At 40.0% G+C, this 121,896-nt stretch overlaps 2 protein-coding genes across 2 annotated transcripts in view; both read right to left on the reverse strand.

The window, feature by feature from the left end:
• The window catches only part of mtnr1al (melatonin receptor type 1A like), a 10,965-nt gene extending 180 nt beyond the window's left edge, over positions 1–10,785 (reverse strand). Inside the window, exons 1-3 of the mRNA XM_077577581.1 lie at positions 10,281–10,785; positions 5,776–5,894; positions 1–4,066 (exon numbers count right to left, since the gene is read on the reverse strand). The exon at positions 1–4,066 is cut by the window's left edge and continues 180 nt beyond it. Of these exons, the coding sequence (XP_077433707.1) occupies positions 3,416–4,066; positions 5,776–5,894; positions 10,281–10,569 (1,059 nt within the window). The 5' untranslated portion in view covers positions 10,570–10,785 and the 3' untranslated portion in view covers positions 1–3,415. The remainder of the gene's footprint in view (positions 4,067–5,775; positions 5,895–10,280) is intronic.
• A 4,981-nt stretch (positions 10,786–15,766) lies between these two features.
• fat2 (FAT atypical cadherin 2) lies at positions 15,767–116,389 on the reverse strand. Its single transcript, XM_077577580.1, has 28 exons — positions 116,193–116,389; positions 96,234–99,493; positions 93,428–93,739; positions 81,027–81,085; positions 80,353–80,664; positions 78,943–79,150; positions 73,571–73,710; positions 70,816–70,878; positions 69,969–70,181; positions 69,005–69,215; positions 63,447–67,508; positions 59,915–60,114; positions 59,035–59,188; positions 58,547–58,780; positions 58,010–58,387; positions 47,217–47,428; positions 45,114–45,254; positions 43,722–43,865; positions 40,546–40,743; positions 36,896–37,496; positions 35,089–35,289; positions 32,090–32,244; positions 26,129–26,543; positions 23,882–24,035; positions 20,800–20,899; positions 20,589–20,734; positions 19,474–19,724; positions 15,767–18,274 (listed from the first exon to the last, which is right to left on the reverse strand). Exons 1-28 carry the CDS (start codon positions 116,228–116,230, stop codon positions 17,796–17,798), a joined length of 13,041 nt encoding a protein of 4,346 aa, XP_077433706.1. The 5' UTR covers positions 116,231–116,389; the 3' UTR covers positions 15,767–17,795.
• Between the last annotated feature and the right edge of the window lie 5,507 nt (positions 116,390–121,896).

Below are 121,896 nucleotides of genomic sequence, written 5' to 3' on the forward strand. Positions count from 1 at the left end.
CATCTTTTGAGGCTTTTTGACAACACGGCTGTCACGAGGTCATTTGAAGGCGACAAGAAGACAACAAATTGGCTTATGACTCATTTAACAACTATTTGGCCTCCGTTGTCTGTCAGGTGTGTTGTGTAGCGTGTATTGTGTGCCTTGCTTTATTGAGTATGGCATTTTAGTACGCGGTGTGTATTGTGCGCTGGTTGGGCTGCAGAAATGATGCGTGAAATATTAGCCAGTTAGCATTAGCCAGCTGCTAGCTGAAAAGTGCAAAAGTAGCTTTTAAGCAATGTAAAAAAGAGTAAGGTATAATAAATAATTGTGCATGAGAGACATGAAAACTAAAGACAACAAATAAAAAAAAAAACTTTTAGCATGTCAGCAAAACATTTCAACAAAAATATATTCCAGCATGTCAATAAAACCATGTCAACATTGTTCACAGTGTATATGGCAGAGGGAGCATCACAACCTCGTAGCATTTCAAAAATATTTGTTTGAAAATGTCCCATCTGCCATCTAATTTACAAACTTGCCCGTTTTTTTTTAATTTTTTTAATATCCCATAATCACATTTTTTGAGGCTTGCGTTTTCCTGAAAGCATTTGCGATTAAAATCATGTAAACACACAGACATTTGTTTCTATGGTGACTGCTGACATACACAGTCTGCATTTCCTCCTCTTTTTTTTTTTTTTTAAATGTATTTTTTTTTTTTTTTTAGCTTTTAGTTCTTTGTACCTGTAGTTCCAGAAACCGAAAGGTTCCAAACAGATTCAGCACTGAAAAACCTACCCACAAGCTTCTTGGACCTTTTGAAAGAACAACCTTCCCTTCCAGACCCTAAGAACCAAATTTTGGGAAAAAGTTCCACCTTTAAGTTCTTGCTACTTGTAGTTCTCTCCATCTTCAAGCTCCAATCAGACGCCACGCCAAATATTGATTTGTTTCTGCGGAAATGATCACCCTGCCGAGAAGGATAAAGTTCCATTTGGCGGGAATGCTCTGTTATTGGAGCTCATCCTGACAGTTTACAGTTGTTTTTCAAAACACACACTTACACATTTTTACGCACACACAATAGAAGCAGATGATAAACATGCCTCCTCCACATTTTATGTAACACAATGATGCGGTCACCATGTTCTGATGTAAAGTGTGTGTATGCGTATGTATCAGATGAGTCACAGTAATGTGTGGTCCCTTGTTATTTCACTGACAAAATGGCAGTCGGAATCAATTAACAGAACGGAAGGCGGGGTGGGGGGGTACAACCTGGGTCCTTGTGTCTCACATGTTCAGGGTGGGTGTAGAGGTGATGATCATAGGAAAACTAAGCAATAGCCAATATTTCAAATGTCAACACGAAAGCCCTTAAAGAATCTGATGGAATTAAATCAATCAGTCTAACACTGACAGGAAGTAAAGAAAATATGGATTGAAAGAAAAAGATTCAGCATCTGTTTGTTTGGTGCGTGTTCTTCCACAGCAAACATATCCAAACAGAAAATGACAAACTAATTGACTTCTGGTTTGTCATTAATTGTTTAAGAGCTGCATCCCAATACTTTTGTCCATGTGGCGTTTGAGTCGTGCTGCATTCGAGACATCTGGGAAATAAATGTTTCCCTAACAGTTATAAGTAAACAAATAAGATGGCCAACCAACATAGTATCCTAGAGGTTTTTTTTGGTGTGTTAAATGAATAATCAAATTCAACGTCTAAATGATTTGTGATTAAAAAATGTGTCTATTTAGTGTTAGGTGCCGTGTTGTTTTTGTCGGAAAACTTCCACTTGAAGCATTAAAACCTTAAACATTTTTCCATACAACCATGACAGTTTATGAATTACTGCCTCTTGTAGGAGAAAGCTACTGTAATAAAGAAAAAAGACATTGTATTGATAACTATAAATGTATAATCCAACCTCCAAGCCTTGTCCCATTACTTTTGACCAGGTATTGTCTGTTGCATGCATGGGAAATCAGAAAGCAACTACTCAGACTTGAAGTGAATGTCGATAGTGTTTTGTTACATATAATTGCTAGTTCCTAGTTTCATTGAATGCAACATTGGAAAAGCAGGTTTATTACTGTGGGAAAGCGTAGAGAATATTGGGTTTATCATCATTTATCCTGTAGCCAAGTGGCATGAACTACATCAAGATGAATTTTCTGCTTTCTCATTTCCTTGTTAGAACGTCGCTAGTGAGGCTTGTGGAGTGAATTTGCGAATGATATTGTGTTACTGGTACTACTGCTAATAAGTCTACTTATTTTCTGTTTTCCGGTGTCTTTTAAAGCAGCATAAGATGGCGGAGGCTTGCGGGAAGTGCGCTAAATTTCTAGGATATTTTCTTATTTATTGTCTATTGCAGCCGAGACTATGTCAAGATGAGCTTTCCACTTTCACAGTTTCCTTCAATGCAGCATGAGATGTAAATATATATATATATATATATATTTTATGACTAAGTAGTTTTACATTTTTGTTTTCCCATTTTCCTTGAATGTGGCATCAGATCTGCGGAAAGTAATGTAGCGGGGCTCGTGTGAAATGTGGAGAATTTCTAAATTGTTTTGTTAAACAATGTGTACTTTATCGTCTTTTATATTCAACTCTATTAAGTTTGAATATTCCGCTTTCCCGGTTTCATTGAAAGCAGCATTCAATATGCAGAATGTGAATAGTGAGGCTGATGGTAAATGCAGTCAACGTAAAAAAGAAATGTAAAATGGTACCCAGGGGGAAAAAAGTGTCTATTTTTAATAATCCAGCCAATAACCATTTTAACATTTTATACCCTTAAATTCCCATTTTCCCAGTTTCCTTGAATGTGGCATCAGATGTGCATAAAGTAATGTAGTGAGGCTCGTGTGAAATGTGGCGAGTTTTTAAATTGTTTTGTTAAACAATGTGCACTTTATCGTCTTTTATATCCAAGTAACTCTATTAAATTGAATCTCCAGTTTTCCCAGTTTCATTGAAAGCAGCATTCAATATGCAGAATGTGAATAGTGAGGCTTATGGTAAATGCAGTCAACGTAAAAAAGAAATGTAAAATGGTACCCAGGGAGGAAAAAAACGGTGTCTTATTATTAATAATCCAGCCAATAACCATTTGACGCACCCTTAAATTCCCATTTTTCCAGTGTCCTTGAATGTAGCATCGGATAACAAAACTTTTTCCCCTTTCCAAACACTGGACAGCTTCAGAATGAACGATGACGATGATGATGTCATCGTCCTAAAAAGCACCAACAAGGTGTTCCCGCCATTTTGTAAACATCTTTTTTTTTCTCCTTCTGGCAAGAAGGATCGACCACAATACGTCACAGCTTGGTGGTATTTAAAATAATACGAGTGACTCCATCTTCCCTGTAGTGTTTAGTTTCCGCCTCCAACATTTTCCTCGCGTCGCCCTCAACAGTGAAACTTGAAGACGACGAGCACGATGCGCTTGTACTCCTTCCTGAAGTTGTGGTTGAGCGCGCCGTAGACGACAGCATTGAGGCAACTGTTGAAGTAGGCCATAAAGTAGCTGGCGGTGAAGAGCCACTCGGGGATGGCTCGACCCAGCCGGGGATCCAGCGCCACCGCCAGGCCGATAAGGTTGATTGGCGCCCAGCACACGGCGAACAGCACGAAGACCACGAACATGGTGAGGAAGTTGCGCAGGTCGTGCGGCTTGAGCTTGGGCCGCGAGTCGGGTTTGACGCGGCGCCTCACGCGGATGACCAGAATCCAGATGCGCAGGTAGCAGTAGCTGACGATGGCGATGGGCAGCACGAAGTGGACCACCACCACGGCGATGGTGTACGCCGAGCTCACCGACTGGGCGAAGGTGCACGAGTAGACGCGCGGGTCGTACTGCAGCGACTCTACGAACCAATTGGGCACGATGGCCAGCACGGTCAGCGCCCACACCAGCGCCACGTAGCACATGGTGTTGGCGCCCGAGAAGAGCCGGTCGTAGCGCAGGCTGTGGCAGATGTAGCAGTAACGGTTGATGGCGATGCCCGTGATGTTGAAGATGGAGCCGATCACACTCAGGCCCATCAGGAAGCCGCTCACCTGCGGGGTGGGGGAGGAGGCAGGCCTTCAAATTAGCCAAGGCTTCACATTAGGAAAGACAACATTGGGGTTTCAAATGAGGGCTTTAAACATGGGTTAGGGCGCGGGTGTCAAACTCAATTGAATTCAAGTGCCACGTTTATCCAAATTTGACCTTTAAGTGGGCCAGACCAGTGTGCACGTGGATTAATAAGCTATAAACAACAGCAGGTGAAAAGTGTTTCCTTTACTTTTGGAGCAAATAATTACACGTACATTCGGAGAATATTCCCATTTCAGTAATCTGAATTCTCTTCACATGAGCGCACAATATTTGCATCAAATCCTGAGGAATAGACAAATTTAATAATTATAATAACAATAATACATTTTAGTTATAGGTGCCTTCTGGACACTCAAGGTCAAGCTCAGAATGTCATTGGAGTGTGACCTCCAGTGGACAAAATCAGTAACAACAGTTAATTTGAGTGAAAAGATGAAGTTTGTCTTCACGGGCCAGATTGGTTCCCCTGATGGGCCGCTTCTGGCCCGCGCGCCGTATATTTGATATTTTCATGCCAAGGCTTGGATTTCTAGTTAAAGATTCGAAGACTTTTAAACAGAGTTAGAGTTTCAAGCAGGTCTTAGGGCTTTAATTAAACCATGGTCAGGGTTACTAATTAAGGTTTTAAGACAAGCGAGGGTTTGGATCTCAAATTAGGGTTTCAAAGTAGAATTTCAAATCAGGATTAAGGTAATTTGTTGGGGTTTTAAGGCAGTGCTAAAGCTTCAATTAAGAGTTGGGATTTCAAGTTAGGTTTTTAAGACAGGTCAGGGTTTTTAAACGAGGCTCATAATATGGACCAGTGATGAAAATGATCCAACTTCACTTTACTTTTCTGTAAATTAAATAATGTAGTGGCGCCTTGAGATAAGGGGGGCTCAACTACTGAGCTTTTTTTCTTTTTTTCCCTCGACCTTAGCCTTTGATCGGCTGAATTTTTGCTTTGGCTTGAATGCGCAAACTTGAGATACAATTACTGCCTGGTGGCAGTGAACTTGATTCACAATATGCAGCACTGTGACAAATAGTTGACAATTATTTTAAAGTGTCTTCAAGCTGTTTACTGTCAAAAATAAACAGAACAAATAGAATAGCATGTTGTGTTTTTAAAGCAGCCACAGCTTTGCCATAGCCAAGTCTGCTTAGCAAACAATGCAAAATGCCATTGACATGCTAGCATTTAGCATCAACAGTTGCAATTTTAAAAGCGACAAATATTTTTATCAAAATGGAGCAACACAAGTAGATAATGTAACAATAGCAAAAGGCATTTATTGTTTATCCTCAAGGAAAAATGGCAAATACGTTGTCCGGCGTTCATTTCCTGTTTCTGTTGTGGTCGATAAATAAGAACTTAGTTGCCTTATAATATTATTATTACTTACCTCATTGATGTACTTCTCAGCATGACAAAAGTACATATTGCGTGCTCGTATCCTGCGTTTAGTCTGTAGACTGTATGGTTGTGCGTCAGTTAGCCACATTAGCTCCCTAGTATTGGCCACAAGACATTCTCAGCAATTATGTCCACAATAAGGGCATGTTGTTGGCTGTTACGTCACTGTGATCTTGCATGTTTAGTGAATAGCAATAGTGCAGCATATCTGTAGGCAAAGCAGTGCAGGGCTCCATCCTAAATCCCTAATCTCTTTTTTGTGCCTCTCACCTGGCAGTGCAGGTATCCTGCAATCCAGCCGTCGTGGAAGATGGCCGTCAGCACCAGCGGGTACGGGTACACGGCCACCAGAAGGTCAGCCAGCGCCAGGCTCACCACAAACGCGTTTCCTGTAGGGAAGACCAATATTGCCTGCATGAGTTCGGCTTTCAAATGACACGTTCAACAACGGAACAAAACAATGTTTCTAGATTTGGTTTTGAATTCGGATTTCAAGCCAGGGTTAGTGTCAACCAATCTTTTAAACCAGGGTTACAGTTTTAAACTAGGGTTACTTTTAAACGAAAGGTTAGGTTTTCAGATTACAGTTTCAAAGGGTTAGTGTTTTAAAGTTAGAGTTTTAGGATTTTTCAAATTCAGGTTTTAAGTCAAGGTTATAGTTTTAAACTAGGGTTTCAACTCAAGGTTTCAGGACAGGTTTAGGATTTCAAGTCAGGGTCAGAGTTTCAAATTTCGAGTTTCAAATATTTTTGTACCTAGCGCAAAGTGCAATCTAACTGTGCATGAGTGGAGTTTTCTTTTGCTATTTTCATAGACAGGTGCAGATAGAAATTGACCTTTGCATCGTTGTGGAAGTGAACACAGCCAACTTGATTCCTGGCCATTTGAAGCGGCTCCCCACACACATGGCAGCGGAGAGCGCATGTCGATAAAACTCTCCAAAATCCCATTACACCACATGCGCCACAACTTAGACCTGCTTTTAGCTGGTCTAAGGTCTGGTCTATACTTTCTGTCTTGAAATTGTCACAATGCACTTGGCCTGCTGGAATGCCCAGCAAGGAGCAGCACAAATTCCCAAACACGGTAAACTAGACTTGCTATGGCACGAAAACGAAGATGTGGCCATTTTTATGTCTATGAATATACAGTAGGGCCCAGAGTTGCAAGGCAGTGTTATGGTTTTTAATCAGGGTTTCAAATACAGGGTTATGATTTCAGATTAGGTTTTGACACGTTGAAATTGTGATGGAATGTTGTATTTTGAAGGTGTAAGATGGAGACATGTCACATGGCGGTACGGCGCTCGGTCATGCGGTGGGCAGTAGGGAAATAAATGAGGCGGCATTTATTAAAGATGCGACACGCGACAACGCATGCAGGGTTTGAAGTCAGGTTGCATATTAGGGCTTCAAGACATGGTTAGTTTTTCAAATTAAAATTTCAAGCAAGAGTTAACGATTCAAATTAGGATTTTACACAGTCGGGGTTTCAAACAAGAGCTAAAGTTGCAAAGTAGGGTTTCAACTCTGGGTTAAGGCTTCAAATTAAGATTTCAAGTCTAGTATAAGGTTTCAAATTTGAGTTTTTAGGCAGGGTTAGGGTTGGAAATTAGGGTTTCAAATGAAACGCTCAAGTCTGGGTGAGGGATTCACATTAGGGTTTAAAGACGGGATTAGGGTTTCAGATTTGCGTTTCAAGAAAATGTTAGTTTCAAATTAAGTGCTAGAAACAAAAATTTAAAAAGTTTGAAATTATAATATTGAGTTAGGATTTTGAGTGTTTCAAATTAGGGTTTCAAGGCTTGCGTTGGGTTTTAAACAAGCTTTTGGCTTTCAAATCAGGGTTTAAAGTCTGATTTCAAGTCAGATTAGAGTCTCATTCTTCAATTAGGGTTTAGAGATATGGTGAAGGTTTGACGTTATGATTTCCAACTGGTTTTCAAAAAAAATTAATAGAAATTAGGGTTTAAATCAAGGTTAGTGTTTTGAAATAAAATTTAAAGGAAGGGTTCAAATGAGGGTTTCAAGACCGTTCAAATTTCAAATGACATCTAAGGTCTTAAAGTAGGGTTTCAAACCAGGGTTAAGTTTTAATATTAGGGTTTGAAGTCAAAGGTTGAAATGAGCGTGAGGGTTTCTAATTGGGGTTTGGGTTTCAGAATTGTGATTATGAAGGCAGGGTTACGGCAACGTGGGGAAAGCCCACTCCCGCTCAAATCCCTCCTCCCCGATGCACATCTTAAGGAGCAGATGTTTTCCTTGGAATGTTCCTGACCGCCGGCCAACGTCACCGTGCTCTGCACACCAATACGACCTTCGCCCCCAACCTCCCCCCTCCTCTCTCATCCACCTCGTGCTCCCACGTGTTCCCTTTTCACTTTCACAGGGTCTTACGCCTGTTCCGTGAAAACGTTCAGGTCTGAACAATGGCAGCTCATTTGCATATAATAGAACGGCACGAAGTCCAATGGACGATTCCGGGAGGCGGGATACGGAATAATGGAGACGGGAGGAGAATAGTCGGGATGGAAAATTGGAAAAAAGTAGAGAGCCGCCAAGGGTGACAAGAGGATTGTGGAGAAATGTGGTGGGAGGGATGAATCATGGGAATAGGACGGGAGAAAAATTGGAATGTCGGGAGATAAATTGAGACGAGAGTGGAGAAGACGGGAGAAAAGGCATTTGGCAGCGAGAGGCTTGGCGGGAAGGCCGGTCAAACAATTTACATGACAAAATTCGGACTAAAACGAAATGACATTTTAGACAAAAGACTGACTTTTGGTTGGCGGGTATAGCTCAGCATGTCAGAATTAGGAGGTCGTTTCGTTGGCAGGTGGGAAGGTATTAGTATGAAGGCGGACATGTGAAAGTGAGTGCAGAGGGGGGCTTTGGGTGCTCCAGCTCCTGCCCTTTTTCCTATTGATGCCTAAACGGCCCTTTTGTCTTTTTTTTTCCCGCGCACCCGTCTTAAAAGGAATAGGAGCCGCTTTCATTGGGCGCAAAGAAAATTTGCTGTGTTCACACCCACAACGGCGCAAATGACACATTTCGTACTTGTTTTGTACGCACAGTTTGACCACGCTACGCATTCGACTTCCAAAGGCACAAATACAATAAATCAATTTGTGAAGTGGAAATGTGATGTTCTTTGATCTTTTTGCGTCACGTTACCTCGGAAACACGAAAGTCGTCAATCGATGAATGTGCCATTCATTTCTACTCAATAATCTTCTTGTTTGGGGTCAACGGGAAAATGGAGTTGATGTGTGCCATCATACATCGTCGTACAAAGCCTCATATCATCATATGACACTCAACTCCCATCACCTGTCAATCACACGATGGACCAGACATTCATACTTTTACCGGCATTCAGAGGAAAATGGATGGACATTAAGGTACCCAGATTCCAACCCGGAACCTTCTTATCTACAAATCTGAACTGAAAAATTCAACATTTGCCTTGATTTGACTAATGGACTTTTGAATTTTATATGCATTCCCATTCATAAATGTTATTTTTTAAAACTTGGAACTGTTTGAGTGTGAGTGGACAATGTAAATGATATGTTTTTGTTTTTTTGCATCCTAAACACAATGAGATGAGTTCATTTTTAACAGTCAGTTAAATCAAATGTGTCCATCATCAATACGAGTTCTTTTCAAAACACAGCTTTACACGTTAAAAGCAACATAAAGAACGTACAATAAATGAAAGTCAAACGAAAACAACCAATGGAAGCATTATTAAAGATAATAAAAGTAAAAAAAATCGTATGTAGAAATGGCACAAATCAGTTCAAAGATATTGAAATTGAGCAAAAGCAGACAAGATAAAACGTGTTATTAAAGATTTTTTGTAAAAATACAAAATAGTTCAAATGAAATATAACATTAGGAAAAAAATGAAATTAAAAAATAGTACACTGTATACACTATAAAGAGTTAATATAAAAATAATAATAAGTAAAAAAAAGTCTAAAAATAATAAATAAATAAATAAATAATGAAGTCAAATACTAGTAACAGTAACAAAAAAACAATAATAATAGTTGTAAATAATAAAATCATTAAAAAATATTTTTTAAGTAGTAAGAATAAACTGGTAAAAGAAAAAGAAAATATAGTAAAAAATAAAGTTAAAACTGAAAGAATACTACTAAAAGTAATAAAATACGACTACATAAGAACACTTGTAAATAAAATAGTAAAAAAAAAAAAAACTAAAAGTAGGACAAACTATACCTAAAAAAAATGTCAAAAATGAAAATCATACTACTAAAAACAGTACTTGTGAAAATGGCAAAAATGAAAAGAATACTGGTAAAGAATAATCACAGCACTTCTAAAAGTAGCAAAATTACTTGTAAAAATAAAAAGTACATTAGCAAAGTAGACGATAACCTACATGTCAAAACAGTAAAAGTAAAAAAAATACATATATATACATAGGTAAACAATATATGTAAAAAACGACTCGTAAAAATAGTTTTAAAATAATAGTAAAAAAATAGGGGTATAGGAAAACCTGTAATTAGCACCCAAAATACAGTAAAAAAATGGTAGTTTAACTAACAAATAAGACTTGTCACATAGTCAAAAAACAAAACAATTGTAAAAACAGTAAAAGAAAAAAACTAGACACTCACAGCTGGGTTGAGCATGCACTGTAATACTAGTAGTTAGATTTAACAATTTACGTAATAAAAGTAAACATTAAGACCAGTAGTAAAAGTAGTGCAAAATAGTAAAGTGATGAAAGTGATGTCGTACCAGTTTTCCTGAGTTTCCTGTTCCTGAAGACTGAGATGATGACGAGCAGGTTGCCAATGACGTCCACCACGATGGTGGTGATGAGCACGCCGGCGAGGACGGTCATCGCCCAGGGGAAAGCGTGCTGCTGCTGCGGGGCCCCGGCCGGCGTGAAGTTGCGCGGCCCCGGCGTGGCCCCCAGCGCATCGGGGGGCCACGCCGGGGGTTGCTGCTGCTGGGCGGCCATCAGCTGCGGGAGGTGCCGCGGGTCCACCAGCCTCGCCGCTGGGTCTCGCTGCCCGCGCAACATGGTGGAGGAAAACGTCTCGAGGGATTTTTACGCGTCGTTTCGGGACATGATAGTGGAGACTTCGGAAGTGGTTCGCGCTGGACGAGTCACAAGTTCGAGTCCTGGCGTGCGCGCCAGCGACGGCGGCACATGCGCGCGGTGCTCTCGCTCACGTCCCCACGTGCCATCTTGGCGCGTCTCCCTTTTCTCCGCGCAGGTGTTTCCCGCCAAGTGATTCCCGCCAGTGCATGCGCGGAAAGTGAGCGTGGGTCTTGCGAGAGCGCCTTTTAGTTTACCGCCTTTAGTCCACACACACACACACACACACTCACACACCACCACATCTTTCTCTCTCTCTCTCTCTCTCTCTCTCTCTCTCTCTCTCTCTCTCGCTCTCTCTCTCTCTCTCTCGCTCTCTCTCTCTGCGCTGCTCTTTTCCCGCCCATTCCACAACGTTCAGTACACATCTCACGTGGTCAAACAACTTTTTTTGTTGTTGGTGGTGGTGTTTCACCCCCCACTCGCCGCCACCCCAAAGGGTGACGTCATCACTTCATTCTTAATTGCACACGTTTGTAATTACAACCACCCTATAGGATTGAAACCCTAATTTGAAACCCTAACCCTTGTTAGAGCCATAACCCTATCTTTAAATCTTAATCCTGCCCTGAAACCTGACTTCAAACTCTAATTTCAAACCCTTATCCGCGTGAAACAACAACCCTGATTTGAAACACCACGTAAAAACCCTTACTTGAAAACCAAACCCAGATTTGAAACCCTAATTTGGAACTCTGAGCCATGTTTGAAGGTTTCCAGGTTGAACCTTTTAATTTGATATCCTAACATTCAATGATTGAAATCTTAACCTGAAATTAAGTAATTGAACCTAACTTGCCTTGAAACCCTAACATGACTTGAAATCGTACTTTGGGACACTAACCCTTGTTTAAGATAAATTTGAAACCCTCAAACTGTGCTAAAATCTTGAAACCCTAATCCTGGATTGAAAAAACCCTAATTTGAAAACTAATTTGTGTGTTGAAACCCATAATCTGAAATCTTAAAACAACCAACTCTTTTTAAAAACCCTACCCCTGTGTATTAAAAGCCTTATTTGAAACTATATAAATGGTAAATGGACTGCTTTTTATAAGCCTAACCCTGGTTTAGAATGCTATACTAGACTTGAAGCCCCATGTTGAAAGTTTAACTCTTTGAAAGCAGGGTCAGAGTTTCAAGACTGCAGTGTACATATATATATGTGACGTGACCCCACCCCCCAAAAAAACAAAAACAACCAAACAAAAAAATGCCCGGAAAACAAACAAAGCTTTCCAGCCCGGTAAACATCAAGTCAGAGTTCCTGGTAAATTAATTTAAGGTGTGTGCTGACAAGGGGTGGGAATCTTTGAATGTCTCACGATTCGATTCAATTCCAATTTTTGGGTGTGCGATTCGATTCAGAATCGATTTTTGATAAATAACGATTTTTGATTCAAAATGATTTGATTGACAATGATTTTTGCTTCAATTTAAAGATGTGCAAGGGATTGTAATGATCTACTCTAATCTGACTCGCTAATGCTAATTAGTGCGCTACTCACGGCACTTTTACCACTAAAAAGAACGGCTCCACACTGCAAAAAAACAACTTTTATTGAAATAACTTGATCGTGATTTTTTCCTTCTACTCTCTAATGTGGCTACAACTTAACAGTGTATCAGACCGCGTGGAACCACACTGCCCCTAAGTGGCCAAATCGGGTACAACAGGAACAGCACTCCCAAAAAAGGCACACACTAACAAAGGAAAGACAGTATAAAATAATTTAAATAAAATTGATTTTGGGACATTTAAAATCAATTCTGAATCGTACTAAATGAGAATCGCGATTCTTATGAGAATCGATTTTTTGGCACACCCCTAGTGCTAACCCTTTCAAAACAAAAGGATGGCAATGATACACGAAGAACAACAGTGAGCACCTTTCAAAATAAAAAATACAAGACGTCACATGCTTTTTCTTGGACTTTTTTTCAATTTGGTTTAAAGTTAAAGTTATAAAAACGAAGAAAAAAAGAAATTATTATTACTTAATTAATTTATTTATATATTTAATTTTTTAAGAAATCTAACTTTATTCTGACAAAATGCAATATAAACTTGAAAACACTTTCCTGTAAGACTGTGACTTTCTTGGAAGCATATGTAACCTCAAGTAAACACGTTATTATCATCATGTTAAGTAACTAACTCCCCAAAAAATTAGTCAGAAAAACAGGACTTTTTTTTTTTTCCAAGTGAATGCAATACGCTTCCGTACTACGCTATGCCGTTTTTTGTTTTGGTGGTACCTGCATTTCAAAGTTTGAGAACCACTCTTAAAGAATATAGTTTTATTTATTCATTTAAATTTTTTACAAAGTAAATAAAACACTGAGGCGTTCACCGGGCATGACTTTCCTTTGAAAATGCATCACCACATGTAGCATGTAGCATGTAGCCTATTGTGGCCCTGTTTCTGGGAAATAAAATGAGTGTGGGCTGCGGGAAAATGGCTTTTTCCTGACCTTTGATACCCACTTTTGTCCTCTCTCGGCTCATTATGGTCCGCAGGTGTCGACCTGCCTTGTGTGCCAATATTCTGCCTCCTCACGAAATACACATTTATTACACACACACATGCCAAAATAGGCACGCACACACAAACAGAAACAGAAGTGGACCATCACGGTAAATATGTTTTATTCAACTGGAATCAGTTTGTGTGTGTGCTCATGCTGATACAGTAAAACAGATCGCACATCTCAATTTGCATATTCATGAGGCGTGATTAAGGCAGAGCACGCTGACGAGGCGTTCAAGTGTGCACACACACGAGCACACGCATGCACACACACACATCTGATATGAGCAAAACCAGCGTGAATGCAATCAATTCATTATAAAATGAACTAATGAATAAAAAAAAGAGTCCTGATTTTAATAAGGGGCTAAGTGTGAGGTTTTAGCGCTGAAGCACTGCAGAAATGAAGTTTTCTTTCCCAAGTAATTTTACCCTAAAATATGCAATTAGTGGCCATTTATTTTGGCTAATACTGCGGTGGTTTGAGATGTGTAGAATTTGTTCCGTTAGCACAGATTAAGACATTCGGCTCCCCTGTTTCTGAATGCAGTATTCTGTTGGCTCATTAGTGACATCAGGTGGCCATTAGTGGTAGTGCTATTGAGTCGTTTCAATGATATCCTACTTGGCAGGCAGGACCTTTTGTGTTAGCCTTGGTTCCACTCTACGTCACTGTCTTATGGTGTTTCACAGGGTTCCATTTTGGTGCCCCTTCTTTTTTTCACTCAGCATTCATTATACTAAAGTATAATGAGAATGTTACAGCAGCCATCTTTACATCATCCGCAAGTGAAGATTTTCTCGCAGTTCCTGTTAAATGTACTTTGTGCGTGGTGTGCCAATCTCTTGCATCTACAGCTACACGCCAGGCAGACTGTGAATTTCAAGGGAATGAGTGGAGCCGCTTCGGTTGGCCAGGAGTTGGCTGCGTTCCCTCCTCCAATGGCGCAAATTCCCTCCTCTACCTGCGTTAGTCCAGGAAAATACCAAAAGAAAGAAAACTCACTCAAAACAAACTCAAAACAGTTTGACTGCACTTTGCGCAAAATTTCTGCTGGTTACGAAAATATCAACTCAAATCCTTCACTTTTTATTACGCCATTCCCATAAAGATGAATTGTAACGCCTGCAGCGTCGACATCGTTATCTCAACACACACACACAAACACACACACGCACACACACACACACACACACACACAAACACACGCACGCACACACGCACACACACACACACGCACACACACGCACGCACGGACGCACACACGCACGCACGCACACACACGCACACACATGCTGGCACGCACGCGCGCACACACGCACGCACACACGCACACGCACACAAATGCTGGCACGCACGCGCGCACACACACACACACTTGCTTCTCTAAATGGATAATGATGACGACACCTGAGGTGCTGAAATAATGGACGCTGTTTGATGTCTCATGAAATGTTACTCACAAAAACCTGCTTACCTTCCTTTGACACACACACACACACACACACACACACACACACACACACACACACACACACACACACACACACACACACACACACACACACACACACACCGTGTAAAAATGCAACACGCTCATTGACAAAGTTCTTTACAGGAACTCCATGAACCTGTGTGTGTTTGTTCCTGTCCGTGTAATCTAGTAAGGACCATATTCTGGGGTTTTACTATGATTGTGGGGACCACAGGTGCTTTGTGGGAATATTTTAGCCAACGGTAGATAATGATGGATGGCTGGATAATCAAATGTTGCAGGATTGTGACTATTTCCATTAAAAAAAGGTTCAAAAATATTTTCTTCATTGAGAAATACATTTTTTTCCAACAAATTATCATTTTTTTTCTTCAGAAAAGAAAATGTATGTTTTTTGGGGGAAAAAAACTGACTATTTTATTTTCAATTTTTTTGTGTGAACAAAACTATTGATAAAATGGTTTTCCTTAAAAAAATTATACTTACATTAATACTTTAGAAATAACGTCATTTTCTTGGAAGAAAAAACACCCTTTGTTGTCACAAAAATAACCATAATCTTTGAAAATAAAATTTTCTTTTTTTCTAGATTTTTTGTTACTTTAATTACAACTTTTCTAAAATACTTTTAATCTTAAGAAATCTATTTTCTCCAAATAATCAAATGTAATTAAAATTTTGTTTCTAAAAAAAAGAAGAAGAATGTTTTACTCTAGGAAGAAAACTGTCTCTGCCCTCTAATAATTAGAATCATGCCTTTTTGGGGAAAAAGGTATTTTTCTGAAAAATAAATAAACCAAAAATTATTTTCACAAGGTCATTTAAAAAAAACAAAACTAAAACATTTCTTGACTCAATTATGTTTTCTCTTGAAAAGATGACTTTCCTCCGGTCCCATTCATATAAAAACATAATAAAAAAATAAAAAGTCAGATTTAAAAAAAATCTGAAAATAATCGGATTTTTTTCATTAAAAAAATATTAAATCAATGATACAGTTTTTTTTTCTTGAATTCCGAAAAAAAAAAACTCAGTTTTTGACCACTTCATTGAGGCTCACACACGAACGCGTAGATTGAGTCAACGTTGTCTCATGTAATAATGTTCTTTATTTTGATATTCAGATTTGGTGTATACATCAAAGATGGCATCGTAATAAAATCTCACAGCGAAAAAATATTTAAAAAAAATAAAATCTGACATTTCATTGGAACAAAAACAAACATTCAATCCAATTACAAAACATCACACTTCAACACAACATTACACATTTATACACAAAACATTTCACATTGTTGCAAAACACACATTTCCATCCAAAAAAGTGCTAAAAATGCTGTGTAAGGGGGAAAATGCTTTTATTTTGAAATCCAAATGACAGCTTTAGCTATGCTTCAGTTGTAGAGAAACGACAACAATAAAAGTGCGATCATGCTCACTATTTTCAAATTCTACTAATTGGGCATAACGGAAGTGTACCTGGGATTTCAAAATAAAAGAATGAGTCTTTTTACTGCAAGCAAAAGGACATAAAAAAAAAAAAGAAGACTAGAACAGGGGTGGCCAAGTTCGGTCGTCTAGAGCCCCTATCCAGCCTGTTTTCCATGTCTCCCTCTTTCAGCGCAGCTGAATCTAATGATCAGGTCATCAGCAAGCTTTGCAGAAGCCTGATAACGATCCTGATCATAATTCAGGTGTGTTAGTGGAGAGAAACATGAAAAACATGCTGGATAGTGGCTCTCGAGGAACGAACTTGGTCACCCCTGGACTGGAGTCTAGGGCAGGGGCGGGCACACTCTGTCCTCAAGGGCCGGAGTCCTGCAGGTTTTGGATGTTTCCCTTCTCCACCACAGCTGATATATGATCAGCTCATCAGTAAGCTCTGCATAAACCTGACAACGATCCTGTTGATTGGAATCAGCTGTGTTGCAGCAGGGAAACATCCAAAACCTGGAGGACTCCGGCCCTCGAGGACTAAGTTTGCCCAGCACTGGTCTAGGGCAGGCTTCCCCAATCCTGGTCCTCGAAGGCAGAGTCCTTTAAGTTGATTTTTATAAGCAGCTCATCAGCAAGCTCTGCAGGAGATAACCATCCTGATCGTTAGAATCAGGTGTGTTGGACAATGGAAACATCTAAAACCTACAGGACACCAGTCCTTGAGGACCAGGATTGGAGAAGCATGGTCTAGTGAAACTGTATGGATGGAGGCTCTTTTTATTTATTTTTTCTTGTCTGGTTTGAGGCCCAATTCAAGGCTCTCAGCATGAAAGCAGCTGCAGAGAAATGACATTAAAAATAAGTTGATGCACACTTTTTTGGCAACACTGCAAATTCAGTTACATTTCAGTAGTAACATGACGAGGAAGTGCATCTGTGATTGCAAAATAAAAGATTGAGCTTTTATTTCAGTCTGACTAAGAGGAGCAGGAAATTAACTTATAGAAAAGTACATGCTAATGAAAATGGATGCTCTTATTTTGAAATTATTACTGGATGTTCTGGGCACAATAAAGGCTCTTAATGTGAACAGACATAAGGAGAAAATGAAGTCTAATTATGATGCTCATGTTGCACATGTGACCATGATGTGTATCTGGGATTTTCAAAATAAAAGCCCAGACACTGTAACTGTGCGAGAGAGTTGCAGTAACACTTCATTTGAGAAACTTTTCAACGTCCATTTTGTTCCTTGTTCAGAGGATCCTGCCTCTTACTTTGAAATGTTGATGACATCATGGACGGGACACTTAGTAATGATCTGCCTGCTGTCGTGGCAACGGCAGCATTACATAGGACAAAACACTTGTCATTATGCCATTCACTTTCCACTTCCTGCCAGTGTTTGATTCCACTTTCTCTTACTGGCCAATTAGTTTTCACTTACTGTCATTGTCTTCTTCCTTTCATTACCTGTCAGTTTCCACTTCCTTTCAGTGAACCCTATCAGCTTCCATGTTCTAAGTAAGCTTTGACAGGACATTGAACGATAAGCTCGAGATCAGATTTGCTGGTCCAGAAAGTCAAACCAAGTAAAGGCTGTTTCAAAATAAAACACCAGGGTTCTCCCGTCAAGCTGCTATGATGTTGTCCCGCCTGAGAATGCCGCAAAATTGTCCGCATTTTAAAACATGACTTCCTCACAGCTTCCAAAGTCGCTCTCCAGCATGCTGGTGCCGTCGTAGCTGCGCGGGTCGCTCCCGCTGGGGCGCGTCTGCGGTTGGGCCACGTTGGGCGACGCCCCCGAGGACGACCCGGCCACGCTGAGCCGCTTGTAGCCCGCCACCGCGTGGCCATCTAGGTCGCCCGCGTGCTTGGCCGGGTAGTAGCTGGTGGCGGTGTACGCGTTGGGACACTGCGATCGCGGGAGCGGGACGCCATCGGAGTCCAGGAAGTGGTCCAGGTTCTGGTTGCTGTAGCACGGCGGCAGCGGGGCGCGGCGGTCCGAGCGCTCCAGCGGGAAGGGGAAGCCGCCGAAGCGCGAGTTCCGCCGCGAGTCGGACATGGTGGACGACGAATAGACGTCTTCCACGATGTCAAACTGAGGGAACTCCTGGGCGGCGGCCATGGGACGGCCGAAGTAGTCGGGGTCAGCAGGATAAACTGAAGACAGAGCACATGCAAATGTCAAACAACTGGAACCTCCGCCAAGCACGTTAACATGATCCTGAATATCCATTTGATTCTTATTCTCATTATTCCGCAATTTATAACTATCGGCTTTTGGTAGCTTTGATGATTACTATGTGCTTTAATTCTTATTATACAACTACAGTAAATTTTAGAAGGCTTTATTTATACTTACGATTGTGACAACTAAGGGTGGCTTTAATCATTACGCTCATCATCCATCCATCTGCATTATTACAGTAATTAATTCACCTTTAGTGGAAATTTAAGAGCGATTTGTTGCTATTATTACTTTATATTAGATTAGATTGGACTAGACTAAATTAAACTAGATATTCTATATCTCTGTTATTATTATTAATCACCTTTTGGGTGGGGCTTTAAATATTATTATTATTCCAGCAGCTACATTGCCTGTTTGGAAATTTTACTTCTTAATATTATGGCAAGTTGGCAACTAAATTCCCTTTTTGCGTGCTTTAATTGATATTCTTAGCATTATTGCAGCACAATACAGTCTTATAAGGGCTTTAATTGTTATTACCACTTTTGGGGGACTTAAATTGTTATTCTTCCTATTATTAGAGCGGCACTTTCACTGATGGTCTCCAGAAGCCATGCCTGAAAATTAAAAGCAAGTCGGCCATTTTGGTTTGAAGTGGCCATGTTTATTTGTGCCATTACTGAGTCTCTTCAGAAAAGTGCTTGTTTGTGTGTTGTTGTCGAAAGTATCCAGTGTAAAGTGCATCTTCACAAGTTCTGAAGGCCTCATAAAAAGTGCATAAACTGGCGCGTTATGCAAATGAGGCTTTGGTATTTGCATTTCTTAGGGTGAAAAGAATGCATGGCAGCAGCTGCTGACCTTGCCGGCAATTCAGCTTTCAGATTGTGCGTAGTAGTAGCAGAATATAAATCCTAATTAGTGTCCAAATGCTCCGGAGTTACCTCGCATTTGATGACGGACGACATCATCACACATGGCTGTCAGTGTGCTCAAGGCGTCCTGTTTGCGTCCCCCCAATTCTTTGTTCTTTAAAAGGCATCCTTTTTCCCAGTTTGTTGCAGGAATGTGTCCCATATTTGTGTCATATCATATATGTATGCCATTTTTCACTCATCTTTATTTCATGCCAAGACGCAGGTGTAGCGCACACACATGCACGCACACACACCTTCATAATCGAGGTCCCAGTGGGTCTTCTTGACCGAGTCGTTGTCAGAGCTGGACGGGGGTCTAACGGGCAGGTTGGGGGCCACGCTGCAGACCACCGGTCCGTGCGACTTGTCGGTGGGCGCTTGACGCAGCGAGCGGAAGGGCGAGTGGTCAAGGTCGTTGGCGGATGACGTCATGCAGCTGAGCTCCATGTGGCCACTGTCCTGATTGCCAGCTTTCAGGCTCTTGGACAACATGGATGGCGTGTAACTGAAAAACATGTACACGTGTCATGCTGCTACCATTGATAAGGTAGGACATTTTATTTTATTTTAGAATATCTCGATACTTTTCTAAAGACAAAGCACCACCACTACTAGCACTAGGCATCAATTTGGTAACTTGGAAGAATAGGATGTAGACAGAAAATAATCTATCCTCTACAACAAAATAAACGACCTCCTAACTAAATGACCAACTAACCAATCAACTGAGTGACTAACTACCAACCAACTATCGTCTACGACTGATGTATACCGACCAACCAACTATTTATTAAGCAAGCAAGCAAGCAACCAACCGATAACTAGTTAATTAAATAATGAACCAACCATTAATTAAACAGCCAAATAATTAAACTCACCAACTGATCTCCTAACTAATTAGCTAACTAACTAACCAACCATCTGAATAGTTTTTTTCCCCACTAAAATCTAATCACTAGCTAACTGACAGCCTTATTAGCCAAATGCTAATGCTAATGCAAATGGGACTATGCCGAAGGTCAAACAACCTGACTGACTAACCAACTTATCACCTGACTAACTGACTGACTGTACAACTACCTAGGTAACTACTCAACCAAGTAACCAACTAACTAAATTATCTGTCCAGTAACTACATTTTCAACCAAAAACTAATCACTATCCAAGTAGTTGACTGCCCAATTAGCCAAATAACAACTAACTAAATAACTAACTAACTACTCTCAAGTATAGTGGTGGGATACTGAAAAGGTGTCGGCTAGTTTCCCCTGTTGTGGCTTAAAATCAATACGGAAGAAGAAATCAAATACTGAATCTAATAACAATAACAATGAAAAATTGGAACATAAATGACGTAAAGACGCGTTACCCGTTGGAGTCGGTCTCCGTCTTCTTGTTCTTCTTCTGTCGGATGTAATGCTTGCGTCCGCAAACAAAGATGGCCACCAGCAGCAGGAGGCCCAGCACGCTGGCACCGATCTCCATCATCTCCACGTAGCCCACCACAGGGGACACCTGGAATTGACCAGACACCACGGTCAAACCTGCGCGTCTATAAGAGGACTGACTAAAGGACTGACCTGCGGTAGAGGGTCACAGTGGAAGGAGCCGGAGGAAACTTGGCAGAGGAAACCACTGGGACACGGATTGGGAGAACACACGTCCGCACCATTATGACACCTGCAGCACAAGAGAGGACGGGACGGAAAATTAGTGGTCCAAAAATTCAAGATTTCAGGTTCTTGTTGCAATTGATCTAAAAGTCATCATGTGAACACGTTAGTCATCATCATTAATGAGAAACTAGTTCATTTAGTGAAAGTCTCTCTGTGTGATGTGCACATCATGAGCAAGCCTATTAAATCTTGTTTGGTGACAATCATCTTATCTATTGAATGCGGCGGGAAACTGCTGATTCTTCAACTAAATGGCAAACACTGATAATAATAAAAATGATCATATCATAAGCCTTATGTGTGTGTGAGTGTGTTTCCTCCATTTACACTTCACAGCTTCCCTGCCGCTAACGTGTTATTACACTGAATAAAAGACGGAATATGCAAATGAGTCTCCCGCTCGCTACATGTGTGCGCATCGCTTCAGCGACCAATGGCGAGCGCGTGCCAATCCGAGGCATGCACTCCGGCATGCGGGCGTGTGACGGCGCATCGTAATGAGGCTCTGAAGCTTTGAGCCGTGGCGGGATTCCGCCGTAATGCATGTTGACAACATCAAACACTTCCACTGGAGTCGTTCACTGATCACGTAGTAGAATCTCTTTGGTGAAGCAGCATGGGGTTCATTGGCCAACGCTACTCGCGTGTAATAAACATTTTGTAAGTAATTGATGTTATTGACTGACTGACTGACAAAAACAACTAACGCAATGATTAAAAAAATGTAATACAAATATATAATAAATGTAAAAGAAAATGAAAGAGAAACAAATGTAAATACATTATAATCCTGTACATGGCCAGTCAATTCAAATTTACTTTGAGCATAAAATAAAATAAATAAATCAAATACAATAAACTAAATATGAGACAAATGAAATCTAATCAATATTTTTTTTAAATTTAATTTCATTATTTTGTAAATGTAATACATTTGAATCCTGTTAGGGTCACAACATTTCAATACAATAAAATTGTCTGAGATGTGGTTGGCCAGTCAGTGTTTTGAGGGTGTGTCTTAGTGAAAATAACGCAATATGCAACTAACTGACAGACAGCCGGCTTGATCTGAACGTCTTCTCTTTTCGGCTCGCACTTTCAGCGCCAGCGAGGTCGGTCATCTGGCCCCACGATTGGCCACCTTTCAACCTCGCCGGGTTGGCGGGACAAGTGAGTAAGTCGTGGAGGAGTGATTATGAAGCAAGAGCAGAACATTAGCGTTGAGAGAGGTTACCGAGGGTATAAGTCGACAGCCTCTATTCCAATCACGTCGCTTAAGGACAGTCACAGGGTTCATTTTACACACATACACACACATTGATGAATTTCTGTACACACACACAAAGGTGATGCCTTGTTAACATTAATGAATGAATGAATATGAACTATTCTATAGTATGAATATTAACTATAGTATCCAGTATATGCCTGCCGTATACATCATGTTTAGTCTAAGTATCATAAAAATAAAGGAGGAGCAGAATCACACAGTAAGTCTGCTCTTTTGGAATTGACAGCTTCTTATTTAGAAAGTTAGTCAGTTACTAAGTTAGTCAATTTGGTTTTCCAAACAACTCCATTCAAATGTGGTCAGATCCAGATGGTGCATATTGAGGAGTTTATTGTCGTTTCAGTCCACTTGCATTGGGGTAGCAAAAAATATTGCAGTGTGCGAAAGGTGGCTACACACTTAGTCAATCAGTGAAAATGCTTGCTGTTTGACAGTTGCCATCCACTTAGTCAGATAGGTGATTAGCTTGCGACTTGGCTAGTAAATTACTTAGTCAATAAGTAATAGTAAGCAACTGATTTAGTGAGTAAATTTGTGAATTAGGTGGTTCGTTTGTGAGTTAGTAAAAACAGCTTGATGGGTGACACTTGGCACCCACTTAGTTAAGTAGTTGCCTAGTTAGTCAGTGCGTCAATGATGTAATAGGTAAGTTGGAAAAAAGGTTAGTTGAGTTAGTGAGTAGGTTAGTGAATTAGTTGGTTCGGTAAAGAGTGAGTTTGTTGGTATATTTGGTACATTTGTATACATATTTTTATGTATTATATGTTTATAGTTAGTTAGTTAGTTATTGAAAAAAGCCTAGTATGTGGCAGCTGGCACCCACTTAGTTGCCTGGCTGGTGCCTAAGTCAGTTAGTCAATAATGCAATTGGTTAGTTGGTAATTTAGTTAGCCAATGAAAAAAGCTTTCTGTGTTTGACAGTTGGCATCCACTTCTTTATGTAGTTTTAGTTGGTTAGTTAGTCATTTTTTTAATGAATCGATGAGTCAGTTAATGAGTTAGTAAATCAATTTAGTGAATAAGTTGCAATGTCAACCTTGTCAGTGAGTATATAAGGTTGGTATGTGACAGTTGTCACATACACAAGTTGATAGCTTAGTTGGTGGCTTAGTCAGCAGTAATTAGTGATGTAGTTGGTAAATTAGTGAGTTAGTCAGTGGGTTGGTTAATTATGTTAGTGTTAGTCAATTACTGTAAAGTGTTTGTTGTGTGGGACTGCTGGCACCTATTTAGTGAGTGAGTGAGTGAGTGAATTGGTTTGTGAGCTAAATAGCAGTGAGTTGAGCAAATAATCAAATAACAAATTGTTAAAAAAAAATCTTGTGCGTGTCACAGTCACACCCTCCTACTCAGAGACCTAATTAGTTGATGAGAGAAGTAGTTATTTAGTGAGTGAGTTAGTGAATCAGCTAATTGGTTGCTTTGGCATTCACTGGGTCAGTTAGTTACTTTGTTGATTCCAATCATTATTACTTGACATTGCTGCCACCTAGAGGACTGGAGTCCTTCACAACCAACTCAACTGAGTTCTCAACTCATCTTTATTTATACAGAGCTTTCGCAACAGCTCCAGCATGTCAGATTTAGGATTATTTGGCCTTGGTACATGTGCTATTAGTTTCAGAGTTAATTGGACACAAAACAGTCCGGAATTCACGTTGGTTTTTTGGATTAGGAAGAAGAGGAAAAGCTTACTGTGCATCGGCATCTTCCATTGAGCAATTGCAAATGTATCCTTGCTCTTTGGGCACGCACACATGACCGTGGGTGCACGGCTGGGAGGCGCAAGGGTTGTCTTCCCGCTCGCAGCGCGCGCCGTGGAACAGGCCTGCGCACCTGCAGTGAAACTCTGTATGAGAAAAAGAAAACACACACACAAACAAAAAATGAGAAGGTGATCACGATCTGACAAGTTTCACCAGCATGAATGTCAAAAAGGAAAACAGAATGGAAACAAAAACATATTAATATTTCGCCTTTCTGTCATGGTATGGGAATCATATGTGGGTTGAATACCATTAAAGCAGGGGTGGCCAAGTTCGGTCCTCGATAGCCCCTATCCAGCCTATTTTCCATGTTTCTCTCCACTAACACACCTGATTCATGATCAGGATCGTTATCTGGCTCCTGCAAAGCTTGCTGATGAGCTGATCATTAGATTCAGCTGCACTGAAGGAGGGAAACATGGAAAACAGGCTGGATAGTGGCTCTCGAGGACCGAACTTGGCCACCCCTGCATTAAAGGAACAAGAGTAAAGTTACACGAGTAAAATTACACTATAAAATACTCTAGTAATACTAGTAATATAACTCTGTTAAAGTAAAATTAATAACATAACGCTCCAAAATCACGACGTTAAATAAAACAGCAATAAATGGTGGAATGAAATAAATAAATAAATAAAACCAACAACATAAAGGTAGGCAGTTTTAAACAGAAGTGTTTTGAGTTTTGAGTATTTGAATTTGGTGAAAGAGTGTCTTGCTGCCATTGTTCTGCTACGCTGAGAAAAGCCAGCATTGAAACTTTGCCATGTGTGCCAACCAGGGTGAAAACAGCTGCAAATTGTGGCCGCGTTAGAATCTCATTTGCACAATATTCTTTGTGAATAGGATGTTAAGGCAGAGCAAACTGTGGGTGCAAATGAAGTGCAATTAATTGCGGACGTGGCTCATTCTTTTTGGAGTGGCGCACTCACGCACACGCATGCACGCACACAGCCTCTGCGTGTCAAAGTGAAGCATTTCAGGTGTGATCTTTATCGACTCTACTCTGAATTGCAAAGAGAGTCGAGCTGCTATCTTTGCTAAGAAGAAGCCACACACTCGCCAATTAGCGATAAGCCAAAATGCTAATGAGGGTCAGCATGGGACCCCAGCCTGGAGTCTATTTCTTGTGCAATGTACTCTTCTTTTTCTTCTTTTCGTGTGCCAGACGGAATATTTTCTTGTGGTGCAGAATAATGAGATGGACACATTGCTGAATGGCTGGCAGCTGCTCAGCACGAAAAATGCAATGGAATGGAACAAATGAGGAGAAGGAACTACATGAAAAATAGGGGCCTATAGATTCTTCTCACATCGTAAATGAGTGATGGCATCATATGCAAGATTTTTGGTTGTTGACCTTTTCTAACATGGCTTCCAAAATAATGCTACAGCATTGTGGTTAGTCAGACTGTAAAAACATGGACAGTCAAATGATGGCAAAGAAAAAAAAAACTTGCCTCTGATGCGTAGATAATGTTTTCGGTGCGCATACTTATGTGGTTATGTTTCCCGTTATGTATTAGCATTAGCATTAGCATTAAGCTATCAGAGTAAAGGATAAAAACTATGTAGTTGTTTTACATTTTCAAATTCTGCTAGTTTTATGTTTAGTCTGATTGTAAACCTCAAGTGGAAGTGGCAGTAAAAAGCTTGAAGCCTCTTTTCTCAAGAATCAATCACTATTTGGTAAACTTTCAGACAGCATTCATAGCACAAGTTTCAGCAAAATGATGACCCGTAATGAGAAAAATTCATAACTCGTGTCTCAAGGAACTACTGTATGTCGTAGTGTGATAAAAATGTCTACCACACGATATAACCCTCAATTGTATTGGGTTAGCTCTGTTGCTATGTAGCAACAAAGACGGTAACACAATAACAGCCGCCTTTCTATAATGTCACACTTGTGATTTACTTTCAAATTACACACAATTCAACTGTTACAGAATCCAATTGAAGGGGGGTAGAGGTGTAAAATTTATTATCTATATCCAAACGCTGTGAAAACATACAATTACTGTAAACTTGATCATTTATTTATATGACTTCATACTGTCTTTTTTCTTTTTCTCAAATTTGATGCCAGTCACACCAGGATGCTATTTTTGGGTGTAACAGAGTCAGAGAAGGAACCTCTTTCAGGGTTCTCTACATGAAAGGGTACACTCTCACCTCCACTGGTGTCCTCATGGCAGACCCCTCCATTCTGGCATGGGTTGTGGTCGCAGGGTGCCGCACTACCGCAGCACTCATAGACTCCAAACACCCGCCTCCTGCCCGGACCCGTCCACTCCGACGCATCCCCCGCTCCGATCGGCACTCCGTCGAGCTCCAGGTGCTCCAAGCAACCGCGGAATCCGCGACCGGCGAAGAGCAGGACCCCGCCGGAGCGCATCAGGCGGCACGGCGACGCCAGGCTGGCCGAGGCATGCGGCTGGCGGTCCAAGGTCAGCCTCAAGGACGCGGCGCTCACCACCAGCAGGACGCGGTGCCAGCGGCCATCGGACACTGCGGGGGAGGCCGGAGCCAGGCGGGAGGGAGGTAGGATGCCACAGCTGAAGGAGAAGTGAAGATGGCCGCCGCTCACCTGAGGACGGATGATCAAGGTTAGCCAGAGTGTTTCATGTTTACAAAAAATAAAAATACCCTACGTTTATACTGTACCTCATTCCTTCCAATATCATTGTTTGAAAAGTTAGTGAAGGATATCGCACATTATTTGCTTTTTGTCTGTTTCTGAGCCTTTTATTCACCATGTTATATGATTTCATGTAATATTGGTGTTGGGCCAAAACCTGATTCATTTTGACATGATTACGCCATTGTTCATTATCTTAATTAAAGGCAAGGCATGATTTGACTCAACGTGCTTGAAATTTATCAGCGACTTAATTATTGCCACAGTAATTTGGGACTTTCTTGAAACTCGAAGGTAAAGACTTGAGACTCTTGTAACGATACGGATAATCATAAAGCATTGTTGTGGTTGCCCTGACGATGAGTATTGGGGGTTAATGGGAGCAGATTCGCCAGTTGACATGTTTGTGTTGGTTTTGTGCTGCTGACATTACAGTACAGCCATTGACAAACTCCGCATGTTGGCGCCAGCATTGTATTGATTTTATTGCTAAATTACTGCAATTCACCAGCCACTATTACAGTTGACTGTCCAGTATTGATTGGCTAACTAATGCTTCGCCTAAGCACTACAGCATGTGTTTACTCTCATGACTCGTCATTTGTGCTGCTAGTAAATCAAAAGGATTTTCCTGGAAGACATGATTGACAATACTTTTTTTTAGTTAATAATAGTTAATAATAATAATAATAATAATAATAATAATAATAATATATATATAACAATAATAATAATACAATAAAAAACAAAACAACAACAACAACATAATAATAATAATAATAAAAATAACTTTAACTAAATAACTAAATTGAGTTGAGTAACCTGTACAATGATGAAAATTTATTTAGAGTCTTTCCATTTTTCACATTTAATGCTGGTCCTGAACTTTCTTTCTTCTTTGTTCATTGCAATTAAGCCCGCGACAGCATCTCTTCTCTTTAGAAAAGCTCAGTGCTCAGTGCGTTCATAAATAATTAGCTTATCGTGACTAAGCCGCCACCTTCCTCCCACTATGAACTCAGACGACGCCAACGCATCATCATCTGCAGCATAAGAGCCAGAGCGGAATCACGTCAACCTCCGGATGTTAGCGTCGGCGTGGGGGAAAACAAACATTGACAAGACGGGCGTTTGCGTTGCCCGTGAGCGCACGATGCGTTTTTTACTTTGCATTAGCGAGCCTCTTAGCATTGGTGCACACTCAGCGCTTTTTATCGCGGAAGCAGCGAGAGAAAGAGAGAGAGGACAAGTGCAGCCCCTCTGATGTTTTATTGATGCTTGTTTGATCTGGTAATTCCCAAAGACAAATATTCTCCCGCTTTTAATGCATCGCTTGATGTGTCTTCACAGGGATATGCTAGTAGGCCCCATATTCAGCCCGGGGAGAGGCCCTTGGTACACGCGGCTCATGGCTGAAAAATAAATAAATAAATTCAAATAAAGAGTGGCCTTTTCCAGGTTAGCCGGGAATTAGACCGGCCATTCAGGTGTTATCCCAATTGCCAATCCGCCCCTGTGTGTTCAGCAACTTTACGCAGACTAAAAATACATTGCTGCAGTTTATACGATACGATACGATACGATACACTTTTATTTTCCCAGTGGGGAACTTTTTCCTGGACTCCGTCCAGCTGCAGTTTACAGTAAAGAGAAAACAACAGAATAGAAAGAGATCAAATTAAAATTAAATAAATAAGAAGTGCAGCAATAAGTAGAAGACTTCCCAGAAGTATACATGTGTAGTGAAGTACATTGCACATGCCCATATAATATATAATATCATAACATGCACATATTGTATTTTACAACAATACTTAACATATTTATAATTTCATATGTACCTGTGGATGAAGTAGCACAACTTGCTAAACTATATGTGCAAGATGAACATATCACGCCAGGGGTCCATTTCACAAAGCATGTTCAATTAAAAAAAACACTGAGACTAACCCTGAATAGCGATTTGACATACACTGAGAGAGGAACTTCTGCGTTTTCAGTTCCAGGACAGCTGATTTGAGGTAGTTATATCAACGCAGAGTAGTTTCACCTGGCGTTACCACTAGATTAAAAAGATTCGTCGAGTCACACCCTCTACTTCCGCGTTTTTTTTTGTTTTTTGTTTTACCCCTCTCAACTGAAAATCTTAATGCGATCAGATGGCGATTTTGAACATGTCTTTAGAAAAAACAAAGTGCAACACCGCAGCAGCTCCCCATAGAGGAAGGCAGCGTGGGAGAACGTTGCTGCTCGGGTCGATGCGTACATTTAAATGTAGTCCTTTGCAATCACAATAATATTACAGGGGAAACCTGTTGAATGGTAGCTCATGAATTCATTTCATACTCTGAATTGTCTAATGGTTAAAAAAATTATGCTAGAAATGCTCTTTAATGTTTGCAAAAAAATACGCGAGGTTCGTTATACAATATTCTTTCTTTGACTGAATCTTTGATATTTACAGAAAATGTAAACAAGGTTGTTGACGAATAAATTTATGTTTTTAAGCATGTTAGAATTGTGGGAAGACTAAAAAATACACTAGGTTGATTGGACCTTTAGACAATTTATTTTGGGTTGACAGAAAATTTATTAGATCCTTTGCAAACTCTAAATCATCTTTGATGGTTACAAAATATTGATGTTAGGTTCAATGCAAAATTGTGGCTAAATTGGCTTTTATGTTGATATAAACTAAAGGCTTTTGGGTCATCATGGACTAAACTGTCTTTGATGTTTGCCAAAAATGTACCTTAGGTTTGTCACACTATAAATTTGAGGGGAAAAAAGAGAAATTGAAGAAAATGTTCCAAAATGAAGCTACAATGATTTGACACCAACTACGTCATTGGACTGACCAACACTCATTTAATGACAATGTGAAAGAACACGGGGAGGTCGGTGGGCGGCCAGTATGAGCGGGTTATTGGTGCGGGCACGGCAGGACTTTATGCTACGGCTGCGGCGGCGTCATTAACGCGGCAAAGCTGCTGAACAAGTGCTGGTGGCAGAACAAGAGGCGGCCTTGCCTTGTAATCTATTTTACATCACTGGGTGTCATCTCCGCTGCCATATATTTCAAGACAGAGCTCGGAGGAGTTACAGCATCAGTATCAGCACAAGTCCACGCGCGGCGCGGCATCAAGCCCACACGAACTCCGGAGGGACCGGAAAAGCGCCACGGCCTTGCAACTTCATGAATCACACATGCACACACACGGCTCTGCAGTGATAAAGAAAATGCTTTATATATATATATATATATATATATATATATATATATATATAAAAAAAAAGAAGCTTAGTAGACTTCGCTCAGTGCTCATTTGCATGCACGGCAGCCATCTTGACCGCAAGCGCCCACATTAACTGTCACAGCGGGGTTCCCAAACAAACCACCGGGAGATCTTTGCTCGTACTAAAAAGCGCCCCCATGTGACTCTGAGAACCAAAAGTCGCTTGCTGCTTGAACATGAATGAAATAGATTTATCATAGGCATTTATTTGCCTGTGCCTTTTCACAAGGAAGGCTGCAAAGTGAGACGGCAGCCGCGTTCACGTCTCATTTCTAATCATCTGGCCTTAAAATAAATGGAAATGCAACTTGGAGATCCACAAAATTATTTGCAATAAAATATTATGTAACATTTTCATCCTTATAAATAGCGACCAGTGTGAATAAAATACATTTAAAAAAGCACTCCTTCTTACCAGCTTTGAGCCAATTGCAAGTGCTGATAAAATTTGTGAAGTATCAACTCTGACATACCTGCATGCACACATCCCGCTCTCTTCTGCATTGCTATCAAAGCACAAATGTGGAATAAAAACATGCAAGTTGTTACACTTCACACCGCTGTGCTGACTTTCCGCTCTTTCCTTTACACAAAGGCCAGCATTTATTTTTCCTGTAAAACCTCTCACGAGTTATTTGCAAGATGCTGCCAAAAACTTGGCTAAATGTGGAAGTGTCAAAGAAGTTTGTTGAAGTGATACCTCTCTACAGAGGCAAGTTCTGTATGTTGGGGAGAAGCTAAGTTTAGCCTGGGTTCTGATGGAGAATCTTCACTGCTTGTACACGCACATAAGTAATTTGTAAGCCTGTTATATTGAATGTAAAATGTAATATGAAATAATATTTAGGTGTTTGGATTGTAGTTTGTGGTATATTTACAGTTTACATTTTTAAGGAGCCTTTATTTCGCCCGAATAGTGAAAATCTTCCTTCATTCATTCCACATTGTTACTTTTTACACAAGACCCCTTGACTTTATCAATCAAAGTTATCTTTAGTCACAGTTCTATGCAAAAGGTATCAATAGGGCACAGAGGGCTTGCGAATGTGTTGTCTTTCAGTTCACTATTCCAAAAATTCATCACATTGCGTCATTTTCTGGAAACCTACATTCATCCATACCTTTTCTATGCCGAGTTCTTCACTAAAAAATGGACCTAATGGCGTTTTTTGTGCTCTTTCTAAAATGCCCTAAGATGTCACAAAACGGCAGAAGAAAAGCCAGTTTTGACAGGCAGTGTGAAAGGGGATACAGAGCACATTTTGTAAGGTGCCCATTTTTAAGAGCCGGTTTGAAAGTTCCTTGAAGTACAATACATCAATGTTTTTGTTTTTTGTTGAAATGTCACAACAAATAGGTGTGAACTTGAATCTGTTGTTTTTGTCCTAACCTTTCAAAATACCTTCCCCCTCACAAACCCCGAGCTGCGAGTCCACAGATGGCCATCTTTACAAATTCTGTCTGAAGTCCATCCCGCTCCCTATGAATACTTCTTAACGTGTTTCCAAAACCCAGGAGTGCGGCACCGCAGGTCCGGGATGAGGTGTCCTTTTGAACGTTTTTTTTTTTTTTTTGCAGAATCAAGATGATTGAACATTCTGCCAGCGTGCGAGGAGCCCCCGCGAGGGGCGGCATCACGCGGCATTTCATCTGCTCAGAGAATTATTCATGGCAGCCGCGTACAATACAAACCGTTCCGCGCTCACGCATTGTTGTGCTCAGCTTGTGAGCGTATTCCATCGAGGGATGAAGGTTTTTTCTTTTTTGGGGACTTTTCCCATTAGATCACCTTCAAAAGTTTCAAGGTGCTTTATATGGGGAACGCCGTCACGTGACTGGCTGGGGTCATTCAGGCGTACTGACAAAAGTAGAGTCACATTCTGTGTTATCCTAAAATCAAGAATCACATTCAAACAACATTTGCAGAATTTCAATGTCTTTACATGACTTCTTGAGACTTTTTTTGTGGGTGTACGCTGATAGACATGCCTTGCCAATGTCATGATGTTACGTGAACATGCTTTAGAGGCTGAATTTTTAAATGAAATCTCTAGGGGTTGCAACTAAGCAAACTGAGTCTCTGGCTGCTTCAAACCTAAATCAACCTGTATCTTTTCAGGAGCAGCTTTTTGAGACTCTTTATGGGTCTACTTACGATAGACATAAACTTCTTGGTGGCGGCATAAAACCTTGTAATACCTGCAAGCTTCCCCAGTCCGTCCCATTGGCCAGCATGAGGAGACCTTCTTGCTGGAAGGTCCGAAAGCTCAGGGAGACGGTGAAGTCCTGCTGATCCTCATCCATGTCATGGACGTACTTGAGGTAGGCCTCATCTCTGAACCTCAGTGCCGATTCTGAGACAAAAACACATGAAGACGTACTAAAACCAAGGCCAGCCAATGATGTCAAAAAGATTTGGAGAGGTACGTGGTCTACATCACAGAAGCATAATGTACGCGCTGGCGAGCAAGGAACTGCAAGGAGGGTTGGAAATTAGGGTTTCAAACCCAGGATTGGGGTTTTAAATTGAGGTTTCAAGCTTGGGTTCGGACATAAGTTATGTTTTCAAGCCAATGTTACAGGGTGTCGTTCCAGTGTTAGGGTTTCAAGTTAGGGATTCATATTATGGATTCAAAGTAGGGTTTCAAACCAAAGATTAGGGTTACAAATTATGTTGTTCAAAGGTTAGAAGTTCAAATTGAGGTTATTTTCTAGGGGTAAGGTTTTCAGTTAGGGTTAGGGTTTCAAGTATTTGTTGAATTGCCCACATCAACAAATGCTAGCATCATTTGCGTGGGAGCCCTTTAAAGGTGCAACAAATATGCATGCTGTGGATCCTGCAGACATTCAAGATGGCGGCGGCGTGCGCAGATGAAACGGCCAACGAAGCAGGTGTCAGTTCTGATCTGGCGTCAGTCAGACACCGCAGCGGCAAGGAGGAGCTCAAATACAGTTAAAAAGCGCCTTTGATCTCTTTTTGAACGCTCCAAAAGCTGAAGGACAAAAACGCCGCCGGCTCCAAGTCAGAATGGCAACATCACTAACGAGAAACGAGCAACCGGATGAGTCACTATGATGACGCACACATCATTTATCATCAATGGACGGCCTGAATATGAGCGTTAAGTGGAGAGGAGTTGGTTTATGTTGATCGTTTGTTTACTTTCTCAATCAACGGAGCAGCATTACTAATCAAAAGCTAGCAGGTTCAAGTACGTACTTACAAAAGTCACGTATGTCATTATTAAATGACTGATGTTTGAAGTTTGCTGACAAAACTACAGTAACTAGACGTTTAACTAAATTAACTCCACACACATGTAAACGCACTTACACAAATAATTCTTCATCTGTGAAAAAAAATGGCTTTTTGATTTAACTCATGAACGACACTTCTAAGTTCTACAACATGTATTGAACTTGTGTAATCTATCTAATTAACTAATCGGCCAACTAAGCAACTTTTGCATTTTAGGGCTGCTGCACACAGAGTGATGCAGTGGAACTCCACTAAACAGTCGCGGGGTTCTGCCACGAGATTTCACAAGGGGCTGAATCTCTGCCGACGTCTTCTTTTTGAGGTAACCAGTGTCTTCTTTGACTGACACTCTATCTTTTTATGGATTAAAAAAAGTCAGTACAACATTTTGTATGCGGAGTGTCCGTGTCTCTTTTGGTAATTGTGTACAACGTTTGGAAACAGGTGTTAAAAATTAAAAAGTGACTAGTTATCTGATTTTAGATAGAATAAATGTATAACTAAATAGTCTAAAAATGTCAGTCCAATTTTTTAAAGTTGTCAGAATAAGAGAGAAGAAGAAAAAGAAGGTTTAAAAAAAGTGTAAAAATTACCTGAAAAAAAAGAAAAGAAAGAAAGAAAAGTTCAAGTAGCCATAAAATGTTAAAAACAAAAGACGTTACCATTAAATGAGTTTGGAATTGCCCAAAAATGAAAAAAAAAAAGTCAGAAAATTGGTTACAAAATTGCAGGAAAGAAAACGTTCAAATAGTCAATATAAAATGTCCCAAAACTAAAGAAGAAAGTCTGAAAATGACCATAAAATGTACACAAAATTGTCAAAAAGTCAAAAAAAATATTTAAGAAAAGGCAGGAAAGAAAAAGTTCAAAAAGTAACCATAAAATGTCCAAAAACCAAAGAAGAAATCCCCAAAACTACCATAAAATGCCTACAAAACAAAAAAGGAAGAATAAATGTCCAAAGCCATAAAATGACAAAAAAAAGGAAAGAGAGGCAGAAAATTACTATACGCCCATAAAATTAAAAAAAAAACAAAAACAAAAAAAACCTCAGAAGTTTGACAGAATGGTAGAAAAGTAAAAAAATAAAAATAAATGTAGGAAAAACAAGTATGAGAAATGACCCCCAAAACGGAAGACGCTAAAGGGTGCTGATCCCTGAATTAAACAAATAATCAACCACATAAAACTTAAGCAACAAAACATTCTTCCAACCCAGTGAACAAATCTAAATAAGTGACAGACCAAATAGCTAACAAGCCTCTAATAACTCCGTTATAGTGTGAGTGCACTTGCGTTTGGTTGACATTGATGATGATGAATTATCTGAGGAGCATCACAGACAGAAACAAAAGCTGTCGGTGGGAAGCGCAGCGTAATTTATAACATGGGCTGTGAATGTCAAATAAAATATTAAAGACTCTTTAAACAGTATTACTCAAGTAGACGTAATAAAAGAAGGTAATAACTTCTCATGACTGTTGAATAAAAGACAGGGAGTGACCCGACGCCTTCCTGATTGTCTTATCAGCTCCGCTCACTCGCTTTAGTCAAAATAACACAAGGTTCCAAAACAAGCGGGTAAGTATGTTCCATCCCGAGGAGCCTCCGGCTGACGTTTATTCCGTCCACACCGCCGCTAATCCTGGCAGGAATGCCCACACAAATCAACACCTCCATAACCACTGCTATCGTTGGATTTGACGCATTTAGTAGGCGGAAGAAGCTTTTCTGGTTACCAGACGTCTAACAAATAAAAGTTGGGGCGTCAACTGTTTGCGGAACATAACATAAGGTTCCGCTTTTTCTCTTCTAGTTTGGCGAGGGACATCTAATCAACGCTGGAAGCAGAAAATTCACGTCCACCGACACGTCCATTTACCAAAACTGTGTGGGCAAATCTACAAAGTGTCATGGCTAGTTTGACTGACGAACATACCGTTACAGGGACAGACGCTCTCCCAGCGGTGTCGCGGCGTGATGTAGGCCAGTCTGGCGGTGCTGAAGTGCTTCATGGTGTCTTCTGGCAAGTGGATCGTATTTCTGCAGCCCCGTGGCGGACATCCGGTGCCCAGACAGCCGTTGTAGCTCAAATGGACAACGTCCAGGCCCAGAGAGTCCTCGATGTCCGACATGATGCCTAAATGTGACAACATGATCATATTAGGGGTTGTCAGCTATTTGGTTGCAAACTTTAGCAATATTTGAAGAGTCATCCATAACTAAATGCTATTCAGGGCTTATACTTCCCATACTTGTGTATAAACCCTTTCAACAGGCTAAGAAACAAACAAAATGAGCAGAAAAATATTTAGCCCGAGTTTTCTTGCTTTACCAGAACAACTTTACATGAAAAAGAGCATGAGAAAGCTACAAATTCTGCGTTCATGCAGAGTTAATAATAATACAGTGGTACCTTGGAGTTTGAACATAATTAGTTCTTGCGAAGTGTTCAAAGTCCGAAACATTTTTGCCCATAGGAAATAATGTAAATGCAATTAATCCGTTCCCAACTCCAAAAACAGAAAATTCCTATTTTAATTTCTATTGATGTTTTTTACATTTACAGTACAGTACAGTATTCCAAAAATAAAAATACTTTACCTTACCTGTTGTGGTGTGATGGCATCAGTGGATGATAAATGCTATGTTAATGCTAGCTTTAGTTCAGTGCTGAGTTTGTGTATTTTACATTGGGCATATTGTTAGACTACTAAGCGGTCCTTGCGTGCGTTGTTTAACAGACGCACGTTGTTGAACAGCTAAGGGGGGTCCTCGTGCCAGTATTTACAGAAGTAGTCACGGTAGTTACAACTGCTCAATAATCTCCTTCCTAATTCCACTGTGGTTCGTAGCACTGTATGTTTTGCTTTGCTGCCACTGGCACTGTTGTCTTTTTTTGGGCCCATGGCAAAAAAAATTGTTGTGGAAAAATCAAAATGCACTCACGAGTATGGAGCACCTCAGGGAGTATTCACGATGCGACTGGAAATGAGCAGTGCATTGTCTCAACTACCACAACGCGAGCATTCGGCTTTGCTCAGCTTCACTCGGCTACCCGTTCAAGGTATGTTCGTTTTAGCTTGCTTTGCTTGGTTGTTCGAACTCCGAAAATGAGTTTAAACTCCGAGGCATTTTTTGGTTGAAGTACAATTGTACGAGTTCCGAGACGTTCAAACTCCGAGGTTCCACTGTAATAATAATAATACATTGGATTTGTATAGCGTTTTTCTAGACACTAAAAGACGCTTTACAATGAAATTAATACATTATTCATGCACTCACACATTCACACTGTGGTGGCATTAAGCTACTTAAGTAGCAAGGGGAGGCTGACGGAAGCGTGGCTGCTAGTGTGCGCCTACGGCCCCTCCAACCACCACCACCAAATATTCGCACCTTCCATACACCAGTGTGAGTAGCGCTGGAGGCAATGTGTGTGAAGTGCCTTGCCCAAGGACACAACGACACATGACTTGGGGAGAGCAGGGATCGAACAGCCAACCTTCTAGTTACTGAACGACTGTCTCTACATCCTGAGCCACGGTCGCCACAGATGTCAGATGTATGCACTACTGAAAATGATACGATATCATTTATTACTATATGTCACGCACCCCCAAGTAATGGTTTGAGGAACAAGGACCCCAGGAGAATCATTGCTATATGAGATTCAAACAGAGTTGATGATCAAAAGCTAACATAATTGAATAGTGAATATTGCTATTTGCTGTCAACGTGATCACCTGCTAGTCTGCTGGTTGGTAGAGACTGGATGAGTCCACTCTGAGGCCTCCAGACCAGCAGAACTTCCAGAGTCGGAGTGTCGGGTAGCATCTGCAGGCTGGCTAGATGCAGCTCTTGGCGGGGAAATGTCAGCGCTTGTGCCAGACTACGCTGGAGGCCTCGCCAGTAATCAGCCAGAAACTCCTCTGAAGAAATCCCGGGCAATCGGAGGGTCAAGCCGGAGTCAAGCGCCCGCTGTGAGGCCGCCCATACATGGACCTTCACCACCGTCCACACGCTAAACCTGCCATCCGTCACGCTGACGTTGAGCACGTAGGAACCCTCCTCCAGGTTTTTGTCCACCCAGATTTTACCACTAGCCCGGTCCATAGAGAAGTGCTGCCCGGCGGGGTCCTCGGAGACCACCGCGTAGGCCAGCACGTCCTGCGGGTCCTGGTCGGAGGCATGGAGCCGGCCAATGAGGCGGTTGCCAAAAATCCCGCCTACGGTGGTGATGAAGACCTCCAGGGGCACCACGGAGGGTGGGTACTTGCTCTGCTCAGTGACGTTGATGTTGACAACGCAGATGGAGGAGAGTGGAGGGTGGCCGCTGTCCGTCACCTTTGAGAAAATAACATCACAATATTGCACAAAATCAATCAAAGCGCAGAAAAATCAAACAAAAGAAATGTACGCCATTTTTACATGAATAAAACAGTACCCACTGGTCTTAATAAAATGTATGTATGAAAATAGCCCAAAGATAAACAACTTTCTTTTCACCCTCTCGAAACAGCCCTATTCAGATCAGACATTTTTTTGTCGGGGCCTCGTCAACGTAAACGCAGCTTTGCATTACCACGACAACAACCAAGTGTGAATTCTGAGATTCTAGTTAAACCGGAACACCTTGGAATCCCCCCGGAAGAGCAGGAGGAAGCGGCTGGGGAGAGGGAAGTCTGAGCTTCACTGCTCAAGCTCCCCACCCCTGAGACCTGAACCCAGATAAATGGAAGAAGATGGATGGATGCATAGATGAAAATGGACTGTTTTTGGCATGCTTTTTTCACAGCAAGCAATTGCAAATTATTCTTTAATTGACATTAAAGGGAGATTGTGTTTTTTATTTTGATTTTTTAACCTATTTTATTAGATTCCTTCCAACACACCAACCAACGCTACCTAACAAAAATAACAAACCAAGTAAGTAACAGACAGACTTAACATATACTGTAGCTAACTCATTAACTCATTCTCTTCCAGCCATTTTTACTGAAGCAACCCCCGTCGCTCCCGGCAGTTATGTTAAGTTTGACTGTTTTTGAAAGACCCACAGAATATTGTGTTCTATTGCTATAAAAACATGGAACCTACCAAAAGAAAGATTAGAGTATTTTCATTCATCAGGTAAAAAAAGTATATTTCTATCTGTTTTTGTTTAGCAGCAATCATCATTAAAATATAGCTAAGTTTCATCATTATTCACAAATCTGTTTAGAACTGTGGGTAAATCAGCTTGTTTGCAACATGGCCCTGGTTGATCTCTTATACTCTGCAGCCACTTGCTGGCCGTTTTTGTAATTACTACCATTGATTCACCGGTTCTCTGCAGTTCAGAGCCTGCATCAAAGCCTTCTGTATGCTCTAGCATTAAAAAAAAAACATAAAAACATTTAAAAAAATTATAAATATGTCTTTGGGACACATGAAACATTTAAGATAGAAAGTATTTATACGTTTTTGGGAGCAAATGAGTTAAAGGGGTCAGGTGGCGCGAGCAGTAGCTTTAGCAGGGAACTAGCTACAGTATCTAGCCAACCAGCCAGCCAGCCAGCTCAGCAACTGATTTACCAACCAACCAACAAACCGGCAAACTGATCAATCAACAAACTGAACTATACTAAAGAATGAAGTGTCTAACTAACTGTCCAAACATCAGACTCACGAACCAGCCAACCAACCAAACGACCAACTAATTAACAAGCTATATAAATCTGAAGCAGTATTATTATCAAACGTGCAGCTCTTTCCTGAAAATTGGCACATTGGAGCCAGGCATGGCTCAGTCGTGGAGTGGTCATCTCGATCCTCAGCCCTTATGACTGACCATGGTGAAGTGTCCTTGAGCAAGACACTGGACTCTAATTTGCTCCCAGTGGACCTGGCAGTGCCCAGCTGATCACTGCTGTGTGAATGTGAGGCTTTGTAAAGTGTTTTGGGCAATATATGGTGTAGATGTAAAAAAAAAAAAAAAAAAAAAAAGCCCATTTACGATTTTTTTTTCTCTCACAGAAATCTCCTAAATGGGTCAATGCACGTTCACAAAATCATAAGTCGCGAGGTCACTAACCCCATCAGACCTTTCGTTCTTTTTCTCAGCGCACGTGACATTTGACTAGTGTTGTGTACATGATGCATCACACGGTGACTTGTTCGTAATTTGTCTTATCGAGCGGCAGATTGTTTCTGGATGAAAGCACTTTTTTGTGGATGGAGATCACAATCAAAATGGAAAATGCGGCAGTTTGGCAGCAAATGTCAATCAAGCACTGACGTCAAAATATGTACAGGATGAAGGTTTCTCAACTATCCCCAAACCTTTTTAGTCCCTTTCTCGGTCTGTGCTCAAGAGCTGAGCTCAAATTCATGGCAAAACACTGTGAATACTTATGCAGATGTGATTTCTTAATTTTTATTCTTTAATAAATCCGGGGAAAAATGTAAACAGTTTTTTTTGTTACATTGTTATTATTGGGTATTGTCTGCAAAATTTTATAGTAAAAAAAAAAAGTTATTTAATATATATTTTTAATGAGGCCATAAAATAACAAAATGTGGACACGGTGAAGCACTGTGAATACTTTCGGGATACAATTTATCTAATATTTAGGTGATGTCAGAGCATTCACTGGATTTTTTTTGGGCATCATTGAACATGTACACTGAAATGTGAAATTAATGAAACCAAGATTTCTGCTGTGAAACGATGCTCTCGTTCCGGTTTATAGACGTTTGGGCCAGAATTGAGCTAGTGTCAGTCGGGTCCATCCTTTGGAAAATTAATGATCTTCTTCTCCGATGCACTCTCATGATAAAAAGTCAATACATTAATAATTTTCCAGCAGGATGACACTTTGAGGTTCCGCCCGCCTGATTGCAGATTCTGATGATTTTATTCCAACTTGTGACCTCGCCGCCTCGCTTGCATACATTTCAAATATCTTAAATATGCCTTGTATGTTGCGCTGAATGTCACTGTGGCTTTAACTGCTGCAAAAGTTGCCCAAATCAACCTTTCGTCACCTTTTGGCGCCCTCCCTCGCCCCTGGGTACATTTAAATGAATGCTGCAACTGGCCGGGTCAGCTGTGTTTTGGCAGAAGGATGGCGGTCCAACAATGACAAGCAGCTCATTAGTAGTGTGGAAACAGCTTCCTGCATGGTCCCTCATCATCATCATCATCAACATCACCAAACTGCCTGAGTGGGATTACTGTGTGCTGACATGGTGTGACACGTTATTATAGCAGATGTAATAGTTGTAAGAGCTGAATAAATACTGGAGCGGGTGAAATGTGACAAAAGATAACATTAAAGGAACTTTTTCCCATGAAATAATCAATGGCGGGCGGCAGTGTCAAAAGTTGAGGTCAACTTTTTTCTGCTCTTGCCTGAATCTTGAGGCGGTGCTGTGCTCGGCTCGTCCTCCTGAGTGGCGCCGCCAGCGACAGCAGACCGCCCTGGTCCACGTGGAAGCGCCGGTCGTCGTTGCCGCTGACGATGTGGAAGGAGAATGGCGGTCCATTGCGGGGTGTGTCCTTGTCGGTCACAAGCAGCTGCAGGACGCCGCTGCCCACCGCCTCGCCCTCCTGTGTACAAAAACAAAAATAAACAACAGCAGAATTATTGGTATGATTATTAATGGTATAAGGATAAGAGATTTGGTCAAGCTTGGATGTGAAGTTGGCTGATTACAGTTTTGTTTTTTATGTTTGGTCATATAACTTGGCTGTCATGCTCCATCCACATGCAGCGGACCAAAACTCAAATCGATCGCAATTTAATGCAGTCTTTAAAAAAAAAAAAATATATATATTTTTTTCTTCCTGCGTCTATTAGGGTGTGGCTTCTAGAGACTTTTTGTGGGTCAATTTATGATAGATTTGCCAATTAAATTAGTCAAACTATATTTTTTAATCTAGATGGTGCAAGTGAGTCTAAAATAGCTACTACACACAACAATAACAGATTTCATGCATCTTTTCAGGCTTGGATTCTTAAGAATTTTTGTGGGTATACTCAGGATAGAAACACCCCCAAAAATTCATGTTGCTAGGTGCAACTGACATTGGGGGCTGATCTAAAAAGAAAAAAGAAAAAAAAAGTTTTGGGGTTCAAAATGGCAGACACGCTGTGTCTCTTGGACATGGCTTCCTGAGACTTTTTTTGTGGGTCTACTCATGATAGACATACTGAACAGATTTTACGTTGTAAAGTCCGATTGGCGTCGGGGGCTGAATTTTTATTTTTTAAATCATGTTGGATGCAATTAAGTCAACTGAGTCGAAAATGGCTGCTGCAAACCAAAATGGCGGAGTCCCAGTGTCTTTGCGTTCATTAGTGAGAGTTTTTTTGTGGTTCAGCTCATGATAGACATGTAAACAAACCATAAATAAACAATGAATATAAATAAAACTGGCTTCAAGGTCTGAACTTTAAAGTCAGCCAGCACCCTAAAAAATATAACATTCAAAATAAAACCACAACATTCTACTGAATAAATATTATTATTAGTACCAAAAATAAAAAATAAAAACCATAAAAATCAATGCAAATGTATCAGTGATGTTAGTAATGCTCTTGTGTATTTATGAGGAAACAAACAGCACCAAGGTCAAACACATCATTACTGCAAACATTGAAAATCTTACCCGGAGTTGAAGCTGGTATCAGAGTTACACTCACTTCTGCTACTGTTGTGTTGAAACCAATTGCTGCTGTCTTGACAAGTATACACACCAGAAGTCTACTTCCATTCAATCCACAAATAACTTCCTTCAGTTTTCTTATTTGCTCAAATACTGCTGCTTAGCGTTTGACAGAATGTGAATGTGTTTTCATGACAATACAGTATAAACTAGGGGTGTGCCAAAAAATCGATTCTCATAAGAATCACGATTCTCAGTTAGTACGATTCAGAATCGATTTTAAATGTCCCAAAATTTATTTTATTTAAATTATTTTATACTGTCTTCCCTTTGTTTGTGTGTGCCTTTATTTGAAGCACTGTTCATGTTGTAGACCGGTTTGGCCACTGAGGGGCAGTGTGGTTCCACGCGGTCTAATACAGTGTTAAATTGTAGCCACATTAGAGAGTAGAAGGAAAAAGTCCCGATCAAATTATTCCAATAAAAGTTTTTTTTTTCAGCGTGGAGCCGTTTTTTTGAGTGATGAAAGTGCCGCGAGTAACGCGCTAATTAGCATTAGCGAGTCAGACTGGAGTAGATCATTACAAGTCCTTGCACATCTATAGTTTGAAGCAAAAATCATTGTCAATCAAATCATTTTGAATCAAAAATCGTTCTTAATCGAAAATCAATTCTGAATCGAATCGCAGACCCAAAAATGGGAATCAAATCAAATCGTCAAAGATTCCCAACCCTAGTATATACTGTAAGTCACAGAAAACCCGAATGTCTCAGGAAGCCACGCTTGAAAGGAAGTTGGCCATTTTTGTTTTAATCAACCATTTTAGACATTTCTACGGATCCTTCAAAGAAACTTCACAAAGTAGTAGTTCCGTTTGACACCACTTTTTTTTTTACAGACTGGTAACTGTGCGATTACTCACTCTTTGAATACTCACGATACAGGGTAGTGATACCTTCAGTATGTTTAGTTCAACACAATGACAATGTGGACAAAACCTTTCTTTCTGACGCAGATGATTATTTGCTGAAGTGCCAAGGAAGACTTACTTGACATCAGATTTTCTTCGTTCCCGGTTTGAGAGAGCCATTTTAATTTTCAATTTTTACTAAAACCTTTTTTTTTCCCAACGTATGGCTCTCATGAATAGACGACATATCTTGAAAAGAAACAGGAAGTCTGACATTTTGCTTGGAAGTGGACATTTTTACTATTCATTTCCGGTGTCACAGTGCCACTGGCCTGTATGTGTTTTCATGTTACATATCTTCAGGCAGTCAGTTGTTTATTATGGGAGACAGGAGGCATAGTTTGAAGCAGTTTAAATCAGGAAAAAAATGACGCACACCAGGAAATTCCCTTTTGACAGTCCAAGAGAGACTATCAGCATCCCCAATACATTTTGAGAGATTTCCGTCATTTTAGGTCTTAGCTGAAGACCGCGTGCGGCAGATGGATGCTGACTTTGATTGATTGGCAGAAGATGCTTTTAAGACAGGCGTCATTCTGATGAGACAGCTCGCATGGCTAAAAGTGGCAGATGGGCAGGTAATTCTGCGTCCTTCCTCCCAAGGGGGGGGCTGCGGCAAATAAGCTTTAACGACGTCGCCGTCCCTGTCAGAAGTTTTGAGGAAGAAACTGACTTAACAGTTTTGGGGAAAACATGAACCCTTTTCACAGAGGTCACAGCCATAATAGAACATCTACCCTGCTAAGGCGGGCTATTTTCTTTGCTGTTCACACAGCACCACTGCATCCAGATGGCGGTCGCCAGTGTAACACAAATGACTTCTAACGTGACAGCGACACCAGTGAGTAAAGTATCTGGTGTTAAACGTCACAAAATCCTGGTTTGTACAACCAGTGTGCAATGAAGAACCATCAATGATGTTCAAAAAACGTGAAAAATGGGTCTAACCTGTAACAGCAGATTGTGCTGGACTTGGGAGAAAAGTGGCGGGTTGTCGTTGGCGTCTGCAACAGTGATGGTGACAAGGACGGCGGAGGAAAGCGGCGGATCGCCTTCATCGGCTGCCTGCACCGTCAGGGAGTAATGAGGACGCTGGACGGACATAAGATACACAAAGGTACCATTTATGCTACAATGGAATGATTTGATCCTTCCTAATTACTGGTCTTATGCAAATTTTTATGACCCGCACTTATGTTAGTTAGTTGTAAACACATTTGTAATAGTTTTTTTTTTTAATGGTCTCGAAACAGTTTTCGTGTTGTCATTGCTCGCATGTTTTGGGTCGGCTTAGTTGTTTTTCTCAATGGATCCCAAAAGTTGGACTTTCTCCAGTGAGAAAATCAAAGATGAGAAGTAACATCATTAAAGAAATTTCATCACGGCAAGTTTCAGGCCGTTTGTTAAAAGTTTTTACTTCAATCCCAAAAAGTTGTGAAGGATACCAAATACAAACACACACATTTGTAGGCTAATAAGATTTTAATTTTCCAAATGGACATGATCGGTCACCATGAACATAAACGATGTCATTGGCTACGAGCATCGGGATTTTTCCACTCACAATGTAAGTGCTTTATTCTATGACATGGCGTGACATCACTAGAAAAGCCGCCGTTAACCCAGTCATGAATTTCCCAAGTTAGCGTAAAATAAGGATTAAAAAATAATAATAATAATAAAAAGGTTCATTTTGGTACACAATTTTAGGGTATTTTGTTGTTTTAAGTGTTTAGTGTTAAGTGTCATAAATTTATTATAATTTTCACAGTGCGTGTCTTTTTCAGAACGTAAATACATGTACACTAAAATGTTAAGATTTGATTCAGTTTGGTTAAATCAAACCCGATTATTTGTTTCAAATTTTCATTAAACTCCGAATAGCATAACCCTTGTCTTAAAACTAGCATCATTATACAAGCTAAACCTTTGAAGCTATGGTAATTCTTATTAAACTCACTAGTTAAATCTCAGATGTAAGCTATAATAATGTAAGATTTTGAGGGAAAAATGTTTTAAGAAAGTGGAATAGTCAAACACAAATTGCCAGGTATAAAAAAAATATATCATGGCAGACAAAGAACAAGCATATTTTGCATTGGTTTGAGATATTACATTTTAGAATAAATTTAACTTGAATGAGTTTTTTGCATGTAAAAAGGCAGCTAGACTCGTATTACAGAAGAAAAAAAAGCATTGGGATTGTGTAGACCCTCTTGATGCATTTTTTCCACCTAGTTAAGTATCACAATGAGAAAAGATCAAAAAGGCTTCATGTTTTCAGTGTCTTGTGATGGCGATGAAATACTGGGATGTGTGACATCGCATCGCCTGACTGACCTCCTCTCGGTCCAGGCCGGCACAGACGCTGATTTCGCCGCTTCGAGGGTCAATGGCGAATTGCCGCAGAGGGTCGCCACTCACGACGGAGTAACGCAGAAGGTTGTTGTTGGGCGGACCGTCACGATCGTTGGCCGTCACCTTCAGGGAAGAGGCAGCAAAATGGAGGACATTAGACCAGAGTAGGCGTTTTCAAGCTTTCAAGGAATCTTTGACCCTCTAAGAAATGTGCCTTTGACGGCCGCATACATGAATACAATCACACACAAAAATCAGCAACACATTTAAACACCATCTTAAAGACCCTGTAAAGTGAATTTAGAGATTTGTTTCTACATGTGTGAAAATAATTTCCGAAAATGAAAAAAAAAATTGTGGATATATGGCGTGAAAGAGTTTTTCACAATTTCAGTTTTCCTGCTTTTTTTGGGCATGGCTAAAAACAGGAACAAGTGACAGACCTCACGACGACATGTACTTAACTAGCTTGCTATGCCGACATCTCGAAAATGAATCTTCTCTTCAAACAGTTCATCGGTGAGGCCGCTTTAAGGCGCCTCGTTGTTGGCCATAAGTGCATGCTAAACAAAGTAGCATCCATTTTTGGTGGTTGTAGTAGAGGTAATTGATTGACAGTCGACAGGGGTTCAAGGGACCACAGGGTTTGCTAGCAGAGACAACGGCTTTTATTTATGATTTTTAAACCTCAATTTAAGTAACGGGCAAATTTTTAATCATTTAAATTTGTTAGGGTCGCCAACAACACTCTTCTCTGTGGTGTTTCCAATTTAAGACACTCGTCTTCATTTTACAGGGACTTTAGTGCAATATATATTTTAATTCCCGATCCATCTAGTTCATGTTGATTAATGTCACTGACTGAGGAATGAAAATGTTTTTGTATCAGTTCCTGCAGGGGGTCTCATCAGATTTGTTCAAATTTGACCTTTTGGTTTCAGAAAGCCCTGACAGAGAACATTTTTTCCAAGGACCCATCACAATGCTAGTGTCAATTAAAAATAACTGCAGATAAAATTTTTACTGTATTTTAAAAAAACGTTTGAAACCATTCCTGATCTGTTTACTCTAAATAAATGTAACCAATTTCATCCATCTATCCGCTTGTATAGTGCTTGTCCGCAATAGGCCCCCCAGTTCACCCATGACTATCTGAGCTGACTTTTGGTTGGGGTACACACTTAACTGGCCTCCAGCCAATCAGAGGACACATAATAGAAAAGCAACAATTCACACAAACTCATGCAAGAGCTGCTGTTGGTCACAGCTTACTCCTAGAAATTGATAGCCACACGCTGACATCACACCATGTACCAGCCCTTAAGTGTGTTTTAATACATTCAGCTGTGTTTTAATAAGTTAGCTTTTTTGTTTGTTTGTATATGGTCTCTCTACAGGCATGATGAGGCAGAAAGAAGAAGCCACATTATTGCATATTGCGAGGGGGTCTGGAACATAACTCCCGTGATGATCAAATCAATTTGTAATCCCTACCTCGGAGTGTAAACAACATCAATGAACAACTATTAAAAAAAAAAAAGTTTGCATTCTTGGAGCAAAGCAAGGCGCTTGTTAGCCTGTGGGAGTGACAGCCATGCTAATGCTGGTTAATTCAGAGATAAGATTCAAAACAAGTAGGAGAACGTGGATAAAATAATAATGCTGTTCAATTTTTTTTAATTGTGTGGCTACATTTGAGACATTTTCAGGCTTTATGTGTGCATGTGAACAGAACAAGGTCGGCAAGTTTGAACACGGGAAAGCGCCAAAGATGTGCGGCGAGGAGTCGTCAGCAGAAAAATGTCAAACAGGACAGTGTGTGATTACGCTGCCATCAGCGGGCCACCGAGCTGTGTTATTGCCGCCTTATCTCCCGCGCTGTAACCGACGTGACGGCTTACACAGGATAAGTCCGTGTGCATCAAATATGTGTGTAAAAAAATGCCGGTTATTACAGTTAAAGCTGCCTGGCGTGCTTGTGTTGGGCTGGTGGGCCTGTGAATAGCGAAAATCTGTTTATAATTGGTGGCCATTCAAATTGTACTCAATTTTTTTTTTGGTGCGTTGGTGTTTCTTCAGGTGTACCTTGATCGCCAGGCTTCCTGGGGCTCGCTCTTCGGATATCTCGGCGCTGTAGTCACGGCGGCTGAAGATGGGGGCATTATCGTTGACGTCGCTCACGTTGACCACCACGATGGTGACATCGGCCATTGATGACCTGCCCCGGCTGCCTTCCACTGACAGGTAGAATTCCCGTGACACCTCGAAGTCCAACGGGGCGGCGAGGGTCAGCACACCTGTAGACACCAAATGTTGTTCAAGCACTCATTATTCAACATTTGAGTAATTTTGCATTTTTTTAATTCTTCATTTATTTTAGTGTACAGTAGGTAACACTTCTTTATAATTAACTCATTCACTGCTTTTGACGGATATAGACGTAAAAAATTGATTTGAACTATTTCTATTAGTTTAACATTTTTTTCCCACTTTTGTTAACAAGAAACCTAGAATTTTTGTTATTGTACATTAGGAACAGATACAATTTGTGATTAATTGTGAGTTAACTAGTGAAGTCATGCAATTAATTTCGATTAAAAATTGTAATCGCCTGACGCTCCTAATTTTTACTAATCTTTTCTTTCTTTTTTTAAATCGCGTCAGGTGATGAAATGTTTTAATTGTAATTAATTGCATGACTTCAATAGCTAACTCACGATTAATCACAAATTTTACATCTGTTCTAAATGTACAAAATCCCCCCCCCCCCTAGGTTTTCATACTCTTAACAAAAGTGGGGATTTTTTTTTAAACGAATAGAAATAGTTCAAATGAATTTTTGACGTCTATAGTCGTCAATGGCAATGAATGAGTTAAGAATGTTACACTTTTACTTTAAATTCTATCAGCAAGCATTTTAACTTAGTGGCATTTATATCTTAGCATTCACCAATCAAAATACAGTATTGGACTTTTCCTGCAAGTAGATCAAAGTTAGTAGCTGGTGCCACATTATTATTTAAAATTGATTGAATTAGTACGTTCCGTGATCCTTGTGAAGAATAAGCGGTTCAGAAAATGGATGGATGGATGGATGGATGAATTAGTACGAATTAATCAATTATTAGTTAAATGTCAAATAATTTCTTAAATTCTTCCACATCGTTTTTTTCTTTTATTGATTGCTCCAAAGAGTACTATTTATTTGTTTCCACTTCTCCGTTCTCTCCACCCTCTTTGCCATGATTTGGGATTTCTTAAAGGGATTACTGCTACTATATGGTCAGTTCGAGGCATTTCTCAATGCAAATGAGGCTAGAAGTGAGCAAGCATGGCAATTTAAAACAGGTGCGATTTATCAACACATGACTTACTGGTGTACATACGACAGGTGTCTGCACGCTTGCTAATTATAGATTTTCTTGTGCACAAACTGAATCAGCTGTAAGAATTAATTTAGAACCTGCTCTACACGCTCATTAATATATGAGGCTCTGGCATATTCGTTTTCATTTCATTTCACACATTCACAGAGTAATCTGCTATAGTTGATGTAAAAAGTCTTCACACACCTGTTCAAATGCCAGGTTTCTGCCACATAAAAAAATACAACCAAAATGAACCGTCTCAAAACCTTTTCCACGTTAATGTGATAGTTGAAAGTGTTCAACTATGCTGAGCCCACATTGGCAGAGAGAAAAAAAAGCCGTCAAAACCGCAGATCTGGTTCTGCTCCAGATCTTGGCGGACTGTCCAATAACGTATGCAAGCAGTGTCTACGGCTCCTCACACGTTAAGGTGATCTGGAGAAGAGGGAGGGTCATGGCCCAGTGGCGGCACACTGAAGACATCTGGATTCCTAAAAGAGGAGGACTTTAGCAATCAATATCTCCTGATGATTTCCTTGATCCAAAAGGGGGGCATTCTAGGAATATTTGGTCTCTGCGTGCCAAGAGAACATTAAAGGACCTAGCAAATACCTAGCTCGACCTAACCAATGGCTATGGATCTGTTCCTCACAAGTTGATCAGGTCCGCCCTATCAAGATACTGCATTCCAGTGAGGATCTGTACCCTCATCATGGATTAATACAACAACTTCAGCATGCATGTCTCCTCCTCAGGCCGAATAACATTAGATTGAAACCGTCTGGAGAAGGGCATAATCACCTGTTGCACAATCTTTGTGCTAATTTTCTCTTTGGCAATGAATATATTTGGTAAGTCTACTGAAGTGGAATGTAGAGGCCCAAAGTCAAAATCTGGGATTCGTCGGCCCCCCATAAGAGTTTTCATGGATGACTTAACAGTGATGACAATATACTGTATGTCCCCCGGTGCAGGTGGCTCCTCCAAGGCTCAGGAACAGCTCAGTCCAAGCCCAGGTCTATGGTCCCTAACAAATATAAAGTGGCTGACGAGTTCTGCTTGGCCCTGGCTCGAACCCAAATTCCAACAGGGACTGAGAAACCAGTCAAGATCTTGGGAGAACCTTTAACAGCACTCTGAAGGACAAGTGGCAGTCCAGCAGATTAAGAACTACATGAAAGGCTGGTTTACAGCCACGGACAAATCCGGTCTCCCAGAAAAGTTCAAAGCGTATACTTTGTATTTAACAGCATAAAGTAATGCCAAGAATACTCTGGCCCCGTCTGTTCTGTAAGGACAACGGTAGAGGAACACCATTAGGCAGTCCCTAAGGAGATGGCTGTGGCTTCTTGAGCAGCATTGTCATGTATGGTCGATCCAACAAGCTGCATCTCCCCTTTAGTGGACCTACCAAAAGTTAAAGTCACCTGTGGCAAAGAGGTGATAATGTACGAGCAGTCCGGGGAAGGCTCTTGCCTAAAATGAGGTGGTACTGATGGAACTGACAGTCTTCTGGGATGACCGTATCAAAGAGGTGAATAAGCACCAGAGGGCAAAAAATGCAGACCTCACTGTTGAATGCCACAGTGATGTCTGTGAGCTGATTGAAGTCAGACATCCAGGCTTTTTACTACAGCAGGGTTCACCAATTCTGGTCCTCGAGGGCCGGAGCCTTGCAGGTTTGAGATGTTTCCGCCTACCAACACACCTGATACCAATGATCAGGATCGTTATCAGGCATGCTGATGAGCTGATTTTATGAATCAGGTGGGCGGAAACGGGCGGCACGGTGGCTGACTGGTTAGCACGTCCGCCTCCCAGTGCAGAGGACGTGAGATCGAGTCCGGGCTTCGGCCTTCCTGGGTGGAGTTTGCATGTTCTCCCCGTGCTTGCGTGGGTTTTCTCCGGGTGCTCCAGTTTCCTCCCACATTCCAAAGACATGCTTGGCAGGTTGATTGGACACTCAAAATTGTCAATAGGTGTGATTGTGAGTATGGTTGTTGGTCTCTGTGTGCCCTGCAATTGGCTGGCAACCAGTTCAGGGTGTACCCCGCCTACTGCCCGAAGCCAGCTGGGATGGCTCCAGCAACCCCCGCGACCCTTGTGAGGACAAGCGGTTAGGAAAATGGATGGATGGATAGAGGTGGGCGGAAACATCTCAAACCTGCAGGATTCCAGACCCCGAGGACTGGAATTGGTGAACCCTGCACTACTGCGAACACCAAAGCTGCCAGGAGAGCCACCAAGAACATCCTGGAGGCAATCAAAACCCGCCTAATGTGGCCGTGGATCCGTAGGTGGGATCCGTGGAGCAATACGCCTCTTGGACACAAGCTGGGAATTGATATCTTCAGCTAGGTTGCCTGGGCGCGGGTGTCTAATGATTAAAGATCTGAAACAAGCTATGAGCCCAGGTTCGTCATCACACAGTTTCACCATCTGGTGTATTCAAGCACTGACCTATCACCTGCATAATAATGTCTTTGCACCACTAGTGTGCCATTGCTGCCATAGTTTCATTGGTTGAGACTGAATGTGATTGGTCAATTCTGAACCCACTTAAGGAACTGCACAATTTCACCTCTTTATTTTTATTTCGCCTCGCTATTTCCCCCCCCAATTGAGTTGTACAGCTTATACGTCATTTCGACAGACGCTGTTTTAAAAATGCATCGAAGACTTCCCCATTTGGTATTCCATGCATTTTCAAGGCCACTGGTGGCACATGTATGTGAAACTGTGGCCGTGGCAGCACGCTTGGGCGCCTGCGGTATTTGCATACCGAGCGTTTTTCAAATGCTGTGACAGACACAATCAGCCCTTGAGAATGGATGAATGCCCAAACCGCTGGCCGTGTTCATTTATCCACCCCCATAAGTCGAGCCGTGGTGCCAACGCGCCGGATGAACCGTTAAGGGACAATCAATCGATGGTGTTCTCCATTTTGTATGATTATTATTGCTGTCGTAGGGTTCATGTTCATCTCAGTTGACATTAAAAGACAAAGTATTTGCATGTCCTGAATGATTGACTTGTCTGTGCTACATGGACAAACTATCAAACACAAATATACCTGTATGGCGTTTTTTGGGCCAGTGATCCAAAAGGGTTAAGGGTTCGGGTTAGAGATAGACATGGTTAGGGCTAGGACGAACAGGTGAACAACCACTCGTATCTCTACAACTGCAGTGTTCTTGCTCAGCCACAAAGCTGTAAAAGTGTGAGCAAGGCCTACTGTTGTCAAGATTAAAAAAATAAATTTTAAATTCACCTTTGGCTCTTCTCATCAAATATTCAGTGTATTTGTGTTTGTTTAATAGTTTAAAAAAATCAATGTTTTTCTGCTTATTTCTTCGCCTCTGTCTATTCCTCTGGTGTACATTCGGTGCCTTCAGAGATTTCACTCTCCTCTTAGTTCCGATCAAAGATATTCTTTACTTTTATTACAAGTTATCCCCTCGACAAAACACACGCATTTCTCGTACAAATTTGTGTTTTTGCGCAGCGGCACAGAGGCCTTGTTAGTGCATGTCGTTATGCTACAACACACACGCATACACACACGGACTTCACGTTAAGCATGGCTCTGAAAAGCGACTTCAAGTTCAATTTCACATGAGTGACATTTTCCATATGTCGCTTTCAAGCAGCAGGGTGGTTAACAATGGCTTTCATCACACATTCTAAAAACACAAGTTAGGATCATTTAACAGGTGTGTGTTGTTATACATGACCTGAGATTGACTAGCGTTGTGTCAGGGTGTAACTCACCTCTTGCTCAAAGTCAAGCTCCACCAAGCTTATGAGGATAAGCAGTATAGAAAATGGATGGAATTTCAATACAGGCACACGCCTCTATGTTGAACTTTGAAAAGGCTGGACTGGCACAACAAAATCAGCCCTGGAATTGTGACTTTTGAATTTTGATCAGCCCAGCCTGACTCCTGCCTAACATGTAGTTCTGCCACTGATGTTTATTGAAGATGTTTCAGTTTGCTATCTATAGTCAAACTTGATTAACGGACTAAATGGTGGGCCAGTCTCTTGGGGTAAAAAGTAGGAAGATACTAATTAAAAAGCACTTCATCGGCCCCAAAAGAGGCCGGCCCACCGGGCATGTGCCCTGTGTGCCAGATGGCCAGTCCAGCCCTGGTCCTTAAGTACTTTTACACAGTGGGAGACTGAAAAAAGAAAGTTTGATCTTCAATGAGGACTTGGTACAATTTCAAGCCTTGAAATGAAAGAAGTGAGAAAAGTGCTTGCGAGTTAAAGAAGTAAATCATATTACACCACTCACTTTTGTTCCTGGAGGGCAAATGTTGTAGCTTGTTAGTGTTAGCGTGCTGGTCTCTGCGGGATGCGCAGAGGTTTGTTTTCATTTTTGCAGTGTGAAATTATTAAATTTGTGCAGGAAGCGTCACATGCGCTCTCTCCATTTACATTTTGTCGATAGGAGAAAAAGGAAGTGAAGCGACACGCCAACAGTAAGTTCATTAAACGCGGCTTCAATTGTGGATGTTGTGGACTTTTTTCCTAACTTTGTGTATCATTTCTTGTCATCCTGTTTTTTTTTGTCATCATGAATGATGAGCATGTGTTTGGACAATCGTCTGTCTGACTTTTTGGACTCTGGAAATATCTAGTGGTGTTTGTTTTCATTGCGCAAGGTGGGCTCTTATTGTGAATAAATGGTGAGAGGAGCAATTGCATGAATGATATAACTGCATCGCTTGTGCAGTATACTTTTTGGTCTTTGTAGATTATTTCTAGTGTTTATTGCTACTGTGCTACTGTGCAGGGTTAGACTAATTAGCAAGAGTCGTTATCACTTGACACGTACATGGCATGTGCGATGGACTTTCTTGATTCTGTGGATTATTTCTAGTTGTGTTTATTTTTATTGTGCAAGATGGTGGTTATTGTGAATAACTGGCGAGAGGAATATGACACGTAGATTACATGTGACGGTGTGTGACCATTGGTCATTTGGACTTTATTTGACTCTGTAGATTATTTCTAATGTTCTGTTTATTGCTATTGTGTAAAATGACGATTATCATGACTAGCTGGCAGAAGGAGGAATCACGTTAATGAAATGAGACATTGCACAAAGTTTTTTTTTCACTCTATGGATTATTTCTAGTTAATGTGAATATTTTTGTTGTGCTAGGTGTAGTTTATTGTGAATACATGAAGAGAGAAGCCCTTGCATTAATCATTGTCCAACGTTGCAGTTGTTGAATTAATAATACGTCTGCTGTGGACTTTTTTTTATAGTCTTTATAGATCATTTGTTGTCTATGTGTTTATTTCTATCAAGCCAGGTGGCAACTTTTATGAATAACCTGCAAGAGGATTCTTCATATTATTTTCTTTCTGAAAACTTTGACTTCATGACATTACAAAAAAAAGAAGTAAGGCTTCACCATGATATCGGTGGCCAATAATTATCGCAATTATCAACCAATTTGACGTCATACAGAAAAAACTGATAATAAAGAAATCCCCCACTAATAATACACTTGCCACATTTTTAAAACATGACTGTTTTGTTTTGGCAAACTCAAAATTAGTTACTGCAGAGATATCAATAAAATTCAGCTTTATGGTGCTTTACACAATGTTTCAATGTATTTGTACATGTTAGACTTATAGTAGGACTCGAAAGTATATTTGTATTCAAGTTAATTTTGCAAACAATTATTGGCTTACTTGTCGGTAATCGACATCGGCACTCTCTAAATGATTGGTTTATCTGTATCGGTTGAAAATAGCATTATTGTGCATCTCTAAAAAAAGTATTATTATCATAAGAATACAATGTTTTTTATCCTAACAAAATACGTCTTTGTTCTTGAAAATATTTTTTGCCTTGATTAAATATATTTAAATTCTCAGAAAATTACTTTTCTTTCTTTCTAAATGAAGACAATTTTTAATTTTTTTTTAATCATATCCTTACAATTTTTTCCTTTTCCAATTGTTATTGCATTTAGAAGTACGTAGTTTAATTGGCCTTACAATTATAAGGGACAAAATTGCCCTATGCAAGATATCCCTGGACAGAACTCCAGCTCTATATTACATATCCAGCTGTGTGTGTGTTTGGTTTTAGCCAATCAGTTGCCGTGGTTACGATGATGGCCTCTGGACCAACTCATTTTGTTCGCATTCCCACTTTGGATCAAAACAGTTGACAACAACCAAGAAGCTCCTTCCTCTTGCCGGAGGTTGAACTTGTTGACTCAGTTGAGTCATATCATGAGCAGCTCGCTCTTCTTGTACGTGGCCTCATAAATAAATGTTAGCACAGAACTCATCAAGATTTCAGCTAACCTCGCCGAGGCCTGCGTATTCCCACCAAGACTTAGCTTTACTCCTGGTGTTAAAACTTCTTATCGCCGCATCTGCGCTGTCCAAACTTGACACCTGCCCTCAGATAATGAGAGCAAAAGCGTGTAGAGCGGCGATCGATGAGCCCGGCTGACTTTTAACGATTTTTTGAGAGCCAAAGTTAGAAAGATTTCGAAGGGCAGCAGGTCCAAACACCAACCTGAGTCATTATGAGTGTAGTTTTAGTGCTAGGACTATCGATTGGCTTGAAGGCACAAACACAGATACACCAAAGATAACAACAACAACAAAACAACAACAAAACAACAACATTTGGACCCCGAACGCCTCACAAGTCATAGAAGCGTTGTAGAATTTTGGGAAAACTATTCAAACTATCGTGAGTTATTTATTAGTTTAGTTCAGTTCTGACTTTGTTGAGGTAACTTATTACAGTAGAGTTTCTTGTTTCATGGGAAGTTGAGAACCCGTGGAAAAAATGATCCTAAAATGGCCACTTCAAACCAAAATGGTGACGTCTTTTCAGGAATGGCTTCCTTTTTGTGGGTCGACTTATGAAGGACATGCCAAAGAAATTTTATGTTGCAATAAACAAACAGATTTGGGGGATGATTTTAATAACAGTTTGCACAGATCCATGGAAATGACCCCTAAAATGGCCTTTTCAAAACAAAATGGCAGACTTGCTGTGTCTTTTCAGCCATAGCTTTTAAATACTTTTTTTTGTGGGTTTACTCATTATAGATTTGCCTACCAAACTTCATGTTGCTAAAAGAAAATGGCTTTTGGGGTGGAATTTAGTTGTTTTGAATCTGGTTGGGCACAATTGAGCCTACTAAACCTAAACTAGCCACTTTGAACCAAAATGGCTAACCTCGTGTGTCTTTTCAGGCATACAGACTTTTTTGCGGGTTTAGACTTGCCTAAAAAATCCCCGCTGCTAAGTGAAACTGGTGGCTGATGTTTTTTTTTTTTTGTTTTTTTAATGTGTGTTTGGGGCCAATTGAGCTTAACATTTCCGTTTTAAACTATAATAGTAGGCTTCTTCTGTCTTTTTCAGCATTGTTTCCAGAGATACTTTTGTGGCGCTACTCATGATAGACATGAATACCAAAATGTCATGCTGCTAAAAGGAACTGGCTTCAAAGTCTTCAAACTGAAAGATTCAAGTTGACTGAGCAACAAAACTGCAGTTGCGTGTTTTGCTTTTTTTTGGCTTCTTTTGCCACACTTCCAAAATATACAGCAGCAACGTGTTCTGCCATCGTGCTTGCATCACTTGTTATAAAAGTTAAGCTAGACGGAGTTTTTACATGTGAGGTATAGTAGGCTCAAATGTTAGAAAATTAAGTAAAAAGTGTTAAAAGAACCTGATCGTAATCACAGCATTTTGCACATACTGTATATCATTGAATATATATTACACACCCATGTATTAGCATAAATCAATGGGCCTAAACATGAGAGCAGACGCACAGCCCGCGGCCGCCTTGGGGGGACAAGTATGGATTCTACCGTGAATTAATTCCTGCTTGCTTTTCTGCCGCGAGGCAGCTCAGCTCTGAAAACAAGTAACTTTAATCTTTGGTTGGTTAGATCCTTCACACCGACTAACACATGTCAGGAAGGTGTCGTTTTTTTTTTTCAAACAACATTTTTTTGCACTACTTGAGGGCAGTCAACACCGTGTTACAACAGGTGACACTCTAACCCCTAATTCTAAGGTTATGTTTACATTTTTTTGTTTTATGGCGAGCCTGCCGCACACAGATAAGCACCATCCATCTTTTCAGATTGAGCTTCAGATTTGTAAAAAATAAAATAAAAAAAGAGAAAGAGGGAAAATCCTTGAAATCTGCCTGGAAATGAGCAAATTGACCATAAAGTGGTCACTTCTAACCAAAATGGCAGACTTTATGTTGAATGCCATTGACTCCAAAATTGCACCTTTGAATTTCAAAGAATGACATCCTTTACCTTTTCAGGCTTAGCTTCTTGATGATAAACATTCAATTCAAATTTAATATTGCAAATCGAACTGGATTTGGGAGCTGAATGAAAACAAAAACCTGGTTGGGTGCATTTAAGCCATTTGAGCTTAAAACGGATCCTTTAAACAAAAATGGCATGTCTGCATGTCGTGATAGACACGTTGACCAATTAAGCTGCTAAATTAAAATCAGGTAGACACAACTCAGCCAAAAGCGGTATATATAAGCCCAAGTAGCATGCAAAACGGGCTTTGAGGGCTCAATTCTTAAAAATAAATAAATAAATCAGGTTGGACACAACTGTGCCGATTGAGCCAAAAATGGTTGCTTTGAAAAAAAAAAGGCAGACTTACTGTGCATGTTTTTTTTTAGGTATGGCTGCTTGACACATTTTTGTGTATAATAATGAATAACTTTCATGTTGCTGGTGGAAACAGTCTCCAGGGCCTGAATTTTCAAACAAATTCTAGGGGCACTACAAAACTAATGTCTGTATAAATTAGGGGTGTCAGGCGATACATTTTTTTTAATCGTAAATAATCACGATTAATTGCAAATTTTATATCTGTTCTAAATGTACAATAAAACATATTTTAAAAAATCTTCTAAGTTTCATACTCTTGTTAACATAAAAGGGGAAGGAATGTTAAACTAATAGAAATATGGCTGCATCTTTTAGTCATTGATACAGTAATTTCATAATAATTCATAAAATTGAGTTAAAATTAAAAAGATGTACTGTACTGGAAAAAACAAGTGTGATATTTATTTGTGTTGAGGTCATTTTTCTGCCACTAGATGGCATAATTGCATTTGTAAGACGTTGGTGACAGCTTAGTGTATTTTTCTTCTCATATTAAGAGCTATCTAATCTTTAACATAAAGCAACTTCTGCACATTTTTAAAATTGTAAAATACAACTTGACCCCAGTCTCCACAAATATATGCATTATTATTAAATTTATTACTGCTAAATTTGTACGTGGACATACTGTATGCGCTGCATTGTGACTGGAATTCCCCCAGTACCCTAGTATAAATCAATCTTACTAAATTGTGTGTAAAAATGTGATGCTTTTTGATGACTTAATCTCCTTGCTATTTATGTTAGAATTAGACATAACAGGATAAAAAAAAAGTCTTAAAATAATAGAAATAGTGGTACCTGTTTTGGGATCCAACAAAAAGTGTCCATCCTCATTCCCGGACGCGATGCGGTACACCACTGAGGTGTCCATGTCAAGCGCCGACACGCTGATCACCCGGGAGCCGACGGCTAGTGACTCGGGGACCTGGGCAGCGTATTCGGCGCTGGGGAAGACTGGCCGGTAATCATTCAGAGACACTACGTCCACCGTGAGCGCAGCAACTGAGTGGAGCGGGCGAGGCAGGCCGCCGTCCGACGCCTTCACCTTCAGCTGAAAGTGCGTTGGCGTGTCAGGGCCGAGCACTCGCTCCAAACGCAGCACGCCAGAAAACTCGTCCAGAGAGAAGTAACCGTCGTCGCCCGCCAGCAGGGAATACCGTACCTCTGAGTTTAGCCCTGCAGGAGACAGATGTAAACTAACAATTTCACATCCATAGTCTGCAATTTTAGTTTAAAGCAGACATTTGAGAGTCATTTTGGCCATTCACAAACTCCTCGACCATATGAAATTCTACAACGCGATATCAATCTTTTGTGATATATCTGTGGTGGTACCTGTGTCTGCGTCCTGAGCGTAGACAGCCGCAACGGGCGTGCTACTCGTAGTGTTGTCGTACACACTGATGCGATAATGGCTTGACGAGAAGAGCGGAGCGTTGTCGTTCATGTCCAGGACCTTTATCAAGATGTCCGCCTGGCAGAACCGCCCACCACCATCAGTCGCGCGCGCCGCCATCTTGTACTCAGACACTAACTCACGATCCAGAGTGGCCAAGGTGAACAGTTCGCCTGGAGGGGGAAGAATTTTGGTGTTAAATAAATAACTAGCATGTTTACATGTTAAAAAAAAATGTTTATGACGGGGCTAACTACTGTAGAAAAGTTGATGATAGTTTGACCGTGACAAACAGGCATCTCAGCCTAAGATTATTTTATATCATACTATAGTAAATAAATTGCCATGTTTAACTTACAAACTAATATATTATTTGCTGACCAGGCTAACTAGCATTTTTAACTCCACTATCTGTGGAGGTACATACCAGTGGTGTGGTCTAGATGAAACTGGTCTGCGTCAAGACCATGCAGGCTAAATGAGATCAGAGCATTTGGACCCTCATCGGCGTCCAATGCTGACACCTTCAGCACAAACGTGCTGGATGGGGAATTCTCCATCAGAGCCTCTGAATACACCAGCTAAAGACACACAAAAAATGCTAACTGTTAGCACATGAGATACAGATCACGATGCAAGTATTAAAAAAAATCATGATACGGTATCGTTCCACTTTTAGCACATACATTCAGTGAGATTGTTATCATACAACGTTTTTTAGATAATGTAGGTAAGTGAAAATATAAAATTAATAAAAACATACAGTGAATAGGTTAGACAGATTTGAGTAAGTCTCAATTTGAGACTTACTATGAATTGATGAATGTTTTAGTAAAGAAGGGAGTAAACAGCTACAGGTAAAATATATACTGATACATTTACACATATTGCACTGGTTAGTTGGCTCATTTTAGTTATTGCATCATACATGGCTTTCTTTTTCATCGTTTTCTTTAGTGGAGTGTTATTGTGTTTTTTAATCAATAACAATGCAATACAGTAAAATAGTTATTTTTTTTTTTTAGCATATTATATTAGCAATTGAACACACCCTGGCACATAATTTCATACCATACAATATTCTGATATTGAAAGTATATATACGTGATGTTGACATCGACACTGAACCACAAGTTATAAATACGTTGAGATATCGATATTTTGTCCCGCTTCTAGCACACAGCTGGCTACGTTGCGATATACATCAAGATAATAGCATTTTTCCATCCTTAGTACATAGATGGATTGATAACTAATCTTGACATGTCTATATTGAGGAACGCAAAAAAAAAAAGTGATCTTGTGACCTGTTGGCATTGCGGCGAGTTGTCATTGTCGTCCAGTACATCCACATGCACGTTGATGGGCGTCTGGAACTTTCCATCCGTGGCTGTGATGGTGAGCTTGTAGGCGGCGTTGGCCTCACGGTCCAGTGGCTCTTTGGCGATCAAACCCCACTCACCCTCGTCACGATGGATCACGGCGAAATGGCCCAGCGGGTCCCCATCTGTGACCAACAATACAGCAACTTGTAAACCACGAATAATGGGACAGCATGCTAGACTTTGTAGAATATTTCTAATGGCTTTGTTTATCTCAATCGTACACAATTGATAACTGCCACGTGAAGCCATCACATTAATTATAATAAGGTTATGGTTACATATTAAAAAAAAAAAATACTGTCTGTTTTATTCACTTTTCAACTTGTCTACCATTAGACGATTTTACAAGAATCATTTTTATTTATTTAAATATCCTTACACTTGAGCGTTGTGAAGGGATTATGCTCCACCTCACACATACCCCTACCCTTTAAGAGGATTAGTGTATTATGAAATACATGCTGTACTTTATTAATATTTTGGAAGCTGTTTGCTGCTCTGCAGGCTTGATTAGATTCCGCTGACATTTATTATTCATGTCAATTTGTTCCCCGTTGCTGCTCAATTAAGGACAATTGGCCATAGTTGTGGTTAATGGTTGCAATGTAACGTTTTCTGCTTGATAGAAGCAAGGACTTTTCATTTTATTAAGCAATTACAGCACTTGTTGGCCATCAAAGTGTCGGGGTTGGAGGCACGATTGAGGACCCAAGTGCAAAGTGGCACTGTGAGGAGGCAGATGCGCTCAAAAAGGGGTTGTTTAATTAGACAAAAACAAAAAGGTAATCAAGGAACTAGTTAAACAAAGTCCAAAACAACAGCAAACAAATACAGAGGATTGATAATAACTAGGCTTAACTGAAGACCAGGAACTAACAAAAGACTTGACAGCAACAATGCACCCACGCAGACTAAACAAAAACATCAGACTGTATACGCTCACACTGATGACGCAACAAGACACACCTGGGTGAGACACAAGTGGGTGAGGGCACTGATTGGTCAACACACGGGGAAGGTAAGACACACAGGTGGAGATGGTTACACATGACGAGACAAGGAACACATAACAACACTGATTACACAGACAAAGACAACAAGAACACCCCAAATCAAACAAAACCCAACTCCCCAGAACTGAAACATTACACAAAGCCAAGCAGTTTGCCTTTTATTGGATTATTTTTGTGTTTTACTTTTGATGAGGCACTTTGTACATTTGAATTGCAGCTTCAGCAAGTTTCTTTGGATTAATACTGTATTTTGTGGTCATTGCACCTTTACAGGCGGTGCATTTGCCCAAATAAAGACAGATTGACTCATCATTGTGCCATGTGTCATTACTGAGCCTGAGTTTAATAAGCGGTGATGTGAGAAATGTTTTTTGGCCATTGCGTTGATGTATAATGTAATAAATAATAAAAAACATAACCTCATGTGGTTCTTTGTTTACATTTTGAAATGTCAAATCTTTATTCCTGCCAGAGTCCAAGTCCAAGAGAGAATGTTTAATTTGTATGCTGTAAGAGTTGAGGATGTTTTAGCCATTGTGTCAACATACAAGGTAATATTTCTAAAATAAGGACAGATTTAGAAATATTTCACCACAGACTTTAATTTGATATGTGATGACTTTTCACAATTTCAAGATGTACTGTTGAGTGGCTAGCTACTTGCTATGCGTCTATTGAGTTAGGAGATGATTGGATAAAAATTGTAGGTGAATTTATGATTTTTGTGTTTAAAGAATGTCACCTTGTTATGACCTTAATGTTTGAGCTCGACCTTGCTGCTTTGATTCTTAAAATGCTCTGATGTGTGTGGTGAAAACCAAATGCTTATACTTTTGATCTGTATGATCGCTACTAGTACTAAACTGGCGAATCAGTCACATGATGACCGAACACTCCTACACTCACCTTCGCATTCATGAATAATTCCAACGCCGATGTTACCCAGGTTACATATTTTCAAAAAGTCTGTTTTGACAGCGATCTCCCTTTCTGGACTGTCTGGGGGCAGGCGGTGGGGGGAAATACAATGGATTTGCGTTGATGTGAGACTTTGTTGTTGTTGTTGGCTGCGGGGGACGCGGTTGGTATTCACGTCAGCGCTCGTCTTTAGTGATTCATCGAGGCCTAATGAAAATCACATCGACGCTCGGTGAGGAGGCGATTAACAGAGATTTTTGACGAGCCTCATCAGCGGAAGTCACTAAGTCGTCAGTGGGATGATAGGATGACGCACGGAAAAAGCACCTGAGACGCTGCATTAGGTACACATGCACAATGTAATGCAAGAAGAACAACAGGAGGTAACAAAGCTTATATGAACAAAATTTGTTAGTATACCCACAAAAAAGTCTCAAGAAGCCATGCCTGAATAAACAGAGACTGAAAGGCTGACATTTTGATTTGAAGCGGCCATTTTAGGGTCATGTGCCTTTTGCTGACTCTTGGTAATGCATCCTGGATTTTTTTTTACTATACCCCAAAGTTAATTAGATTTAGTAACATGAAAACTGGTAGGAATATGTATGACGACTATACCCACAGAAAAGTTTCAAGAGCCCATGATTAAAAATGCACAGGAAGTGCACCATTTTTTGCTTGAAGAGGCCATCTGAGACTCAAATTGACCATTTTACCAGGGACTCTTCACAGACAAACTTGTAGAATTGTCTGATCGCTGCAACATTTTAAACTCGTATACTGGATGATGGGCAATGCTAAACTACCAACCTTTTCACTTTTCACAGTTTGTGGTTGGAGCATGGCGTCACCCACCCTAACGTCATAGCTTGACCAAACGGCTTCAATCCCCTGCTACTCTTTTTGTTACTTATAGACAGTGTAATTCAAAACTTTGTCAAGTCAACATTTTTTGACACCATTCTGTTCATGTTTGTGAGTTGCAAACTAAAATTAAAATGGAAAATAAATGTATTAATGAAATAGGATGAAAATGATAATGCTGTTAAAAAATAACTAGCGGAATCTACATTTTTATGTTTATAAAACCATCATTATAGTGATAATGTCTTTTGTTTTTGCATTTGTTAATCAATTTAATACGTTTTAAATATTGTGACCTTATTTCTCACCTTGTACCTCCAAAATCATCCCTTTTCAGGAGACCCCAAAACCTGCATGTTTTTTAACATTGCATGATCAAAGAGAGCAAGCCATTTTCAACATTTTAGATTGATCAATAATTTGTTTAAAAAAAAACATGTCACCCATACATTTGGACTTACCAGTAGGATAGATTAAAAAAATAATAATTACATTTACCAAATTGTGAAATTGTGAGGTTTCGGCCCGACACCAGTGATATTAAAAAACTAAAACTAATTATAAAACTATTAATAACTAAAACAAAATGAATCAAAAAAGCAAAACAGCAAAAAGAAATAACCCTGGTGAGTTGTGAGAACTTAAAAATAAAGAAGTACCTGTGATGTAGCATGTCACCAGACGGTTCTCCAGCGACACGTCTGCGTCGGTGGTCTTCATGGAGATAATGACTTCGCCGGGGCGGCTGTTCTCTGCCATCAAGCCGTGGAAGGCGTCCTCAGAGAATGCTGGAGGGCTGTCATTTTCATCGGTCACCGTCACCTCCACCAGGACGCTGGACGATTGCTTGGCATCACCGCCATGGTCGGTGGCCAGTACGTGGAAGCGGTGAAGCCTGGACTCCTCGCAGTCGGCTTCGCGCACAGTCACGATCCAGCCGTTGTCACCGTCGATGGAGAACAAGTCAGTGATGTTGGCGTCGTCATCGGGTAGCGATTCCAGGCTGTAGGTGACCAGACCATTGGTGTCTGTGTCCGGGTCATTGGCAGTCACCTGGATGACGGTGGTTCCGGCTGGCATGTTCTCTGCCAGGTAGGCCTTGTACGGGTTAGCATCAAACACCGGTTGGTTGTCGTTGACGTCCCGCACCTGGATACTGACCGACACCATCGAGGCCACGTCAGTGCCGTTGTGGTTTCCCTGGGCCAGCACGTCAATGTGGTACCACTTGGTTCTCTCGTGGTCCATGGTCTTCTCCAGTAACAGCGTCCCGCTTTCTTGGTCCAGGCTGAACACTTTGTCCCTGTTACTCTCTACCGTGTTGCCATCAACCAGGCTGTAAATGATCGGCATGTTTGAGTCAGCTTTCACCGAGCCAATCTCCGTGCCAACAGGTGTGTCCTCGGCAGTTGAGAAGGTGTATAGAGGCTCGACGAATTTTGGCAGAGGAATTTCAGGGGGGAGCACTTTGACCCGAAGAGGGACGGTGGAGTTGTAGAACGGAAAGCTGCCGTCGCGGGCCTTCACCTTAAAATTGAAGATCCGATTCTCCATGCTGAGCAGGCTCTCCTTGACGCTCACCACACCGGTGAATGGGTTGATCTCGATGACGTCCTCCGTCACCCCTTCTGCTTCATCTACGGTGTAGGTGATGTCGGCGTTTTTGCCGTCGTCTGCATCGTACGCTATAATTTGAATGATAGGGGATCCTTTATTGACAGTCGACTGAATGGCAACGTGATATTCTGATGCTTTGAATTGTGGAATGTTATCGTTGTCATCCGCCAGGATGATCTTCACTGTGCAAAAGGCCACTTTACCGCCACCGTCTTTTGCCATCACTTTGATGGCGATTACTCTCTGGTCGGGGTTTTCTCTATCTAGTGGTTGCGTGGTGACGATCTGCCCGTTAGTGTCGATGGCGAACTTCTCATCCGCAAGCTTATTTATAATGGTGTAGTCCACGCTGCCGTACGGCCCATCGTCTGGGTCAATGGCAGCCAGCCGGATCACACGTGTGCCTGCTTCTGCATTTTCATTAACCTCCGCCTCGTAGGTGCTCTGTCGGAAGTACGGACTGTGCCTGTTACTGTTGATCATGTCGATATTGACAGGCGCACTTTTCTGGAACACGCCATCCGACACCGCTACTGTCAGATTGTAGTATGGATCCAGGTTCCTCTTGCAGATGTTGGAGAAGGAGATGATTCCAGAGGTCTCATTGATGTTGAAGTAGCGGTCTTCGTTGCCTGAGAGGATTTTGTACTTAAGACGGTTGGCGTCTGCAACGTCTGGATCGGACGCTTGAATCTTGATAACAATGTGGCCGCACTTTGCAGACTCATCCAACGAGGCTTGGAAATGAGAGCTGACAAAGTCCGGGGGATTGTCATTGACATCAGTGACATTTACCAATACAACAGTCTCCCCACTGAGGGTGATGCTTCCATTGTCAACCACTAGAATTTTCAACTGGAAACGATCCACACTTTCATGATCCACCACCTGCTTTAGGAAAATCAATCCGCTTTGGTGGTCTACGTCAAAGAAATCAGTTTCATTTCCTTCTGTTCTCGCCATGTGAAATGTCAAATCTTTATTCCTGCCAGAGTCCAAGTCCAAGGCAGACAGCTGCAGAACTGAGGAGCCAATGGGAAGCCCCTCTGCAATGCTGGTGGTGTATTTTTGCTGGGAGAAAAATGGGGCGTTATCATTCACATCTTCGACCTCCACTTCAATAGATGCCTCTGAAAAGGCTCCGCTCACAGAATCTGTGGCTCGCACGGTCAGCACATGCAGAGTTTGGCTCTCGTAGTCTAGCGGATTGGTGACGGTCAACGCACCCGTCTTGAAGTCAATATGAAAGTGCTTGGAGGCGTTTTCCTCCATTAGGTTGTAAATCAGGCGATAGCCTTCAGGATTCCTGGCTTGCACATGCAAAATGGTAGTGAAGGGGGGAACAGTTTCGGGGACTTTCAGAGGGTATAAAAGTGTTTGGAAAACTGGGTTAGTCCGGTTCCTGACTTGAATACTAAGCTGCGCCTCGGTTGTGTGACTGGGTTCACCCTCATCCATCACCAGGATTGTCAAAACATATTTGCTCAGGGTGTCAAAATCAAGAGGCCTCTGGAGAGAAATATCACCTATATCTGGATCGATCCTGAAGAGGTTGTAATCCTCCTCCAGGGAGAACACAATGGATCCGTTCTCACCCAGATCTCTGTCTCTGGCTTTGGCCTGGTACAGAACATCTCCTGGTTCTGTGTCTTCAGATATGGTCATCGAGAAAGGCAGGTTGAGGAACTGAGGCGGGTTGTCGTTAACGTCGTCTATAAAGACTTTGACCATGGCGGTGGCTGTCCTTGGTGGAGTTCTTGTGTCTTGTAGCATCACCACTATGTCGTATGCGTCTGTGTCCTCGCGGTCAAACGGTATGCCAGTGGTCTCCATGACACCAGAAGTCGGGGAGATTGCAAACCTCCCCACGGGGTTCAAAAGGGAATAGGACAAAGGCTCGTTGATGTAACACCCAGTTGGTTTGAGCGCAGCTAACGTTTTCACACTGTGCAGGTTTTCTGAAACACTCACCGAATATGATTTTTGCTCAAAGCTTAGACCGCTGTCTGTGACGTTGGTCATATTCACCCTCAAAATGGCAGAGTCTTCATGAAGACTATCTGAGGCGCTGACTACCAGCTGGTAAAATGTTTTGAACTTCACCACGTTGCTCACAGTGATGACTCCAGTCGCAGGATGAATGGAAAAGGCACCTTGGAGATTTCCTTCAGCAATGCTGTATGAAACTTCGGAGTCTGCGTCGTGAGCCACCACCCTTATCACCTCTGCGCCCGGGACCGGTGGGAAGATGACGGATGATTCGTAGGCGGCAGCAGTGAACCGCGGCGGGTGGTCGTTCACATCCAGGATGTGCACAGTGACCTTGACAGGCTGGGCTGCGTACAATGACGGTTTCCCTGAATCCTTTGCCTGCACGCTAAAGTGATACTCAGCCATGCTTTCAAAGTCTAGCGGCGCTGCTAGAGAGATTGCACCTGTGCTAGTGTCGATCCTGAACACTTTTCCAGCCGCCTCTTCCAGGATCTCATAGACGATCAGTGCGTTTGCATCTTGGTCCACATCTGCAGCCTGGACAACCAAAGGCATGTTTTCTTGCGACATCACCAGGCTATTGACGTGTGCTGCCTCACTTATTTGCCCAACGTACTCACCCCGGGCAAAAATAGGAGCGTTATCGTTCTCATCCATCACGTAAACATAAACGGCTGTCCTGGACACAGCGCCGGAACTAGTGGACGCCGAAACGTTAAGCGTGTAGGACGCACACGTTTCAAAATCCAGATGCTTTCGGATTGTGATCATGCCAGTGTATCGGTCAATGTGAAATGTTCCGTTTGGGTTGCCGCTTTCGATACTGTAATATACTGCTGCCGGGCTGGAAGCAAAGATGGTTACCACCGATGTCCCCAAGCCACTCCGTTCGCTGATTTCCGCAAGATATTCATCATCATGGAAGACGGGTGGGGTGTGGTCAGAGATGCGCACGTGGATGTGTACGGAGCAGATGTCGCTGCGCTGAGGGAAGCCTTGATCAGTGGCCTTCACCGTGAGGTGGAAAGGATCCTGGTGCTGAAGGTCCAAAGGTTTGGACACACTGATGGAGCCCAGGACTTGATCGATAGAAAATATGTTGTTGATGTTTCCTGCCAGGAGAAAGGAAAGAGTCAAAGTTAGATTTTTCCCTGTGTCGTCGTTCCGTGTAAGGTGCCCCACAAAATGTCCGTATTTAAAAAAGGGTTGTGTGCTTTGTTAGTGGAAGAGGCAAAAAATATTACTGATGTACAGAAACTAAATTGATTTCTCTGATTACTGAAGTCACCCCATAGACTACATTTCCATTAACTTTGACATTGTTGTACAAATGTTTACAGCTACAATCGAGCGGAGAAGAGCAGGTGCTCTTTCTTCTCCACCAACAGACTAATTTTGATTTTGCTAAGAAAATTATTTCATTTGACTGTAATTTCTGTGAGGGACCCCAGGAACTAATCTCAGTTTAACACAAATGACTACTTTCCTTTCTTGTTGCGTCTTCCGGCCCCACAAAAAGAGCATTGAGCATTGTATTTTTTACAATACTGGTGTGTTTTTCAGGGAATAGCAGAGGATAGATTCCAAAGAATAAAGCAACAATTGGTGAATTTCTGAGTAGCCAACTGCAAAAAAGGTGATTGCTCACTGAGTTTTCTGCAGCCTCATTTTCACGTCTAAAAACAATGTTTGCTGATCCTCAATTGTTCGCTCATTGGGGTAAATTGGGAAGATTGTTGTCAAGAAAGGAAAAGTAATGGAGCATTGTTATTGTTCAATTGAACTTCTTTACAATCTGTATTGATGCACCATCATAAATCACTTGATTCTTTATTTATTTCTCCCTGCTTCTCGTGAATCTTTTCTCTATTTTTTATTTAGCAAAAAATGCTGTGTGAACAATAACCTCAACAGGAGACAAAGGCTTTGTCCAGGAACTAACACATAAATCACATCCAGGTAGGCCTTTTTTTTTCTCCATTGTGCTATGGGATCAGAGTAAAATCCCTGGACAAAGCTGGGAGGTATTTGTTCCATGACATTCTGTGCAGAGCGCAAATGAAACAATAAAACAGCTACGGAGAGCTGGCCTGAGCCCAGGAAATCCCAAACATAAAATGATCGCCGGGGGAGGAAATTGAGAAGCACTCTGGCGGCTCTCCCCGGGGCGTCATCATGGTGTCCTTGAGCGCTCTGCTTCAGTGGAGCTCTTAACTGGCTGACGTTCGATGGCGGGGAAAAAAGGGCGGGAAAATGCCAGGCGGCTCTCAGATGTAAAAATATCTACAGTGGTACTTTGACTTATGAGTTTAATTTGTTCCATGACCAAGTTTTTTAAATCAATTTACTTGTATGGCAAATTATTTCCCCCCATTTAATTGAAATGCCATTAATCCCAATTACCCAAGAAACACCAGAACTTTTTTGTTACTTGTCTTTTAGTAAAGAAAAATAACAATGTATTGTGAGAAAAAGGATAAAATATGACATTAGAAAATTTTAAGTAATAAACATGATTTATATTGTGTAATTATTGTACATGCTGGGATATTTGTGTGTTGTGTGTGTACCTTTAAGGTGAAAAAAACAACAACCCTTTGCCACTCACCAGAATGCAGAGAGTAGACAATGTCAGCGTTGCTGCCTGCGTCGCCATCCAGGGCCTTGACGCGCACCACCTCGGAGCCAGCGGGCGATACGTTGGACACGGCGGCCTCATAGCGTGTGCTGAGGAAGGCGGGTGCGTGGTCGTTGCAGTCCTCCACATGCACCATCACCTTGGCAAAATTCCTTTTGACTGGGATCTCCTGGTCACGCACCTAAAAGGGTTCATTACACGTCGTCATATTGACAACACGTATTCAGGAACGTTTTCTTCAGTTTAAATGCATGGTATTAAGAGAGCAGCTGTTATCAAAACCACTGATGAGTGGCATACAGGTATTTGGGCTAACTGGTGGTTGGTGGCTGACTATCAACGAGGATTTGGGGGAGTGATGTTTTGGACAGAAATAGCGGAGAGCGAGATGATAGGCCCTTTAAGGTTCCTGAAGGTGACAAAATGGCCTCCGAAAACAAAATAAAAACCGTTGATATTTCAAGAAAAATCCTTTTAGTATTAACTCATTTGCACTTTCATTGCTGACCTCAACCCTATTGAGAGCCTGTGTTATACAGAGACACACGTGTGGAACAATCTGTCGCCTGTTGTTATTGAAGCTTCTGCAAAGACCACTTTTAAGAAACTGCTGATGAAGTTTGTCCTCACTGAGTCGTAGTGGTCATCTAGGTGGCATGTAAAATTGTATTTATTTATTTATTTATTGAAACAATGTGAAGTGTACCACTTACTGTAATTCTCATATTCTCTCATACAGATTTTGGCCTGTTTTACTGCCACTGTGAAGCCCTTTGAGACTCTTTTGTGATTAAGCTTGACATCACCATTCTCAGACCTAAAGCCTACTGAGAATCCCTGGTGCATGATTAAATGGAAGGTCTATGATGGTGGATGGCCATGTATCTCTAAAAAGCAACTCATTTACAGCACAGCGCAACAGTGTGGCTGTTACCATGACAACAAGCGTGTGCAGCGGAATGGTCTCATAGTCCAGTTTGTCGGTGGTGGCCAGGACGCCACTCTTGGGGTCCAGGTGGAAGAGTTTATAGCTGTTGGGGTTCAGGCTACTGTGAATGGAGAAGACCAGCTTGCTGTTGGCGTCGACATCACGCGCCGCTACGTGCAGGATGTCCTTCCATGCTGGTGTGTCTTCAGGGACCCTCACCTGACAGACACAGTTGAGAAAGTAAGAAAAAGGACATTTGCAACTTGAATCTGAAATCATTTTCAGTGTGAACCATCATGATACAATAATCTGCCATCAGAGCACCTCACTAGACCCCACTAGACCTAGCATCAAAATATTACAATTGCTTTCTTCTGCTTTTTCGACACCCTAACATGAAACCAAAATCCATATCACCCTTAACACAAACCTATGCTGAATGAATTCAAACACATCCTCACACACCTCAAATCTTAACTATATAAACTAACTCCAACCCAAACCTCTAAACCTTAAACCCTCACGCTGAGCCTGAAATAAAAATCTCCTGATCCTAACCCCAATCCCTCACCCTAACTATTAGCCCTAACCCTAACCCAAAATCCTATCTCACTCGATTTCAATTTGTCATAACCGATAAACCCCAACCTTAAATTCCAACAAAACCCTAAACCCCTTAACCCTTTCTCAATCCAGGTTGCTATCCTGCTACGAAATATTGGCTCAAAATCACTAAAATCTCCGCTATATAAAAAGCAAATCATTTACCATTTGATAGTACTCCTACACACACACACACACATACACACGCGAATACACACACACACACGCACACACACATGCGGGCACACACCTCATAGAGCATCTTGAGGAAGACAGGTCGATGTTCATTCATGTCCAGAACGCGGACGTAGGCCTGTGGTGCGCAAAAAAAAAAAAAATCAAAAAATCAAAAAATAAAATAAAACAAAAACAAAGAAACGTAGAGTAGCCAGGTTAAGGGAATGACATCCAGTATGGAGGAGATGAAACTAAATCACAGAGGTGGCTGTTTGTTATCACGCCGACTCAGCAGTGGAGCAAATCAAACAAACACCACACTGCATCAGTCATTTTTTTCTACCACTTTCTTCATGTAAGAGAGCACTCAGGCATACAAGTGTGAAAGAAAGAAACAGACAAAAAAACATTTATAAATCCAATATAAAATTTTTCTTCATGTCCTCTCTGGGCCTTTTACAACAACGTTCTACTTAGGATCCTACCTAAGTCCTTGAACTCATACTAGGTTGAGAAATACAGTATAAATACTAATAATGACCCTAAATCCAAAACCCCAAAAAAAAGGTCCTTGCCTCCTAAATTTAAATCCAAACCCTTAATCCTAAACCATAATCTGAAACCCTAGAAATGAACTATGCATAATCCCCTAAAAACTAGCCCCAAACTATAAAGCCTACCTACATCCTAGCCCTAAATTATAACCTTAAACTTAATCCTGAACCAGGCATGGATATAAATGTGCTATAGTTACATTTACTTATGTAATTGTTTAGATAAATTAGAAAATTAACAATAGATAAAGCAGTTGTAATGAAACCTGCGTTTTACTCTTGAGAATTTTTGTGTAGGAGATGCTACTTTTATACCATTACATTGAGCTACATTCCAATCGCTACATTTATGATCTATTATTTCATGTGCGAGCAATTAGTCTTGCTTTGTTAGAGACTTATGCCACGTGACGCACAAGTGTCATTTGACTCCAGTTTGTACCAATCAAATGCAGCCATGCAGTCACATGACTGCACACAAAGTCTCACGCGGCTGCACAAAATGGATAACGCATGCCATGTGCAGCAGTGTCTGTCTAAAAATGCCCACATCTTAGCCTACAAAGACTCAGTTTCAAATTGGGGAAAACAGTGCCTGTTTTACTGTATGACAAGTGTAAAAAAGAAAAGAAAAGAAAGTTATTTAAGACCATTCCATGTGGCTGAATTTGCCTTAATTTACATGATCTTATTAAAATTAAATTAATTATTGTTGTAAATTGTAGTTATATTGTTGGGCAATATCTGTAATCATTTTTCTTGATTTGGTGCTCATACTAAACATAAATCAGATGTAATACACGTTAGTACTTGAGTAGTTTCTTCACAGAGTACTTACGCAAGTAATTATTTGGGGGACAAACTTTTCACTTTTACTTGAGTCATGATATTCTCAAGTAGCAGTACTCTTACTTGAGTATATTTTTGGGTACTCCCAAATCCTGAAATATAAATCCTGAAGAGCCACAATTTTTTTTTTGGAATGAGTCGAAAGTTGATTTATTTAGGTACAGGCAACTTGCCATAATAACATTTTAATTTAATAAAAATAATTATTCATTTAATTCATAGGCGCCTTTCAAGACGTAATTCAAATTTTTTTTTTTTAAACAACAATAGCAAAAACATCAGCTAAAATAAAAGTAATTTCCATCCCAACAAAGTCTCCTCTTACAATTTTCAACATCATGCAGTTTCAGGAGAGCGTTATCAGTGGTGTCAGTGTCTCATTCACAGCTATGGAAATGCATGAAGGAATATAGTGTAGTCATGATTACATTTTTTATTCCGTCACACGGCTGCTTAAATAGATCAGCAGCCAACACTTGAGTGTGTCTGTTTACTGAGGAATCTGAGAGGGGGATTTGCTTAATTTGAAGTGTCATTTCCTCTTTTTGTTTGCCTTCACACATTGTGTCCATCACTTCAGTTAGGCAGTCTTTTAAGTTGTCTGCATTTTTTAAATCCAGCTTGCAGCTTGATACGAGAATGAGAATTTTCCTGACAATTTTATTTTTCTTGTTTTTATATGGAAATGTTGTTTCCAAGTTTGATTGCTTCATCTCCAAATGAACATTTTGAACTAGAAATCTTTATCACGGCTACACTCTAGCGGCATATTAAGTCTATGTGCCTTGTGCTAATTTGAGAGAGAAAAAAATGCACATTTTTAATTTAAAATCCATTCTTCTTTGAATTGCTGATTTCCACAGACAATTTTTCCCTTAGCATTGAACATGAACATTTCCATTGCAGCTGGCGACATGAACATTTCCGTCGCAGCTGGCGACGTGTCAGCGAAGGTGAAAATTGCACTCGCAGCAATGAACTCAGTGACCCACTAACAAGCTGTCTATGCACTGTTGGCATGGAGTTCTGCATACACGTACTGACCTAAACAAAACTATTTTCAATTCAGGCGCGCCAGGTGCGCCGACTGCCTCGCATATATGAATGTGTTGGTCGAAAGTGCAGTGTGGCTTACGGCAAAACTGCTACAGTGGTACCTTGAGATACGAGTGACCTAACCTATACGTTTTTCGAGGTATTCGGCCAATTTTTTCTTCACCTTGAGAGCAGAAAATTGATATAAGCGCACCGTATGGTGTCAGTGTACTCAACTCAATGGTTTTGGTAGAGCAACTGCCCTGAAGCAAAAAGTAGTGCATCATCTATGTTTTTTGTGTACATGTAACTGGAACCCTTTCCAACCAAAGTGGGATGTTACACAAACAGTATAGATTGAACACACAGGGTCTTTTGACACATTCTGACCTGCACAGTGGAGCTGTGGTGGCCGTCTGAGACATGCACCGTCAGGTTGTAGTTGGAGCGGCGGGCAGCGTCCAGTCGGCGTGCGATGGAGATGGTGCCCGAGTTCCTCTGGATTTCAAAGTCCTTTTCTTCATCGCCACCTGAAGCACACCAAAACGACAAACATCAGCTGTTATTACGGATATGCTATGACTTTATATGACCTTTTCAGTATGTGAATTAATAGCATTCATTTCTGCTGTGCAAGATGGGGTTTAGCACAAATAACTGGTGAGAGAAGCCATCCCATGTGCATAGCAAATACAGATGCACATACCTATGAGTGACAGATTAGATTAGATTTGTGGCAAATTTTTTGCTCTGCTGTTTATTTTTATTGTGAAAGGTGGTAGTATACAACCTAACTGTATGACATTTTAATGTATGTGTTATGATGGAGCATGCCCTTCTTGCACTAGGTGGATTATTTCTAGTTGTTTATTTCTAATGTGCACAGTGATGGTTAACGAGGAAGAATTTGATCACAAGTATATTGTGTACATATATATGAATGTAGATGCCATCAATTTTTTTCTTTTTTACTGTGAATAATTTCGAGTTTAATAAAAAAAAAATATTGTGCAAGGTGGAGGAGGTTACCATGAATAAATGGCAAGCGAAGTGAAAACATTAATCATGATTTGGCATACATGGGCCCATGCCTGACCGAGTGTGATAAGGACTTTTGTGGACTCCTTCTAGACATTGTCTTTATTTCTAGTGTGCACTGTGTTGGTCATCATGAATAACTACTGAACACATTAATTACCGTATTTTTTGGACTATAAGTGGCTCCGGAGTATAAATCGCACTAGGCCAAAAACCCGTAATTAGGTAGAACAAAAAAAACATACATAAGTCACACTGGAGTATAAATTTCATTACATATACAATATATAGTATATTATAGTATACGTCTAGAGCGCCCTCTTGTGGCTGTCTGTGAAATGATATTCCCCTAATATATTTTTTTCATGTATTAATCACTCCGGAGTATAAATCGCAGGAACAGCCAACCTATGAAAAAAAACGCGAAAATATGGTACGCAATTTGATTTAGATTGTTCTATTGTGAATAACTGGTGGGACAATTGATCGCAGGTGCACATCCCCTTGCTCGCACTGTTTTAATTCTGTGGATTAATCACATAATTCAGCATGATTTATTGAGTGTGCCCCAAATTCAGTTTATCTATTTATTTATTTATTTATTTTGTGGATTATTTCTTGCTATTCTTCTTATTTCTATTGTGCACGGTGGCAGTTATCACTTTTACTGGAACTGTGGGAAAAGAACCTGCACACACATGATCAAACATTCCGTGGTTTAAAAAAATACTATGGATTATTTTAAATTGTTCCACATAATTTCTATTTTATATGGTGGTGATTATCCTGGGCGAGTGAGGTGAACACGTTAATCATACTATCTGGCGTACATGTGCCTGTGTGTGACCGAGTCTTCTGTGGATTTTTTTTGTTTTCCAATTTGAATATGATTTTTTTTAATACATATTTGTAAGTATATTTATACCAGGCACACTCTTAACTTGCTTTTCTTGAAAAGCCTATTGTCCACTCTACTGAAGTTACACACAAACACCCACACATACACACACCCACACACACACACGGTTGAAATTGATTTAGTCACTTCCGCCTTAACGAATGAAGTGACTAGCAGTGTCTTTAATTGATTTAGATTAATTGGCGGCATCGACTTCCTGCTGGCAGTGCATCAGGAAGCCTTTTGCTCTCGAGCAGCCAGGCTAACGCTAAATGCTAATGCCTGAGTGTTGTTTGTGATGGTGTCAAGGTAGACCGTCTGTGTAGTTGACATTAAGAAGGAAAAAAGAACAGACCAACGTCATGTTGTGCTGCAACAAAAGTAGCCTTTGAGCTGGAATTCCATTTATCATCCCTTTTTTTTCTTCTTCCACCATTCTTCTTCATATTTATGTGGGTCAGTGTCACAAGGGGAGATGAGATGCGCAGACCACCCTCACCCTACTATTCATCAACCTCACATAGTATTGACATAAAGCTTCAACAATCGGTCAAATGCGGCATTATGGTAAAGCAACAATGAATATAGACATAAAAAATGATGGAAATAGGGTACATCAGAGGGCGGCTTGGCTCCCTGGTAGAGTGGTCGTCTCCCATAAAAGTAAAGCGCTTTAAGCAACATATGGTGTAGTTAAAGCGCTATATAAAAACAGTCCATTTACCATCAGAGGTACATAATCTTTTTAATATGATGGTGTATGTTAAATATGAAGTATATACAACATTAGAGGTGTGGACATTACGTAGGTGTACAGTCATTAACTGTAACTTTGTACTTTAGAGCTGTATAGATTATGTAAATGTGGTACATTAATGGTGTATATAACTAAATATAATGTAAGTATGGTAAATTAGTGTCATGTGAAAATGGAACAATAGCAGAGGAAAGTTGAATAAATATGGAGTAAATATGCTACATTTGAGGATGATATATTAATATATAGTAACAAAAAAACTGTATTGACATTACATTATGATGTAGTAATGGTACATAATATAAGAGGTGTATATACATTAATTATGATGTAAATATTGCACTATTGCATTACACAATAAATAGCAGTTACAGAACTTTGCAGGTGTACAAACATTAAATATGATTAAAATATGGTATTTTAGAGGTGCATAGATTTCAAACATGATGTTAGCATATATATACAGTACATTACATATGATATAAATACATAACAAATGTAGTGTAGAAAAGGCCACAAAGTCATTTATTGTTGAAGGAAATATGTTACTCTATAAATTGAGTGCCTTAAACATTTATAAAATATTTATGCATTTGAATAATGTTTTAGAAATTTAGTTCATGATTTGCGCACCGGCTTTTTATTTTATTTTATATATATATAAAAGTGGTATTTGGTTGCACTTAACCGTTATTAAACAACAACAAAATTGTGGCCAGTGAAAATACTGAGAAGCCACTAACTGGGAAACCAGTGACCACAATAGCTGGTGAGCAAAAAACTAAATTTCAAGCCTTGATTCAAGGTGTATCGACATCAAGACAATAGAGTAAATATGGTACAATATAGATGTACTGACATTAAGTATTGTACTTTTCTTCCAAAAAGAAGTGACAGCCACCAACAAACTTCCCGATTTCCCCGGGTGACGACCCCCATTCCGCGGCCCAGCACGCCCCCAATTTGCACTTCCACCTGGCCTACACTTCCATTTCCAGCTTTAGCTTTTGCGTTTTTTTTCCCGCCGCAATCTGAAAGGCAGTATGTTATTGTTGTTGTTTTTTCTGCAGACAGAACAAGTGGAGCCATCTCAGGAAGTCTCCATTTGTCTGTTAGAGATCATGTGGGACCCAAAGAGCGATAAGAGATGAGAGAGAGAGAGAGAGAGAGAGAGAGAGAGAAAGAGAGGAATACTTTATCATATCAGAGGGCGAGCGAGAGAAAGTATTCCGCTGACACAACAACACAGAGATGAGCTCCACTGATAAAATGCAATTCCATACAACTAACTAGAGAATGCAATATCGGTAGAATTGTGTATGAAAACGGAAGGTCTGATGCTGATCTGAAATACTGTGAAATTAATTGGATTGCTGAAATGTTGTAAAGTAGAACAGAGACTTATTGTTGCAATAGTTTGAGTCAGTTTAGAAATTTGGAAGTGGGGAAATATGTAAAACAGCTCATAATTTGAGAAATGTATTCTGGAATGTGGTTGTGGAGAATATGATATTATGTTTCTTTATATGCTGAAATAGTTCAATATTTTGAAGTTGGAAAGATTTGAATCGGTGGAAAAATGTGGAAAGAGGAGGTAAATGTATATGTATATGATCGAAAAACAAAAGAACTGGATGAAATTCCATGAGAACTCACTAGATCATAGTTGCAAATAAAGTGTTGTGGCTTCTTCTATTGATGCTTTTCATACCAACTTAGCAAAAACAAAAAAGTGTGAATTTCAACATGAAATGACGAAATGGAGGAAAGGCTGGTCGACCCCGCCTGTGGCGACCTGTCAGCTGGTGATAGACGGAATGCTACTGATTTATCCTCAGTGATAAAAAACAACAACACATTGCTGACAGCGAGACCTCTTTACCATCCATCACAATGACACACTGAGCATTTACTAAATCACAATGTAGCATAACACTCATCTATCACATATAGGCATGTGTATCATGAGTACACCCACAAAAATATATCCAGGAGCTATGTCTGATAAGACATGGGAAAACGGCCATTTTGTTTTGAAGGAGCCATTTCAGGCTCATTTTTTCAATTTTTCAAGAAGCCATGCCTGGACATTGCACAAAATGGATTCTGTTGCTTTATTATAATTTTTTTTCCCGAAGCAGCCGATTGGAAACATTTTTTCGCCATTTCCAGGAGCCTTTAAAAGAATCGTCCTACCCAGTTTCATATAGTAACACAAAATCTGGTAGGTATGGCTATCATGAGTAAAAAGCTGTAAAACCCCTTGCCTGAAAAGACACAGGAAGGCGGCCATTTTAGCTTCATACTGGCCATTTACATTTTCCAAGCCAATTTCCCTTAGCAATATGAAATTTGGTTTGTTCATCACGAGTAGAGCCATGTAAAAGTTTCAAGAATCCATAGCCCCCCCACCCCCCCCCAAAAAAAATTGGTTTGCAGTGGCCATTTTGGAAGCATTTGGACAATTTTCAGAGGCCTTTCAAAGAGGAATTTCCTTTGCCAATGCAAAATTATGTCCAGTTGCATCCAGTTTAATATATATCTTTTCAAATTGAAATTTAGGAAACATGTCTTTCATCACGAACCGAATATAACAATAATAAGAAAAAGACACTGGAAGGCGCCCATTTTAAGCTCAGATAAGGCATTTTTCAGGGGTCCATCAAAGAGGAATTTATGCCTGAGATTTTGTCCGAATGCTATGCCAGCAAAGTTGATGATTTGCCAGAAAATTAAAAAATTGGAGCCAGTTTCGCATAGCATCATGGAATTTGTTAGACAAGTCTTTCATGAGTAGGCCAACAAAAAGCCTGGAGAAGTCATGCATGAAAATACACAGGAACTCTCCCATTCTATGTTGAAGAGACCTTCTTAGTTTAATTTTGGTCATTTCAAGGTGTCCTTCCCAGATGAACTCCTCTAATTGTGACTTGATTTGAACTTTGCATACCATACAGATGGGTTTGAGTCTGGCAGCAAAGTTTGATGTCTCGCCAAAAGTCAGCTCCACAATAGAACACCAAAACAGGCTGAAGCGATTTATAGGTGACACGATACACGATATCTTACCTATGATGTGAAACCAGCGCAGCCGGTATGTTTCGGTCATGATGATGCCCACCATGTGAGTGACGGGTTCCGTTTCCATGACGGCGAATGTAAAATGAGGCTCGTCGAAGGCGACCGGCTCGCCGGAAGGCGGATCGGGCGAAGCCCACTCGATGTCCAGCCTGGCTGCGGACGACAGCGGTGGGTTGCCTGCATCCGTTGCTTTAATCTGGAAATTATAGTGTCAAAACTGGTAATATTAGACATTACAAGTCTAATGTGTGCTAATGTACAGTATGCTAATTTATTAGGAAATACAGTGAAAAAATATTGTTGTATTTTGTTTTACTTTTGTTGTTTATTACAAACTTTTGATTTTTCACACATTTTGTTATACTTTCCTTATTATGCACTATTTGGGACTTATTTGTGGATTTTGTTGTTTTTATAGATTTTATTATTTTATTATTTTACTATACTTTTTAAAAATATATTTCTAATGCACTTTGGACTTTCATTTATTTATTTTTACATATGTTGTAATGCTATCCTTGTTTCTTAGACATTTTGTTGGACTTTTTTTTGTGTGTGTGTTTTACACAGTTCCTTCTTTCCTTGATTTGTACGCAGTTTTGTGGACCGTCTTTCTTTTATTTAGTTCATTTTGTTGTACTTCCCTTGTTTTGTTTTGTTGTTTTTTTATAAATAATTTGGTGTACTTTTCTTTCTACTTTGTGCATATTTTAAGGTAGGCTACTTTTATTATTGTGATTATGATTATCATTATTATTAATTTATTTTTTTAACAAACGTTCTTGCATTATCTTTGTTTTTTTTAGACTTAATTTTACATGAATATTTTCTTCTTCACAAACTTCACATGTATATAAAGGATTAGTTAGGAAATTAGTCATTTGTGTTTTTACAGGTTGCAAAGTCTCAATATAGCTACTCATCAGTGTCTTTAACACTTTCAGTTAACTCAATCTGTTTAATATGATATTAAAGTGTTTTAGGATCATAATTTGGGTCAGGGCTGTACTGGCACAAAATAATACGTCCCTGGAATTTTGACTTAGGCCCAACTCCAAGTTGCTGCCACTGATGTTGATTGGTTCAAGTTGTTGTCTATATTGTACAATAAATTGATTAATGGGCTGCTCCCTCTAAATTGTGGGGTCTTGGGGCAAAATGGAGGAAAATAATTAAATGGCATCAGCCCCAAAAGACTCTGTCCCAACGGTTATCTGCCCTGTATGCCAGATGGCCGCTCGTGCCCTGGTTTGGACTGTATTTAGGTTTATATTTAACCTACTGAAAAAAGATCATTCTAAAAACAAAACAAAAAAATAGGGGTAATGTCACTAACTAACCCATCGCTGCGGTTCACTTCATCATGTTAGCTAACAGACCATTTCAAGCATAAACTACCGTGAGAATGGTGTAATTTCCGGGCCAGAATTCTCCAAGGGACGTCACCACACCCGTCAACGGATCGATTTGAAAACTGCCATCGTGGTCGTCTTGTAGCTTGTACGTCACGTCGGCGTTGGAGCCTTCGTCGTCGTCGCGGGCGATCATTCGGCAGACTTCCAGTCGGTTGTCCTGCTGGCGCTGGGCAGGCAGCTTGACGTGGAAAAGTTTGTCTGTGAACTTGGGCATGTTGTCGTTGTCATCCAGCACGCGGACCACCACGGTTGCGGTGGAGCGCAGCGACGGAGAGCCGTTGTCGGACACTATGACCTGAACAAACAGTGAATAGAGTAAGTCATCATAATTGTAGCGTACTTTGAGTGAATTGTATTGTATTGTAATTAAACACATTATATCATACTTTCGAGTGAATCGTATCATGATTACCTGATTATAAAACGTTAGGAGAAAAGTATTATAACATGATTGTCAATAATCATCCATCATTCATTAACTTTATTGCATCCTAAGTATTTGCAAGGAATTATATCGCATCAGACTTGAGTGATTTATATAGTATTGTAATGAGAGTCAATCTTATCATACTTGAAAAGGGCAGTGAAGATGGATGAGGAAATGAGGAAACTGCAAGTATCCTTTACCACGCGATGTAAGAGGTGCTGAGTTCTCACCTCGATACTGTGCTCTGCTTTATCCTCACGATCCAACGCTGCCACCGTGCTGATGACACCTGTGTAAACACACACACACGTATGGATACGCATAGATACACAGCATTAGTGCTAATGTGTATGAGTCATGGCAAGTGAGAGTGCTAATTACTCCTCAACAAAAGCACTATTACAATCGCAGTGGTATGCGTTTTTATAGCGTATGTGCAAAAGTGTGCGTGTATGTTAGTGCCGCTTTTCATGAGTGTGTGATGAATTGCCAGTGAAAACAAAGTTTCAATGCATTTGCGTTAAACATAAAAAAATAAAAATTTAAACTTGAAAAGCATAAAGGACATAAAATTCAAATAAAACATAAAACAAGGAAGGACTCAGTCTATGGGGGCTTTGCGTGTGTGTGCATGTGTGACAAAATGAAATAAATGTCAAGCTAATTAAATCATCAATCAGGATTATTAAATTAAAATTATTAATTAAAATGTGAAATAATTCATTATATTGTCCATTCATTATTAAAACTATACGATTTATTTTATGACCAATGTGTATATTTCATGACATTTTCATGATGTTAAAATATATATTTCATTTTTACTTTGTTATGACATTCTTGTTTAATGTTTTTTTGTTGTATAAACTAAATAATCTATCCTTTCATGTATCCATTTCCTAAACCGTGTATCCTCAATCAGGTTGCAGGTGTGTTGGAGGGAGCCGATCCCACCTGACTTTGAATCAGGGGTGAGAGGTAGGTACACCCTGAACTAGTCACCAGCCAATCACAGGTTGTTATTAAAAGCAGGACCAGGGATGAATAAACTGAGCTTTGAATTGCTTTTCAGAAGACGGCAATTATCTGCAGCAGAACTGAAAAGAGGAGTGGCCAAAGAAAGTTTCAGGATTGTGAGACTGATATAGCTGCTGGAGTGTGAGGAAAAATCAATCATTTATTATGGCAGCATGAGAAAAATCATGTAGTTTAAGAAAGAGGGATTTGGAGGCAGAACTGTGAATATCAACATAATCAAAAATGGGGAGAACTGACATTTTGACCGTAAGTTAGTTTATAGAATGTGTTAAAAAGGATTTGTTCAAGTAAAAAAAAAAAAAATTCAGAATTTGATCTTTGTAATCAAAATATTTAATTATAATTGGCTTCATATTGATTTTATTTTCCGTGCTTCATACGCATCACACATCAAATATTTAATTAGAAAGTTGAATCTGGAAAGTATTCGTAGTGCTTTATGTTTTGTGCTGTTTTATTTATAAATTTGCAAAAATCTAAATGCACATTCACGTTGTCATTGGAGGGTGTTGTGTAGATATTTTTGAGGAAAAATCTACAAGATAACAATTTTTTGAAAAAGTTAATGCTTGACTGGATGCTTTGTCTGTATTATTATTATTATCATTATTATTATTATTATTGCTATACTTAAGATACTGGATTATTGCAGTTGACTGTCAACCAGTCCAAGATGTGCACCACCTCCTGCTCAAATTCAGCTGGGATAAAACCCAGCTAATGACGCTAATGAACATATACAGATGGAGGAGGATTATTAAAAATGAAGTTACTCAGTCAGTCATAAATGTTTTACTTTTAAGTCATGAAAACACTGACATATTCACTAATGGACAAAAATACACACGTTTTTTTCTTTCTTTTTTTTAATACAGTGGTCGAGGCCTGGGTATCAATTCAGATTTCCAAAATCGATTCGATTGGATTCAGAAGGGCCCGATTCGATTTGACGCACATTGATTTTCGAATCAGTTAAGGATTTCATGCAATTTTACTTTTATATGGAAGACATTCTCAGAAGTATCAATGCTGTAAATATAAACTTATTGCTCTTACTTGGTGCATTAGAATAAAAAAACATATGAAAATTTACATTTAAAATTGAATCCAATGCAGTTAGTTACATTAATCATGTATGTTTTATTGAACATGACCTGATCAAAACAATAAAAAAAAAAATTGAAATCAATTAAAACCACAGCACTATGTAAATAAAGTGGCAAAAACACTGGGGTACCCTGAATAACAGGATTTGCATTTGGTAGCCATATTTAAAAGTATCGATTCATGGTTTTATGAATCAATATTGGGCTATGAAAAGGAATATCGATTCGATATCGATATATAGATTTTTTTTTCAAATCCAGGCCTACAGTGGTTAGGCATTCGCAAATTCCCCTTTTCTTGGAGATTTTACTTTTAACCTATCCTCCGTTATGTAGTATGTCAATTATTATTTTATAATTTTATTAATTATTATTTTCATGTCAAAATAGTAATGTATTATATTGTTGAGACAACAAATGGTTGCTATTGACCGTAAACACGGCAAAAAACATCAAACTCGTAGTCTGCTCAATCAAATTTTCATGCAAGCAGACTTTCACGGCAGAAGGTTGCTTATCCAATCACAAATCCACATAACAGTTCAGTTTGTGATTCACAGTCAGTGGGCGTGGCTAGATAAGATGGCAGCAACCATGTCTGCTGCATATGCTGCATTGGCTCATATAGTTTTGCCAAACGCCGACTAAACACATTTTCAAAATCCATTACAACAACTCAATAGAACGTCGCAAAAATGATAATTTTATCCCAAAGGAAAATTCCAAAGTTGCCAACAGAAGCTTGTTCTGCTTGTTCTCATGTAGATAATTGTGAAGACCCCCCACAGAAAGTCAAGCAGCAACAAAGCATAAATGCTGACTTTTAACAACTGGGATTTACATCATCCATTAATGTATAATGGCCCCCTAGCTGGATTACAATTCATCCGTCCCTGCTGAAAGGCTGCCACATTTTTTAATTAACGGGTTCAAACAAAAGGTGCGTTGATGTGGTGTCAAATGTCTGATTACGCCTGCAGCGTGGAAATACATATTTTACGCTCACATTTCCTTTATTTGACATGTGAGGTGAGGAGCTCCATTCAAAAAGGCTGTTTCCAGCCTCAGGCTCCTTAAATCCCACAGAATGTTTATGATTGTATGCCAGGTCATCATTTTACTTTTAAACTTCCCAAATAGTTTTTTTTTTTGCCTCAAGTCTTGAACTCCTAGTGGGGCCATTTTGATTGAAATGAAGTGCAGTTACTTTTTCGAAAACTACAAACACAATTAAAAAGGAAGTCAAGTGAAAAATGTTCTTTACAATAATACATTCTATGTCTCAGCCTTTAAGCATTGTGATGCCATTTTTTTTTAGTCGACATTAGGTGGCAAACTTGTCACTACTTGAGATGGAGAAAAATAGTCATTTCCAAGTCATTTTCCACAAACTATTATTATTAAAATATTATTCTGATTTATTATATTAGTAATTAATATATTATTATTATATTATATATTAAAATCAGAATAGGCTCTGGATGGTCAGGAGGTGCTTCCAGATGACTGGAAAACTACAGCAAATGTGATCAGGGAGACAGGAAGGACAGTCCTTGGTGTGTCATCTGGAAGGAAAGGAGATAAGGAGACTTGGTGGTGGAATGAGGAGGTGCAGAAGTGGATCCAGAGAAAGAGGTTAGCTAAGAAGAAGTGGGACACTGAGAGGACTGAAGAGAGTAGACAGGAGTACAGAGAAATTCAGCGTAGGGTGAAAGTGGAAGTGGCAAAGGCCAAACAAGGGGCTTCCGATGACTTGTACACTAGGTTGGATAGTAAGGAGGGAGAGACTGATCTATACAGGTTGGCCAGGCAAAGAGACAGAGATGGGAAGGATGTAAAACAGGTTAGGGTAATAAAGGAAGTGTGTTGACAGATGCCAGTAGTGTGATGGGAAGATGGAAAGAGTACTTTGAAGAGTTGATGATGAGGAAAATGAGAGAACGGAGAGTAGAAGAAGTGACTGTTGTGTGCCAGGAAGTAGCAAAGATTAGTAAGGATGAAGTGAGAAGGCCATTGAAGAGGATGAAGAGAGGAAAGGCACTCGGTCCTGATGATATACCTGTGGAGGTACAGACGTGTCTAGGGGAGTGAAGGGAAAATAACCATGGTTTGATATGTCCTCATGTAACCTCTTATATAAGGATATGTTGTTGTCCTGAACTGTTGTACGAATCCAGGTGCCCAACAATTTGTAAATAAAGGGCGGAATCAGCCTGGTAACTCTTCCTTGTTTATACTACAGCCTTCCCTGCTTCGCAAAACATGTTTTCGAGAGTGTCTGGGAGAAGGCTTGGACAGCCCGGTTTCTCACGCTCACAACTTTTTGTTAACGAATAAAAGACGGAGCGGCACACAGTCCGGACAGAGTCAGCTGTGGAATACGTACGATTGCCCAGCCGTTTTGCAGCTCGTTTTACCCGGACCGTGGGCTCTCCGGTCTAGTGTCAAGGTAAGCGCTGATGATGATCATATTATGCTGCTTAACGTTGTAGTGTATTGATTACTGTTTGCGGGGAATAAAAGACACCATTATTCTAGCAAAGCGAGTTGTGATTATTGCTGTTTGCGGGGAATAAAAAGCACAAATATTCTAGCACAGTAAATCAGTCTCTGTGTATTCATTGTTACCGCCGATCACTCACGATCCTGCATAAAAATATAAAGGTGAAGTAGTAGAATTTCTGACTGGGTTGCTCAACAGGATCTTAGAGAGTGAGAAGATACCTGAGGAATGGAGGGGAAGTGTGCTGGTGCCCATTTTTAAGAACAAGGGAGACGTGCAGAGTTGTGGCAACTACAGAGGAATAAGGCTAATGAGCCACACAATGAAGCTATGGGAAAGAGTAGTTGAAGCTAGACTGAGGGCAGAGGTGAACATTTGTGAGCAGCAGTATGGTTTCATGCCAAAAAAAAGAGTACCACAGATGCAGTATTTGCTTTGAGGATGTTGATAGAGAAGTACAGAGAAGGTCAGAAGGAGCTGCATTGTCTCTTTGTAGATCTGGAGAAGGCTTACGACAGGGTTCCCAGAGAGGAACTGTGGTTTTGTATGAGTAGCAGAGAAGTATGTTCAAGTGGTGCAGGACATGTATGAGAACTATACGACGTGGTGAGGTGTGCTGTAGGTGTGGCGGAGGTGTTCAAAGTGTAGGTGGGACTACATCAGGGATCAGCTCTGAGCCCATTCTTGTTTGCTGTGGTAATGGACAGGATGACAGATGAGGTTAGACATGGACAAAGATTTTTGCTGATGACATTGTGATGTGTAGTGAGAGCAGGGAACAGGCGGAGGAGAAGCTAGAGGCGTGGAAAGGAGGGGAATAAAGGTTAGCCGCAGCAAGACGGAGTCTCTGTGTGTGAATGGGAGCGACCCAATTGGAAGAGTGAGGTTACAGAGAGGAGGAGTTGAAGTATTTCGGGTCAACAGTCCAGAGCAATTGAGAGTGTGGAAAAGAAGTATAGAAGCGTGTGCAGGCAGGCTGGAACAGGTGGAGAAAAGTGTCAGGTGTGATGTGTGTGAGAGTTTCAGCTAAAATAAAAGGAATGGTTTATAAAACTGTGGTGAGACCAGCGATCTTGTTTGGTCTGGAGACAGTGCCACTGAGGAAAAGACAGGAGCCAGAGCTGGAGGTGGCAGAGATGAAGATGCTGAGGTTCTCTTTGGGAGTGACCAGGATGGATAGAATCGGGAATGAGTACATCAGAGGGAAAGCACACTTTGGAGATAAAGTCAGAGATGCCAGACTGAGATGGTTTGGACATGTCCAGAGGAGAGATAGTGAGTATATTGGCAGAAGGATGTTGAGTTTCCAAATGCCAGGCAGGAGGTCTAGAGGAAGACCAAAGTGGAGGTTTATGGATGCAGGACATAAAGGTAGATGGTGTGAGAGCAGAGGTTAGATGGAGGCAACTGATTCGCTGCGGCGACCCCTGAAGGGAAAAGCCGAAAGGAAAAGAAGAAGGGAAAATGTATTATTGTTTTTTATTTTATTTTATTTTATTTTCCTTTCCCTTGAAATGAAAGAACTTTATAGATAAAATGGAGTTGGGTGTGTAAAAAAAAATACAACTGGAAATGGCCAAAAATCCCTAATAAACATGAGTGCCTGGTGGTCTGTGAGAGTCAGTCTAGCAGCTTTAACTTTGATGGTGTTGTAGGTTGGGAGATGTTTTTTTTTTACCGCGAGCCGAGACCCCGCTGAGGCCCGCGGGGGGTTATGGGTGGGCACATTGACAGCAGAGCAAACAAGCCCTAATGTTAACCCCCCCCGGTAGGCTACCATGTGGACAGGTGTGCACGTTAAGCAAGAGTGTTTTAGTCATTAGGAGCTTTCACTGGGCCAGTGAACACCCCGCAAAGACAAACAAAGCCTGTCTGGGAAGGTTTTTCTCCTGTCGTCTTCTGTGACACCTTCCCTGTCACTCAGATGTTGACTTGTCAGATGCTATTGAAAGCAACTCATTGTTATTGATCGACTTCAGAGAGGCTGATTGAAATATTGTAAGTGTAAACCGTATCATGTCTGGATTTGCTTTATACTGTACATACTGTGACTGTATCATATATTGCTGGCAGTGTGTCGATAAATTGTATTATAATTTGAATAAATTGCATATCCTACTGTACCATAATTATCTTAATAGGGATCGAGTCAATAAATGCAGGGAATCATATCAACATTATAGTGATGCTTATTGCATGGCATTTTAATGGGTATAAGTGAATCATATCCTAATTTCAATAAATGATTCTATCAAACCTTATCTGTACTATAATTTATTTGAATTGTATCTTAATTGGGTTTACTCTTAGCATAAATGTAGGAAAGTGAATAGAAATTGTAGTGAAGCTTAAGCATCACATTTTAGTGAAAATAAATTCTATCACATCGTAATTAGAGTGAATCAGGTTGGAGGTATGATATATCAGAATATAATAGGAGTTAATCGTATCGTACTTGAAGCGCAAATTGATAATTGGAGTGAATCGTATCATAGTTGGAAACAGTAATATCAGAACTGGACTGAATTATATCATATTGTAATTGGCCTGACTCGTCGCATCGTGATCGGAGTGAATCGTATCATGACTGCTGTAAATTCAATTTGGAGCGAATAATATCGTAAATTACAATGAAGCATTATCGTTATTCGACGGACTTATTGCATCACATCATAACTAGGATGAATTATTATTGTGGGAATCGTAAATACAGTGTAAAGGGTGATAATTCTAGTAGGTTATTATGCTGGTTGGCAACCTTTTTATTTATTTGATCTTATTGCATTCGGCTTCAATAATGAAGACGAAGATCTCTTGATGGAGACTATTCGCAGTGCCTGTGTTGCCTTTAAAACATTCAATATTTATGACCAAGCATGCTGACATTTTACATTCATAACCAATATATGCAAATGTGGCGATTTGGTGTGATCAGTCAAAAGAGATCAATTTCATGGTATTCTCATGCTAACTTCTTGACACTTTCAGCAAGCGCCGATTGGTACATCTACTACAAAGCTTGATATCAGCCCATTGATCGCAGTGTGTTGTCACACATTTGCTCCATTTGGATCACAGAGCATCACACTTTCTTGCAAATGAAAAATACATATTAAAAGTGTGGAAAAAATGCATGTAAAAGGAATTAATCAGCACTGTTTGGTTGCAAAGTCCACCACCTTTTGTGGTTTAATGCATAATTTAGATGTTTCATTTTGAGATACTCAGGTTCATCTTATACATGCCCTTATCGCATCTGTTCTGCTGTGATACTGTTTTCAAAGGTTATTTTGCATTTCTTATGTAAATACAATAATAAAATAAGTCATTTAAATAGAGGTTCTTATTTGATAAAATAATTCAAATATATACAGTACAATATCAATAAATTCAATTATGTTTGACATCAGAGCTTACGATATAGGTTACAAAAAAATGCAATGAAAACAAATATTTCTGTTTTACTGGATTTTTTTTTTCTGTCAAAAAAATATTCCCCAAATCAGGCTGAAAAAAATTATTTAGAATACAGGAGGAAAAATTACTCAGAAAAACAGGGGGGAAAAAAAAACAGAAAAAAAATATTCAATAAAACTGAAAAAAAAAAATCCGAAAAACAGAGCTGGTGTTCTGTTTTTTGGAGTATTTTTATTTTTATTATTTTTATTATTTTTGTTATATTATTTATATTTTTTGCCAAGTGACTTGTTGCAGACTCGCTAATAGTGGAACACTTTCCCGCATACCTCCATATGCAATCAGATGGTCATGTTTACTTACTCGCTCTCAATAAAGGAATGAATGTGTATACTGTATTGTGGTTTGTTTTCTAATCAGTCAGGGAAAACACTTTTAAAAAAATATTCAGAAAAACTGAAAATAATTATTTTATAAAACAGAAAAAATACTCCGAAAAACAGAAAAAAATGTATTCAGAAAAACAGAGGAAAATATATATTTTTTAAACTGAGAAAAAATTACTAAAAAAAAACATGGGAAAAAAATATCAAATAAAACACAAAAACAAAAAAACTAAAGCTCCCTGAGAAATGAGTCAGAAAAACAGGATGTTTTTCCCCAAGTGAATCCAATACGCTTCCGTAGTAGGCTAATTTGCATTATAAAAAATAACTTTGAAAAAAAAGTGTTAAGTCTCCAAAATATTCCTGAGGTTAAGTAAAGGCCAAAATGCAACTGCAACAAGGTCTTTCCGCTCTTTCAACACCACCCCCAAGCTCTTGTATGCAAAGCTGCTGTTTAGTGTCCCGAGGGTGTGGACAAACAGTAGAACTATGTGTGCATCTTAGCTTGTAGCAGCTTGCTGCCAGCGCGGCGGTGGCCTGAAACGCATCAAAGTTCACACTCGCCTACACCTCGTGTCTCCTAAAAGGAGAACGTGCAGCGACACGAGGGCCTGCACTTTGCCCCGTTTCTCTTTAAGGGTGACATTTGAAAAGAATGCATTGAGTTTGATTGAGCGACACGCCCAGCCAACCTCTCGCTCGGCCTCTTCTGCTCAGACTTGTAGTCAGTCGAATTAAGGGATGTGGCATGTTGTCAATTGAAACTAGACAGGAAATCGCTATTTTTTTTGCACTCTGCCAAATGCAAACGTGAAAATGAGTGCTAAACGGTGAGCTTGTGATGGATTCATTTGCAAAGTGGATGCGGAGGGGTGAACATCCGCTCTGGCGGGAGTCTCACAGTCGCTTCAGGTCTCGAATAACACCACAAAAAGACGCCTTTTTATTTTTTAAATAGTCCAAAACTGTGGGATCAGCTCTCCCTGCCATCACAAGTCAAGTATGACATAAGTAGTAGGTGCATTTTATTTATGAAGCAGTTCTCAGAGAGAGAGTTTGAACACAAATCCGCTTAAACTTACAATTTTTTTTTGCTTTGACCTGCAAGCGCAAAGTTGAAAAACAAAGGCTGTGTAGTGGCGGGCAGCAAACTCAACTCACTTGACAATAAGTAGCACTTGCGGGCAATTCTTCCCCCTTCAGACCCACATTATTTTCTGCTTGGCAAAATGTACTTTTTTAATGCTGATTTTGACTCTTTTCCCACATAAGAACAACATGGCAATTATTAATTTTTTCGGGGGGGGGGGGGGGGGGGGTATCTCATGTTTTTAGTTGTTATAGTAGACCCCAGGATAATATGGCTGCAACATGTTGCAAACCTATAAGCTTATAAGCAAAACATTTTTTAAATGAACATCATGCAAATCAACTTGCAATTGTGATTGGTTAGTTAAGATCCAATCATGAACCAGAAGTGTTGACATCATCCCAATTATGCGTTTTATTGGTTTAGGCACGCGAATATGTCATGTCCACTGTAACCATCTATGGGTCTGAAGGGGTTGAGCGTACTGTCAAAATGAACACAGCCATAGAATAAAAAAATATTTTAGCCTTTAGTCTGCTAGCTTAATGCTAATGCTAACACATAATACAAATGGGGCATTGGGACGAAACCTTCTATTTAATTATGTGATTACTTAATGGTTTTGTAAAGTGCAATCTGGAGGGATACTAAGAAGCACTTGTGTGTTTAAGTAAATTGTAAAGATTTTCAGCTATAGCGGTGTGCAACCCACCCCCGAGTGAACTGTAGTTCGCTCTAATACAAAAACACACAAATCAATAACAATCCATTTTTACTAGAACGCTTGTCTAAAGAAACTTATTTATTTATTTATTTATTTTTTATGTCTACAGAAAAGGCAGCTCTTATCTCATCTGGAACCAGATTCCACAATTTGGGGGAAACGGACTGCAACGTTCTATCATCTTTAGTTTTTAATTTCGTGCGACGGACATTAAGTAAACGCCAGTCAGCACAACGCACTGACATAACAGGACAATAAAATGACACCAGATCCACCAAGGATGGAGGAGGTTGATCATTGAGGTCTCTGTAAGAAAGATGAAAGAGCAGCTTGTAAGTTGGCAGCCTGTTACAATAGCTACACTAATTTTCTCCTAAATTTGCACCCCCCCCCCTTTTTTTTTTTGTCATTGAATTTTTGGTACGCTGTGCGTTCCGTTTCAGACACGATTAGACTTACGCCACTTGTCTGCGATGCTACAACCAGCAGGTGCTTGGTTGCTAAACGTTGCTAAAATGAAGTAAAGTAAAGCAAGAGAGAGGACTAAATGCGATGGGAGATTAAACTAATCGTTTTGTACGTGTGCTACTCACCAACAGACGTACTGTCGGTTGTTAGAAAACGGACGTTGTTTGTTTACATTCAAAGCTAGTTTGTAGCGTGAGTGACGTCATGCATGCTGTGATCACGAGATTACAATTTCAGTATCTCGGCGCCCTCATACACGGTGAGTGGAGACTTCGATCTTGCTCCTCTCATCTGCTAACAGCTTCACACAACATGTGCAATATGAGGGAATACAATTGCACCTCTTTTTGGATGCTAAATGCAAACGTAGAGGAATCTGTAGCCATTGCATATTTTAATTAGGAAAGGACATTTAATGCTATTTTTTGCCGATTTTTTTCTTTTGTTTTATTTACAGCAAATTGCTACAGCCGCAGTTGTTGTTAAGTGCTCGTGACAGAAAGTTGAGTTAAGAGAAAGTGACTGACCTCACTGAACCTGAATACTGTCAAGGTGTTCATGGTTGTGACCCCTGAGGCTCTGCTTAGACAGGTTGGAGACATCTCTATTAAGCATCCTTTCTCCAAGCTATTGTTTCAACACCACATCAAATCCAACACCTTTCAAACAGTAGTATGTTTGCATTCAGAACAGTATTTCCTCTCTTGCAAGGAATAAAACTAAAGACAAATCTCTTACTCTCATTCCTACGACACTACTACAACTGGTCTGTTATGTACACTACACCATTTTTCATCACTTTTTCGGTGGCCCTTAAGCCAAAACATTTGCGTGACATCCACACCAAATCAATCAATCTCTGTGAAAGGTACACATTCCAGCGCAAGCCTCTTTAAAGTGGCATTTAGTTCCTTTTTACGCTGCCTGCATGCTGGCACACTAAACAGATGCACCGACATGTCACAGCCTGGCGCTGTTGTTTCATCACAACAGATTTAATTACACCATCAATTTGTCAAGGGGAAAACAGACAATACCTGTGGATTGCTTTATTTTTATTTATTTATTTTTTTAAATAATCATTAAAGATTCATTAAAAAAGCATTAAGGGCCTGATGCAATTCATTTTCAACCATAATTCATATTTAAGCTACTGAGAACAAGAGTAGGTTAGTGCAAGTTAAGTGCAAAACTGAATAGAGTAAAGATTGATGGCCTACATCAAAGTTTAATACCATACACATAAAACAAGGCGGAAGTGAGGTTCGGGGGAATGACAGAAGACTGAAAGTAAGTTGTGCTTTAGTTCAGGTGCCATTGCATCACTCAACATGTTAATATAAGTGAATAGTATTTATCATTTTTGATGAAATATTGATAGATTTGATGAATGTTTGGAATACTAAAGTACAATTTCTGTAACAAATATCCAGAAGAAGTAATGATTGCCATATAAATCATCAAGATATAGTTCTCCCAGATTTCAACGCAGCCATAAACTACTAAATCAAATCCAAAAGGCAAAATGGCAAAAATAAAAAAAAGAAATAATTTAGTCCAGTATTATTCTCAGAGGCTTATGGATCTGTATCTGCCATCAAATTTCTCAAAGTCGCACTCACTGAAAAGCTGCCAAATCACATCTCAGTGCAGCACAGCACAGATGTCAGACACGGAATTCAATAAAAACAAATTGAGGATTAAAAAAAACATGGTTTTGTAAATGCATTTTTGTTGTTGCTTCCAAAACACAAAACTAGGCCAGATGCAGGCTGTATCTAAAGTTACTGTATGTGTCCAAACGCATATTCATGTGTATCCCTTAAAAGGCTAAACTAACTCAGATCAATTGAGGTTCAGGATGAAGCTTTACAGCCATTAGTTAAAAATGTCACTAACCTGTTTCGTGATCAACATCAAAGTACGTCTGATGCGACTCTGTCATGTGAAATGAAAGCCGCCCCTGCGAGGACGCGTCAGCATCCGATGCTTCCACCAGGATGACAGACGCGACGGCATCCACGTTCTCCGGGACAGTTGCGAAGTAGACGGGCTGGGAAAGCTCTGGAGGGTTGTCGTTGATGTCTAGCACGTCCACGTAGACGTGCGTCCAGGAGGCTCGGGGCTCTGTACCGAGGTCGGTGGCCACCACGGAGAGCCAGTAGTGGGGAACATTTTCCCGGTCCAGCAGCCGGGTTGTCCGGATCACACCTATGTAGACATCGTATGGTATGAACAATATATTTGGATTGCAGGGGTGAGAATTTTCCAGTAAGGTAAGCAGAGCTGCATGCATGCACAAATTAGCGTTAGCCTCTAATATGCGGCACAAATTTGATTGCTCAGTGAAGTTGTTGATGTATTAAAGGTGGGAGAAATAGAATTTGTGCTCATTGACGTGTCCATGCAGTCACATGCACACAATGCAGAACATGAAGTGCTGCCTGCATGAGTGAAAAAAATATATTTTAAATTTTTCTTAACAGGTGCTTGCTTCTTTCCCCACTCACTCAGGGCTCTTCTTGCTCAAGCTGATGATATCCACTTAGTCCCAACCCAACCTTCTAGTGTAGTGTTTTTATTTTCTTTATGGGCACTTGTTTGACATTTGATAGTCTCTGCTGCTCACTGCAGTCATCAAGGGAATGTAAACTGGCATGTGGTGTATGCAGGGATCGCTCACTAATTGACGAGTCCATGAAATGCTTTTTTCACAAGCCTTCTTTCACAAGTGGAAGTTACTTACTTGGTCACAACGCCCTAGCAACATGCTAATGAAGTATAAAAGGCGGAATGTCCAGTTGCTCACTTACACAAGAAAGTTCTGCCTCCTAAATAAGCTATAGTTTTTTATCGTTAGGGTATTTTGACGAAAAGCATGTCATAGACATGTTGTTATGACAAAGTTACATCCAAACTTAAAAGACTTCTGGAGTCTTTCAAAAAAATAGCAAAATCAATTTTCTACACTGTTGAGCCATTATGTTATCCCAATCTGGGAAACACCACCACCAAACTAGCTGTTTTTTCCCGCCTGTTTGACAGAGAACTCAATTTGCCCTGATTTTATCTGAGCCGTAAGTGCAGCGGCAGGCTAATGGAATGCTCAGTCATTTGTTGAGGGGTCGCAGGGGGTGTGTTGAGCAAAAAAAAAAGAAAAAAAAAAAGATATACACTGATGAAAAAACAGACAAAGCACCTTGTCCAATGCCCCGAGGCAATACCATGTTGTGTGTCATCCCGCCCTATCGGCAGCTAAGGTGCACGATGTACCTTTTGGATGGGAAAGCTGCCTGCTATTTATTACACTTAGTTAATGAGATACTCGAGTTTCACAGATGCCAAAAGCGCAAATCCACTATTTGGCGAACTTTCAGCAGTCTCATCCTCATCATCTCATCCAATCACTAAAACAGCAGCTTACAAACATCAGTGAAGTGTTGCATGTGCCAAGAAGACCAGGAGAAGCGTATCCATGCTTTTACCGCCAGGCGACTTGATTATTTTATATTCTTCTGACTGGACTTTCTCAAAAGAGCATCAAGTAGCTCCAGCTCTTTCAGAATGCTGCAGCTCAGGTTGGAAACAGAACAGAGAGATCAGAACATATTATTCCAGCCCTAAAGGATTTACGCTGTCGTTCGCAGAATCTATTTTAAAATGGTGCTACTGGCCTGTAAATCACTGAATGCAAAGACCAGAGTTCAAAGAAAACATGGTGACTCAGCATTTAGCTGTCATGCTGCATGCAAATGTAATGGAATGGATGACAACAGAACTTAAGTCAACCCCAAGTGCAAATGGGTTAAAATCCAGGTTAAAAAATGTTTTGTTTTGTTTTTGCACATATCAAAACATTTATATAAATTTTTCCAAAATTTTGGTTCTTGCATTATGTTATTCTAGTAATTTCAGTAAAATATTTTTTTTACTTCCTTACTTTGCTTTTAAATGTCTTAAATTTTTTTTGTTTGTAAACGCCTTTTAAATGTTGTATTTTTTAATTTTGTGTATGTAATGCACTATATAAATAAATCAGCCTTGCCTTGCCTATTTTTTTGTGAGACTTTTTTGTTAGGTTTACACATGATGGGCATGTCGGACACATTTTGTGTGAAAGGCTAGGAAATATCACACTGTGTACACACAAAATGGAACCTGAAAGATGCATACGCAACTTCCTGCACCTATCCAACAACTAACCTAAAACACATTTTGGAGAAAAGGAAATTTAGAAATGCTAGTGGTGAGGTGGTGAATTGAAAACAGATTGCATAATCATGCCTCTTGCACATCCAGTTTCATTTCAAATACCTTCCTCAAATACATATAGGTGTAAACAGTTTTTGCATTTTGTGTGTGATTTTGTGTTGCACATGTGTTGTCAGTCCTTTTTTAATGATGCTGCTCAAACCTTTTGAAGTGCTATGTGGGGATGTTTTGATAGCAAATTCACATACTGGAGCCTGGCGTGTGCACTGGCGCAAGGTAAAAAAGACTGGTGGCTGGACTGCTATATACATATTTTTAGAATATGGCAGGAAATCTTAGAAAAATCCAAGCATTGAGGGGATATGCAAAAGCCAGAAAGGAAGGCATGAACCCTGAACCAAAAATCGACAGTGAGGCAAAAGGTTCAAACCACTGTAGTTCTATGCTGTTCACGTTGATATTAATCATTTGAAAGTTTATTGTTAAAACTTACCTGTTTCGTCATCGATGGTGAACACTCCGAGACCAGAGCCTTCGTGGATGCGGTACCGGATGACGCCGTCTCGGCCCACGTCCTTGTCTATGGCCGTCACCGAGAGCACCGCTGTCCCTGCCACGGCATCCTCCATCACCACGGCCTCATACACAAACTCAGAGAAAAGCGGCCGGTGGAGGTTCTCGTTGACATCCAACACCTGGATCTCCACGAAGCAGGACGACGAAAGGGATCGCGGGAGGCCGTGGTCGACGGCACGGACAGTGAGGTTGTACGACGGCCATCGCTCAAAGTCCAACTCCCTCTCCAGGGTCAAGGCACCAGTGGAGGAGTCCATGCGAAACATCCCCCTCTCTGTGTTCTTAAGGTTGTAGGTGATGAGGCCACCGCCACCCAGATCGGAATCCACGCTCTCCACCCAGATCAGTAAGGTTCCCACTGGTAAATCTTCCGGAACTTTGACTCTGTAAACCTTTGTCAAAAATGTGGGCGGGTTGTCGTTGACATCCTGAAGTACTACTACAAGGTGGTGGGTGGCAAACATAGACGGAGTGAGTCTGGACTGGTCTCTGGCTTCGATCCAGAGGTCATGCCTGGGTGAGGTTTCTCGATCCAACGGAGCCGTGACCACCACCTCGCCTGTTACCTCTTGAATCTGGAATATGTCGGTAGATGTCAACAGACTGTACTTGATGTTTCCGCTCGCATCCGTGTCGGAATCAGTTGCGTGGGCTGTGAAAATGACAGAGTCTACTTTGGTGTTTTCAGGGATGCGAATCACATGTCTGGGCAGATCGAAAAGAGGTGGGTTGTCGTTTACGTCCAGGACATTCACTGCAAGAAACTTCCACACAGACCTTTGCGGGGTTCCCAGATCATAGGCGGTGATGTTCAGAATGTAGAACTCTTTACTCTCTCGGTCAAGCCGACAAACTAGACGAAGGTCGCCAGAGAATGTGTCGACAGCATAGCAGCCGTCCTCGTTCCCACCGGAGATTGTGTACACGAGCATACCATTAAAGCCTGTGTCATGGTCTGACGCATACAAGCGGACCACTGTGGAGTTTAGTGGATAGTCCTCTGAGAGATCCAAAGAGCTGGGAATGCCAGAGTTAAATATAGGGGAGTGTCTGTTTGTGATGTGAATATCGGAGGATGTATCCGCCACATCTTCAGTCCAGATGGGTTTGATTGACTCGATCAGTTTGTCGGTGAGCTGTTTCAAAATGAACGTTTCCTGACAGCTAACCGTTGGCTCGTCGCCCAAGCTGGTGACCGTCACCCGGACCACTGAAGCCTCTGATCGGTGCTCCCCGTCGGAGGCCACGACTCCCAAATCGAATGAATGTACATCCGGCGGGATTGCACGCTTCAGGGTGATCTCGCCTGACACAGAGTCAATGGTAAATATCTGGAGCTCGTTGCCTGACTCAATGACATAGCGCAGCTGCTGCAGCTCATCCAAGTCGATAGCTGGCAGCTCCACGATCGCATGACCAACGGTGAGATCTGGGGGTACTGTGACGTTGCAGCCCACCCTCTCAAAAAGAGGCATGTTGTCATTAAGATTGTTGAGGGTGATTGTGACAGCACACTCGCTGACCCGACAGAACGGCTCGCCACTGTCTGAGGCCCAAACCCTCAAGTGGTACCACCGCTTCATGAGCTCATAGTCCATGTGCTCAGTAGTGAAGATGACGCCTGTAAAGGGGTCTATTGCGAACGGCAGGAGTTCTGCATTGGCAATGGCATAAGTCACAAAGCTGTTTTTCCCATCATCCTTGTCTGTTGCTTTTATTTTCAAAAGGCTGCTGCCGATGGGGCTGTTTTCATCCACCGTGGTCAGATAGGAGGATAATGTGAACTCTGGACTGTTGTCATTCTCGTCTGCGATCTTGACCACGACGTGAGCCTTAGCCTCGCCTCCGTTGGCCAGTATGTCAAACTCATAGTGATCTTGACCCTCATAGTCAAACGTCTCCCTGGTAATGATGATCCCGCTTTTGGGATTTATCTTGAATTTAGAGCTGTCTGGGTTCGTTTTGACACTGTACGTCACATTGCTGGAATCAACTGAAACCTTTGCAACAAAGGTTTTCGGGGGAGACATCTCACTGAGGACAACAATATAGGTGTCTTCCAAGAACGACAAGGGTCGGTAATGAAAGGCAGGAATGTGGATCTTAGCAATGGGAGACATCAAACTGGGAGAGCTGATGTCTTGAGCTTGTAAGGACAGATTGAACCCAAATGGGTCTTGTGACCAGATGATCTTTTTGATCGAGACTACTTGGAAGTCACCTCCCTGCAATAACATAGGGATGACCTCAAAGTTCTTGTGAGGATCACCACTGACAATGTGAAGTGATTTGACAGGTTTGAGTCCTGCCTCAACGTGGACACTGATCGTCACTGTGCCATCTGCTGAGACTGATTGTTCCGTGGGAAGTTTGATCACCGGAGAAGACGCAGCGGCTTTTTGTACTTTCACGTTCACCTTTGCAACATTGCCAAATTTCTGAACGCCAGAGATCTTTTTGGTTCTGTCCTCGGCTAACACAGTGAGCTCGTATCGCTCGTTGCGGGTGTGATTGAGTTTCTTCAATAGGCTGATAGTGCCACTGAAAGGGTCTACAACAAACGGATGGGATTTCATGGTGAATGAGTAATAGAACTCGGCGTTGCTGCCCATGTCAGCATCCGCCGCGCTAACCCTGACCAGACTGGATTGAAGTGGTGTGTCTTCAGGGATGGTCACGCTATATGAGGATGGGTCGAAAAGAGGCTTGAGGTCGTTTGTGTCCAGAATCTGGACAAACACTTTGGTCTTGGCTTGGAGTTCCTGAGTGCTCTCAGTGGCCTCCACAGTCAGTGTATAGGCATCTCTCACTTCCCTGTTTAGGAGTGCCGCATATTGAGTTTTGATCCTCAGGAAGTAAAAATCTCCAACTTTTACGCCCTCCGCTTGGAAATAGCCGCCGTCGTCCCCTGAGACAATCACATATTTGATTTCCCAGAAGGCGTCCGCCATCTCCAAGCCCATTTTTACCGGTGTCTCCACGTACGACCCCACACCAGAGTTTTCATCGATGGTGGAGTTGTAGAGGTGGTGCGTGAATCTTAGTGGGGATCCGGCTTTGAGTTCTGCCATTGTTCCCACACATCGTACTGAATTTAGCAGAACTGCGGCTAATGTTAGCAAGTTAGCAAGCAGTGATGAAGCCATGTTTTGGAGCAGTATTTTGATCTTCTGTTGTCTGAAAAGGAAGCAAAAAACACAAATGCTTGAAGGTTTGTTTTTTAAAAGATGGACACCATTTAGCTTCATTCTCAAATGTCTGTGAAAGTTGCACTTCTTTCCCTCCCGAAAGTGACAATAAATAAAAGTAATGGCCTACTTTTCAAATAGCCTGTTTAAATAAAAATGTATTGTTTCAATCAAACATTGCCACCATGATCTGGTCATGCACAAGATGAAAAAAAAAAATCTTCATAATTTGTCTCACCCATTTGTCACATGTACAAGGTTCAGATTTAACAGTAATCAGACAAAATTTGTCTTTTAATCAAATATAGTGTTTTGGTGGCAACATTTAACATTTAATGGAGAAATAATTTTGCCCCACTTAGGTGGGTGTGACAATCAGTGGTACTTTAAGCAAAAATCCAACATTTTAAGTAAACTTTGTGTCACCCATGTGTCAAGTGGATGAGGTTCAAATTTGACAGCAGTCAAACACAATTGTTCAATCAAGGAATTCCCTTGTCTTTTGTGGTATGGCTTTTTGTGATTGTTTTATGGGCATTACCTACCACATTTAATGTTGCTTAGTAAAACTGATTTGGAACATTTTGTCTGTCAAGCAGGGCTGAAATGGCAATTTAGGCTGGCAGTCCACTGGGGCTGGTACGATGCTATTGATTTCCCCTGTTTTTCTTTTTTAAGAGATCGGCCCACAATTTAGAGGGGGCAGCATATTGGTCCATCGACCTCATACACAGTAAAATGAGCCAAACAGGATATAGAATGAAAGCTTCACAAAGCCTTCTATGTAATTTTGACCAAGCAGCCCATTGATGTGTTTGTTTATTTATTTATTTCACTTGTAACTTTTATTATATTAATATACTGCAGTATTGACTGGGGGTCGGCAACCCTAAATACTCAAAGAGCCCATTGAACGAAAACTAAAACCTAAAGCCTGGCAGAAATACATGTTTTTAAAGGAGGGAGCACTTTTAACCTGAAGCCTGAGCTACTACATTAAGGATGCCCGGAAAATAGATACTGTATTAGAGGTATTAGACTTCAATAAAAAGGATAAAAGAATCAATTAAACTAAATTGAGCAAACAAAGTGTTGGAGTTGTTAACAATAGACAATAAATTTCTGGTATTTAGAATGTTGATGATACATTTATTATGCTTAAAATATAATTTATTTAAGTGGGTAGAACTACAGTATACATGTGGGAGTAAACTTACTTATTTGCTTTCCACAATAATAATTTGATAGTCTTTTAAAAATAATTAAAGGCTAAATGTTATTAATTTTAATATGATGCTGCTATTATTTATTTGGCTATAAGCATGCCTGAAGGCAATTCCAGCACATTTTTTGGGGGTTAACGTGGTTGGTGTCATGCATGACTATGAGCCTTTTCAAATGGTGTTTGCTGTTTTATTATCAATTTGTTATTAGTAATTTATTGTTTTGATTGTCTTTGTTTGTCTACCTTCTTTTTTAACTTCATTAAAGCACTTTATATGCAGCGATGGTTGTTAAGGTGCTTTATAAATAAAGACAATTTAAGGAGAGAGAAGCAAGATTCTATAAACTGTACTACATAACATATCACAATAATTACAGTTGGGTTTGAAATAATAGTAAAATACATTCATTCGGGGAACACATGCATAAACTTCTAGCCTGTTGTTATGAGGGGCCCATCTCGGCCCAAAATCCCAGGGCAGATTTATTTATTTTTGTCCCAGTCTAGCCCTGCTCTGAAATACTCCAAATAGCAAAATAAACCCTTAATAGGCCACTTTAAAGCAAGATGACAGACTTCCGGTGTCTTTTCAAGCATGGTTTCTTAAGACCTTGCTGTGTATGTCTACTTGTGAGAGACACGTCTCCCAAACGTCATGCTGCTAACAGTGATACTAGCCACTGCAGCTGAATTTTTCAAATTTATGGGAATGGCCAAATATTACTTAAAATGGCTACTTTGGACCAAAATGGCAGACTTTCTGTGTATTTTAGGCATTGCTTCTAGAGATTAGTTTTGTTTGTCTATTCATGCAACTTTCTTTGGGGGCTGAAATTTGGGTCAATTTCACGGGGTGTGTATAAGTCCCAAAATATGTGAAATCAAATAAGTCTTCCTCGCCAGTAGATGGTGCTACACTGTGGTGGTTTGACACATCAGAAAGAAAGTTATTTGTTAAGAATTATCTGTCATTGGGTTAATCTAAATTTTACAGTATACAGTATATCATAAATACTACCATGGTTACTTGGTATCGGTGAGTACTTGAGAGTAAATACCTGTACTGGAATCAGTTTGAAAAAAGTGGTATTGAACTTCCCTTGTTTTTAGCATGTAAAGACCTTCAAAATGGAGATGCATATGTAACGACAAACAAAGACATTTCAAGAGGGTTTTCCAACCCTAATTCTTGGGGGAAGTTAAACTATAAAGCACCTCCAGTTATAAATGTTGAATCATCACTGCATCATGAATCAACTTGTGTGCGTTTGCGCATGAAAAAACACACTTAAGTCCCTCTCTCTGTGCCCTCCAGTCCGCCAAAGGCAACAAAATCAAACACAATACCACAACTCATGTTCTGACTTGCCGTGAGCAAGCGCAATACCACGTTCCAGAAGACAAAAGTTGCCTTGGAGCATTTTGAGCCAGGTGTAAGCCCCCCCCCCCCCCCCCTGCAAATCTTACTGTAATTATTCCTCTGACAGCCACGGCGCAGGCAACTAGTCATAACTGAGATGGCTCTTACTAGATCATCACAGAGCTTTGCGGGGGGATGGAGGGGGGGATTTCAGTGGGAATCTAATGTGCTGCTCTGTGCCGCTGCATTTGATGCTTTCAGACGACCGTTGCTTCTATTAGCTCGAAAAGACACCGACGTTTGTTTGGCGGAATGGAGTCAAAAGTCAAACAAATAGTGGAGAAATAGAAAGTGCAACAAAATCACTCTGCATTCAAATGTAATGCAAAATTCAATACAAATGCTATTTGAAGTGTATGATTTCTGACAGTTTTGTCTTGAATGGAGGCTTTTTGTGAGCAAATACAGTTTTAATAGAAAATACTACATTCAAATAGAAAAGAACAGCAAAATTCTGACGTTTTAATGGACAGGGAGTTTTGGCCTGCTTTTTATATAGCGCTTTATCTACACCATATGGTGCCCAAAGCGCTTTACAAGGCCTCATCTTCACACACCAGTGGTCAACTGCTGCCATGCAGGGCGCTGCCAGGTCCACCGGGAGCAAATCGGGGTTCAATACCTTTCTCAAGGACACTTTGACATGGTCACTAGGGAGTGAGGATCAAATCCACAATCTCACGGATGAGAGACGACCACTCTATCACTGAGCCATGCCGCCCCGGCAACACATAATTTCCATGCTGAACAAATAGATTTAAGATATAAGGTAGATCTTCATTCACATAGTCACTATGTCACTTTTTTTTAAAGATCCCATGCTAAAATATTTTTTTCTAGGTCATAAGGAGTCTTTGACATGATCTAACTTTGACATCTATAAGGTTTGTCATTTGCATGCAATAGCCTGTAAAAGGCAAAGGCAAAGGCCAGCAAAACGAGCGGATTTGATTTCTGCATCGTTGTGACGTCGATGCCATGCCTGACCGCTAATCTGCGCCGGAGCACGCCAGGCATAGGAATGCCGTCAACTGTAATCAGTATTGGGAAAAAGTAAACGATGTCTTTCTGCCTCTTCCTAAAGACAAATGCAGTGAGTCCTGTGGCAGAGATAGAAACCAACGCCGCTATCATGTCTTATCTGAGCATCCCGATGGATTCTGCAAAATCCTCGCCTGGCTACGGCGCAGGCACTCGGCCCGTGCAGGTAGGCTGCTGGTGTTGGAGGTTTCAGCAGAGGGTGACGGTAATGATGATGATGACGGTGATGATGATGGTGCGGGTGTTTTATCTGCGGCACGGAGGCGACGCACTGCTGAAGCGGTATCAGATTAGCACGCTCAGGGTGACTGTTTGGGTTTCAGGGCCGTGAGATTTTATGCATTGTTATCATCTCAACACAGCATCCCACTTAGTTTAGGTAACGCGCAGACACCGATCGGTAGATGCACGCACCATTTACCAGGGGTGTCAAGCTGGTTTTCATTGCGGGCCACTTCATAATTATGATTTCATTTGGTCCTCCGGGCCAAAGAGGAAAAGGAACATCCGGTGCAAAGTTCAAAAGTCAACATCTGTGATGGTACAGGGGTGTGTTAGAGCCCATGGTATGAGTAAGAAGTGCACATCTGTGAAGGCACCATTAACGTTGAAAGGTACATACAGGTTTTACATATCGACGCTGTCCTGTGAAAAATACTTATGTCCATTTTTATTTTATTTACATTTTTGGAATGTCTGCATTCAGTTTCATTCCATAAATATTAAAATGTAATAAAAAAGAAGAAAAAAAAGAAAAATGGACATATGTGTTTTTCAGTGACAAAATGCTGCCATCCAAGCAATATTCATACAACACCCCTACTTATTTCAGTAAGACAATGCCAAGCCACATTCTGCACGTTACAACAGCGTGGCTTTGCTAGCATGGCCTGCCAATAGTTCAGATTTGCCTCCCATTAATAATGTGTGATGCATTCTGCAGCGCAAGATATGACAATGGAAACCCTGGACTGGTGAGCGAGTGAAGCTTTACGTCAAGCAAGAATGGAAAAGAATTCCACCTACAAAGATTGAGCAGTTACTGTCCTCAGTTCCCAAATGCATATTGAGTGTTGTTAAAAGCAAATGTAAACATAGTGGTAAACACGTCCCTGTCTCAGTCTTTTAATGTGTTGTAAGCAACAAATTACAAATGAGTGAATATTTGCAATAAAAATTCATTAGGTTGGCGTGATTCGCCAATTGTCATTTTTTTCACAATGGCCCATTTCCGCATCACAAGAATACAAATGTTCTAAGCTGTGTTTGGAATCACTCACTATCCTCTACATAGTGCACCTAAACTCAGAGTTGTATAGACTTAGAGATTGTGTGCGTTCCCTAACTTGTGATTGGAATTCATTTGAACATGACAAGTCCTGACCAGGTTTATTATAGTTTTGGAATTTTTCATTTTAGTTTATTTGTTTTCAGGGTGGTTCTGTTAGTTTTTATTAGTTTTAGTCATTTCATAAATGCTTAGTTTTAGTTTTAGTTAGTTTCAGTATTTGTTTTTGTTTAAAAAAATGTGTATTACTTGTGTGCAATATTTAAAAACCATCATCTGAAGGTGCTTTTCTATTGGCTGCTGCTAGATGACGTCACTTTTGTGTGACGCACTTTCAAATGTCCTTATTCCGGTTAATATCAAAATAAATCGACTTAAAATCACACTTAAAATCATCCCCAAAGGCTCATGCATTAAATTAATTACCAGACTAAAACAACATTTTTGCTATAATTATAGTTAGTTTTAGTTAGTTTTGTAAACATAAAATGTTGTTTACATTAGTTTTCGTTTTTTAAAAAGCATTTTATTTTTTATTTTATTTTGTTAAAAAAAAAATGTTTATGAATTTTAGATTTTTTGTTAGTTTTAGTTAACTAAAATAACCTTGGTCCTGACACAGGAGAGGAAGTTTCATTATCTAGAACAAAAGCAATTGGGGAAAAAAAGTGATCCATTGGTACATTTTTAAGGGTGGGAGGTTGGGGCGGCGTGACAGAAGTGCTGCGGGTACTCTTGTGACGTTCCTGGGAAGAATGAGGGCTACGGAGAAATGTGATCCAGCTCGACAAGTGGCTGCAGGTTGGTCCTTGAGTGTGTGTGTTTGTGTGTGTTTCTTCCCCCGCAAGCACCGAAAGCACAAATGCTCCCAATCAATCATCATTCCAGTCGGATTTATGTTAGCAGAGGAACTGAAAAACTGCCCACTTTCACACAACAACAACACTAACAACAAATTGTTGGTGCTTGAGCACGGAGGTGGGATTGCTTCGCTTCTTTGTCGTAATTGTTCTTAAGCCGAATCAATTGACATTTTAAGGACTTTCCCCATAGTCGACAAATGCTGGTGAAAATATCTAGAAGGCATTGTGGATGTGAAACCCCTAAACCTAGTCTTTACAGTGTCCTCTGGATTATTTTTGTTTATGTTTTAAATGTAGCCCCTGAAGCCAGTTTCATTTAGCAACACATTTGGTAGGCATGTGCATCATAAATAGATACACAAGTGAAGTGAAGTGAAACACACAATGTCTGCCATTTTTGTTTCAAGTGCACATTTTGGGCTCATTTTGGCCAATTTTAGGCTTAGCAACATGAAATCTGGTGCTCATGGATATCATGAGTAGCAACATGAAATAGAATAATATAATATAATATAATATAATATAATATAATATAATATAATATCATATAATATCATATAATATCATATAATATCATATAATATAATATATTATAATATAATGTAATATAATATAATATAATATAATATAATATAATATAATATAATATAATATAATATAATATAACTGCCCGAAGCCAGCTGGGGTAGGCTCCAGCGCCCCCCGCGACCCTTGTGAGAAAAAGCGGTTAAGAAAATGGATGGATGGGTAATAAAATAATAAAATAAAATAACAAATAATAAATACAATAATCAATACAATAATAAAAATAAAGAAATAATAATAATAATAAAGAAATAAAATAAAAAATAAAATAACAATTTATAAAAAAAATAGATAAAAAAAATATATAAATGAATAAATAGCAATAATGATAATGAAAATAAATAAAATGTATAATAAATAAACACAGCCACATATGATTCGAGTGGAAGGTGCTTTCCAAGTGCTCACTTCAGAGATCTGTGATCTCCTTGGTCAACTTTACATCATCCGCCCATGAAGGTCTGCTAGCAGTTCCTTATAAACGTACTTTGTGAACCGCGACCTGTCACAGGACTCAAGCAAATGAGTGCTTTCATGTCAAGGACTATCAGCGCACCTCTCACACACTGCATTTTAAGCAGCAGTGTAAAGCCAGGAGGGGCAAGTGTGACTTGGGGAACATATTTTTTTTGCTGTACAAGAATAAAATGTAATTGCTCATCCAGGTGGCAGTGGCTCTATCTTTTTTTATTTTCAGGCAAATTGATGCACTTCAAATCTTTTCTATGACAGATTACAAAAATGTTAATAAAGTTAGTCTTTGTTGTAAGTTGGTCTCTATTTCTTTAAGTTTTCCTTTTTTATTTTAACAAGGCAGAGGTGTACATATAACAATTTTAGACAGAGATAAGTGAGAAGCACTGATTTAAAGGGAATGAGAGGAACTGCTACAACTGGTGGCAAAACAAGCTGTGTTTATGCCCAAAATGGCGCAAATCACCCTTTTTAAAATGTGCCATGCTGCACCAGCCTGCAGTGGTCTGCAATAATACTAAAACTTAATCTAGCCTGTCCCTGTGCACAGTGTGCAGATTTACACCACCCCTCGTACCAGACTTCCAATCATGAAAAAAAGAGCCCAGAAAGTCCCCTATTTTGGTTTGAAAAAGGAATTTTAGGGTCTTTTTGGACATGTTCATGAGTTCTTAAAAACAAACCTGTCCACCAGTTTTATATGGAAGCACAAAATTTAATTGCAATATCTATCATGAGTAGACCCACAAACAAGTTTCAAGAACACATGCTGTAAAATGTCATTTAGAGCATTTCTAGGATTCCTACCAAAGGGTAATTGAACAAGCCAATTTCCTATAGCAACATGAATTATGCCAGACATACAGAACAGGCCAAAAGTTTGGACATATCTTCTCATGCAGTGCATTTTCTTTATTTTCATGACTATTTACATTGTCTTATTGGAGGCATCAAAACTATGAATGAACTCGTGTGGAGTTTCTAGTTTCTTCAAAACAGATGTTTTGCACACTCTTGGCATTCTCTCAATGATCTTTAAGAGCAGTCACCTGAAATGATTTGACGGAGTTCCCAGAGGTGAGAATGCCAAGAGTATACAAAGCAGTAATCAGAGCAAAGGGTGGCTATTTTGAAGAAACTAGAATATAAAACACATTTTCAATTATTTCACCTTTTTTTTGGTCAAGTATATACAATATAACTCCACGTGTTCATTCTTAGTTTTGATCCCCTCAGTGAGAATCTACGATGTAAATAGTAATGAGAATAAAGCAATTGACACATTGAAAGAGGTGTGTCTAAACCTTTGGCTTGTAGTGCATCTATCATGAGTATACCCACAAAAAAGCCTCAGAACGCATGCCTGAAAGGAAACAAGAAGTTTTCGAGCTGCAAATTTGTTGGCTATTTCCAGATGTCCTTTAAGGATAAATTCCTCCTACAGATTTAGTTTGATTGCTAACGATGAATGAGCTGTGCATACTAGAATGATAAACGACAGTAAATTGTGAGAAAATTCGAGCTTTCGTTATTACGTGTGGGCGGAGCAAAGTTGTGAAGCCATAAAACAGAATCTTTAGACAGGCGTAGGGGTGCGAGGGTCCGCTCAATGATGATTTATACTTCTGTTTGCTGTAAACTTCAATAAACAGTCCAATGTGGAATAAATGGACAAATATGAGTAAATAAACGCCCTCCGTAGTGAGTAAGTGTGTGTGTGTGTGTGTGTGCAAGCAGTAACAAGGGTGCTGATGCTGATGTGTGGGATCCATTACGTGGCTGACAGCGTTCATTAGCCTCAAATGGAGTTCGTGATTGTTTGTGTGTTTTCAATTTGTTGCCTAATCCATCCTCACGGCTATACCTTGAACCTCCATTACAGCCTGGAGGAGGGCAGGATGGGATGCACCGCAGCCCACTCAGAGCCCACGCAAATGTTTACAGTATAGAAGCAAAGCGATTAGCTTCTGCGCTTCTTGTATAAAGTTTACTGTTAACGTTTGATGTGCTTAATGGGTAGTGAAAGGTATAAAAAAAACCTCACTGGATCATAAAAAAAATAATTTCTGCAGTTGAGCTGAATAAGAAGACTTTTCACATTGCCTGCCAAAGCTGTAGCTCAACAGTATAAACACAGTAAGACACGCAATACAAGTACATAAATCAATAACAAGTAGGCCACCATCAGAGCTAGTGTGCAAAAGAAAACGTAAAGTGCTGGTGCCTGTATGTAAAGTTATATTATGAGGTAAATAACCTGCCGTATTTATCCCTTATAGGAAGTTCATCTTGGGCATATACTGTAGTGTGGCATGGTCAGTGCTGAACTGGCACAAAAAAAAATCTGCCCTGGTATTTTGATTTACCTTCAACACTGGAGTACAGTTTTTTATAACCTCGGGGGATCGATTAATCCATTCCGTTTCAAAGCAGTCAAAATTTTCCACATCCTCATTGTTTACAAACATATTTCTTAACAGTATGTCACTGTCGACAATGATTCGAATTCCTCCCGTGCTGTTGTCAATCGCGTCATTTATTTCATAACTCCTGCAAATCTGCATCAATTATAAGTGCTTGAATAAAATTCCAGGACATACTACGAGGCCCATGTCATACGTGCATATTCTGATTAATTTAATCGGCTAAGAATTGGTCAAAACCAAACCAAATGACTTATCCGCTCTCCGGGCTTTAAAGAGAGAAGCACGGTCACGCGCTCCTGGCCTTAATGGGTTAAAAACATGGTACTGTAAACGAAATAAATTGTCCCAAAAAAGTTAGACTTTTTTTTGATATTTTTTTTACCATTTAGTGCACAAACATGATCTATAAACCATGCAAAACTTTATTGTTGATGAAAATACACCGCAGGTCTGATATACAGTGTTCCCTTGTTTTTTTTCCAAAAAATACTCGGAATAAATGAAATCCGCAAAGTGGTTAAAGCTTTGTTTTACATTTATTATAAATGTTGTAAAGCTCTAAAACCCCTCACCACACAGTTTGTACACTTTTCTCATCAAGGCATTTACATGTTCTCACATTTCTCTCTTGTTTAAACAGTCTCAATGTTCAAACCTTCATAAATTTTATAAAATTGCTGTAAAAAAAAAAAATGCATGCAAAATTGCACCAAAAAAAATCAGCGAAATAGCAGAGTTATAGCGAGGGAACACTTATTAATTTTTTTTTTTAAATACGTCCTCCTTTTTGACCTTATGGAAGTGGCCACCCTACTCTGAAGTCAGTAAGCATCACCTCTGTGGCGGTGAATGAGCATAATTGCTGACAAGTATCTTTCTGACAAAGGGAGAAGCCATGCTAATTGCAAAGCTAACATAGCAATGACACGGCTAAGACGTTTAACACCAGAATTAAGTGCTTGGGGTGAGTCCACTTTTCACAGACGTCCAGCTGGAACCATGTTAAAGCTTCGTCAATGTTATATAAAGCGGGGAGACTCTCATACTGAAAATGGTAGATGACTATTCCAGAGCTTGCTACCTTCGTATGACATGACATTTTGTCCAACAGTGGTTCTTCTAAAGGGCAGTTCACAGTCAGCGGTAGAAAAGACTCTTGTTTTTCACATGTTAGAAACATCAGTTAATAAAAGTCATTCAGGGGTGGAAGAAGCACCTTTCTACTCTTGATTTCTGTGTGAAAGGTACCAACTGGGGATGAAGTCAATGCGTGAGTTTACTAGCACCAGAGATAGGTGCTGCAATTTTAAAATGGTGATGTTTATAATATTTCTATAATATTTTTCATTGCTGTAATGAACAAAATATTGTGTGTGGATTTTATTAGTATGAGCTCTTTTCTTTTCTTTTCTTTTTTTTTTACAATATTGTGACCTTTTTTTGTATCGCCAACCTCCTCACATATCGAGATAATATCGTATCATGACGTTTGGATATCGCTACATCCCTATATTTCAGTCTCTTTGTGCTATATAAAACCCAGACTTGTGCTGTTTACAAGTGCCACTTGTGTATGACTTTGTGATCTTCAAGTGAATACTTGCTCGAAGCCAGTTGTAGTGTTTTCATTTAAAATATCAACAAGGTTTTTTGTTTGCACTATATAGCACCAGAGAATGCTGGCTTTTAATTTTGATTTGAGATTCACGCAATAAATGTTGTTATCCAAAGTAAATGTATTCTTTCATTGTTTTTTTTTGTTTTTTAATACATTTAGCTTCTATAAAGTGCTGTGTAACACAGTAAGCAAATTATTAATATATATAAAATATTCACTTAATTCTATACCGTGATATATACCGTAAGGCAATATGAATGGTTCTTGCTGTATTAGGAGTTTGAAACAAAAAAGTAAAATACATAAATAAATAAAAAGGGCAATTCAGTCCGTAAAGGCTTGTAAAAAGACTAGTTGAAAAGAAGTGACTCAAAAAAAAGCGCAACGGTATATCAGTCATCTTTTTCCTCCTCATCATATCACTCAAAAACAAACAGAAATGTTGCTCAGATGTAGCAAAAAATAATGGATCTTAAAATCAAATCTGGCTTAGGTATGTCTTTTAGATTGGAAGAAATAAACAATGGTTTGTTCATGGCAAGATTGTTAACTGCTATTGGAGAGATCCCAAATTGGACCACCTGTTTTTATTCTGTTTATTCATTTATTTTACCCAATGTCTCCCTCTGCACTCCAACTTGTCTTCCATGGTGAAGGTAAAAAAAATTGTTTTAAATAGAAAAGAGCGTGGCAGGTTATTGGGCTTCTCCTGAATCTCATCAGTGCTCCAATGTCTCTGACCTTTCAACTTTCCCCTTAGCAACTTTCCAGGAGAATCCATTACAGAAACATGTAACACGTCAAGCCAAGACATTTATATGGACATTTCTAACATTCCACAGGCAGTTTGCTAGCCTTTAGCTGTGTCGTTATAGTCCTTATAATCTGAACGGAGATCTGAAATGTGATTTATGAGTGACTTGTTACAAGAAACCAAAACCATACCATGATAAAGGGTTTATTGAATACGTGCTTAATAACTATGTTGTTAATGATTCCTAAACAGTAATAAAGTAAGCTATTGCGTTCTGACTGCATAACAAAGTAGTTCTAATGTTTATATAGGGCTTATACATTAATGATCTTATAACAATTTGTAAGTTATTAATAAATAGTTAACACAAATTTCTACATGAGCTATGTTGAAGCTTCTTTCACCACTCTTACCACATATTGTTCTATATAAAGCATAAGAGTATATAATACCACTGTCGAACCCGAATCCAGTCTGAAAACTATTGGCCAGAGGCTTGCAGGAGTACCAATTTTGAACAGCTAATCTGCTAATTAAAAGATGTTTGAGTCACGACTCATAAATGGTTAAATAAAAAGGCTATTGTAAAGATATTTTTGGGCAAATTGCTACAGCTTTAAATGTCTTAAATGCTTGAAAAATCTTTTAAATGTTGCTTAAAAAAAGGTAAGTACATACCTTGTATGTAATACACCATATAAATAAACAAACTTGGTAATAACACAATTATTAACCCTTCATAAAGTACCTTTTACACATGTTAAAAGTAAAATTATGTAACCAATCATTAATAGCCATAAACCATTTTCAACACGAGCTCAGTGAGTGTAAGCCTTTTAAACCACACTTATTACATAAAGCGGTAACAAATTAGGTAATAACACATTTATTAACACTTTGCAAGTGTCCCTTACACAGGGATTATACATGGTTAATGACAATGCCACTTTGTAAGATATCCTTCACACATTTATGTTAGCATGTATTACATACGTTATAAAGTGCATGTAAATCTTCCAACGGGAAACACCTACTTTACAGGTGAGAGGTTTTGGTGAGGGGCTTGTCTGGGTTCTAAAAAGTTAAAGCGGTTCTCTATGTGCACTCGCGCACACATACACACAACAGTAGAGCCAGGTTAAATTGGGTGATTGACAGGATGATCTTGTGAGCAAGGAATGTCACTGAGGCATTTATGTGCTTGCTGGCCTGCCTGTAATTTTGTGTTTGTGTGCGCACGTGTGTGGTTTATTGCCCCTGGGGACATGTATAACACGCCACGCAGAAACAAATTTATCTAAAAGCAAGAATGAAATGTAAGCCATCAACTAACCCTTATCATTATGTTCAACAAAAAGTAAATGATCGATGTTACAAAGTATATTCTCGGTCTTGATCCATCCCTCCATCCATCCATCGGGCCATCCATCCAGCCAGCCAGTCAGCCAATGTAACTTTCCAACCCATAATTAACGTAAAAGAAATGTAATTTCATCTTAGTGCATTCAAACTTTTAGGTAATTGACATTTTCTTTTCAACTTAATCTATCAGGACACGTCACTTGAGGATACGTGTTATTTTGAAACGTTTAAAGAGGAAGAGCGCGTCTCCTTTTACGCTGCCGTCACCTCATCCCCAGACAGCCTCGTTATCAGACGCCATTAACGAGGCCATCTACTCTCAGGAGTGTCCAATTAGGTCATTTAAACATTACGTCCGTCTGGGCAGTGCTACATCCCACTTAGGTTATATGAGCTTTGCTGATGACTTTTATTGAGCCTGCGCAAACCTGACAACAATAACTGTGATTATTTATTCTTGTGTGAGTAGTATTACATCACGCAAAAACAGCCATTTTGTCCTTTGTCAGGAAACGTTGAATAAAGGTTGAAAAAAGCCAATGACAAAAAGAGTTAGGTTAAAATTATGGCCGGGACTAAAATAAAATCAATTTATTCACTTTTCTGTGCTAGTTTGATGATGATGTTGATAATAGCTTTCTTCACAAAAGAACAAGGCCAGTGAGTCTGTAGTCCCAAGATTTCCAGACGCCCACGAATGTCTCATAAAAACGGATTAATAAAGTTTTTGTTTGATTTCAAGTAGTTATGGTTTAGTCTTAAAACCATATGAAAATGGTAACAATACAAACTTGTTGGCACGGTTGTGAGTAAAATAAAGGAGACTCATTCCATCATTTTTTTTTATTATTCAAAACTACTTAGAACTAAAGTTTCAACCTTTTTTTCCAGTGACACTGAATGTGCATAAGCCAGATGCTCTTGCCAGTAGACATTACAACACTGTCAGTGTCCGCCGAGGTTTTAAGATGAACACTTAGGGGTTCTGTTCTTTCACAGTGCTGCACCCAGGAGAGAGCCAGTGTATCACTAAGAATGATGAAGTTGTATTGTGAGAAGCCATTACTCATTGAGCAGTTTTAACCGTGACATTAATCAGTGTTCCCCACTTGAAGATAATTCTGATCTCTGGCCAAAACAGCTATCAAGCAATGAGGGCTTCTCAAAATTGATGAAGATCTTGTTCAGGCCAAGGACAGAATATGTCCAAGGAATAAAGAGGGCCGCAGATTTAATAATAATTATTGCTATATGCACATGAAAAAAGATAAGCACGCTCTGGCTTGGGTATAGTGAGAATAAGGACAGTGTTTATCTGCTTTTTGGAAATCAAGACAAGAGGACTCAGTTAAGTGGGTATGGGGGTCAGTAACTGGGAAAATCTTAACACTCAGGCAACACGAGAAGTCTGCTCAACTGACTACTAACAAGGAGATGTGGTGTAATCTAACAAAAAAATTAATTAATTTTTTTAGTAACACAGCTGCCGCCAACATTAAAGAACTTGTGATAAGATGAAAATAAATCTTATGGGCTCTTTGCACAAATCCACTACTTCCTGAACTCGATACCGCTCCGTCATTTCCTGTCTTTCATGATTGGACAAACTGATTAATCCAGGTGCGTCTGGCCATTGTTGTCATGGTTACTGAGGTCAGCACACCTGGATTAATCAGTTTGTCCACTCATGAAAGACAGAAAATAAAGGAGTGTTTGTGCAAAGAGCCCATTGCAGTACACAAATAAAAATAAAAAATCTGTATTCTAATATATATGGCTCAAATCTGGAAATGAAAAAACTAACCCCAAAATGCTCACTGCAAACTAATATTAGACTCTTCCAGCCTCTTCTGGGGGATGTGGTCTTGAGACTTTTTTACAGGTCTATATTAAATTACAGATTGCTAAGTGAAACTGGAACTGACAAGTTTGTCTTTCCCTGAAAATAGACAAAGTAACCCCAAAAATGGCCGCTTCAAAGCAAAATGGCAGACTCCCTGTGTGTTTTCAGGCATATTTTCTCGAGACTTCTTTGTGAGTGTACTCATGATATAGACACATCTGCCAAATTTGGTCCTGCTGGGCGAAAATGGCTTCAGGGGTTGAAATTTTAAATTTCCCTCAATAGCCAAAACGAAACGACAAAGGCCGCTTTAAAGCAAAATGACTGACTATGTCTGTTCAGTCATCGATTCTTGGATTCTTTATTTTTGTGGGTCAACATATGATAGACACGTTTATCAAATATTTGGTTCAAGCTGTAAGTAAAACTCGACTGGACGAGTTGGTCTTTGACCTGCAATAGCCAAACACCAAAATGGCAGACTTCCTGTGTGTTTTTAGGCATGGCTTCTTCAGACTTGTTTTTTTTCCGGGTCTACCACAAATGTGGTAACTTGACTTGTCTTGCGCTTTTTCCACCTGTTCAGGTCCTCAAAGCACTTCACACTGACCTTATGACCTCATACTGGCATCAGGAGCAAATTGGGATTCAGTCTGTTGCTCAAAGTGGCGGGGGATAGGACCCACAAACTCTGGGTTTGGAGAGGACCACTCTACCACTGAGCCATGCTACTCAGCATGCAAGCAATGTTTATGTTGTTAAGTGACTCTGACTTTGAGGTCTGAATAAATACAAAAATAATAATAAAAATACACAATACTGCAAGTACAAGTCTCTTAAAGTGTGTTTTCTTAACTTTAAACCATTTTATTAGATTTTAGATACCTGATTTTGGCATGTCCCACACACGAGTGATAAGTGGTCAAACGATTTTAATTGATGTTTATTCACATGGTTTTACTGTCCATGTATTTAAAAAAAATAGCAGGTTATTTAATCGAACAAGTCAAAAACGATCATGTATATTCTGTTTTCATGATCATGTTGAACATTTTGCCCGTGTCCCTGAAATTGCTGTCCACCCTGTCACTAACTCTTAACTCCCCCTTTAAGAAACCCTCTGTTTCCAGTGACATGTTGACGAGCATTTTTTTCTTAATTCAATGGATGCTGAAAGAGTGGCTGATCGGATAATAAATATGTACCCTTATATTTTATAACTGTCATCATATTATGCATACGGTAGTGGAATGATGTCAACTTTTAACAGTCCACTCTGTTATAGTGACATATCAATTGATACATAGCAGTAAATCGATCAGAAACTCAAAATGTATTTGATAAACACTACACAGACAGCTTGCTATCTGAATCATGTTGCTGAGTGAAGGCCCACCATATGCTCATAAAATGCGAATATTAGCTAAAAATGTCCACCCTGTCAGCAAACGCACATTTTGGCTGTGCATGTACCTGTAAATTGCCTTCTTGTAGTTATTAAAGATGTGGGAACTTGACCAATTTCCAATAGCATAACTTCTATTTAATACAACGAGGATGACATTTAGCAGACATTTTTACTTTTTTTTGGGGGGGGGGGTCTCAAAGATATAGTAACTTCCATAGAATGCAACATTTGAACACAAGCGGCAAGAGAGCAGATTTTAAGTTGTTTATGTCAGTGATGACTGAAGTGTTCTTCCAGCCGACCTCCCCTTCGAAAAGTGACAGACTAGGAAAGGAACTTCCCTGAAAGATTAAAGGGTTCCAAAAAGTGAAAGAATGCTACCTGATGTCAATGTCAGCTTCCTTCCTCCTTCTTCTCATGCGTCAGGAACTTCCAAAATCCAGTGCAACTGGCGTAGTCTCATGTTCGGTTTGTTCCTGTTAAATTCCATTGAAAAAAATACAAACAAAAAATAAATAAAAAACGACAATAAGATGTTGAGAAAATGAAGTACGACTAGAGTATTTGTCTCTGCTGGAGACAACTTCTGACTTGCTTTACATGCAAGAAAGACGACACTCCCTCAGTAGTTCTCTCATCTCCACCCTTTTCTCACCCGGGTCCTCCTCTCTGACACACACAAGCACACGCACACACACACCTTTTGCCCAGATTGTCAACCATGCTCCCCCCACATCATGCCTGCAGGCCTCCGGGCCTGAGCCAGGACTCAACTGTTTCAACTGCTGCTTTTTAACATTTCTTATTTTTGTTGATGTTAAAATGACATAAATGCATCCAATTCCAGTAGGACCTTGCCCCCCCCCCCCCCCCCCCTAATTACAGCACTTGGAATTCCAGGTGATCTTTTACTAGAACATCTTGAACCAGATGGCAAACAAGATACTTTGTTCCCAAGCAACATTTAATGTCCCAGAAAGAATCAATCAAAAATAAATAACAAGAAAAAAAGCGCAAAATAAGTGAGTGTTAATCTCGCAAGCAAAATATTACCCAAAAAAAAAGCCTGTTTGTTGAACTGCATTGTTTGACTTATGTTCATAAATGAAACAAGATTGGTCAAGTTAGTCTTTAAAAGTCCGTTGAAAATGGACAAAGCAACCCCAAAATGGCCGCTGCAAACCAAAATGGCAGACTTCCTGTGGATTTTTTTTTGTGGGTCCACTCATGAACCTACAAAACTTCATGTTGCTAAGTGAAAATGGCTTCAGGAGCTTTAAAAAAATAAAATAAAAATAAAGTTTATTTGCCTGAAATGCCAAAGTGAGTCTAACATGGTCGCCGCAAAGCAAAATGGCAGACTTTCTGTGTCTTTCAAACATATGTTCTTGAGACATTTTTGTAGTTCCACTAATGATTGACATGTTTTCCAATTTTTTATGTTGATAAATGAAACAAGATCGGTCAAGTTAGTCTTTAAAGGTCCGTTGAAAATGAACAAAGCAACCCCAAAATGCCCGCTGCAAACCAAAATGGCAGACTTCCTGTGGATTATTTTTTGTGGGTCCACTCATGAGCCTACAAAACTTCATGTTGATAAGTGAAACTGAGCCTAACATGGCCCCTTCAAAGCAAATTAGTCGCTCCCAGTGAACTTTTCAAACATGAGTTGTTTTTTATTTTATTTTTTGTGGGTCTGCTCATGACAAACACATCTACTAGCATAGATGAAACTAGCATCAGAGGATGTTTTCTTCTTTTAAATCACTTGAATGGCCAACTGGACACAAAAAGTGACGCCTTGAAACAATCCGGTGTTTTTGATCATAGTTTCTTCAGACTTTTTTTGTGGGTCTGCACATGAAAGACATGCAAACCAAATTTCGTGTTGTTAAGTGAAACTGATATGGGGGCTGAATTTTCAAAACAAAGTTTTTAAAACGACAACGTAAATTAGCAATGTTGTGCAATGTCTGTTGTGTGAGCATTGACAGACACTGACCTGTGTTACCTTATATGACATCTTTGGCCCTTAAGCTTTGAGGACACCTATAGTAAACAGTCTGAAAGGAGGGAGGCTGCGGGAGAAGAGGAAAATCAAGATTAGCCATGTCTCATGTCTTAAAGTAGTCAAGTGAATGAATGTTGGCAGTGAGATTTTTAGGGGGGGAAATCTTGGCATATCATTCAGACCCCTATCAACATTTCCTGTAAGAACATAAATACTGTGGGCCGGTTTGACCTTTGCGCAAACTGTCAACATTTAACTACTATTAAAATTGTGTTAAAACATTGTTATAAATGCTTAATAACCGCGTATTAGCATATACTTCTGTTTTGGTTGTATTGTTTTTTTTTTTAACATAAGATATTCCAACCATTTTGTCCAACAATGCCATCATTTTGGAGCACTCGAATGAAAATGGATCTCGATACCATTCCACCAGTTATTGTGATCTGCCCATGTTTGTTTGTTTTTTTGGTATGTCATTCATCCATTTGTTTTCTTTATCGCTTATGTTGATTATGGTCTTGTGTGAGCTGCAATCTATCCCCACTGGCGTTGGGTGAGGGAAATCCCTAATTAGTTTGAAACACTGTCATTTCAAGAAGGCAAATAAATATATGTTGTAACTGTGTAATAACCGTCTAATATTAATTCATATGTTGGATGTGTGCATTTTAATTGGCATCGCCCAGTCAGTGATGTCCGGGGCTAGAGTCGAGCTGGATGGTGTAGTTTTTATTTATTTTTTTGTATTTGATTGTTTGTCCCGTTCAAAGTGCATCACCGACTGTGGCTCTCCTTGCCCACTTAAAAGGACATTAAATGCTAGATTGTGTTTTCACTTCACTTGTGTAGTGGCATATCTGAAGCTCACTATGTCAAGTTTTGGCTCACAAAACAAAACAAAAACACTGACCCCAAAAAAAAAAATCAATAAGTCAAGGTACTATGTATGGGGGGTGCAAAATTAAGTATAGACTAGAACAAGTTCTTTATTATTTACTTTATTTGCTCTCATAACAAATTTATTCAAATTTATTTGATTTTATGGGTTTCACTGCCTAGTTTAATATTCTACCGGATGGATTTACATCTGGTTTCCTTGTTTGTAACAGCTTTATTTTTTAAGTGAGATTGATGGCCCAAATTATCTTATTGCTTCTTTTATGGATCGTGCCTGCGCTTTATTTGGACTGTTGTGCTTTAATGTGTGCAGTTTTCTCGTACTGTGATGCAATTTATGCAAGCGCAGCAAGGATGTAGCATTTCAAAGTCATCCTGATTTCTTAATAGCCTAACAAATGAGAGATTACTCACCATCTGTAATGTGCCAAATAGAGGGTGACCAGTCTTCGAAACGTCTTGATTGCTGGCCTTTTGTTATCTGAAAAGAAATATAACAAACAAATTAATGAAGATGAACAATAAACTCAGTATAACTCTCACAACTGTTTACCTATACTTTCCCACCCTTTCAATAGCTGCTTCACCGAAGTGACTGACTTCATTGTCGCTTCGGGTCAATTTAGACCCAGTCTCGTAATAGTTGTGTAGTTTGTGTAGTGTGTCTTGTAGTGTCTTGTGTCAACACCGCAAAACAAAGTGCACGGCCTGGAGGCAGAGTAATGGGGGCGGTGCTGGTATCTCAACTCACTGTATGTAAGTATGCATGCATGAGAATAAAGACGTGGGCTGTGCTCTGCCTTATCTAGCACTCGGGAGCTGCTGCTCACATCAATCCAAACAGCTCAAGATTGGTGTTCAACATCAGATAAGAGCAAGGCAAGAGGTTTAAAGAAGGGGATTGGGATGGGGGTGACAAATCATTATGATAAAGAGTGGCGATAATCAGGCTTGATCCTGGCATAGTCACATTGGACCTTCTGAATATTTTTGTTTCAACTGTGCAAGGTGGCGGTTATCGTGTAGAACGGGTAAGAGGAGCCGTTGCATTCATTAAGATAGTATGTAAGTATGTGGATTTTCATTTACAGATTATTTGGGGTTATTCTGTATATTTATACTATGCAATGTGATCGTTTCATGAAAAAACTGACTTCAAAACATAAAAAATAATAATAATAATGAAGAAATTAATGAAGATAATGTATTTATGATATCATTAATGATCACAAAATAATGATGCATGATTATGGCCAAAATAAGAATCATGATTATTTTTAATCAATATTGTAATCACAATCATTAATCACAATTGTTCATCATGGGAGGGAAAATATATGTCGCTACTGCACTAGTTGTGCATCCCTACAAGTATATAACTGATAACTCTATCTTGATTCATTCATGTTTAGAAAATAACTTCAGTCACAGTCAAAATCACTTTCACTGAAGCAGCCCCCTTTGCTCCCGGCTGTTTTACTGGATTTTGATTGATTTTGCAAGGCACACAGATTATTCTGTTCTATTGCTATGAAAACATGGAATTTACCAAAAGAAAGATTAGAGTCTCTTCTTTCATCAGGAAAATGAATCTGTTTCCGTTTTGCATCAATTATCTTTAGATTATAGCTAAATTATCATTATTCACAAACCTGTTGAAAACACTGTGGAAAAGAGGCTCTGGTTGATCTCTGCTGGCCGTTTTTGTAATAACTACCATTGCTTTAAGCATTTTTTCAGGTCAGAGGCTGCATCAAAGCCTTCTGTATGCTCTAGCATAAAACAAAACAAAACAAAAAAAACTATAAATACGTTTCTGGGACCGTGGTAATATTTAAAATCGAATGTTTTTATAAGTTTTGGGGAGCAAATGAGTTAAGAATAAAATGTAGAGAATGTTGTAACTTGCCCTTTAGAGCTGCGGCAGAAGGCGACGGGACCCTGCCCAAGTCTGTTGTGTCCAACATTCCAATGCAGAATAATGACACATGGACCTGTGGAGAAAGACTGCAGGAAAGGCAAGACACAGCATGGTCCTCCCTTGGCCTGGATAAGCTCTTCTGTTGGCCTTATTTTTTTCACATCTGAAATTCTACTTTGGCTACCTGTTTCTCAGTCACTGTGGCCTCTAAGAGCACCTGTAAAGGACCTGAGACAAGTTGTGATTTTTCTGTTACACTGTAGCAAATCTAGTAAACCAAGAAGGTGATCACGAAACAAAGATGGTGGACGACGAGGCACAGACAAATAGTCGGAAATGAATGGAAGAAAGTGCAAGCTGTGATAAAACAATACTGTAAGACTCCGAGGTGGACAAGGGATAAGGGAGTAGGAGGTATGGAGGAAGGTGGTGGTGGGCTCCAGAAATAAATCCCGACAGAAGGTGGGCAGGAAGCCATGGCAGCAGGTGAACCTGAGCAGAATAGAGCCTACAGGAAGTGAAAATCCTGATGGATCCCAAGCTGTTCGCTCCACACTGTCACTGATTTTAAATTCACTGTGTAGCTCAACAGTAATGCTAAGATACGGTGACCATCTTTTCATAAAAAGAAAAAAAGAGGACACTCAGCCTTGAGACACTTAAATGATACTCAAAGTTTACTCAAAGATGCGATAAAGTACATTTGAACGTATGCCTCCTCTGTATGGGTAGAAAAAAACAACAACAAAAAACTAGCTCTCTTTTGAAGTCTTAGGCTACTTGACAAATGAAGAAATAAAGACACAATGTTGTATGCCCAAGCATTTTTTGCTCCAGCGATTGACAAACTTTTTTAAAAAAAAATTATTATAATTTGCAATGCTTTACCAGCTAAAGTTCTGGGCCGCTGTTGTAAATACAGATACATAAATTAAGTTGAATTTTTAAAATACACCTGGACGCCCAGAAAGGATTGAAAAAAAAAAAGGGCATGTCTAGGTGAAAGAGGACATTTGGTCACCCTATGCTAAGCTAACAATTAGCCTACAGTATACACTGTCACTGTTTTCAAAGTGTAGCTCAACAGTCGTGCTATGCTAACACTGGTAACCTAGAGCAGTGGTCCCCAATCTTTTTTCCACCACGGACTGGTTCATACAAGACCACAACTTTCACAAACCAGCAACCAAGTGGGGGTAGGGGGATGCTGATTAATAAAAGACTACAAACAAATGTAAATTCACTATGTATTT

Source organism: Vanacampus margaritifer, chromosome 10, assembly GCF_051991255.1.
Source record: "Vanacampus margaritifer isolate UIUO_Vmar chromosome 10, RoL_Vmar_1.0, whole genome shotgun sequence".
Lineage (NCBI taxonomy): Eukaryota > Metazoa > Chordata > Actinopteri > Syngnathiformes > Syngnathidae > Vanacampus > Vanacampus margaritifer.

Bases quoted from the DNA above. Each gene is read 5' to 3' on its own strand.
- fat2 (XM_077577580.1), bottom strand. From the start codon at position 116,230: ATGAGAAGAAGGAGGAAGGAAGCTGACATTGACATCAG. The intron at 69,216-69,968 runs GTAACAGCCACA...GAACCCTTTTAG, and splicing joins TGCACACGCTTGTTGTCATG to GTGCGTGACCAGGAGATCCC. The intron at 58,781-59,034 runs GTATGTACCTCC...TTCCCCCTCCAG, and splicing joins TCATCTAGACCACACCACTG to GCGAACTGTTCACCTTGGCC.